This window comes from Sorghum bicolor, chromosome 4 (assembly GCF_000003195.3).
Source record: "Sorghum bicolor cultivar BTx623 chromosome 4, Sorghum_bicolor_NCBIv3, whole genome shotgun sequence".
In the NCBI taxonomy this organism is placed as follows: Eukaryota; Viridiplantae; Streptophyta; class Magnoliopsida; order Poales; family Poaceae; genus Sorghum; species Sorghum bicolor.
In genome coordinates, this window is record NC_012873.2 from 60,792,571 (window position 1) to 60,932,695 (window position 140,125).

At 44.3% G+C, this 140,125-nt stretch overlaps 15 protein-coding genes across 20 annotated transcripts in view; 6 read left to right on the plus strand and 9 right to left on the minus strand.

Annotated features, from left to right (window-relative positions):
- Positions 1-469, plus strand: part of LOC8073837 (proline-rich protein 2) — a 1,992-nt gene extending 1,523 nt beyond the window's left edge. Inside the window, exon 2 of the mRNA XM_002452614.2 lies at positions 1-469. This exon is cut by the window's left edge and continues 537 nt beyond it. Within this exon, the coding sequence (XP_002452659.1) occupies positions 1-185 (185 nt within the window). The 3' untranslated portion in view covers positions 186-469.
- LOC8073838 lies at positions 14,887-15,832 on the plus strand. The gene has a single exon (XM_002452615.2). It carries the CDS (start codon positions 15,041-15,043, stop codon positions 15,491-15,493), a length of 453 nt encoding a protein of 150 aa, XP_002452660.1. The 5' UTR covers positions 14,887-15,040; the 3' UTR covers positions 15,494-15,832.
- LOC8073839 lies at positions 18,177-18,891 on the plus strand. Its single transcript, XM_002452616.2, has one exon. It carries the CDS (start codon positions 18,250-18,252, stop codon positions 18,664-18,666), a length of 417 nt encoding a protein of 138 aa, XP_002452661.1. The 5' UTR covers positions 18,177-18,249; the 3' UTR covers positions 18,667-18,891.
- On the minus strand, positions 20,437-21,296 carry LOC8073840 (17.8 kDa heat shock protein). Its single transcript, XM_021460343.1, has one exon. It carries the CDS (start codon positions 21,168-21,170, stop codon positions 20,676-20,678), a length of 495 nt encoding a protein of 164 aa, XP_021316018.1. The 5' UTR covers positions 21,171-21,296; the 3' UTR covers positions 20,437-20,675.
- LOC8071792 (uncharacterized protein At1g26090, chloroplastic) lies at positions 30,332-34,264 on the minus strand. Of its 2 annotated transcripts, none has more exons than XM_002454354.2 (7): positions 33,964-34,264; positions 33,524-33,667; positions 33,346-33,420; positions 33,083-33,270; positions 32,807-32,972; positions 32,325-32,726; positions 30,332-30,780 (listed from the first exon to the last, which is right to left on the minus strand). In XM_002454354.2, exons 1-7 carry the CDS (start codon positions 34,138-34,140, stop codon positions 30,649-30,651), a joined length of 1,284 nt encoding a protein of 427 aa, XP_002454399.1. In that variant the 5' UTR covers positions 34,141-34,264; the 3' UTR covers positions 30,332-30,648. The 2 variants fall into 2 exon arrangements, with proteins under 2 accessions (XP_002454399.1, XP_021315567.1); XM_021459892.1 differs by having other exon boundaries at positions 33,805-34,106.
- LOC110434914 (pentatricopeptide repeat-containing protein At1g77360, mitochondrial-like) lies at positions 34,234-36,411 on the plus strand. Its single transcript, XM_021459890.1, has one exon. The coding sequence runs from the start codon at positions 34,376-34,378 to the stop codon at positions 35,852-35,854; it is 1,479 nt and encodes a 492-aa protein (XP_021315565.1). The 5' UTR covers positions 34,234-34,375; the 3' UTR covers positions 35,855-36,411.
- Positions 39,674-45,216, plus strand: LOC8073841. Of its 4 annotated transcripts, none has more exons than XR_002452521.1 (10): positions 39,674-40,278; positions 41,527-41,804; positions 41,929-42,218; positions 42,301-42,534; positions 42,620-42,763; positions 42,849-42,976; positions 43,066-43,163; positions 43,273-43,416; positions 43,752-43,888; positions 44,700-45,216. XR_002452521.1 is itself a non-coding variant. In XM_021459985.1 (10 exons), the coding sequence occupies exons 2-10, from the start codon at positions 41,687-41,689 to the stop codon at positions 44,764-44,766; spliced, it is 1,308 nt and encodes a 435-aa protein (XP_021315660.1). In that variant the 5' UTR covers positions 39,675-41,432; positions 41,527-41,686; the 3' UTR covers positions 44,767-45,216. The 4 variants fall into 4 exon arrangements, 3 of the variants coding, with proteins under 3 accessions (XP_021315660.1, XP_021315659.1, XP_021315661.1); XM_021459985.1 differs by having other exon boundaries at positions 39,675-41,432; positions 43,273-43,364; XM_021459984.1 differs by having other exon boundaries at positions 39,675-40,278; positions 43,273-43,364.
- On the minus strand, positions 45,796-51,943 carry LOC110434706 (heat shock 70 kDa protein 17). The gene is made up of 14 exons (XM_021459395.1): positions 51,179-51,943; positions 50,762-50,994; positions 49,956-50,115; positions 48,934-49,179; positions 48,691-48,827; positions 48,101-48,431; positions 47,860-48,021; positions 47,497-47,571; positions 47,305-47,405; positions 47,163-47,232; positions 46,699-46,755; positions 46,559-46,620; positions 46,409-46,481; positions 45,796-46,323 (listed from the first exon to the last, which is right to left on the minus strand). Exons 1-14 carry the CDS (start codon positions 51,941-51,943, stop codon positions 46,102-46,104), a joined length of 2,694 nt encoding a protein of 897 aa, XP_021315070.1. The 3' UTR covers positions 45,796-46,101.
- On the minus strand, positions 53,616-63,174 carry LOC8073842 (ATP-dependent DNA helicase homolog RECG, chloroplastic). Its single transcript, XM_002454355.2, has 17 exons — positions 63,048-63,174; positions 62,816-62,947; positions 62,565-62,682; positions 61,487-62,020; positions 61,284-61,396; positions 59,964-60,195; positions 59,489-59,652; positions 58,998-59,079; positions 57,990-58,079; positions 57,361-57,594; positions 56,366-56,437; positions 56,033-56,182; positions 55,802-55,945; positions 55,292-55,450; positions 54,912-54,995; positions 54,209-54,781; positions 53,616-54,109 (listed from the first exon to the last, which is right to left on the minus strand). Exons 2-17 carry the CDS (start codon positions 62,902-62,904, stop codon positions 54,017-54,019), a joined length of 2,931 nt encoding a protein of 976 aa, XP_002454400.2. The 5' UTR covers positions 62,905-62,947; positions 63,048-63,174; the 3' UTR covers positions 53,616-54,016.
- LOC8071794 (uncharacterized GPI-anchored protein At4g28100) lies at positions 65,616-68,166 on the minus strand. Its single transcript, XM_021458793.1, has 2 exons — positions 67,231-68,166; positions 65,616-66,053 (listed from the first exon to the last, which is right to left on the minus strand). The coding sequence occupies exons 1-2, from the start codon at positions 67,954-67,956 to the stop codon at positions 65,658-65,660; spliced, it is 1,122 nt and encodes a 373-aa protein (XP_021314468.1). The 5' UTR covers positions 67,957-68,166; the 3' UTR covers positions 65,616-65,657.
- On the plus strand, positions 79,022-83,258 carry LOC8071795 (adenylyltransferase and sulfurtransferase MOCS3-1). Of its 2 annotated transcripts, none has more exons than XM_021459068.1 (11): positions 79,022-79,385; positions 79,634-79,726; positions 79,961-80,016; positions 80,318-80,382; positions 80,486-80,560; positions 80,652-80,730; positions 80,910-80,948; positions 81,031-81,139; positions 81,550-81,662; positions 82,457-82,576; positions 82,659-83,258. In XM_021459068.1, exons 1-11 carry the CDS (start codon positions 79,094-79,096, stop codon positions 83,025-83,027), a joined length of 1,410 nt encoding a protein of 469 aa, XP_021314743.1. In that variant the 5' UTR covers positions 79,022-79,093; the 3' UTR covers positions 83,028-83,258. The 2 variants fall into 2 exon arrangements, with proteins under 2 accessions (XP_021314743.1, XP_002452664.1); XM_002452619.2 differs by having other exon boundaries at positions 79,024-79,385; positions 81,544-81,662.
- Positions 83,900-87,774, minus strand: LOC8073843 (zinc finger CCCH domain-containing protein 40). Its single transcript, XM_002454357.2, has 4 exons — positions 87,489-87,774; positions 86,343-86,612; positions 85,763-85,986; positions 83,900-84,927 (listed from the first exon to the last, which is right to left on the minus strand). The coding sequence occupies exons 1-4, from the start codon at positions 87,591-87,593 to the stop codon at positions 84,051-84,053; spliced, it is 1,476 nt and encodes a 491-aa protein (XP_002454402.1). The 5' UTR covers positions 87,594-87,774; the 3' UTR covers positions 83,900-84,050.
- Positions 89,881-92,763, minus strand: LOC8071796 (putative receptor-like protein kinase At4g00960). The gene is made up of 6 exons (XM_002454358.2): positions 92,547-92,763; positions 92,310-92,417; positions 92,006-92,151; positions 91,650-91,860; positions 90,876-91,113; positions 89,881-90,766 (listed from the first exon to the last, which is right to left on the minus strand). Exons 1-6 carry the CDS (start codon positions 92,638-92,640, stop codon positions 90,286-90,288), a joined length of 1,278 nt encoding a protein of 425 aa, XP_002454403.1. The 5' UTR covers positions 92,641-92,763; the 3' UTR covers positions 89,881-90,285.
- Positions 97,160-100,032, minus strand: LOC8071797 (cation/H(+) antiporter 15). The gene is made up of 2 exons (XM_002454359.2): positions 99,775-100,032; positions 97,160-99,663 (listed from the first exon to the last, which is right to left on the minus strand). The coding sequence occupies exons 1-2, from the start codon at positions 99,937-99,939 to the stop codon at positions 97,306-97,308; spliced, it is 2,523 nt and encodes an 840-aa protein (XP_002454404.1). The 5' UTR covers positions 99,940-100,032; the 3' UTR covers positions 97,160-97,305.
- LOC8071798 (transcription factor bHLH83) lies at positions 119,446-121,025 on the minus strand. The gene is made up of 4 exons (XM_002454360.2): positions 120,351-121,025; positions 120,149-120,265; positions 119,940-120,071; positions 119,446-119,836 (listed from the first exon to the last, which is right to left on the minus strand). The coding sequence occupies exons 1-4, from the start codon at positions 120,900-120,902 to the stop codon at positions 119,717-119,719; spliced, it is 921 nt and encodes a 306-aa protein (XP_002454405.1). The 5' UTR covers positions 120,903-121,025; the 3' UTR covers positions 119,446-119,716.

Genomic DNA, 140,125 nt, shown 5'->3' on the forward strand with positions numbered 1-140,125 from the left:
GGTACACGCCGTCGCCGCTGCCAAGGTGGGAGGCGACGCCGCGGCGGCACGAGTACTTCTCCGGGGAGTACCGGAGCTACTACCCGACGCCGGTGCGCGAGGGCATCTACCGCATCGCCACTGACGCCAACAGGCTCACCACCATCTTCAGCGAGGAGAATCCCAACGCCTGCACGATCGTCTGAGACTGAGAGCGACGGGCGAGGAATAAACCGTCCCACTCGTGCAACCACTTGATGTCTCTTTCTTTGGTCCTTGGTTGATTGGTGACTGGAATCATTAGCCAAGAGCCCAAGGATCTGGTTCTTCTTGTAGGTGTTGTAGATAAGAAAAGCAGGAAACTTTCGGCCCGGCCGGTATGATGAGATGTATGTAAACGTTCCTTTGCCTTGGATTGTCGTTGTCCTCTTACGTTTTGATAACCTTTACAAAACCGCTACTTCCTCGAATAATATACAAAAATATTAAAGTCGTGTAGGTTTATCTAAGTCAATTTCTTTCTTTTTTAGTTTAGGCATAAGATTTTATACAGTTTGAACATAAGATTCGTATTACTAGGTTTAAAACTATTTTTATTATAAATCTTTTCATTTAATAAAACAATATATATTTTTATAAATGCTGGTCGTCAAAGAGAAGAAAATTTTGACTTGGGGCAAATGTACCTTATATAGACTTATTTTTATGATCAAAGAAATTATGTGTATTAAAAAATAGCTAGCGGCCAAGAGTAACAACACGCTTGCGCAATGTTTGCAAGTGAGAATAATGCTTTGAAAGAAAAATACACTCCATAATCAAACCTCCCTCACCGTTTATTCTGAATGGCGTCATAAAAAGTGGCACATTGTGGTGGTACATTCGAAAACAGCAAATGCACATTGCTAGTATCACACGTGCACACTATCGATCATTTAGTTAGCACGGGTCTTATTGAGAAAATCAGCACGCTGGATAATTGGATTGGTCATTTCATCTCTTGGCCGAGGCGGGCACGTCGTCCGGCGTGAGAGATCAGTGGGAAATCAAGAAGAAATAACATTGAACTTTCTTGCCCGCTCTCTCTCTCTCTCTCTCTGGACTTGGCGTGTGCTGCGAGTTCCATGTAAAAGTTTATGGAAATTTGGGTTGCTGTTCTCTAGAAGTTGGCGCGGCGGCGGCTCTCATACAGTTCTCGCTCTGATCCATCATCGTCAACATTACTTGCTTGTGATTTGTGAACAGGTTCTCGCTTTGTAGTTTTTATTGTTTGTTCGTTTCATAATCCTAGTAAAAATTGCTGCTTTTAGCAGAACAGAGGAGACTGTACGGTACTACGGTGATGGCTCTGAAAGCGTCATCTATCTCTCTGAAAGCTACTCCCCTGTAAACAGAGTAGCTCTCAACAGTTTACGAAGACAATAATGCACTTGATACATGTGCAAAATGCTCGGGGTAGTCGGGTTAACATTTGAGTGGCTGGTTGAACACGCGTGTAGCAAGTGCAACACCCAAGTGAACTTTGTGGGCATACGGCGTTGGTCAAGGCAACGCTTTCTGCTATTCCAGTTCATACTGCCATCGCGCTGGTGCTCTCACCCTGGGCGATCCAGGCAATCGACAAGCTGAGATGTGGCTTCATTTGGGCTGGGACAGCTTCGGTGGCGGGAGGGAGATGCAAAGTTGCTTGGCTCAGGGTCTGCATGCCAAAGGAGCTCGGTGGCCTCGGTGTCGCGGATCTGAGGCGAGCGGGCATGGCGTTCAGGGCACGCTGGGTCTGGCAAGACCGGCGGCTCGGACGGCCAGAGTCGACGATCACAGAGAGAGGGGTTTTGGCCTTGGCCCAGGAGGCTATGGCGATCACCCTTGGTGATGGTCGGTCAGTGCTCTTCTGGACTGATAGATGGCTCAATGGCACGAGTATTTCCAGCCTCGCACCAACGCTGTTTCTTGCGGTGCGCCAACGGAAGAGAAGATCCACAGTTGCTGAGTCCTTGCCGCTGCACACCTGGGCTACGCACCTGTCTGGAGCGTTCGCCATGCAGATGGTCGTCGAGGCGGCTGCCCTCTTTGATTTGCTGGAGCAAGTTCAGTTGCAGGATACGCCGGATACTTTCTATTGGACCCTCTCGCCCGATGGCAACTATTCGGCTGCCTCAGCTTATGGCGCCATGTTCCTAGGCTCAACCATACCCCTTGGTGCAAAGCAAATATGGAAGACCGCTGCGCCTCCAAGAGTACGCTTCTTCTTCTGGCTCGTCTTACACGGCCGGTGTTGGACGGCTGATCGTCGTTTCCGTCACGGCTTGCAGCCGACAGATACGTGCATTTTATGTGATCAGGAAAGCGAGACCATAGACCATATTCTTTTGGGTTGTGTCTTCAGTAGAGAGGTTTGGCATCGTTGCCTTCGCTGGGCACAGTTGGATGCCTTGCACCTTAACCCTGCAGGGAACGCCATTCCTTGGTGGCTGGTGTGGGGGTATAAACCCCTATACCCTCACGGGCCTATATGGGCCGCACCATCAGAGGTGGCTCGGCCCACAAGATGAAGACGTGCGGCGCACGACTGGTCGGCGTGCACCGCAAGGCTACAAGATTTTGTACCAAATAGGATACTTTGCTTGTAACTCTGTCCCTTCAGGATATATAAGGAGGGGCAGGGGTCCCCTAGAGGACAAACCATATCACATCATATTCTCTTAGCACAAATCAATACAACCAGACGCAGGACGTAGGTATTACGCCAACTCGGCGGCCGAACCTGGATAAAAAGCTTGTCCCTGTCTTGCGTCACCATCGAGTTCGTAGTTTGCGCACCGTCTACCGATAAACTACTACCGTGGGTATACCCCAAGGTAGACTGCCGACTAGCTTTCGTCGACAGTGGCGCGCCAGGTAGGGGGTGTGCGTACAGCTCTCCTAGACGAACAAGATGGCCATCATCCAAACTTCGTGGCCATGGCGGGCGGCTTCACGTTCACCGTCAGCTTCAACAGCTTCACCACCACGACCGCGAAGGAGGCGTAGATCCAATCTGTGCCGATCACTTCTTCACCGACGTCGGCTGTAGCTCCAACCACGCTGGCTACGACTTCGACCACACCAGCAACGTTTCCGACCACGCCGACAACGCGTCGCACGCTTCCCTGCTACAAAGGGAGGCAGATCGACAACACCGACCTGCTCGGGCCATCGACCGAATTGTTTGGCCTACTTGCTTTGACCACCAGTCGCAATAATAATCGCCGCGAAGAACGACGCTATGACAACAGCGACCACCGTCATGACAAGTCGAAAAGCTCGAGGGCCGGACAATTTTGTCGTCACCGACTAGACTTTCTTTCAAAGATAAGTACACTTCTAATATTTTATTTATTTTTGGCATAATATTTTTAAGATTATTATTCTTCAAAACAACTTTTTTTTAGCCGACTAGTTTTTTCTCCTACACGAGCTTTCCAGAGCCGGTATTGTCTCCGACTCCTCACTACACGTGCACGAGATCCGCCCTCTGCGTTCCTGGTGGTCGGCAGTACTCTCTGACGTGGCTGACAATCCTACGCATGCCTAGGTTCCGCACCTCATGCTGATTGTTGGCTAGACCAGAGCTGGTACAAGCTCTAGGATGAATTAACTACTTGTGCTAATTTTATAACAAAAAATCTAAAACTTATCTCAGTACTGATTTTTATCTAAAGTTTATTTATACATCATGTACTACCTATTCTTTATATTTATTTTTCAGGGGTTTGGCCCAGTCGACAAGCTACGCTCGGGGACTCGTCGACTATTCCCTACGCTGTGCCCGGGGACTGCTCCGACCACCGAGCACGTTTACGTTCCCAACCACGCTCGGGGACTTGTCGACTACTCTCTATGCTATGCTCGAAGACTGTGCCGACCACCGAGCACGTTTACGTTCCCAACCACGCTCGGGGACTTGTCCACCGGTCCCTACGCCGTGCTCGGGGACTGTGCCGACCACCGAGCACTATACGCTCGGGGACTGGTCGACCAGCTCACCAATTTGAGAATTCGGGGACTGTACCGACCACCGAGCGTTCTATGCTCGGGGACTGGTCGATTAGTCTATTCAATTGCATACGAGCGTGATATGCTCGGGGACTGATTTTTTAGACCTTGCTACAAGGCTCATACTTCGCCTTCCAGCAAGCTCGGGGACTACATCGGTACGATGCATCTGGCGATGCATCTCAGTTTCAGAATTTCTTTGAGAACTTTTCTTTTGACCCTGGCACCACGTGCCTACGTCACCTACTACCAGGCTCGGGGACTAAGTGGGCACACTTCACCTTGCGGTGAATTTGCTTGCTTTTTTGATGTTTATACCTTTCAAAAAAGTAAAGTGGGCACACTTCACCAGGAAAAAAATCTTTTTTAATTTAGAGCACCATGCATTCTTCGAACAACCTGCTTCTTCGATGTCAATGTTGATCAACTGTCTTTTGAGTTGGTCAAAATACCGTTGCAACTGTTCGGGCAACTTTCCTGTTTATTGAAGACGTCAAGCCTCACTGATCGAAGAAGCTCAAGACGGCGTGTTACATCATAATACATGGTGCTCGGGGACTAGCTGTGGGGGTATAAACCCCTATACCCTCACGGGCCTATATGGGCCGCACCATCAGAGGTGGCTCGGCCCACAAGATGAAGACGTGCGGCGCACGACTGGTCGGCGTGCACCGCAAGGCTACAAGATTTTGTACCAAATAGGATACTTTGCTTGTAACTCTGTCCCTTCAGGATATATAAGGAGGGGCAGGGGTCTCCTAGAGGACAAACCATATCACATCATATTCTCTTAGCACAAATCAATACAACCAGACGCAGGACGTAGGTATTGCGCCAACTCGGCGGCCGAACCTGGATAAAAAGCTTGTCCCTGTCTTGCGTCACCATCGAGTTCGTAGTTTGCGCACCGTCTACCGATAAACTACTACCGTGGGTATACCCCAAGGTAGACTGCCGACTAGCTTTCGTCGACAGCTGGCGGCGAGGAAGCTGATTCCGCAACATCGACGTAAAGGCTTTGATTCCCTATTTTTTCTGGTAGGGTGGAGACTATGGAAGGAAAGAAAGAGAACCTTCGACGATGTTCCTACGAACGCGCTCCAGCTAGCTTCTCAGATCCAGGAGGAGGCCGAACTGTGGTGCCTGGCTGCACTGCTTGCTGTTTAGTTGGTTGTTGGTTTGACTAATCGGTAGCAAATTTGTTACGATGTAATTTCTTGGCTTGGCGAGTGGAGGGGGGAGGCTCTTTCTTGTAGGTAACTGCGGTTACCTTAGCTGCTTTGTCTAGGGTTGGATTCTTTTCTGCTTAATGAAATACACGCCCAAGGGGCGGGGCGTGATCGCAAAAAAAAGATTCGTATTACTAGGTTTAAAACTATTTTTATTATAACTCTTTTCATTTAATAAAACAATATATATTTTTATATATGCTGGTCGTCAAAGAGAAGAAAATTTTGACTTGGGGCAAATGTACCTTATGTAGACTTATTTTTATGATCAAAGAAATTATGTGTAGTAAAAAAAAATAGCTAGCGGCCAAGAGTAACAACACGCTTGCGCAATGTTTGCAAGTGAGAATAATGCTTTGAAAGAAAAATACACTCCATAATCAAACCTCCCTCACCGTTTATTCTGAATGGCGTCATAAAAAGTGGCACATTGTGGTGGTACATTCGAAAACAGCAATGCACATTGCTAGTATCACACGTGCACACTATCGATCATTTAGTTAGCACGGGTCTTATTGAGAAACTCAGCACGCTGGATAATTGGATTGGTCATTTCATCTCTTGGCCGAGGGCACGTCGTCCGGCGTGAGAGATCAGTGGGAAATCAAGAAGAAATAACATTGAACTTCCTTCTAAAAAAAAGAAATAACAATGAGCAGAAAAGAGAGACAAGAACTAATAAGTAAGTTTCTCCAATTGTTGCTTGGAAAAGTGGGTGCCCGCATATGCTCATTCTTTAAACCAAAACATCATTACCGAGTTATATTCTTCACAAAGTCTCGGTGTTTAGTGCCAAAGAGAGATGAAGACTAACAGGCATGCGTTATGTGGGTGAGAAGTGAGAACGAACCGAAAGAACAAAAAGAGTTGCTGGAAACGAGAGCATCTATTCCCTATACATCTCCCGTGTCATGCATCAATGCAATGACGAGCACATCTCGCCCTATGTGCATAGTCGTTTTTTATGATACCTTCATTCTGCTATGAATAATATTAGTCCCCTTGCAGCTGCGGATGTCTTATATGCTACTACGAGGAATATTTAAATTTCAAGATGAGGAATACCTAGTGGCATACTGGCATATAAGATGTGTGTGCTCGAACCCTTCAGATTGGATATGCAAATGCATGGATGCTAAAGGAGAAAACGGTCGGTGTCCCAAAACCTGAAGTGGTGCTTTGCCTGACTGGGAATAACCAAAAAAAACTAATATTACTGCAGATGATCAGATCGACCATGCATAATCCTTTTCTTTTAGCAGAGCAAACACGTTTTCTTTGTTTCAAGCGAGTCGAACACGCACAGACCCAAGGCCTGTTCTACCGTACGTTTGTGATACGAAAAGTAAGCCCACGAAAATGGTTCGGCCGTGCAACCTGGGCCGGGACCGCATTGGCCATTAAGACAATGCCAGAATGGCCGAACTCGAGATGATGATGATGATCCCAGACCGCACGGGCGTTTCAGTTCGGACTGCATAGTCAATCGTTACCAAAATACTACTTGACCAGAAGTACTGTACCGTTCTTGGCCATAATGCAGCACAGCGATGGCCGATGGTGCAACTTTGCTTGAATCTGTTTGTTGGGGTGTCGATGCATGGTTGAAGCAAAGTCGGGGAAAAGGCACTATAATGGGCATTGATGGTGGTTTCTATATCTATTAAATAATTTGCCAACTAAACAAAAATGCTGACATGGCAGTCTAGTTAATGAGTAGAGAGATGAAAAATAGAAGAAACTGTTTCCTCCCGGAGAAACCACGTCTACTCTAGAACCGAGGCCGGAAGAAACGATGAAATTTGCGTTGGGAAGAAACCACCAGTTTCTAAGGGTTTCGCATCTGCTCGCGCTGCCTCGCCGGCCTCGCCTTCGGTTTCTATGGGGCTGATGATGGACACTGCGTGCGCACGCGCCGCCGAGGTCGCCGGCAGTAGTATGCACTCGCCAGGCGCACGGCCGTCGTGCTCACCCACGCCGCTGAGGCCGCGATGGGATGTAACTACTCGTACGCGGGCCATTGTGTGCGCTCGTCCATGTCCTCGAGCTCGCCCGCCGGCCGCGCCACATGCGCTTGCCTGCGCCATTGAGGCCGTGCTGGCCGCGTTTGCCTTCTGCTATGGCTACGCTCGACGTGCTCTTTTGCTAGAGCCAGGCTCCATGACGATGATGGGCACAAGCATGTGGCCCTCAATGGCGAGGTGGAGGCCGGTCGAGGCTCCGCCGTACCCATCACCCACGCAGGCCGTCGTCGTCTGCAGTCTTGACCGCTCGCCATCAGCATTGGATACGTTCGATGCTGCTCTTCAGCTAAGGCCGGGCTCCACGACGATGACGAGCGCGAGCACAGGGCCCTGCGTGGCGAGACGAAGGACGGCCGAAGCTCCTTAGCACTCGTCCATGCAGGCTTCTCACAAGCAGACGAGCTCACAGCTCGTGGCCAGAAGGAAGATGATTGATGTTAGAGAGAGAGAGAATAAAAAAAGGCAAATATTTATTAGACAAAGAAACTAGCATTGTGCAGAATAGTTTCTATAGATGATTTTTTTGTTGACGTGGCTGTTATGGAAATCGTGTAGAGTTTCAACCATTGGGAGTGCCCTGATGCGCTGGCCCATCCGCCGCCGTACTCGCCCACGCTACCGAGCTCACTAGTCCACCACACCACTGAGCTCGCCGGCACCGCATGCGCTCGTATGCGCCTCTGCGCACGTCCGTCGGCGCTGCGTGCGGGCCGTCACGCGCGCTCGCTTGCGCCGCGCATGCTCGCCCAAGCAGCTGCGTGCGTTTGCTCATTCGCTGTAGATCGCGGGCAGCTTCCCGCGTGCGCTACCTCCGACCGCGCTCACATGCGCTCCCGCTGGTGAGCAGCCTCCCACCAGCCGTCGCATGCGTCCGCAAGCAGCCTCCATGCGTTGTCTCCGTTGGTTTGGTTGGTAGAGTACGGGAGGTGAACTGGCATATGAGCAAGGAAATGGATAAGTGAGGGATGGAAAAAAGGCCCACATTTATTGCGCCAAAACATCTCCATTGTGTAGGATAGTTTCTATAGATGATTTCTTACTGATGTGGTCATCTTGGAAGCTACGCGTAGTTTCAACCATTGGGACTGCCCTTACTCCCACCTTGGCCCCGTAGGAGGGATGAGGGGGACAAAACAATTTACTCCCTCCGTCCCACAAATAATTGCATTTCTTTAACTTCTATGATTCATGTTTGACTATTCGTCTTATTCAAAAAAATTAATAAATATTATTTATTTTTGCATGACTTATTTTATCGTTAGATATATATTTTTATAATGATTTATTTATTTTATTATTTGAAAAAATTAAATAAGACGAATGGTCAAACATAAATTGTAGCAATTAAAGAAATGCAATTATTTATGAGACGGAGGGAGTATATAATATGGCCCAGTAGGGAGGGACCAGGGGGACAAAACAACTTTATATAATATACGGTCTAAGGCTTTCGAAAAGATTTCGGACTTTGATACTGTAGCATTTTCGTTGGTTTGTGACAAATATTGTCCAATCATAAACTAATTAGACTCAAAAGATTCGTCTCGTAAATTACAGATAAACTGTGCAATTAGTTTTTATTTTCTTTTATATTTAGTGTTTTATGTATGTGCCACAAGATTTGATGTGACGGAGAAAATCGGGGTGAACTAAACAACGCCTAAGGATAGCATATCTCCATACTTACCTGGACGAGTCGATGAACGATCAATAAGGCCTGTGGCCTGATAAGTGATCCACATTGCACTTGGTGGTTCAAGGGCAACATATCTTCATATTTAGAGCATCTCCAGCAGTACTATTTAAAATAGGCTACCTAAATGTCTGGTTAGGTAGCCAACTATTTTTGTACTACCTATATTTTACCTCCAACTCCAACAGTACTAGCTAAAACATAGTAACTAATTTTATTTTAGCAGTCTATGACATTAAGGACCCACATGTCATCTTCTTCCTTGTTGCCATAGAACAACTCGGCCATGGATAGCTTCACGCGGGAAGCAGATGGGGCGGGATTTGCCAGAGGCCGAACGCCATCGGAAAGGGGATGGAGGGGAGTCGAGGTCACGACCGTTGAAGTAGGTGCCGCCTGCCGGCCAAGATCAGCCGAGATCCGAGGCCAAAGATGGGCGCCATCGAGAGCATCGGTGATGAGCAGTAGAGTAGCAAGGACGGGGAAGGGCGCTGGACAAGGGCGGAGCCACCGGGAAGGGCCGCCGTGCCCACGCCATTGGGGAGGAGGCGTGCGGCCGGTGGGAGAAGGCGTTGGCGTCGGGTGCGAGTCGAGACACAGGCGGCGGCGGCGGGTGCGAGTGCGTGCGAGAGGAGAAGGGAGGAAGGAAAAAAATAGGTAGCCAGGTTTGTTGGCCCAACAAATGTAGGTAGTGGGAGGGGAAATTTGTTGGGCTAACAAATTTAGGTAGTCAAGTAGGTAGCCTGTTGGAGTGAGTTTTTTGGCCTCCACTACCTAGATATAGGATAGGTAGTGGGTTTAAGTAGTCTGCTGAAGATGCTCCACTTGGTAGGTGTGCTAGTCTACTATTTTCTAATCTAACTCCCTAAGTAACAGAGTGGATGTTATAATTTGTGGTAGAGGGGTACGTGTGGCCCCTGCTAATTGTAAGAAAATAATTTTTGGTTGTCATAATTCTTTGCCTGATTGGAATCATTGGGCCATGAACTGGGGCGCCTCAACCATGTAAGTACTTGTGCGTGAATTTGCAGTTGTTTAAGAAAATACTTTACTATTGTTTGGCTATCGAGAATAACTAGTTTTTTTTTTGAAACAATAAGATTGTTTGGATCCATTGTGATTATATGATCATCTGAAATAATAAGATTATGATGTATATACCACTTACATGGTTCCATTTTGATTAAGATTAAGATTGTTTGGATCCATTTTTTTTGAAATAATAAGATTGTTTGGATCCATTTTGATTATATGATCATCTGAAATTATGTGGTGGATTATCACCATATATATTACAATAAATCCTATAGTTATATTTCTTTTTTGGAGATTATGATTGAGCATCTCCAACCATTATGCATTTGAAGTTATGCATTTTAGGCAAATTGCAAACCCCCAAATAAAAATGGCAAGGCTAAAATCGGGTGATCTCCAACCGTTTTTTTCCTGGAAATTTTGTTTCGCGGCACTCCTTCCCGCGCGGCCAATCGATCCCGCGCCAAACAGCCCGCCGTCGTCTCTCGTTCACCAATTCCCGCGCCAAACAGCCGCGCAGTACCGATCGTGAGCTGCGCAGTACCGATCTCCCGTTCCATTAGTTCCCGTTCACCGTACCAGTTCGTCGTCTGTTGGCCATCAGTTCATCGTCGTACAGGTTCGCCCCTTGGCTCCAGTACCGATCTCCATCAGGTCCTGTTCCCCATCAGTTTCCGGTCGCCGAGAAGTGGTGGCGGCGCGAAGGGAAACCGCGCGAAGGGAAGAAAAAAGCCCGCGAGGTGGAACCGAGAATCCCGTGATCTCTATTTGCATAGCCGGACTCCTTTAACATATATGCCAAGTTTCCCCCTCCAAATGCATAGCTATGTAAAATGCAAAGTCCAAATGCATAACGATTGGAGGGTTTTTTTTTTGGAGTTTTATGTATTTTGGTAAATGCTAAGTCCATTTGCATAATGGTTGGAGTCAACTTGCCGCACTTATCTAAAGTGACGCCAAACTGAAGGACATGATGATAAGTATTTGCCACTCTAACTCCGGCTGTGGAATGTATAAGCTGTGGGATGCAAAGGAATAGAAGGACATTTTTATTATGAATCAAGAACCTTTGCCGGCACAAACGTCTCCACTGTTTCCACTCACGCAGTCACACGAACCCGACGAACATAATTGCCGAACTCCGGCCGGACGTTTCAGTTCAACCGGCATGGTCAACCGTTACCAAACACACCTGATTAGAAGTACTGCACCGTTCTTGGCCATAATAACGTACGAGTAACTCCGTACATGAGTATAGCAGACTCGACGGACGCGGTTGACTTAGAGTAGCTCACGTCACATGTGGGCAGACGAAGCGCAAACTCTGGAAAACCAGCAGCAGCACGGATGAACACAAGCGACTCGACAAGCCTGCCAGACTTGATCGCGACTCGGTCTGCAACTGTAGACGAAAGCAGTCAGCCGCCCACCTTTTGTTCCCTCGCCACTGGAAGCCTGAAATTCGGTCAAATTGCACAGGCGTTGATGAGTCAACGCCGGCCAGCCCGTCACTCGCCAATCGCCATCGCCCGTCATCACTCTAGTAAACACCTCAAGCCCGTCATCACCCCCAACTTTTCCTAATTGCGGCGCGCACTAGTGGCGCGATGCGACTAAACTAGCCGTGCCTCTCTGGCCGAAAGCTAGTCAAAGGCACATTTTTTCCTGTCCCGTCGTTAACCCCTACTCCTACCTCCAAACGACGACGCCCAATCGCCCATGGCCTCACGATCGTTACCCCGCCGGGCGGTCGCTGTCGGCAGGACACGACAGGGGCAGCAAGAGGCCACTACGCACCGCGCGCGAGCGAGCGGATGGACACGCGAGTTCCCGACGAACGACGGCGTCGCGGTCGCACTGATCTGAGACCGACCGATCTGATCTGGCAACGGGCCGGGGCTGCCGCTGCCGCTGCCGCTGCCGCCGCTTGACATGGATCGCTTCCGGCCGGCGCCCGGACCCGACGCATGCGTCTGATTGCACAGTTGTACCACTCACTCCTGGTGTGTGTGTGTGTGTGCCCGCTGATAATGGGTTCCAGCAAATCTCTCTCTCTTTCGTCTCGTTGCGCAGTTGGTTTCTTGCACAGTTTGTACTGATCGCCTTGTCGTACCGTCCATAGTAAGATTCTTTCAAATAGGATATAGAGATTCTTATAGTTATTTTTAATTTCCAGCAAGAGAAGTGACGACTTGGACGAAAACAAACGTGCACCGAACTTTAGTTTTGATCATTACACGCGCAGACAAACACATATATTTCGGCAGCCAAGAATCTCCAACAGAAGCGTGGTTGAGCCTATAATAGGAAAGCCGTCCAATCGCACGCGTCAACTGTGGCCGGGTTTCGACCGAGCAATCAATTGCTAACAGTTTGGCCGTTTGGGCTGTCCTGTCCTTCACGAGCAACTTAACTGTACGTATAATACATCGTTTCAAACGCAAAGTTCATGTACGACGATCATTAGTGGTCTCCTTTCGATACAAGCGCGCATGCCTAAATCATGCTACCTAACGATCTAACGTACTACGTCTTGAGAGGAGTTAGGAGTGGGCTCGTGCATTCATTTTTGGGAGACATGTTAGGCTTAAGTTCGGGATGCTGACGGCCCACCTCACTGATGATTCCTGTTCATGCAAGATGGTTCGTTTCGTACTGTAGCAGGGAAGACTCGTAGTATTTTCTGTACACACCAAGAGCATCAAAATATGTATAGAAAAAAAAAGTGGAAAACAATAACAGATTTGTAGCCAAATTTAGGTCACATGTTCTCAAAGGTTTGTGGGAAACAATAATATCGATCTTGTCATGAGGCGCGACTGGCTGCGATCACTGAAGCTGCATGCATTGCCTCACCCCTCACCTCAGATCGATCACTAGCTGCGATGCAAGTTCGCCCAAAAATATCTTTTATCCTTGGTGGCCTTGTACTAGTTGGCTACTTGGGTGGTGCAAGTGCAAGTGCGAACAGGATAGACACCACGTTGGAGTTTGGCGAAAACCACAGTGCTGCCACCACTCACCGCAGCGGTACATCAATCAATAATATAATGGACAACATCTCGCTAGTGCACTTGTGTGTCCAGTTCCAGCTACATATGCACTTTTGTTATTTAGCAACAGCATGTGCACGAGTGCACGACAGCACGAGCACGACGAGTCACTTACTCACTTGACGACACAAATTGCACCACAGCGTGCATATTGGTACACTCAATTTCGAGGCGATTCAATCCGCTGAGCGGATCGGAGGCGATATGTACACTCCTCAAATGATCTCGTGCGTAGGACCGGCCGGGTGGTTGATGACTCTTCCTACATCCTTTACAGCCGGCCAGCCGGAAAATGATGGCCAGCACCAGGCCAAGACGGCGAAAAATGTCGCCATCGTGCGAGTGCGCGCGACGATGAGCGTCAGTGGAGTGGACGATCATTCGTTTCTCCACCAGACCACCACACAACGCCGGCACGGCACGCATGCAACCTTTTTGGCGTTCCGAGTGGGGAACGCGGAGCATTTTGTGGTGTGCTTGCATTGTGCCCCAGCCGGGCGGCTATGCATGCCTATGCGCCGCACCCGTAGTGCGCGAGGCAGCCCATCGTCGCGTCGCAGCCTCGCAGGCGCAGCCCCGCGGCGTCGCCGGATCAGATCTGACGACGTACGCACGAATTCGCCACGACTTTCCGCCCCGTCGTCCACATTTTCACAAGCTCATGTGAACGTGACAACATGTGGTGGTGGCCACTGAGGAGAAGAATGAACTATCCAAGGGCAACTTCTCCGGTCGGTTGGCGGCGCTTAATGATCTTAGTTGGTAGGTAGATCTCGCTTACGAGCACTGATGATCTGCGATGGCCTATGGTGCGAGGGGTTTCAGACAGCTAGTCTGTCTGGTTAGCTTTGGTTGGCGCACAGTCACTGGTGATGAGTGGTGACGAGACTGGACTGCTTCTCATCAACTTTGGCTTGCTAATGCTGTGGTCAGGACTCGAGATTCTGGTTTAACGACGATTCGCTAGTTGACCCTTGACCTCCAGCACGTACGACTCCTGTTTCGTTGTTCCAAATTCCAATATGCCGTGAATTTGTATATTTGCCGGTGCTTCCAGTTGACCGATTCTGTGGCTCTGACTCGACTTCTTTCGCATTAGTACACTTCTTTCTGGTTGTTTTTTTTGAACATGAACATCTTCTTTTGGTCGCTGGACACATGAAGGTAGGTTACATGTCGTAAGTAGAATACTTCCCAATTACCATCGGGGCAGTAATGCGCCTGATAACGCCATACAGCGTCGTGCCCAAATGTAACTGACACGTACTCGGATTCCTCTCGATCAGGCTCAGCCCGTCAAATTGTACTGTACTCTCGCTGTCTCGCAATCTTCGTTAGGCAAATTAATCCTTTCGAGACAGATTGACATGTACTATAGGCACATATAGCACCTTAACCAATACTACAACGTGGCACATTCCATAACTGGCCACGCTTTCCTTTCGGCCGTCTCCGTCGCAGCTTTCAATTCAGCCAACTCCGCGGCTCGCGCGCTCCGCCCAACCGCCAACAAGACCCCCATCTACCAAAACGGCCACGTATCACAGAAAAGCCATCGAAATGGCACGATTTCTGCCATCCACAGGCCTACTAGCCCGTCTCCATCGCCCTCTTCAATACTGTACGCTCCATCGCGGTCCCGTTGCGTGCGTTCCATGCGCAAGCAAAAATCCACTTCCATGCCAGCCACCCAGCGAGCCGCTTGTCGCGCCACCTGCGCAAAGCGTCCGTGCATTCCGGTTACTCTTGGTCCTCGGGGTGTGATTAGTAGTCGGCTAATTAATCCAAACCGTCGCGACTGACCCGCCCTGCCGCCCACCCGTTCGGCGCTACAAATACCCCGCGAAACGGCGTGCGCAACGCCACCAGCCAGCAGCCGCAGGGAAAGGGAAAGCGAAGCGAAGCGCGCGCCACAAGGACAAGCACAAGCCTTCCAAGAACAGAGCAAGCAAGGAGACGAAGACGACGGCGAGGAGAGAGCGGGCGAGGGCGATGGGGATGAGCCTTGCGCAGGCGGTGGCGGCGCTGGTGGGCACGTGCGCGCGGCGGCTGTCGCGGGCGGCGCGGCGGCTGCACCACCTGCGCCCGCCGCGGGACGGGATCGCGGCGTCCTTCTCGTCGCGAGCCATCGTGCCGTTCCTCGGCGGCGGCGGCAGCGGAAGCGTCAAGAAGCCGCTCTCCTCCTCCTCGTCGTCGTCTTCTTCGTCCAAGTCGAAAAGGAGGAGGAGGAAGGCGTCGTCGGCGGCAAAGGAGGAGGCGGGGGACGGGGTGTGGAGGAAGGAGATCATGATGGGGGAGCGCTGCCAGCCGCTGGACTTCTCCGGGGTCATCTACTACGACGCCGACGGCCGTCGCCTCGCGCAGGCGCCGCCGCCGCGCTCGCCGCTGCGCAGCCCGCTTCCGGCATCCATGAAGCTCGCCGCCAACGCCGGCGCCGCGTACTAGCTAGGGAGGAGTGCCTCTGTTTTCTCCCCTGCTACTACTAGTGTACATGATGGTTTTCTTGCCCGCTGCTCTGTCTGTTTTCTTCTTCTCTTTGGCGTTGGTACGTGCTTGCTATTAATAATGGCTTGTGTAGTGATTAGTGAGGGCCTCTCCTAAAGTTTCGAGATGCTTAACTTGCTTTTACCCATACGTGTGAGCTTCGCCCTAATCTCATACGATGTTTTCTTCAACCGCTCAACTTGTTTTCTCGTTTCGGAGGTCCTATTCAACAATTCAGTTTTGCTACTACTCCAAGGAAACATCACCTACGGAATATGCTTGCGTTGTTTTTTTTCAACAGACCGTGTGATCAACTTGAATTTAAGCTATTGTATTTTTTTTTTGTGAATACCGATCTCCATTCATTCAAACTGGGGCAGGATTACAATCTTGGATCATCATGTTCATGACACAGGCTGAGGCACAAGACCACCACCCAGTCGGTCAGTCCGTGTATCGCCTGTGACTTGCTTAGCTATAGGAATTTAAGCTATTATATGGGAGCCCAAATTTTTCGCAGAGGTCCTAGGATTAAACAAGTCATAATGACAAGTACTCGTAAACCGGTCAAAAAAAAAATCCTCTTCTCTGCGTTATCCTGAATGGAATGGCACGACCTCACAAACCGGCCGTTCTAATTAGCCCCATGGCAATCAAAGTTGGAAAACACTGACTAAAGACTGAAACCAAACGTCAACTTGAGTCTCCTCCTCCTCACCACCATCTTCCTTTTTCGCCCCAAAAGAGAGGAGCTTAACTTAAACGGGAAGAGTTGGTTGACAGAACAACTTAACAGGTGGAACTACCAATGCATTCTGAATTTTCATTCGTTGGCTCAACCGATTAGAAAGCTATCCAACTTTCGTGACCTGAAATTGTGGCCACACTGCTGCCACTGCCAACACAATTGCCCGACATTCCTCAGCTAGAACTTCCCGAGAGCTTCTGAAATTGTTTCGATTCTGAGGCCTTGTTTAGATGCAGCAAAAAACCTAAAATTTTACAGGATTCTCAATCACATCGAATCTTGCGACACTTGCATGAAATATTAAATATAGATAAAAAAGATAACTAATTGCACAGTTTACCTGTAAATCACGATATAAATCTTTTAAGCCTAATTACTCCATGATTGGACAGTGTTTATCAAATAAAAACGAAAGTGCTACAGTATCAAAATCCAAAAAATTTTTTGAATCTAAACAAGGCTTGATACGCTAGCTGACATTATCAGGATTCCTATTTGGCAGGGCGCACACACCTATTTTTCGTTTCATCTCTAGATTTGACACCAAAAAAAAGTCCAAGGTTTAGTTTTTGACATTAGTAGTAGTTGAAAAAAACTTAGGAAAAATTGACTAAAAATTCCACATCATTTAAGATGAGCAAAGATGGAATATCCATACATACATTTCTTTGTGGTAACCTATCTTGCTATTATTAACTGGAGGCACCAACAAAGTGTTTCCACTAATACTCCTATATACTATGACTATGAGACACGCTAAAACAAGATAAACCATAGAAATTGAAATGGAGAAAGAAATACTTGATTATCAATTCAGTAGATTCTAATCACCGTTAAGAATAATAGCATAAAAATATTTTTCCTAAAACTAGTAATGCTTTTCTATTGTAAAAGCACAAAGTAACGCTACAAATCTGTATTTAAATTATCTATCTATACCATTATCAAAGATGATCTAAAGTAGTAACTACTAAAATCTGCATCTAAATTACACATCTAGGCTATTATGAAACACATAATGTAAGGTAAAATCTCTAAGTCAGCATGCATCCAAATTACCTTGGGCAAGCATGATGCCTTTAATTTATAGTTTTATCCGGCCAGCTTCGACTGATGTTGCGGCCTTGTTGATGGTACATGAGTGCACATTTTGCGAGGTTAAAACAATCTGCTTACCTCGACTTCATCTCCATTTGGCTCTTTGACCGCAAGACATATGATATGATATGATTGGATTAAAAGTTATTCGATCAAAACTATCTATTGAGAAAATAGTTTTTATATGTAATATCTATGTAAGTTAGTAATAGGTAATAGAAACTATATGTGTTTTTTTAGCATTGGAACTGCCTTAAAGGCTTAAATCATCATTGAAGGTGTTCTTAAACAGAAGTACAGAACTTCCACTGTGTTTAAGTCCGGACTGGGGTAGGGCTTGGAGTCGGACTGTGAGAGTGAGTATCATATCATATCAATGTTCATCGTGACAAAGGACGTGCACCTCAAGACCTAGCCCAACAACATCCGAAGCACCGCAGGCCAGAAGCCAGAATCAGGCATTGCAGCCCACGCAGCGGGCCAGCGGGGGACGAAGCCCAGCGCAGGAATTCGCGTTCTTTCTGTCATCCACAAGCCTAAACCCATCATCCAGCAACCTGCAGGTGTCCGGTGTTCCCGTGTCCATGCCATTCCATGGTCGCCTAGCTAGCCCCCGCCACGATTAAAAAAAAAAACTAATCAGATCACACCACGCACGCGCCAAATCGGATACGCCGTAACTGAGTGATTAGTAGTTGCTTAATTAATCCAGCCGCGCCCGACCGGCTCGCCTGCGTCGTCGCCGTCCACTCGCTGGGCGCTACAAATACCCGCGAAATGGCGTGCGCGCAGCCGCACAGAAAAAAGCCACCGAAGAACGCAAAATCGAGAGAAAAGCACAGTGCTATACACGAGGAGAGGACGAGGGACAATGGGGCTGAGCCTTGCGCAGGCGGTGACGGCGCTGATGGGCACGTGCGCGCGCGGGCTGTCGCGGGCGGCGAGGCGGCTGCACCTGCGGCCGCGGCAGGGGCTCGCGGCGTCCTTGTCGTCGTCACGCGCCGTCGTGCCGTTCCTCGGCGGCGGCGGCGGAGCCATCAAGAAGGCCAGGTCGAAGTCGAAGAGGAGGAGAGGGGAAGATGAAGATGGGCTGAGCTTCGAGGCAGAGGACGGGGTGTGGAGGAAGGAGATCATGATGGGGGAGCGCTGCCAGCCGCTGGACTTCTCCGGAGCCATCTACTACGACGCCGAGGGCCGCCGCCTCGAGCAGCCGCCGACCCCGCGCTCGCCGCTTCGCAGCCCGCTGCCGGCGTCCGTCATGCTCACCGCAAACGCCGGAGGGCACTAGCGGCAGCCTCGGTTTCGCTGTAAATGTACATGGCTTTCTTGCCCGCTCTCTCTCTCTCTCTCTCTCTCTCTCTCTCTCTCTCTAGACTTGGCGTGTGCTGCGAGTTCCATGTAAAAGTTTATGGAAATTTGGGTTGCTGTTCTCTAGAAGTTGGCGCGGCGGCGGCTCTCATACAGTTCTCGCTCTGATCCATCATCGTCAACATTACTTGCTTGTGATTTGTGAACAGGTTCTCGCTTTGTAGTTTTTATTGTTTGTTCGTTTCATAATCCTAGTAAAAATTGCTGCTTTTAGCAGAACAGAGGAGACTGTACGGTACTACGGTGATGGCTCTGAAAGCGTCATCTATCTCTCTGAAAGCTACTCCCCTGTAAACAGAGTAGCTCTCAACAGTTTACGAAGACAATAATGCACTTGATACATGTGCAAAATGCTCGGAGTAGTCGGGTTAACATTTGAGTGGCTGGTTGAACACGCGTGTAGCAACACCCAAGTGAACTTTGTGGCAATTTTAATAAAGTTTGTAAAAAAGATACAAGAGTTCAGTAACACATAAAAGCACGAAATTTGAAGAGTGCACGAAAAAAAATACAAGAGTGCAGTAGCACGAAATTCTTTTCACCCCGGCTGAGGCTTTGTAGTTGTTTTTCTTGTGCTCTGTTTTATTTTGTTTCACTCATATAATAAAAATTATGGTAAATCACTTGCCGTCCTTTTAAAAAAAATCAAAGAATTTGAAAAGATTGCACCTTGCGCAGTTTATATTTTTTGGCCAGAGCCCAAGACTATTGCGGTTGCGGCTCAGAAGTCGCCGTCCTCTGCCGTTAAATGAGTGGAATAGCTCTGCATCACATCATAGCCGTTGTAACCTCAATCCTCAATGCAGTCCAAGTTGACTTAAGTTGCCTCCTCCTCCATCATCGCCGTCTTGCTTTTCTCCATCAAAAAGCGAGAGGCCTTAACTTAAACGGGACGAATCGGTTGACAGAACAAATTCATCAGGTGGAACTACCTCATGCATTCTGAATGTTTGTTGTGACTAATGAGCAGAGGTTCAAGCAAGCTGTCTAACGTCCAGGGCCTGAAATCATTAGCACACCGCGACGACTTTTGCCCCCGACACGCTTCAGCTACAATAATACTGTGTTCTGTAGGAGTAATGATTTCCTGAGAGCAAACCAGAAGCGTAGCCAAATTAGATTCAGAATAGAATTTCCAAGAAAATCCATTGCACTCTTGGCTCTTTCATCTCTGAAGAGAGAAAACCCTCATTATGCCTACAGCTGTTCTTTGGAGTAGAGTAGACATTGCGAAAAGGACGATTGGACATTAGGACGCACTGACCAGTGAAGAGTGGCCGTATATCTGGTCATTTTGGCAGCAGGGGAAATGGCCAAGGAGCAAATAATTCGTAAGAAAATGATGGCGCCCCTACCCAAAACAGAAGGATCTCACATGGATGGGACATGCATGGCGCAATCGCCAACCGTCTCACTGTCACGGCCCAGTACGGCCGCCTGCGCTGCGCCCAAACCTTCTTGAGGTGCTGCCTTTGCTGGGGCTTCCAGGCCGCAGCCTGCAGGCGAGACGTCAGGAGCCGGAGCCGGAGATGGAAAGCAATTGAAGAACAGAGTTCAATGTGGTACCTGCCCATCATCATTCAGCTCATCGTCCTTCCTTCCTTCCTCCTCTCTCTCCGATCGTCAACTATGGATGGTACGCGATTCTGATATCCACACTCAAAGCGACACGCAACTAGCCAACTGCTCGTGAAACGGAAATCAACCTCAGATTTCTTAAACCACAACAAGATGAATTTCGCTATAATACATACAAGAGAAAAATTGGCGAGTCACACACAGGAAATGACTGTACAGAAACGAGGGATCCGCCCATTACACGCACGCATGGATAAGTACGTCTTTGAAGCAAAGAGGAGGTACTGTACAAGCTGCAGGTTCTGACGCGGACGCACGCACGAAATCATGCGTGGTTTTGCAATGCATCGGTCACGGCCAGAACCTGCAGCACACGGGCTTGCTGCCGCCGTGGTGCCGCTTCTTGCCGCCGCCCTTCCGCTTGGGCACGGTCACCGTGAGCACCCCGTCCGCAAAGGCCGCGCGCACCTCGTCCGCGGCCGCGTCGTCCGGCACCCGGAACTGCGTCTCGAACGCGCGCGCGCCGGCTCTCTCCCTGCAATGCCACCTCACGGCGCCGCCGTCGTCGTCGGTGGCCCCCTCCTCCTTTCCCTCGTGGCCCGCCGCCGGGGCGCCCTTATCGCCGGCGCCGTCGTCCTGGTCCTGCTTGTGCTTGCCGCCGCGGACGCGGAGGATGCGGCCGTCCACCAGCTCGACGGCCACCTGCTCCTTGGTCAGGCCCGGGACGTCCATCATGAACACGTGCGCGTCCCGCGTCTCCTTCCAGTCCATCGGTGGCCTCGTCTCGCCGACGCCGGCGTCGGGGAAGAACCTGTCGAGCAGCATGCGAGACAGCGCCAACGACATCCTAGTCTTCGTCTTCTCTCGCCGGGGTTCGGGTTGTTGCCTTGCCTTGTTGGTTTGGCTGACAAGTGTCGAGCTCGGTTAACAAGTTGCTTACTCCTACTTGTACTCGTGATAAAATTTACAGAGTCCTCATTTTATAGGCGCCAGCGCGGTGGCGGGAATGCGGAAGAAAGATCCAGAACGTTGAGCGCGCGCACCGGCTTCTCATGGCGCGCCGCTGCTTCTGGTTGTGTCTAGTAGATGGTAGTGCAAGTCGCCGCAGGTCACGGCCCGCGCGCCACCGAGTTTATTCTGGAACCATCTCATTATCAGATGAGCACCTAACGAAGGCGCCCAACGATTCGCTTCAGGCTTTGGCCTTGTTTACTTCCAAAAAATTTACAAAATAGGAATAGTAGCACTTTCGTTTGTATTTGACAAATATTATCCAATTATAGACTAACTAGGCTCAAAAGATTCGTCTCGTCAATTTCGACCAAATTATGCAATTAGTTTTTATTTTCATTTATATTTAATACTCAATGCATACGTCTAAAGATTCGATGTGATGGAGAATCTAAAAAATTTTGCAAAATTTTTAGGAACTAAACAAGGCCTTTGTTTAGTTTTCAAAAAATTTTAAGCTCGTCACATTGAATGTTGCGGCATATGCATGAAGCATTAAATATAGATAAAAATAAAAACTAATTATATAGTTTATCTGTAAATTGTGAGATAAATTTTTTAAGCTTAGTTAGTCTATGATTAGATAATATTTGTCTTATAAAAATAAAAGTGCTACAGTGGAAAAAAAAAAGAAAGCTTAAAAATTTGCGAACTGAACAAGGTTCGGCTTCGGCATGCGAAGGTGGTGTTCGCTTCAGATTGACATTCAGGGGGTCGGCCAGGCATCTGATGATAATAACATAAAGAACCTGGGCCAACGAGGCAACAACAGGTTTATATATTATATTTTTTAATATAATTTATTAGACAGAGTGATGTAGTTTAAGGATAAAAAGTATAATTTTTTCTGTGAATTTAGATACTAGAGAAATATATATCAAGTTATTTACGAATATCATTAGATTGCTTATAAACTTACAAATTTGCAGATGGAAAAAAGGTCCTGGATTCGATCCGCACGACGTCGACGAGGACGCGCGCGAATGACGGCCTCAAATGAGCAGCCGAACCAAGTCAACAACCAACCATACGACCGCTCTGTTCTCCTCACTGAAAAAACATAGCAGAAAGTAAAAAATAGTGTTCATTGATTTGTTACGACACTACTGGATGACAAATAGATTTGTTGATAAGCTCAAACGAATAAGATTAGCCAATAAATCAACCAACCGTATGTAACCTAATCAGATGATAGAAGGCAGCGAACCGTGGGGATCCTACGTGTTTGGATTCGAAACAATTAGTTACCCTCTATTCACATGAACTTATCACAATATTTTTTCTCATAATAAATCAGCGAATAATATTAGCATAAGCCAAACTTCAACAAAACCAACAACAAAAAGAAGACTAGTCTAAATGGTTCAGGACGAAAAACAATACAACCAAACATGGACCACTTTAAGACCGTCGTGAACAAGGCTATATAACGGGCCTTTGTGACAACTTCATAAAACAAGACACCTGCCAATAGATTAGTACATCGTTGATATTATAATTTTTTCAAGAACATGCATAGCACATGTTTCATTAAGAAGAAGCTAGAAGTTTTACACGTTGAACATCACATCACGGCGAGGTGCCGGGTTGAACACGAACACAAGACGCCACTAAGCGATGGAACACACTGTTGTAACTAACCAGTGGCGGGCGCACGCGCCCGTACGTGCAAGAAAACAGACAAACGCGGCAGTGAACAGGGTAAAGGGATGAAGGGTGGCGCACATTCGAGACGAGGAGGAAGTCAAGTGGAACACGTATAGAACCGAGGAAGATAAACACGACGGGAACAATCATAGAAGGCGATGCCACCCAATAAAGAGAGACCAGAAGCGGCAGGTGCGGGGCATATACTGGGTAGACGCGTGTATCGATGTGAAGCGGACAACAACGTATAGCCAGCAAAAGAATTAACAGAATCAGGTTTCCAGCGAGTGAACCTGCTTCTTGAAGCCAACAGTGAAACCAATCTAGGCCTGTAACTAGACAGATCGGAGGGGCCAACACGTTTAGGCTAACGTGGACACGGCTTCTGCGTGAGAATGAAGAATTAAGAAATTAAATGTGTGTCACGGCGTGAGGATGAGGACACAGGAGAAAGGCGTCTTTGAGAAGAGAAGACGTATTTCCATTATGCATGTAATATTATAGACTATGACTTGTGGGCCTGAGTGGCCAGTCTGTAAGCCTTAAAGGACCAGCGTTCTCTGTAAGGAGGGGATGACATTTTTATCTACTGAATACAGTAACCGCGAGGTCAGAGGTTCCTCTGCTCGCCAGGCCGACTTCGGCGATCCACTCTGTCTCTCACGTCGCCGGCGATCGTCGGCGGCCACGGGTGTTACAGGTGGTATCAGAGACGGTCTTTCCTCGGCAACCCACCCTAACCCTACACTCACCTTCCAACCTGCTGGATCGATCCGATTCACCAGCCACAAATACGCACGGCGGCGGCGTGACGGGAGCCCGTTTCAACACCGGGCAGCAGCGCACGGCGGCGGCGTGTCGGGAAGCGGGCTAGATCGACAGGATCTGGCGCGTGAAGGACGGACGAGGGCACTCCGACGCACGGCTCCATCACCTGCGACGCGGACGCACTCCGGCGACGCGACGGGGGCAGCCGCGGGATCTTCGTCCACGACTTCGACTACGGCTTCCACTGTTTCGACTGGGGGACTACATCGACACTGAGCGTTCGGCGGCGTGAACCACTGTAAGCTTCCACTTTTAGCTTACTTCTTTCACTGAGCACACCTGGACAGCGACGAGGGTTGCGCGGCACTTGTTCGCGTGTAAAATTCCGGAGTTTAGCGGTTCCAGCGTGGTGCGGAGGCGTTGGCGAGGAAGTATCCGTGGATTTGGGTTGCAGGATACTTATTCCTGTGTAAAATCCCTCGATCCCGCCTTACTTCCAGGAGTTGGGTTTTGGTGAAGTACGCAAAAGGGGAGGTTTCGACCGAGCCTGTTGCTTCACCGTGGAGTCGTCAGGCATTCCACCGAGTGCCACTACGGCATCTGTCAAGCCCTCCAAGCAGACTCAAATTTTGTTGGAGGAGATGTCGAGAAGAAGCGACGATGACAAGTCTCGTTGGGATCAGATGCTGGAAAGTGTGGACCTTCTGTTTGACAGGATGAATGATATCAATCTGGCACAACAGGACTTGAAGACTCAGGTTATGGCAAACAATCAGAAGGTGGACAATTTCACTGCACAGCAAGATTTCATCTCCCAACAGGTCAAGGCTAATGGACAGGCCGTAGCCCGGCTAACTTTGAAGCAATTTGATCAAGAAGAATCACTTGTCAGTGAGGAATCAAGTTCAGAAGTGCTTGAAGATGAAGAATTTCATAACATGTTTGGCAAGGGCAAGGCTCCATACAAGCCAGCTCGCTCTCACCAACACAAGCACCGAGTTGACAACCATGGGAAGGGTGACCTGCCACACCACTCCTTACCCAAGATGCAGTTTCCATCCTTTGATGGTGTTCACCCAACCATCTGGTTTGACAATTGTGAGAATTATTTCAGCATCTATTCCATTCCTGAGAAGTTATGGGTTACAGCTGCAGCAATGCATCTCCAAAACAATGCAGCCAAGTGGTGGCAAGCCTACAAGAAGCATCGTCCGAAGATTTCATGGAAAGCATTCTGTGAGGCTGTTCATCTGGAATTTGGGTCTGATGACTATAGATCAGCTGTGACAGATTTATTAAACCTCAAACAAACCAGTACAGTGGAGGAGTATACAACACAGTTCCAAGCTCTCCAATTTGAGGTCTCAATGGAAGGATCCCAAGTGGATGAGCAGTTCTTTGCAACTGCTTATATCAATGGCCTCAAAGAAGATATTAGAGCAGTGGTGGAGCCCCACACACCAACTACTGTCAAGAAAGCAGCAACAATAGCAAAAATTCAACAGAGGCAAGTGGAAAGGGGGAAAGCCAAATACCAGAAGCAGTCTAACCAGCCTAGGCAACAATACCAGAGACCAGATGCTAGACCTAATCCAACATATGGCACATTGTGGAGAGACAAACAGCTAAGAGATTACAGGAAGGCCAACAACCTGTGTTACTCTTGTGGGGAGAAGTTTGATCCTGGACATGCTGAGGTCTGTCCTAAGAGAAACAAGCCCCATCTCAATGCTCTAGTAGCCAATGATTTAGATAAAGAACTCAGTGAAGACCTCCTGAATGAAATAGCAATAGAAGAGCTGTTAAATGAAGACTTCTGTCAATTGTCCTTAAATGCTATGGCTGGCACTGAATCTAAAGACTGTATCAAGTTGAAGACAACGGTCAAGAACAAAACTATGCTCACCTTACTGGACACAGGCAGTTCTCACAGCTTTGTGAGTGCCCATTTTGTGCAGATGGCAGGACTCATACCTACTCCTATTCCCAAACAAAGAGTCAAACTGGCAAATGGTGAATGGATGACAGCAGCAACCCAAGTGAAGGACCTCACATGGTACATTCAAGGACATACTTTCACTGCAGACATGATTGTCCTGGATTTGCTGCCCTATGATGCCATTCTGGGTTATGACTGGCTGGAACAGCACAGTCCAATGGCTTGTGATTGGGTAAACAAAACTATATCCTTTCAGCACAAGGGTGTCCCAGTCACCTTACAAGGCATTAAACTACCCCCATCTCAGGTCACCAGGATGTCAGCTCAGCACCTATACAAGTCAACAAAGGGAAATGACATTTGGGCCTATGTGTTGCTGCATACAAACACAGAGTCCTCTGCAATTCCCCAAACAGTACCTAGAGTCTCAGAGGAAAACATACAGCTGCTCCTGCACCAATATGCTGACATCTTTCAGGAACCCCACACACTTCCACCTCAAAGAAGCTATGACCATGCCATTCCCCTTGTACCTGATGCAATACCTTTCAACTCTCGGCCCTACCACTATTCACCTCAACACAATACTGAGATCGAAAAACAAGTTAAAGAACTCTTGGAACATGGACTAATCACACATAGCCATAGTCCCTTTGCTTCTCCAGTCCTCCTGGTCAAAAAGAAAGATGGCAGTTGGCGGTTCTGCATTGATTACAGGAAACTCAATGCTATTACTATCAAGAACAAATTTCCCATGCCCATTATTGAGGAAATACTAGATGAGTTGCAGGGTTCCAAAATCTTCACTAAATTGGATATGAGGTCTGGTTATCACCAAGTCAGAATGCTGCCAGCTGATGAACCCAAAACAGCATTCAAAACTCACCAAGGACATTACCAGTTCAAAGTAATGCCATTTGGACTGACAAATGCACCAGCAACCTTTCAATGCATTATGAATCAAGTGTTACAACCATATTTGAGGCAGTTTGTGCTGGTATTCTTGGATGATATCCTCATTTATAGTAAATCCTTGGCAGATCATCAACAACACTTGCAGCTGGTGTTTGAAACATTGAGAGCCCATAAACTCTACCTAAAGGCATCCAAATGCTCCTTTGCACAGCACAGTTTGGAATACTTAGGCCACATCATTTCTTCTAAAGGAGTTGCAACAGATCCAGCCAAAACAGCAGCTATGACACATTGGCCAGTTCCACAATCTTTCACTGAGCTCAGGGCATTCTTGGGACTAACAGGCTATTACAGGAAGTTTGTCAAAAATTATGGAGTGATTGCCAAACCCCTTACATCACTTCTCAGACAAAAACAATTTGCTTGGAATGAACAAGCCCAAATAGCTTTCCATAACCTGAAAACAGCTATGACAACCACTCCAGTACTGGCTCTGCCTGATTTCCAAGCCCAATTCACAGTGGAGACTGATGCTTGTGCTGATGGTATTGGGGCTGTGTTAATGCAGCATGGAAGACCAGTAGCATATCTCAGCAAAGCTCTAGGCAGTAAACACCAGCAGCTTTCCATTTATGAGAAGGAGTTCTTAGCCTTAATTATGGCCATAGAAAAATGGAGACACTACCTGCAAAGACAACAATTCATTATTCTCACTGACCACAGATCTCTTGCATACTTGTCAGAGCAGCACCTTCATTCCGAGATGCAGAAGAAGGCAATGGCCAGATTGATGGGACTCCAATTCAAAATTCAGTACAGACAAGGCAAAGAGAACATGGCAGCAGATGCCCTGTCTCGAGTTGCAACAATGTTGGCCCTGCATACAATCTCAGTGGTCAAACCAGAGTGGATGCAAGAAGTCCTAAACTCTTATACAACAGATCCACATGCTCAGCACTTAATCACACAACTGTCTGTCAAGAGTCCTGATGCCAATGGATACAGTCTCCAGCAAGGTTTGATCAAGCTCCATGATCTTCTCTGGATTGGTAACAATTCTGCCCTCCAAACCAAATTGATAGCTGCTTGCCACTCCAGTGCTCTTGGGGGTCATTCCGGGGTCAATGCCACCTATCACCGCCTCAAGCGCCACTTTATTTGGAAAGGCATGAGGTCTGATGTTGAGTCTTACATCAAGCAGTGTGACACATGTCAACGTGCCAAGCACTCACATACTCACCCAGCTGGCCTTTTACAACCATTACCCATACCATCTGGCATCTGGAGAGACCTCTCCATGGACTTTATCGAAGGCTTACCTAAGTCAGATGGGTTCTCTGTCATCATGGTGGTAGTGGATAGACTGACAAAATTTGCTCACTTTATTCCAGTGAAACACCCCTACACAGCGGCCTCCATAGCCAAGCTTTTCTTGGACACAGTTGTCAAACTCCACGGTATGCCTCACTCACTGGTGTCAGACAGGGATACAATCTTTGTGAGCTCATTCTGGAAAGAATTGTTCAAGCTTTACAAAGTCACCCTGAACCTCAGCACTGCATATCACCCACAAACTGATGGCCAAACTGAAAGAGTCAATCAATGTTTGGAAATGTATCTCAGGTGTTCAGTTCAAGACTCCCCTAAATCCTGGCACTCCTGGCTACCCCTGGCCCAGCTGTGGTACAATTCTTCATACCACAGCTCAATTGGTTGCTCACCTTTCAAGGCATTATATGGCTATGATCCAGATTTGGGTACACCACCCACTGATACTGACAATGCACCACCATCAGTGACTGAGCTGATCGATAACAGAGAACTTCACCTCCAGCATCTCAAGAACAAACTGGAACAAGCTCAAAACAGAATGAAACTATTTGCTGACCGCAACAGAACTGACAAAAGTTTTTCAGTGGGAGATTCAGTGTTGTTACGCCTTCAGCCTTACACTCAATCATCAGTAGCAAATCGGCCATTTCCCAAACTCTCTCACAAGTATTTTGGCCCATATGAAATTCTGGAGAAGGTGGGCACAGTAGCATATCGTCTGAAGTTGCCAGCGGACAGCAATATACATCCAGTATTTCACATTTCCCAACTGAAAGCTTTCCACAAAGACCACACTCCAGTCTTCTCAACCTTACCCACTGTGTCAGACATCGAAGCTACTGAAGCAGTACCTCATCAGATACTTGATCGCCGTCTAGTAAAGAAAGGTAACAGTGCCATTCCACAAGTCTTGCTAACTTGGACAGGCCTACCCAAGGAGTCAGCAACCTGGGAAGATTATCATGTGGTCAAGCGACGTTTTCCATCTGCACCTGCTTGGGGACAAGCAGATTCTTCAGCCGGGGGAGATGTCACGGCGTGAGGATGAGGACACAGGAGAAAGGCGTCTTTGAGAAGAGAAGACGTATTTCCATTATGCATGTAATATTATAGACTATGACTTGTGGGCCTGAGTGGCCAGTCTGTAAGCCTTAAAGGACCAGCGTTCTCTGTAAGGAGGGGATGACATTTTTATCTACTGAATACAGTAACCGCGAGGTCAGAGGTTCCTCTGCTCGCCAGGCCGACTTCGGCGATCCACTCTGTCTCTCACGTCGCCGGCGATCGTCGGCGGCCACGGGTGTTACAATGTGCGACCCAAGAGCTTACAATGTTGAGCAAACCCTTGCTCAAGATGCCTACGTCGCCATCCGCCTTCCACGAGCACCAGGCCACCAGCCATGGAAAAAGCTCCCGCATTACCGCACGTTTGGAAGATGACAACGACTCTTGAAATGTCTCGTGGAACCGAATGGCGATGGTCGCGTCAGTAGGCGTCGTCGATGAATGTCATTAGCTGAGCATGACTCGATTGGCCTCTTTCTCTGGGTTGTGGCACGGTAGACGGACTTGAGAGTAAGTCTATCACCGTGGGTTCGGCACTAGGTTCTTGATGTTACAAGTCAAACCGGTTCATCAGCAACAACGTGAGAGCAATTCAGTGATGGCTTCTACGTATACAAATTTTCCCTCCATTCATGTATTACCATAACGCAGCTTGTGGATCCAAATTTAGATGCACGATCTTCAGGATTTTCTTCTTACTAAGGCCGCTAGCCTCGGCCAATTTCCAGCCTAGCCAGGATAGCAAATTGAATTGTCAGCCTATTTACTTAAGATTATCTGTCGAATATATTAGTTATTCAACGTTTTTATTTTATAACAAATTAGTGAAAAATATTTTCAACAATGACTTTTTAGCCAAGCTAACAAGCGTGTCCGTTTGATTATGTACTTTGTCGTTCTTTTTTACCGTCTCACCGTTGATTTCCTGCTGCACTTGGTACCTCAATTGTTGTTCCGTACGGCCGTGGTTGCCTCCGATCGGGCCGACGCGCACGTCCTCGCATAGTTCGCCTCTCCGGTGCACACACAAAGAAGAGATTAGAAGGCGGGTAACGGATCTAGTGTAAACTTATCTCCCGTGAAAACTGTGTAAACTTTAATCTGGACTATAGGATGTTGATCCAAGAGGGCGCATGAGAGAGGTGGAAGGAGGGATTTGTAAAAGTGTGATTAAGAGCAGGCGGTTAAGTGCAAAATTACCCAATCTCTCCGCGCCTCTTGGATCAACATCGTGTGATCTAGATTAGAGTTTGCACAGTTTACATAGAAGATGAGTTTGCACTAGATCCGTTGCCACTAGAAGGCGTTACCTCCGGTACGCGGGAAAATGTACAGTACCACTGCAAAAATCCCAATTTACTGCTCTACAATGGAACCACAGGCCCATTTGCAACACCGTTCTTTCCTAACCACAAAAGCAGTGCAAAAAATTGCCAGATTACTATTTACTCGAGTATCGGCGTGTCGCGCACCTCTTCAGAAAATAGTAAGACTGCAGTTTCACTTTGGTTGAAAGCTGAAACGAACAGCATCACAAAATTCAGGCTACGAACAGAAATGCAATCCCGATCGTAGTGCTCATTAGTCGGCAGTTAACTGCCAATCTGAAGTGGGGGGCTCCAACCCCAGCCGGTGCCCGCGATTCTGCTACCGGATGCTAACAATAAGGTTCCTGTCCACGAATTTGGCACCTCCGACCTTTCCCTGCATAGTAGGTGGCAATTTTATGACGCGCCTCTGATCTCCAGCTTCGATCAACAGTTCCGATCCACCTCTATACTGCATTTTTTTCAGACAAAACAACAGACCAATGACTCGTCAGCGTCTGCAGGAATAATCATAACCAATTAAACTCAATGACTATTAGCCCTGTCCCTTAATTGCTTTCAGTAAAAACAGAGATCTTCTTTTTTTCTATTATTATTATTTTTAAAATGCCTCCCTGTTTAACATACCCAGAACATATCGAAAACCAAATATTATAATTAACAGTAGTCCAAACCGGCCCATAATATTGGAATAGTATGGTTTAGTTCAGACGAATATCATGCAAATGCAGATAGGATGCATTAGTCTGTTTAAGACCATACTGGCTCATGCAAAGGGGAATACAGATTTGCACTGCCCGCTTGCAATTGAACTTTTCTATAGTATGTAAAGACAGGCATATAGTGGGTTTTTTTTTAACGAAACGTAGAAGAGCTGCCAATTATATTAATAAAAAAAAGACCCATATTGGGCTTACAACGGTACCACAGGAAACAACAAATTATGACTAGACAACTCAGCCAACAACATGCCGCTGAGGCCAGTCTCAATGCATGTTTCATGAGAGTGTCATGCACATTAAATAGGGTGCCACATAAGCAAAATTGTTGACTTGGCAGGGTTATTAAATAAAGGAGTTTCATCAGATGAGAGAGGAGTTTCATCCCCCATGAAACTCTTGTGGCTCGGTTCAGTGGCGGAGCCAGAATTTTAAAGTTGGGTATTCCTACTTTCACAAAATTAATCTATAGGTTGAAAATATAGTCAATTGTACTGAAAGTTAGCAACTTTAAACTAATATTTGCTTTCTAGAATATAGACTTCTAATTGAAATGCTAGTTTTTTATATGTTTTGAGCTCAAATGTGCAAAATACTATATATTATAGCATTATACATTTATATATATAAGTATATACACATATTTACATAAAAGTGTACCAAAATAGTTGGGTATTCCCGGGAATACTGGGGAATACCCCTAGATCCGCCACTGGCTCGGTTACCTAGTTTATAGTTTTGGTAACTGTGCCATGAAACTATGCGTTGAGACTGGCCTGACAACATGTGCAAACAACAAAGACAACCGTACCAACATCAACCCCTACGACCCATTAAGAAGAGGCAAAGTGACCTCCGCCACAAGGTCCTAGAAGGCACGACCTTTTAAACCCGTAAGTGGCATGAGAAGGTCCGGCTGCAAGACCCGTTACTCAACTTAATGAATAGTACTCAGTACTCACTAAAATGTTGTTGATATAAGCAAGATTAGCAGCATTGCAAATGAAACCACATGAAGACTATGAATGTGGCTGGTCGTGTGGTTTCATCTAAATAGTATTGTGGAAGTTCAGATCACAAATCTTCTTGTCTTGTCTGTTGTTTTTATGGTTCTGCATTTGCTGTTACAAAAGGCTCGAGTGAAGAAACTTTACATCAAGAAAGCATGATTTCCGGATAATTAAAACTATTAGGATTTTGATGATTACACAACATATGCAAGAGAGAGAGAGAGAGAGAGAGAAAGAGAGAGAGAGAGAGAGATCAATTGTCTTACTTGATATAGCTTGATTTCCGACTTATCAAAGCCTGGCATGAAAAGGGTTACAGATTTCTGAACAGAATCAAAACTGACTGAAGGATACACCAAGGTGGACGTATTCCTCAGCTGTTCCTTTGCATTTTGGCTCAATGAGCTTAGTGCTCTGCTCCAATCTGCAGAAGAATCATTTGGGAGAAATGGCAGGAACGACAAAGACAATGGCAAGAACTTTTGAGCAACTTCTTGGTGCATTTCAGAAGGGTCTTCAGTATATCCAAATGCCCCACATATTTGACCGCCAGCTTGAGTGGTACAACCCCAGTATCGTAATGCAGAGGATACAGAGATTGATCTCCTAGGATCCATGATAAGGAAGCATGCAAGTTTTGAAGGATCGGCAAACCATACTGAGACTTTCTACAGAATTTAGCAACTTTTAAAGTAATATAAAAAATTAAATGTGTGGTGTTTTAGCTAAATTAAACCAGTAAAATTACCTCAAGTAGTTGTTCGATTTCATTCCATATCTCTGTACTAAGTCTCCCCTCACTAGTTTTGCCATTTGGCCTTGCAGAATCATATACTAGTTTCAGTAATGAAGGAGAAGCAAGTCTTCCCATGTCAGTCTTCTCAGCTAGGTCCCTCACATACCTCAAGTAAGACCTGTCTTTTGTAGAGCATAAAATTAAATTTTAGAATCCAGCCTTTTTTTAAGGGAATATTCAGAATCCTGATTGCAGTCAAGGTTATGGCCAAGCAAGGAGAACATATACCTTGCTCGATCAGTAGCACCTATCAGCCGCAGAATTTCCTCCGTATTGTTGCAATCATACACGATCACATCAAATTCGGGTTGTGAATTACTCCTTCCAGCTGAAAAGAAGTGAAGGAGCTTCTGAAGAGCTAAGACTGAACAGATCGAATCCATTCCGGGTAAAACTCCAAGTTCCTCTCCTACAATCTGTCACAAGGAAAACAGCAACCAAAATGAATGCTTTATCCTCACCAGATACGTTGTAGCAAAGAAATCACCTACCCCTTCAAGGATTCCTTGAGTGAAATTGACCTGGGCGTCTACCTTCTTCATCCGGTCCAGGGGTTCAAGCAGCAACTATGATTCAACAAGAAAACAGTCTTCAGTATCAAGACATATTCCAGAATATCACAAGTTTAAATCCTAAACATAAGTGATTTCTTTCAACAAAGTAATTTACCTTACTAGTCTCCAGCTTTATGGCCGAGAGATTGGCCGCACACTCGGTCAGAGAATTCCCAATTTTACTGCCCATCAATTGCTCTGCGGTAGGATCTTGGGACTGAACAACCAGGCATGTCCTGAAGCCTTCATTTGCATAATACTGCAGCATGAGAAAGAACAAACAGAGGCAATTTGTTCATGACCAACAAAGTGGATGATTCATACATTACAACAGACCAGAACCACTCTCTAAGGCTTGTAATTTTACAATAGATATACTCAGCTCAAAGCTGTTACCCGCAGCATCATTGCTGTTCTCCAGAGCAACATTGCAGGCTTGCAGTCAGTTTTTAGCAAGTCATCGATGCATCAGCGAGCTCACACCAAAACTAAAATTTGTCATCAAAACAATGACAAATACGATCAAGGGATAGAGTCAAAGAGCAAATTTGTCACCTGAGCGGCGATGGTGGCCGCGGTAGTCTTGCCGGAGCCGCCCTTGCCGAGGAAGGTCACCAGCTTCGGCGGCGGACTGGCGCCACCGTAACTGGCGACGACCACACGCTGCCTGCGACCTCTCCGGTGGGCCACAGCGTGGGCATGCCTCGCCGAGACGACCAAGGACGGCGCCATCCGCCGCCGACGCGGCTTTGCCTCGCGATTTGGTCGGGATTTCGGGGGTTCCTGCTCGGACAGTCCACTCGACTCGACTCCTTATTGAGAGGATGGATAGGGTAGGGGTCAGCCGGTCAAGGACAGAGAGATCTCCTCCAGTACATTAAGCAACAAAACCCCCCATCCCTACCTGCAGGCTGCAGCCTCTTCCCCTCTCCCGAACCCCACCCATCACGCGAGTTCCCCCGCCGCGATGTCCGATCACCGGGCGAAGCGGCCGTCCGACGGCGCAGCCACGGTGGCATCGCCGGCGGCGAAGCGCGCCCGCGACCTATCCGCGCCGGCGTTCCCCACGAACAAGGAAGCTTCCGACATGCCCCCCAAGATCCGCATCTTCTGCGAAATCCTGGCCTCCCGCGCCGACGACGAGAAACTGACAGCCGAGCTCGACAACTCCGACGTCCGCGTAACCACCGCTGACGTCGAGCAGGTGCTCCGCTTCTCCTACGCGCACCCGCGCGCCGCCACCACCTTCTTTCGCTGGGCGGGATTCAAGCACCTCGGCCACGAGCACTCCCCCTACTCGTGGAACCTCCTCGTCGACTTGCTCGGTAAAAATCTCCTCTTTGAGCCCATGTGGAACACCATCAAATCCATGCACTCGCAGCGGCTGCTCTCGCTCGCCACTTTCGCCTCCGTATTCTCCTCCCTGGCGGCGACCCCCGGCGGTTCCCCGCTCAAGGCGTTCATGGACATGCCGCGCTACGGCATGACCCGCGACACGCCAGCGCTCAACTCGCTCCTCTCCGCGCTCTGTCGTGCCAACCGCCTCGACGACGCCCGCGCCGCGATCCCAGTAGCCCGCGCCGAGGCTGGCACGGCCCCGGATGCCGACTCCTACGCCATCCTCCTCGAGGGCTGCGAGGCTGCCGCCGACCCGCGGGTTGCGCGCGAGGTGTTCGACGAAATGGTGCACGCGATTGGCTTTATTCCTGACAACGTGCCTGCCTATGACTCCTTCCTCACTACCCTTGTTTCAAGCGACTCCTCCACGGCGCTACCGGAAGCAATGCAGTACCTGCTTGTCTTAAGCAGGCGCGGCTGTTCGCCAGGAGAGAAGTTCTTCCGTGCTGCTCTCACTGCACACCTTAAGGCACGACAATTGCTAGGTGCCATGGAGCTCTGGGATGACTTTGTTGGGCGTCGAGGGCTTGTCCCAGATATGGAAATGTATAACACAATGATCTTGCTGCAGGGCAGTCTTGGGCAGCCTGAGGTGATAGTGAATTATCTCGACGATATGATCTCCAATGGAGTGTTCCCTGATACCAACACATACAATGTGGTCCTCCAGCTTTTGCTGAAGGGAAGGAAGCTCCGAGAGGCAGCTGCAATATTTAGTGAGATGATCAAGAATGAATGTTGGCCAAACGAGGAAAATTGTTCACTTGCACTTCGCATGTTTTTGGATACACGCTATTGGGAGACTGGGATCAAAGTCTGGAGCTGCATGGTGGAGAATGGCTTGCCACCTTTAGAGGAGTGTGGGAACATGCTTGTATCAAAGCTGAAGGATGACAGGCTACCTGAGGCATGCAAATGTGCAGAAGACATGATTGATCGCGGTATCAAGTTGAGTTCATCGACACTGTCCAAGCTGAAGCAGTGCCTGCAGAAGATTAAGAAAGGAGAGATCCATGATCACCTTCTTAGAAAATGGAAGGCACATTAGTTCGTTGAGCTCCCTTGTATGCGTAGCCTGATTAAAGACGGTTGGGAATGGGATCTTAGTGTTGACACTGAGGTTCAACTTTTTATCACTCTGTAACTTTTCAAACAACTACATGGAAATTATCATATTAATGAGTTGGAGCATTTGGGCCTCAAGGAATGAACACATCTTCCAAGGAATTCTACCGTCTAATTGCTGGGCCTTTTTCAAGAAAGAGTTAGCTCTGGTTACCCATAGAGCAAAGAAGAAATATTTCCCTTTTATATAGAAGAATGGCTAGAGCACCGATTGTAATCTTTTTAATATTATTTGTGTCCTTTTTTCGCTTCATGTTAGATTTTTATTGCTTGCATATTTCTTTTTTCTTCTATTATTAATATATTTTAACCAGTAGGGGGGCACCCCTCCTGTTTGTGGGAGCTTGTCTTAGCTGTCTGGTTGCAATTTAGGTAGCTGTTCCTTTTATGTATTTGCAGAATTATCAATGCAACAGTCTAGGCATAAAAGTGCATTGTAACATTACCAGGTGAAAATCGTTTGGTATCTTGACAGTTTAAGCTCCCAGCACGTCTTTGGTCTTCCGTTTGGTATGGTTTTGGAGAGTTTCAGTTCTTTCTTTTCCCCCCTTATGATGCAGTTTGATTATTGAAAAATTGTAATGGTTGTTCCGTTATTGCTTTGGGGTCAGAGTGAGTAAAGTTTAATCTATATAAGTCAAGCTCTTCTCTATAAAATGCATTAAACATCCCACATAGGTTGCACTTCACCACAACTCAGGCCACACGCATGCACATGGGAGAGGAAAGCCAGGTATCATTGTTCTTGTTTTTGGTTTAAGTGGGCGAGTGCCTGGCTTGTGCATTTGGTTTTGGACATCGATGCACACACTGTGCTTAGTCTTATGGAAGAAATGGAAAGACAACCCATCTGGACTAGGGCTCCTTCTGGGTAGCAACTGAACACCGCCTCATTGATTTCTTCTTCTGATAACTCGGCTGTGAGCAGCATGTTCTCCTACCTCATCTTCCAAAAAACCCTCCCTCTCCCATGCTTTTTTCACGACTTCTTCAAACCCCTCCCTCTGTCGGTGGCGGTTCTAAGATTTTAATCATACGATATTGTCCTAAGCGATGCAGTTCATTAACAATGCAATACAACAATGATGTGATAGGAATGATGATAAAATGGGTAGGTGGTTGTCTATTAATACGATTTGTTAACATTCATATGCAAGTGTATAAAGGTTGTCATCACCAAGATGTTGATAAGCATATTAGTTTTCTTGCTTCTTCGTTACCTTTATTGAATTGATTCAGAGTGGATGGAGAAATTTTATGCCTTATTGAGCAATCATAAAAGAAGGTAGGTCATTGCTCCTTTTAATGTTGTGACGGTCTAAAAAAAAGGTCATTTTGGCTTTTCTACTAGTTATATAGCTTTTAAGATGTATCTAGATATATAATACGTCTAGATACATAATAAAATTTATGTATATAGAAAATCCAAAATGATGTATAAATTGGAATGGAGAGACCGAGAGAGTAATTATTAAGTAATTTATGGATATTTTTTTTCTAAAAATTGATTGATTATTAAACAAGATCAAGACACGAACTCCATAATTGATACTATCGTGATTGTTTGGAAGAAAAAAAAGAGTCAACTTTATATATTTATTACCTTACTAACTCATTCTATCATTTTTTATCTTGTGCTATGTGCTTTGATTCATTTTGGGCACCTTAGCCTTAGAAGAACTATAGGTAAATTTCTAGTTTGGATGAGCACTTGAGCTTAAGAGGTTTGCTATTTAATAAGTGTTCTAGATATATAATATATTATAGGTATATATATACTTAGTCTTTCTAAAAACTTTTAGAGGTACAACTGTACTTATACACCATACTACATCCATTCCATCTCTAGCTACTACTTTTCAAATCTATATAAACTGTTTCTTGCCTCTGGATGCTAGCAAGTGGGTAGGTAGCCCCACTCACCAGTCACCATCTAGTTTGGTCAAATGCAGAAAGTTAACTATTCGCCATGTTTAAGAGTGGGTTTAGTTTTACCATTTTTTATATTGGCCTTACAAATTTGCCACGTAACACATTAACATCTTCTTTTCCATGTCATATTCCTTTAGCTTATTTTATTTTTTATTTTTCTAATTTCTGGGACTAGAAATGGCACTCTTACCCCTAGGCATAACTATCAATGTTTTGTCACATACACTTGGATTGGTAATAGAATGTTTAGGGGTGGAACTAAATCAACACGCTAAGTATTGCTCGCCCATTGTGAGATATCTCATGTCATTAACGTATCTAGAGGTGATGCCTATTCTAATATGGTGCACACCAGTTCTGAATGTGACTTACTGAAAAAATATATTATACAAAGTAGTGATTTCGAAAAAGTAGTTTCATATTCCACATGTGGGCCAAATGTGTAGGAAGAAGGTCCTCACGGTCCACCTCACAGATCCCCAAGTCTGAACTAGCCCGTCACTAGATACAAAGCCCCCTCCTCCCTGATGTCCTCATGTTCCCGTCCTCGTCAGCATTGCGGTGTCTGACGGACTCCCAAGTCCCAAGTATTGGCTTCGTTACTTTGAGTAAGGAAACAAGGCACAGGGCTGCAGACGACTTAGCTTTGGTGAGCTCTGACCCCTGTGAGGCGGCAACCCTTGCAGGCTACAGCTCTAGGGCATAGGGGTGTAGGCTGCAGGTGCTTACTTGTTGCCTTGCTGAGGTAAAAATGTGTGCAGTCATCTTGCTTGCTGGCATCAAAACCCATAGCTAGAAGCCTTACTTACTTGTTGAGTTGTTGTGATATGGGTGCAGGTTGGCCTTGCTTGCACGACGGGCGGTGAGGCACATGGCATGAGGGCATAGTGATCGTGTTGGCAAGTGCTTATAATATGCTCGACGGAATGACTGAGTGTAGTTCGTAATTATAGCAGGTACGTGCATCTCTATATCTACCATGAAACAACATTTTCCATTACTATGTAGCTACTGTGATTTTTAGGCCTATATATTATTTAGCCCCATGTTTGTTTCCACATCCACCACTGTATGTTACCAAACATTGATAGTTTTACAAACTAGTAGATACCTGTGCAGACAGTGAGTGCCCAACTGAGGAGATTGAAGCATCATGAAAACTCACGATAGGAGAGAAAAGTTGCCTCAGAAGCTATTGTGTGTGCTATCTCTCTTTGGTTTGTTGTCATCATAGCTTTGATAGAGACAAATCTAACATAGGAGTAAGAACATATCTAATGCAGGATTGAGCAACTAGTGCGAAAGCCATGCATACTCTTGCTTAGATATATTTATGATAATCTTAGGGAGTGTTTGGTTGGAGGGATTAAAGTTTAATAGGTACTATAACACATTTGTAACTATAGTAATTAGTGTCCAGTCATAAATTAATTAGGCTTAAAAATCGCCTCGTAAATTATTCTCTAGCTGAGTTTTTATTTTTATAAATAGTCTATATTTAATACTCCATACGTGTATCTAAATATTTGATGTAATAGAGACCAGAGTTTATACGAGGGAACTAAACAGGGCTTTAGGGCCTGTTTGGTTCCACTTGCTAAATTTTAGCTAGCTAAAATTATTTTAGCTACTCTTAGGTGACTAATGGAACTAAACTATTTTAGCTCTTTTAGTTAATGTGTTTGAAACTTTAGGTAGCTAGCTAAACAGGGCGATAATTTTTTTGCTTGGACTAGCCCACGAGCCCTGGCCCAGTGGCCCCGGGCACGGAGAAACGATTTATTATTTATTTTTATCCCGGGCTCGGCCGGAGCGGGCGCAGGCAAGAGCGGTCGTTGTCGTCACCTCCTTCGCGCCACCGCCCATGCTCTACCGAAGCGCGCTGTTTCCTCCGCGTATCGTGCACCGCTCCCTGCTCGACGCGCCGGCCGCGCCCTAGCTGGCCGCACCACCCCTTGACGGCTGCGCCCTAGCCGGCCAGCCCGACCTCGACGCCGCTCCCGCCGCGCCGGCCTGTTCTCACCATAGCGCGCGGCCGCCGCCGCTCCCTACTCGACGCGCCGGCCGCGCCCGCGCCCTCCTCGACGGCTGACGCAGGCGAGCTCCAGCCGGACGGCCGCAACCGCCCCATCGCGGACCTGCGCCTCGCCGCCGGACCGCCGGGAACCTGTCCTCTGCTTCCTCGACGCGGACCTGCTCCTCGACCTGGACGGCGATTCTCCTTCTCTGACCTCGACTTCCCCTCCCTCTCCGACGACTCCCCGGCCGCCTCCGACCCTACCACGCCTCCGCTTCTGTCGCAGCAGCAGCAGCAGGGCACACACGCGCGGGAGACAGGGGAAAGAGGAGGGTGTGTGGAAGAAGATGTCGTTGAGCTGTTCATGCCAGTGAGGTGCTCGATGAAATTCCAATGAGGTGAGGAAGAAGAAGGTGTGGTGGTAAGAGTAAGAGTACCTTTTTTCCTGATGGAGGGTAATCATACACATTTATCCAGGCAAACAAACACTATCCCACCCCCAGCCAGCCCCTACTTGGTCAGGCAAACAAACAACCCCAGTTGCAACTCCTGGGCTGCCTCTAGCTGCCCTTTATCTCCATCATGACATTCGAACTGGTTGAGGCTACAAGCTATGTCACTGTTTTTTTTTGGGACAGCAGCAGTAATTTTCAGATGAACTTGAACCAAACACATGCTCTGTTTGGATGCACCAGCTAAATTTTATCTAGCTAATTTTAGCTGGGGTGCATCCAAACACTCCATTCTATTGGTAGCTAAAAGGCCTCCCAACTAAAATTTAGCTCTAGCAATTAGCTAGCTGGGTGCATCCAACATGCCCACAGTCTTCTTTCTCCCGTTTGCCCCGCGTGCGCACGCCCCCACACTCGTGTTCAGTGTGCGCAACTGGGTGACCGCCGTCACCGCCGCCCTAGACCAGGTCCCTGGTGCCCAGGTCTAACCGTGTCGGTCCCTTCGCCGGCGACGAGCACCCACTTCTCTTCCCTTTGTGCTGTGGTGTGCGAAACTGAGCAAGCGTCCTCCCCTCCAGTTTACACGCCGCCGCTGGCCCTCACGCTGTCATTATCTCCTCCTGCTCCGGCACCCGTCCTCACCAACGGCACTGCCGTGAGGCCAAGGCGAGCTTGTGCCAAAGCAGCCAAAGTGCCAATGGCCACAAATCGTAGATAATGTTTCCAGCATTAGCTTGCTGCTCATACACCGTCTTTTTGTCCTATCTTCCCCTTGGTAGACTTTCCAATTGTATGAAAAAAGTGAAGTTTGCCCAGTGACCACAAAGCATTTATTCTGTAGATTATTTAGTGCATTGGAATCCTGCGCTATGTTTGAATTTGACTTAAAAATTACGAATTCGAATGTTTTTGAATTCTGTGCAGTAGAAACATAAACTTTGAATTGTTATGATGTGAAAATTAAGCACAAGGGAATAGAAATAGAAGAAATTAAATATAGGGAAAGAGGTCATTGGTAATCTACTAACACAGTGGCTCCATAAAGTGCTGGAAAAGTTTTAAGGGGCTTCCATAAAACAACTTCTAGGGGAGCGCTATTGGTATGGAATTGCTTTTATTAAATTTTTCAGGGGTTTCTGGACCCTCCATATCCCCTGGATTATTGACTTCACTTTGTCCTTCTTATTGTTGTAGGCTGTTATAATAGTAGGAGATATGCGCGCCTTGTAGAATCATACAGATGCTTGTTGAACATGTGCCTTCGTCTCTCTGTGTGTGTCAACAAGATGTTCTAGCATCAACAAGACCCTCATTAGCATGCCCAGCTTCCAGACAAAGAGAGTAGAGCAACAAAATGGAAGACCATGGAAAATCAGATGGGTGGGATGAAGTTCTAGAAGAAGATGATGAGTTAGCGAGTGTATGCAAATATCCTATTAGCACCTCATTCCTCTCTTCTGGAACAAGCAGAAGTATGTTATCTCATTTCCAGCATCTCCTCTTATAGAGATAATGTTGTGAGCAAAGGATGACTTTGTTTTGTTAAACTGTACCAGGTGGATAATCTAATGTGTGTCCTCTGTTTCCCCACTACAGGGAGCAAAAGTGTAAAGAAGCCTAGATTCTCATTGCGAGGATATGATTTTGTTCCATTAGATGTTAAGACTGATGACTTATGCACTGGGGGGCAAGGAGGTACCTCTGCAGTGCCATCAACTAGAGCTTCACAAGCCATGGTGGCTGAACGGTTGGAAAATGTTGACGAACACACTGAAGATTTGGCACTAGAGTTTGCCCTTCCAACCAAGAAAGAAAATACTTCAGTTTCTGAGCTGCTAGATAATTTACAGCGTAGGAGTGGTTCTTTTGTCAGGACACCATCTTTGGTGCGTATTGTCTTGCATTCTTCCTTCATTTTTTTTGGAGTTCTTACAGACACTTATGTTGCTTCTAAATATTTTGATCTAGTTGCACCAACATGCTCCAAGCATATCAATCAGGGAGCAGGAACTTTCATCCGGAGTGCCACCAACTAAAGCTTCACAAGCTTTGATGGATGAACCGTTCAAAAATGTCAAGGGACAAACTGAAGATCTGCCATCAGAGTTTCCCTGCTCGATCAAGAAAGCAAATCTTTCAGTTGCAGAACTTCTAGAAGATCTACAGGGTAGAAGTGGCTCTTATGTCGAGACAGCATCTTTGGTGTGTTTCTTGTGGTGTTATTTCATGATTTGGGGTTCTCAGACAAAAAATAGCTTGCCTCTGAATATTGTAAATTTTATTGCAGTCACATCAACACACCAGAACTAAACATTGGAAGCCAAAACTCCTTTCTTCCGAGAAGAAAACACTAGCTATTCTAGGAGACAGGAGTATTGACAGTGAGGACCCCTTGGAGCATGTAATTGATGGAACATCTAGCGAGGAGGAAGTATGGTAACATAAAACTTCATATTAGTCATTGTCCATTTGAAAATTGAAATACTCGAACATATTTTTCTTTTATCCTGGAATAGGATGCTACTCAGAACCACTTGAATTTGGTGAACAAAGATGAGAACCAGCAAACTATGGCTGACCTATTCCAAGAAGTTTTCAATCCAACAAACATGGATGGCGCCATGAATGCAATGAGATCAACAGGGTATAATAATCTTGAATTCTTGCCAAATCTTATTCAAATGACCATTTGCACAGGAATTCTGATTATTTATTAGTCTTGCTCTGTGGCAGAGCTGGTAACTATGGAAGAATGCAACAGATTATGCAGATGGAGAAAGATTCACATGCGGAGTTCTTGAGACGGTATAGCAGAGAGCAAGGTTATTCAGGTGGTGCCGTTGGTAGCAGTTTGTAGCTGGTACCACTTATATGCTTTGGATTAGGCATCGTCTGTTTGTATACATGGATTTCAGAGATAGTGACAGTTCAAATTTGTAGGTGATTTAAAGGGAACTACTGTTCAGATTATGTCAAGGTCATTGGAAGGAAAGCTAACAGTCTGCAGCTGCATGTTCCAGGAAAAGAGTGATGTCTGTGCTCCATGCCTCCATCTTCCAAAAACTCCTATCTACTCATGTGGCAGTAATCTTCTTAAATTAAATAACATTTTGCTTCTCATGCTGTTAAGTTGAACAAACATTTTGGGAAAAAAAATAATGTTTCAAGATGATTGTCTGTCAGTTTCTTATCTAGAACAGTATGCTCTTTAGAAAAGTAATGTCTGAATTGACCAATTATGCAATGCTACAAAACTAAAATTGAAAGTTACTCTGCTGCATCTAGTTGATCAGACAAAATGTACCCTTTGTTGTAGACATTAGGCAAACTTCTAATGAACTGACTCTTATGTGAACATAAACGATGTTTTACCAGCATTTTGCAACAGTGATGTTTTCATGGAACTTATGTTCATGCAGGATACCGCTATAAGTAATGCCTCAGCAGACAGAACCATAGATGAAAGCAGAACTAGGAGGACCATTATTTTCAGTCCAAAGATATGTGACAATGTGGATCTTCTGGTTGGAAACATAATCCATATCTTCCCACCATGGTATGATTCTCTAATTCGTTTATGTGTTTTCTTTCCCTGCTTCTGTTATATACTCCTTTTTCTGTTCCAAAGAGGCATATGTACCTAATGCTAAATTGAACTTTTACCAAATACTTTTGAGAGAGAGAGAGAGAGAGAGAGAGAGAGAGAGAGAAGTCAACATCATGAATCAAAGTGGCATGGATGAAAATGGTGCTAAATGATTTTATAGACTACTACAAGTAGAAGTGTTGTGGGCCAGACTCATTGACATTCGTTTAAAGAAGTATGAGCGGTCTCTAATTTTAATGTTTGGTGTCCCCCGAACTTGTATGGTGGTATCATCTAGTGTCATGAGCCCCAACTCTCGAATTTTAATGTTTGGGTCCCCCGAACTTGTATGGTGGTATCATCTAGGTCTCCAAGTCTTGAATTTAGATATTTTGTTGGCACTGGTCCAAACAGGCTTGACCTGCTCATGCACTGACATGGCATGCTGACTATGTGTTGATGTGCCATGTTGGGTCCACATATCAAGACTACATCAACACACAGTCAGCATGGCGCGCTTGGTCCAATCCTAGCGGTCAGGACAAGTGTGGAGACCCAAGTATCAAAATGGGGACCCCGGGTGACACCGCTGTCCAATTTTGTGGACCGCTCATGAATTTTACTCTTTTAAAAAAAATGTCAGGCTTGACCACATATTACCTAGTCATTGAGGTATACCAAGGAAAACAATGAACTTTAACAATGTAGTCTTGTTTATGATTTGTTTTTTTTTTAATCATTGGTGCATGCCTATGATCTGGCATTTTGCTTGGCTTGACAGGAAAGAAGTTAAAATACAAGAAGAACATGTGATTATTTGCACCTACTTCTCGCACCACCGTACTTGATACTCAGATTTTTCAGTACTAGAAAGACCGAAAGCATAACCTTCGACAGCCTAATGTTGATGTACTCGCAGTGTCTATTCTGTTTGTTTTACAGTCACAAGTGTACTGGCTGCAAAGCTAGAGGCAGACCGCAAGCATAACAGTTGCTGATAGCCTAATGTTGATGTACTTACAGTGTCTATTATGTTTGTTTTACAATCACAAGTTCCTGAGCGGTTGATGCCTACTTTGCAACCGCAAGAATAACCGTCGCTGGTAGCGTAATGTTGGTGTACAGCAATCGCAAGAATGTAAAACAATTGTCAGCAGGCTGAGGAGCCTTGCGCTTTAAACTCTAGTAGGAGCATAGGTTCATTTCGTGCTGATGTCACCATAAAAAAAGCAAAACATTTATTTGTAATTGCTAAAATTTCTAAACAGTGTATCTATTTTTAATTCTGTTTACACCAATGTTTTCTATGTAACGAGACGAACAAAACAAGACTCCATTTACATATGTTGAAATTTATTTTAGTACAATTTATGTGTACTAGGTACTGATAACATATAAGTTATAACTATAGCTTAATTGCACAAGTCATACGAAATAACTTATCATAATAACTTATATACACAAATTGTATTTTATAAATTTTGTGTTTTTAAGTTTTGGTATAACTTATAAGTAGTACATATAAATTAATACTAATTTTTTTAAATAGATATAGTTTTATTCGTCTCGTCGTATAGAACACAGACAGAATTGAAAATGAATATACCGTTAAGAAGTTAGCATATATGGAATGATGCGCAGCCGAGCACCAGAAGAGAATAGGAACACCCGCGCCATATAAAATAGGAAAGTGGATTTTTTTTTTTAAAAAAAAGGAAGCTACTCTGTGTCAGAATTTTGATCGCGGATTCTGATCCAATGATCGTTGAAAATGTCACGTTGGACGGAAATGTTATTATTATGTTTAACTTTAAACATAAGTATTGACGTAAATCTATATAGCATTCTTCATTAAAAAAAAAATCAAATGTGCTCTATTGGCGTAAAATCTATATAGCATTCATTCCTCATTAAAAAAATCAAATGAGTTCAGTACAACAATGCGATATTCTAGATCCTGAACTACACCTTTGAGGCGAATAACTTACACCACAATCAGAAACTACAGATAAAATCTTTTTGGCTCTACAGCATCTAATGTTCCCCAACACCCTACGTAGCCTCATCTTTTGGTCGTCAAATAAAAACTGGGAAAATTTGAGCAACCAAAATTTATCCTCAAACTGCCTTCTTATAGTATATGCGTAACGCGTCTTCCGACCTGTATCTATGGATTCTGGTACTCACAACTCGTCATGAGATTCAGGTTCTGAATCGCTAGTGTTGGCCGATGCAGACTGATCCTCTTCTTGAGCCTTAGATTCCTGAGACGTTTCGGTGTATTCACCCTCGTTGGGTGCAGATTCCGAAGAGGTGGTTTTCTCCTTGCTAGCAGGTTCTTCCTCCTTTGCTGTTTTCTTCTCAACCTTGGGTTTTGGTTTCGGAATCCTATTGACACTTGAGACCTGCACAGAGAAAGAGTATACATTATACTTACTACCATGAGTAGTCTGCATAACCTTTTATACGGCGCTCTACCAAATTACTAACCTTATCTTGCAAGTCCAGAACTTTCTCATCAACTTCTTCAGATGTGAAAACTGGTGGGCTATAGACAGGGGTACTGCGAAATTTCCAACGGGCGTTAGCCACCTTTTACAAGACAATAAAAAAAAAGAAAGCTGACTCAAAAGGTTATACTTTTTCTGCAGGTTTTCCTTCTCCTCCAACCAAGCTTTCAGTTTCTCTGCTTCCCTTACAACCTAGAACCAGAGCATTACACGACCAACAAAATGAGAATCATAATCACAAAGTCAACTTCCTTAAACTCACAGGATTACCTCATCTACTCTCTTTTTGGGGAGCCATGGTTTGTTTGCGTCCCAGTTCTTGACAATCTGAAAAACCAAACATGCACTGAATTAGAACAGAATAACACATCAACCATGCATTACATCAGTCAAACAGTTATACTGAGCAGTTCACAACATGGATAAAATGGATATAAAACAATGGTTTTGTCCCCTGCTGTGGAATTCAGTGTATAGTAAACTTAGCCTTTTTCCTGCTTCCAAGAAATTATTGATCAATTAATCTTGCAATATAAGACAAGCATGTAGCAGCCATGCTGGAGAAGCATGACATTAGTACGTGCCTTGTGTTCAAAGTGTACAAACCCAACAGAGTATTATATGATGCATAGATTGAACTATTCTGTTTCTTATGCGGAAAGTATCTCTTCAGATGCAATAAACAACATAAACTATTTTAATTAAAAATTGCTATTAGGATTTCTTTTTTATACCTTTTGCAGCTCATCAAGATACAATCGAGCATTTTCACAGGCTGCTGGTCGGGCCTTTAATTCACTCAATCTGGGTAATGGGAAAACAATACAACCTCAGTCATTGATTCATATGAAGTAAAGGGTATAAACAGTTAGTTACCTGAAAAGAATTGGGTCACCAATGGCCTTAAGTTGATCAAGGCGCTCTTGGAATTCATTAGCTTGAGCATCTTCACCGTCCATATATAACCAATCCTGCACCTGCAATTGTCATACAAACTTCACTTATCACTACTTCAGTGGAAGACTTAATCGTCAACTGAGACTAAGAGCACGATAAGCTTTAAACAACCTCACTAAGTTTCTCCGCAAAGGATTCCCTCTCCTGTTCTGTTGAGACAGTCAAAATATCTGTGCTTTCCTCCAGCTGTTATATATCAAATGTCAGCAAGCAGGCAGTCAATATTATACAAATAAAATGTGTAATAAAGAGTAAAACTTTGTTGCATTTTCAAGTTTATCTAGATAACAAGATTAACAGGGTAGCATTGAGTTTCAGTGAAAAATCAATACTCTAAAAATTTAATATATATGTACAAAGTAAGGATCACCCATTATCTGGGGTACGATGACAAAAATACATGATGTAACAGAAAATTTGAAAACCAAACCATCTTAGCAAAGTGTCAACAAAGAAAGCATAAAAAAAATATACCTTCTCCTTCATAGAATATATGTATGACTCTAGGTTATTCTTAAGTTCAGCAGTTTTCCTCCTTTCAGCATCCTTCTTATCGAGTGCCTCTAACCTATTTTTTGCTTCAGAATACAACTCCTTCGAAAGAATTGTTCCAGCACCAGTCGTTTTTTCCACAACCTATATAAATAATTGACATTTGAATTGAACTATGCCGTGCCAATATTCCCACCAAATTACCAGAGCAACTATAGCTTACCTTCAATGGAACCCTAAATGTTCTTTTCTTTAGCACCTTCTCTGTAATAATTTCTTGAGCATTACTCTCATTAACGGAAGTGTTGGAATTAGTATCACTGCCAGAACTCATATTTTCCTTACTATCTGTTGTGCTATTAGCTGCTCCTACTTCGGAAGATGAATTCTGATTGGTGGTGTTACTCTCTAGAGTCAATATCTTCTTTGGAACTTCAACCCATTCAGTTATCTCAATTACTGCTTCTGCTCTATCAAGAGCAATAATTCCACTTCTACTCAAAGAAAAATGTAGATTTGCTTTGATGGGTGCAGACAAATTACGGTGTGCATACCTGATTGAAGAGAGGAATATGTTTAGTTTGTGCAATAAAATTAAGCATACAGTGGGTACAAATAACAGAATAGCAATAAAATTACATTGCTTAATATCAATTAATTCATGATAAGATTGAGCATTTTAATTTGAATGATATCAGCATGCCAATAACATATATGTTTTAATGGATGAATTACATTAAGAATGTTTAGTAATTTAGTTGTTTATGATCAAGACTTGAAGTTGAAAATACACAAAGAAGTATGGTCACTTACTTTTCATTGGCATCTGACAATCCTGATATGGAATACTCTGCAAACTTATGTGATGGAATGCCTGGAGGCAGTTCATAAGCTTTGTCATAGTTGAGAGAGATATCAAAGTCCTTGGTATGTCTGATGGACCTAAACATCTGTAGATAACAAATGGGCATTGAGCTATTTTCGATGTATACTTCAAGACACATGATGAAGAGTTCACCCACAATTGGAAGACAAAAGGAAAATGGCTTTACTAACCTTTATTGGCATTTTCTTCATTCTTGGTACCAAAGTTTGATCAATGCTTTCATCCTTGACATAACCCGGACCATCTATCTCAAGTACCAAAGCATAAGTAGAGCCATCAATCATTCCCAACTTACGGTTCAACTTAATCCCGTCACTCAGGTTAGCCGCATGAAGTGAGGCTCCCAGAACAGTTGCTTCATCAGCATCAAGATGTTTATCGAGCTCGCGCCGACCCAGAAATTCCTGCAGCTTAGCCTGTAGCAAGAGAACAATATTGTTGTCAGGGAGCCAAAAATGTAAAATGTTGTAGATCACACACCCCATTTGGAAAGTTAATCAAATTAGGTATGATGGAGTATATAAATATTGTATAAAAAAATTCTATAAACAAATAAGGCTTTGTTTGGATGTAGTCGGATTCACACCAATCCACATGTGTTGAGGTGGATTGGAGTGGAACTTGAACTAAATTCCACCCCAACCCACACCAACACACATGGATTGAAGTGAATCTGACAACATCCAAACAAGGCCTAAGGAATGAAACTCTATGTGTGACCAGAAACAGTTTACAACCCTTTTAAGATCACGACAAAAAAGGATTAGTGCAAATGCAAAGCTGTTAAACAAATTTATAACGAAAAATATTGGTTTAATAGAAGGGAAAACGTATAAAGCAAATAGTAACGTATGTCACATCCATGCATGTACCCATGTTATAATACTAGATTAATTTCTATAAGCGAGAAGCAGTTCAGAGAAAATGCTGAAAAGACTAAATAATCAGTATGCTGATTGCTGAATGCCATGACAGCTAATAGAATTAAGGGAAAGTACGTCGCCACTCTGCTGGTCCTGCAAAAAATCTAGTCTGCTATGGGAAAAGCTACTAATTTCAGTAAGATTTTTCTATTACAGACCCTACAAAGATGCTTCTAGCTAATAGATATATAAAAGAAGTGATTTTCAAAAGAGCTGCAATGACAGACAGTTTAAGTAAAAAATCTAAAAAGATAGCCAAATTTATTAACCTGCAATTTTGGAACCCGGGTAGCTCCTCCTATTAGTTCTACAGCATAGATATCATCAATCTTCATCCCAGAATGTGTCAGCACTTCTTTAACTGGAGTTAGAGCTTGCTCCCATAAATCTTCACAGAGCTCTTCAAATTTCTCACGTGTTATGGTACTCCTGTATAACAAAAAAAGAAGTGCATAAGCTCAGTAGGTAAAACAATAAAAATAGCCATAACCATTATTTAAGGCCACAAGCTCACTATACAGCCATACAGGGTCTAAACCAAGGAAAGCTGAAAGCATAAGCTAGGGGAAAACCAAAAAAAACTCAACCATTAAGACTCTCCCCATAATTGGCCTGATTATTATAGAACACAATCTCGAAGTCTCCATATAAAAACTTAACAGCTGACATGGAGTCGATTAAGAAGTAGCCCAAGTGATCCAGGACTGACACACAGCCTTTGTTTGCAAGTGTAGTAACCTTTATTTAGATGAGACTGCATCAATGTACTTCAAAAGGGAAAAAATAATCAAATTTAATCTGACACATGTCAAGACACTTGGACAAATAAGATATCTTTCATCCATGCAAACTCCAAACCTAGCAGGTCTGCTACCTCGACACCTTTAATTATAGAGTCGTAGTTCCATTCTTTCCAAAACAATTTTAAGCTGACAAATTAGGTTTGATAGTAAATTTTGCAACGTTGTGTGCATTTTCATTTATCTTGATCCTTGACCTTTTTACATGTTGCATCCATATTTCTTGACCACTGGTTATGCGTTTATACAGTATATAAGATAGAGTAGAGATGCACCTGAAGTCAGCATCATTATACAGAGATTCTACTGAAATTGGAGCTGCAGTGTTTGCACTAAGAATTTCTTTGGTGCGCTTAACTTGCTTTTTCAACTTAGCCATTGCCTTCGGAGACTGACGGATATCAACCCCGTTACCAAGCTGCTTATTGAATTGATCAGCAAAATAGTTGACCAGACGCATTTCCAATTCAACGCCTCCAAGTTCAGAGTTCCATCTAACGTCCTTAACCTGCAGACAATAAGTTTTAGCAACATATTGTTCTGGAGTTGTCACTCACCATCTCACATAGCAGCACAGCTCAATAAAAAGAAAAGCATATTTTCACCAGATCTATCATATTAGCCATGAGAAATACTTTCCTCAGATTGCGCAATTGAACAACTACCAGAAATGCCAAGAGAGAAGAATTCACCTGGAACTGGTTAACGGACACTGTCTTCCCGAACTCCTTGGCGTTGTACGCCGAGTAGTACACTAATGCAGCGTAGGTGCTACCAGCGCCCATGTCGTAAAAGATGACATGCCGCGACGCATTGGAGAAGTCCTTGTCGATCCCGTACTGAAGCGCGGCCCCAGCGTGCTCGTGGATGAGAGAAAGCACGTTGATTCCAGCCAGCTGCGCCGCCTGCGTCAACGCCCGGCGCTCGGCCTGCCCGAAGTAGGGCGGCACGGTGATCACCGCGTCCCGCACGGGCGCCCCAACGTGCGCATCGGCGAGCCCCGCGGCGTAGTGGAGCACCATGGCGACAATCTCCTCGAGGGAGTATACCTGCCCGTCATCGGCGCGGACCGCGGCGGCGCCGCGCGCGTCGGGGACGAGGTCGTAGGGGAGGAAGAGGGACTCCGTGACGGACTGCACGTAGGAGAAAGGCTTGGCCAAGAGGTCCCGCGCGCGGGCGAACACCTTGGACGGGTGCCGCGCCGTGATGCCCGCGGCCTCCTCCCCAGCGAGGCGGTTGCCGTCGGCGAGCGCGGCGAGCGCCGGGGACTTGCGCTTGGACATCTCGTTGATGGCAACAGCGATCGGAGCACGGCCAGGGGCAAGATGCACAGCCGCGACCTTGAGCCACTCTGAGCCGAGGTCGATGCTCGCCACCGCCGCGGTCGCCGGCGGGACGGCGACGGCCGCCGCGACGAGGACGGCGAGGAGGACTCCCCAACTGCGGGGCTGCGACATGGCGTGGCGTGTGGCTACCGGCTGCCGCTCAGTGCAATGGCATGTAGGAGGGGGTTAGGGTTCGGAGATCTGGGGTGCGGAGTGGCTGGAGGAGCACGCGGGGGAAGAAGGGGAGCAGAGGAGCGGAGAACGATCTCGAGGACGGGACGGGAAGGAGGTGCAGAGGGCGTGCCACTGCGATGCTATATTTTGGATTCTGGAATTTTCATTGTCTTTGTTCGTTTTATTGCAATTACAGATTTTGGCTACAGGCCACTGTATGTTTTCAGATTTATCTACTAAATAAAAAGCTTTGCCACCTCACGAGAATACTGCTAACAGGGAACTTTTCTAAAAATACATGAGTTACTAGGTGCCTAGTGCAAATTTTACCGAACAGAACGACCCGCGCGAATTGAGTCATCAATCCAATGAAAACAGGCCACGTGGAAAAGTATCCACGTGGCGTTTCACGGCGAGCGCGGTGCGTTGGACTCGCGAGAGGTGGTTAAGTTGCGGCAACCGCCGAGCGACGCGGTACGGCTCCTCGAAGTCACTGACAAGTCGACCATGCCTGCAACCTGCAAGTGGACGGCTGTAGCGAAGACTGAAGAGTGATATTTTTGGGTTAAGGCCCTGTTTAGTTGCCCAGCCAAAAATTTTTAATCCATCCCATCGAATCTTTAGACACATACATGAAATATTAAATGTAGATAAAAAAATAAACTAATTACATAGTTTAGTTGAGAATCGCGAGACGAATCTTTTAAGCCTAGTTACTCCATGATTAGCCTTAAGTGCTACAGTAACCCATATATGCTAATGATAGATTAATTATGCTTAATAAATTTGTCTTGCAGTTTCCTGACGAGCTATGTAATTTATTTTTTTATTAGTCTCTAAAAACCCCTCCCGACATCCTTCCGACACATCCGATGTGACACCCAAAAAATTTTCGTTCCCAATCTAAACAGGCCCTAAGCCCTGTTTAGTTCCCCACCCAAAAATTTTTCATCCATCCCATCGAATCTTTAGACACATGCACGGAACATTAAATGTAGATAAAAAACTAAACTAATTACACAGTTTAGTTGAGAATCGCGAGACGAATTTTTTAAGCCTAGTTACTCCATGATTAGCCTTAAGTGCTACAGTAACCCACATATGCTAATGACAGATTAATTATGTTTAATAAATTTATCTTACAGTTTCCTGACGAGCTATGTAATTTGTTTTTTTATTAGTTTCAAAAAAACCCTTCCGACATCCTTCCGACATATTCGATGTGACATCCAAAAAATTTTCATCCCCAATCTAAACAGGCCCTAAGAAATAATCACGCGTTCCAGAGAGGGTCCAAGTCTTTTTGGGTTTTCTATGCACTTCCCACATGTCTTTGATTTTTTGCCATGTCATCTTTTATTGAATATTTCGATCTAGATGATGTTAATTGAAACAATTTTAACTAGAAAGTTTTATATCTCGTTGATCACTACAAATTTAGTATAAAGCATGTCTCCATCTGAAATCATTTGGAAAAAAAATGAATTTCATATAGAAAGAGAGACAGCGCCACGTGAACAAAACCACCTAATATATCACTTATAAATGGTTGAAGGGTTGTCCAGCTTTAAAAGTTAAGATGTTTTTTTAGTATTAAAGTTCAAGGAGGTCCTTCAAAATCAACAACTAATTTCAGAAGGGTGAATCAGACTTTAGTCAAACCAGGAGACGTCAAAGGTCAACCTGTAATGAAATCATGCTGCAGACATTGCGCATTCAGGCCAAACTAGAAAGAAATCTGCACATTTCCACCTCAGGCCTTGTTCGATTAATCTTCAAACCCCTCAGTTCCCTCGGTTTGGAAATTAAACGAACAAGCCCTCACGAAAGCAGCAAGGATAATTTTAGGAAAAGAAAATGAATTTTGTCATTAGCAATAGCTATCCATAGTACACGCCTCGCTCGCCAGATGGCATGCCAACTTTGCCTACGCTACGAGCCTACGAGCAGTGCTATATCTACATGCAAACTAATACTGCCTTCTAAGAGCCATTCACAGAGATCTATCTGGATACCTCACTGTTCCACAGGTCAATCTCCAAGAATGCACAATGGCTGCCTCATGCTGAGCTCCACCTTCAGCCGTGGATACAATGCTAGGTCATTGCTTGCGACCAGCACTTTCTGCGTTGTATAACCAAATAATGTTACAAGACAGTCGGCTCAATAGAAATGGAAACACTTTATGAAGAACCTTTTAGAAAATTCGAGGGAAGAACTTACCAGAGCGGCAAGATGGGCCTCTTGTAAAATACTGCCATCGATCTCCAATCTAGCTATTGGAAATTCCGGAAGATGACCAGATTGCTTTTTGCCTAGTAGATTGCCAGGGCCACGGAGCAGCAGGTCCGCGTTAGCCAGGTAAAACCCATCAGAAGATTTTTCAAGCACCTTCAACCTTGGCAGCGTGCTCAAAGTGGAAGCCAGGAATATGCATCTGGATTTCCTTTCACCACGGCCTACTCTCCCTCGCAGCTGATGCAGTTGAGCGATTCCAAATCTCTCGGCATTCATGACAATCATCATGGAAGCATCAGGAACATCGACCCCGATCTCAATCACTTGTGTTGAGAGGAGAATGCGTGTTTCTCCGCTTCTAAAACTGCTAAGAGCTTCTTCCTTCTCATTGCTCCTCATGCGGCCGTGCAATAGCCCACAGGGATAGCCTTCGAATTTTTTCTTTATGGAATCAAATTCAGCCGTTGCAGCACGGAGTTGTGGCAACTGCTCGGATTCATCTATGATAGGATACACAAGGTAGACCTTGCCCCCATCTAGCAGTTCATCCCTCATCATCTGCGGATCATCATAAGATTGAAACGGAAGGCATAAGAAAAGCGGAGTCACTGCATCTACATATACACAGAGAAGAAACAAAAAGATTTAGGTCCAACAGAAGAAACAAAAGGCAAAATCATGTCATCACCTGGAAGACAGTTTCAAACCCAACATCATTTCCTTCAAGCGCAAGCGTTTCAATAGGTTGCCTTCCAGGAGGCAGGTCCGTAATCTATAAGGAACATGATGTCAGATGTGAAAAAACTATAATACCTGTGAATATGAAATTTAAAGATGCAGTAAACCAACGTTTGCATGAACTCCTAAATCTGATTTGTTAAATTTTGAAGTAACAGGTCCCTAGCATCAGGCAGAATGTGCTACTGATTGTTTAATAACAAATTTGTATTAGTCTAGCCTTTTCCATTCAAAAAAAGAATTAGTCTAGCTTTATGTTTATTTTGGATGTGGTACCCTATGTACTCCCTATACGTTACATGGAAAACCAACGTATCTGCAGCAACATACCTGAGTAAGAGACATATCACCATATAAAGCAAGTGCCAATGTTCTTGGAATTGGGGTAGCTGACATCGCAAGAACATGGGGAGCCATAAATGTTTCAGAATCAGAGGTCTCATCTGAACTTGTATTTTCATCACTCAACTTTGAGGAAGAAGTATATAGCTGTAACAAAATGTGAAATTTTGACTTAGTAAACAAAACTAATGCTGTCGTCTTTAAAACGAAAACAGAAAGGCATCAATCAATTTGTAGCTAATCACCAGTAGGATTTTGCTATTGACAAATTATGGTACTAATAAATGAATGTCCACAAGGTGCGGAGATCAGAATGTACTCATCGAATCAAGTATAGAAAGACCGAGAATCCTGGTAATCATATTCCTTAACCAAGAAACTTAAACCTAAGCCCACCAGCAAGAATTACAGTTTCTGTGCCAGTACTAGAACAAAATAGCATACAGGAAGAAAATGCATAGTTAGCATTCAATGTGAACAACATATGCTCAGCAATACCTTACTATTAAACCTGCCTCTCTGTACAACTCCAAAGCGCTGCTGTTCATCTATAACAGAGATGCGTAAAGATGAAAAATCAGTTTTATCAGCTATTAAGCTGTGTGTTCCAATGACCATGGCTATCTCTCCAGTTTTCAGACCCTGTGATAGAATACAAATAAAGCAATGATATTAATATATGCATGTGGAACTTGAGAATGAGTGAAAGAACTAGGGAGAACAGCTTGCATTTCGAATTATCCTTGACTCCCTTGTGGAAGTTGAACCAGTTAGCAAGGCAATATTTGGTTTCTCATCTCCATCAAACTTCTCTAGCAATGAAGTTAGGTGTTCATAATGCTGGACAGCAAGCACCTCTGTTGGAACCATGAAAGCGGCCTAGAAAGGAATGTAAAAGGTGAATATATTAAACTGAAGAAAGTGCCACAGGGACAATAATAGTTTGTTTTCTCGTATCTTCTGTTTGCGTGAACAACTTAATATAACTCAGCAAGCTGGATTGCACTGACAACCACTTTGGTATAGAGTACACAAGGCAAATATTAATCTGTAGTATGATACCTGAAACCCTGAATTAACAACCTCCATACATGCCAGGAAAGCAACAATGGTCTTTCCACAGCCAACATCCCCCTGTCACCAACAAATAGAAAACATTTGTAAGCTTATAACAATATTCGTAATTACATAATTTCATATAAGCCACAATAAATATGAGTAACACATTTGCAGATAGCGTATGCCAAATTAAAATAGATCGCTCAACTGGCAGACTACAATGATTTTTTCTAGTAACAATCAAAACAGATGCAAACATTTTGTTATGCTTCCCCAATCTTTATTATAAAGAAAAAACACAACATTGTACCACCTCACTAAAGTTGTCTTTCTTGCCACATTTTAGATTCCTTTATTCCTCAACCACAATAAAGTTGTGCACCTGTGTTTCTGGAAAACTACAATGGGGTTACAGAGTAACAATCCAAACAGATGCAGGCATTTTGTAATTTTTCCCCAAACTTTATTAAGAAATAAAACAGAAAATGGTACCACCACACTAAAGGTGTATTTCCTGGTAGTTTCTAAATTCATTTGTTCCTCAACCACCTATTGTGTAGAAGAACTGCATTCTGTAAAATGTAGAGCAGTAAATGAGGTAGCAGCAACTTAAGTCTTTAGGAAAGGTAGCCAAGTTTCACATTGAATTACCATAGCATCAACTGATAGAGAACAAACTTTAACTCCTAGAAGACCAAATAAAAAATGGAGGGGATAACAGATTTGAATTTTCAACAGAAAGATATATTATTATCATACTGTTTTAAGAATCATAAGATAAGGTGGTATGCATAATAGAAAGTACCTCAAATAACTCCAAATAAATCCTTTATAACAAATACGACTGAAACAAGAAATGTACAACAAATTGCAAGTGATATGATGACAATTAATTAGAGTCCACTAGAACATCTACACTGATGAACCAAGTCTAGAAACAAGAATGAAACACTGAAATGTTTGGATAACAAACTAAGAAAGGTGCAAATAATAGTTACCTGCAAGAGTCTGTTCATGGGAACTGGTCTCCTGAGATCCCATATAATCTCTTTAACAGCATTCATTTGACTTTGAGTAAGCGAATAAGGAAGAGCCCTCAACAATTTCTTTGTAAGAGGAGACCAATCGTCTACACCAACAGTATTTAGCTCATGATTTTTACACTTGTATAACAATTCCTCTTTCTCAACCCGCGTACCAACTGCTTCAAGCATTTGAAATAGTCTTCCCAACTGAAATAACAACCAATGTTGTTGCAAGTGGCACATGTTCAAGGTTATCAAGTGGTCTGAGTAATCATGATTAGTTGTGATTAGTTGGGCTTATCGGTGCTACCGTGCCATGGTGACTAGGGTCAATTAGAACATATGAAAACATTGCGCATTTTTATTTGAACCGTTAAATAACCAAGGTATGATTGAGAACAATTATTATGAGCTCAAAGAAATGTGAACATGGCAATATCCATTATTTATCAAGTCAACATAATTAAAACCAAGCATGCCAAGCAAGTTGCAGACTAACAAGCCACATAATACAGCTGAAATTTCTAACATATACAATGTGCTCTTGCACAGATGTCAACAAGCAAACGGCCTGAAACTGAAACTGAAAGCAACAATGATACCTGGAGGTAAAAGAAATCATCAAATATAAGCCTTCTTCGAGCTAAATCAGCTTCAGATCGATCCTTAGGTTTGTGAATTCCCATGTAAGCCTAAAATTAACCAAAAATGTTATTGAATACATTATTTAGAAAATCAGAAACATACCAAGACATCCTCCCATGAGTCAGAAAAATGCAATGCCTTTTAACTGCCCTGAAACTGGTGTCATTTTGGGCATTTACACAGTCCACAGGAAATAACTTAGGATCAACCTCTTTTGCGGTATACTCCCTTCATCCATCAATGTAGGAAGAATTTTGATTTGAAAGGTCAAACTGTGCGAGTTTTGACCAACAGTTAGTCAAATTTATATAAATTTTTAGTGTACATAAGTTATGTTGATTTTATAGCAATTGAAATTGTAATGCGAAAGTTACTAAGTTCAGACATCTACATTTTTAAAGACTTCCTAATGAACACACCTTATATTGATAGACAGAGCAAGTATTAATAAAACTTTTCAGAACACACCACGTGTTTTTTCATGTCCAATAAGTAAATTCACAAAATAAATGTTTGCCAGATAAAAATAGTTAAACTGCGAGAATTCTGGCAACAGTTTATTTATGCAGCTGTATCAATTATTGCATGGAATTCAGCATGTGATTCTTATACGGCAATTTACTACAGCAGCGGTAAAACCCTTCAGCTGCAAGCAAACAGAGTAGGCTAGAGATGAAACACAACAAGAGACAACATTTTTTTACTAAATGATAAAAAAACTAGAGATTAAAAAAAAGGGAACACATCTTGTACTAGTTAAATAGCGTTGCTGAACATACCTAGTATGACCGTTCAGTTATAGAGATCAGCACACAGAGTAGTTCACAGAGAAATTCAAAGGTAATGCAGAGCAAACATTCGTATCTATGTTTGTACTACATATAGTTCAATAAAGAAAGGTTCCTACTATAGTTCGTGCAAGAAGAATAATTATAAAGTGAAATATACTTCAAGGTACTGCTTACATCAAAAAGATTAAGCAAGTTGAATTCAACGAGAACATCAGGAGGCATAGGATCAACATCCGGGTTCAGTATCTTCAAGGCCCTGTGCACAAATTGCAATGTCTTTCATAACTTGAATGGAACATAATAACGTGTATGTGAATGCAATACAAATAAGGTAAGAGGCTAACGGTCTGCAGTCATATCTTAAAATGCAGACCTAGTGTAAGTTATTCACCAGCATATAGAGGGGCATTTTATCCTAAAATTGGGCAAAAGTTGAGGGGGTAAACTGGGTTTGTTACTTGGAAATTTAATTGGGAACCAATTTTATTGAGGACATGACCATCATTCTAACAAACCACCTCAGCTTTTCCCTTTTTTCATTTCAGCCGAATTGAACTTTTAGATTAGGCATATTTGCAGATGTAGAACCAACAGTTTCATGGTTTGCTTGATGGTAGTCTTAAAGTAACTAGACAAAAGACAGACATGAGACATCATGCACCAACCTAGAGATCGAAAGGCCCAGCAGACTAGGTTTTAATCCCGCTTTTGATGGGTATATAGGGTGTGGTTTCCTGTCAAGCATAGTGCTTTGTTCCCCTTCTCCTTCAAGAGCGTCAATTGTGTGTTCCTTCAACTCATAATGGCCATTAGCAAGCGCCTTTTTAATCTGCACAGGCAGAATCAGTAGGTTATTCATCTACATATATGCTGTTATTAAGCGGTTAATTCCTTAATCCCCAAGAGTTCAAAAAAGTTCTTTAAAAGAAACAAGATTTGCACAATAGAGCTACATTATGGCTATTCTTAAAGGTGCACTTGGATAAACACAAAATGAGTTTTTATGGTTACAAATCAGTTTGCGCTGTAGCATTACCGAAAGAACAAAAAGGCCTGCAGGCATGCTTCATAATTAAGGAGAACTGCCAGAAAGGGTCAACAAGTAGCATGTGACACATAACAATATTTTAGTACACCAACCTTACCACTGACATAAACAAGATCCCCCTCTTTGTGCTTTGCTGACATACAGTTAAGAAAATATTGGGAAGAGAAACGCGTGCCACTGAAAAATTTCTTGAGGTGCAAATGAATTCTCTTCTGCTCTGCTCTGGAGTGACAACCCTCAACTGAAGAGCTCAATTCAGACTCGACTATGGAACAACCAACAACCACCTCAAGAAAACCTAAAGTGGACTTAACCTTGATTCCCCTGAGAACACAAAGTCACAAATGAAGTATTTACAAGAAAGCATAGTGAAATATCAACAATGGTGTACTGCTTTGTCTAGAAAAACATGGACACAATAGAGATCTTGCAAACAATATGACTAGTGTACTACAGTAACTATGTTAAGAATTTTACAGGGAACATGGAATTTCAGAATATTCAGTAATAATGAAGTGATGATTTCCGATTTGCCTTGCACACTTTAAAAGCAATTGGGATCTTCCATTAGCTTTCCATATTTTCTTCAGTAATCAGCAAAATTTACAAATTATTTCTTCTTCAAAAGAATATCTATTATCTTATTCTTATTTGTTTGATCCACACACATACACAAACATGAATTTGCTTGCTGAACAAAACAAATCCTTTATAAATCGTCATTTGAACCCCTTTTATGAAAGAGTTAAATGCATTAGCGGCTCCTGAACTTGTCAAGGGGTGCCACTTAGGTCCACAAACTTTGAAAATGCATTTCTGGGTCCCTAAACTTGTTAAGTGATGCACTGCACATCCTAAACTTGTAAAATGGTGCACTGCAGGTCCATTTCTGGACCGTACCAACCACTGCAATACACCACTTAATAAGTTTAGAGACCTTAATACGTTTTCAAAGTTCGTGGACCTAAATAGCACCCCTTGACAAGTTCAGGGGTCATTCATGCATTTAACTCTTTAAGAAATGTGCTAGGGCATAAATTACCTCCTTCTCAAGGCAGTAAAATGAGCTAAATATTATTGAGGAAATATTGCTTGAATTAAGTGCTGATAAAATAATTATGACCAACTTCAGTGAGTTTGAAGTTCAGGAGTTGGCAGCAAGACTAACAGATATCTAACATTCTTGATGAGGCCATACCCAAATAATCCTAGACAAAACAGTACCATGCAATTTAAGCTATTACACAATTATATCAAAAGATTCCAAGCATATTTCATAAAAGCTCCTTCCTTGCTCCATAACAATCCAATTCAACTAATGGACTAAATTGCCCACTCATTTCCTCTTAAATTTCTGCACCTTCTGCGTGCATTGTATGGCTCTAAATCTCTAATGGATAATATTTAATTACCTGGAAGATATAACAGTACCAAATAACATAATGTACTGCCCATCTTCTATGGGGCCTTGAGGGTTTTGCAGATCTGCATAAGTCCGAGGAAAATGCTGCAATAATTTGCGGACCTATAAAAGAAGGCGGGGGGTGAGTTTTTCTTTTTCTGATTTTACAAAATCAAAAGGAAAATAGGAAAGAAGTGACTTGACAGTTGATACCGTATGGAAACCAGCATCCTCTAGCTGGCGATATTGCCTACTAGTTGTTCCAGGCAAGCACCTGATACTTTTATCCAGTATACTGTTGTCAGAGGTTGTAGCATCTGACAATAACTTGGGACAAGACTTCTTATCAACTGCTGGTTCCTGAGAAATATGCTGTGTCATGAGAGGAATATCTTCATTGATTGATTCCTCTTCACTGATTGAAAGATCGTCTGCAGTTGTGGGTGTTTGACTCAATGGATGACAGTCATTATGAAATTCATAAGCTGTCTCCAAATTTCGACCTGAACCTCGGATGAAACTTGTGAGGTTTTCAGAAAGCACAGTTTCTTTAAACTTCATGTTAGTAGAATCCTCATACAGCTCAACAGGTGATGCATCACCAATTTTTATGCATGGAAACTTTGCAACAATTTCTGGGAAATCAATTTCTTTGAAAGCACTAAGCAACTCTGCAGCAGATTCCCCGGGGGCTATTTGTTGCTCAGCTAAATCTTGTGGATTACTATAACCCATCAAAACAGACACCTGCAGTAGTACATATTTCAGAGTAAGCCCAGGTTTTGCAGAAGGAAAAGATGAAGAGTAAATAGTTTGTTGAGCAGTGCTTTTATGAATTTATGCTTCATCATGAATGAGGGTTGGGCAAATCTTAAAGCAATAATGGGGTTAGAGCTGGAATTAGTCCTTGGAGTGCGCTTTAAAATTTTTGCAACTCTTACGGGTTGAAACATGCCAGAACCTCATGTGAAAAGCAGAAACAAACAGAAAAATGCATAATCTGTAAAATCAACATAATTAAGTAGCATAATCCCTTTAAACATAAAACTAAACTACAACGGAAATAACGAAACATACACAAATGGCAAACAAATAAGTTGTTGCTGCTCTGTTCTTAGTAACTAACATCTCCTGAGCATTTCCATTAGAAGCTAAGGATCAAATGATAGCTAGTATATTAGGACTGATGTGGGAACAAATGAGTAGACAGACTCAAAGCCATCAATGATGCATGAAAAAATGAGGGTTAAAATTACAGATGACAGCAATAAAGTGCGATCAAACCACATACTTTTTTAAGAAGCTTTGATCTCTCCGACGCTCCATCCACATCCAACAGCTTCCGGACAGATGTATGATACTCTCGCGAACACCACTGAAAGAGTCTAGAACCGAGAGCATTCCTAAATCTGTCGTACAAGAGGTTCTGTAAACATCCTCGTCACTAGTCTCTACTCATAAATATAAATTTCAATACAGCTTCGCGGATAAGGTACTGGAGAAATCCTATCATAAAATCTGAACAAAAGTACAAATCAATACCTCATTTTGGAAACGATCCTTCTAGAGCGCCCCCTCCGAAACTCCAAAGAGATTACCCTTACTACGGGGGCGGAACCAGTGAAGGACATGGGTGTACTGTGTACACATGTACACCCGATAATGGTATAATTTCTGAAAGTTCGAAGTTAGTAGGCATCAAACAGTGATATCTTAAATTAGGGTTTGGGTGCTCGGTTTCGCACAGCATGAAGAGAAGAGAAGGTGGGAATACCTGGCGGGTTCCGTCGCCGGCGAAGGGACCGACGAAAGACCTCGGCAGCTGGCGTAGGGAGGCGGCGGTAGCCCCGTCGTCGCAGTCCCGCAGAGATAGAGAGAGGTGGGGAGAGAGAACGCACGCGGGCCGCGGGCCTGCGGCGGACGGCGGTAGCCCAGACCGGGGTTCTTGGCCCAAGACCCCAAGTTGTTGGGCCGGTTTTTTTTTCTTTACGAAATTCTTATTTCTTCCTTTCCCTTTTTTACTTTTTTTATTTATTATTCTCTCCCTGATTTCGTATTTATCAGCTCCATGGGACACGACTAAATGGCTAATGGAACATTGATCTCACATAAATTAACATTAATAGTAATATAATATTTATTAGGACACTGCAATTAGGCAAATAGAATATTTTTTTTATTTTATAAGGTGGAACGTCTTTTTTCCTAATTAAATTACAGACCTTTTCCCATTTGAACTTGGAACTTCATTGGACTCGTTGGACCTAGAACATTTTTATCATGAAGCTATATTTTATTTTTAAATTAGAAACAACTTTTACTTCAACATTTGACAATTTTCACAATGTTTTTGTCCTACACATGGAACGGTTGTCCTTGTAAATTAGGGATATTGTTTTGCTAAAAGAAGATCTTAACATAGGAAAAAATGTTCTAGGTGCATAATCGAAAACTAGTGAAAATTATCGAATCTTCTATATCTTGTGATAAAGCTTAAGTCTTTCTAAGTTCTCCCTTATATTGTCATGCTATGGTAGCTAGCTAGGGTTAGAACCTAGGTTATACAACTCCTTTGTGCATTAGGATAGTTACGCTTTGTCAACCTTAAACACATGAATGAACTCGTCTAAGTGATATACTTTATGGCAGTAAAGCCTGTATATAAAGGTGTACAAGTTGAAAGACCAAATCTTGTCACGTGGACTCGTGAGGGCAAGAACAAAATAACGCTCGACATGGCACGATGGAAGGAAGGCGGTTTTTCTTACCCTTAAGGGCATATGCCCTCACTCTCCCATCAATTGGATTTGCTCTGAAAAGTGTGCAAACACACATCTTAAAGCAGGTTTGTACTGAGATATGTGTTTGCATACTTCTCAAAACGAATTTGATGGGTGGAAGAGTGAGGGCACATGCCTTCAAAGGCAAAATAAACTTTACCACGATAGAAGTGGACACAATCTGATCAACAAACACATATATGCATTTATTAGTGTTGAACATGACACTGTGTTAAGGGACAAGGGATGTTATCCGTTTTATATGCACAAAAAAAATTCCTATAGGTAAAACTTTTTTTAAATACCCATTTTTGTGGTGAAATATTTTTCTTGGCTTTATTAAAAACATTTTTTAATCACCTTGGGGTTTCTACGGGAGGAAGAGGAACCCTACCTGTGCATTGTCGTTTACCTCGCTAGAGGCATTGCCGCGGAGTTTCCAATCCACTTTAGTAGTGGTTCATCTGGGCCATTTTGGCACTTGTCCGCGAGCAGGTGAGCATTAGGTCGTTCTGCATGAGGCTACACTTCTTCGGTGTTGCTACTTGTGTTGAGAGGCGTTATTGTCCCTCTTGATTTGAGCTTGTAAGGGTAATGTCGAACCTACTCGTTGTGACATGTGAGGTGCTAATACTAAACAACAATGACTTCTTGTGATCTACTCAATCCATCTTAAACTATAAGACGTGACTTTCTTATCACCAAGTTTGATCACTCATCTTATTTAAAAATTTATACAAAATATCATTTCTTTTGTCGTAGCTTGGTTTATTAATAAAAGTTCTTCAAAAAATACTTAAATTTAACTATATTTATATAATTTTTTTGAATAAAACGAGTGATCAAACTTAGAGTTAAATATCATTTCTTTTGTCGTGGCTTGGTTTATTAATAAAAGTTCTTCAAAAAATACTTAAATTTAACTATATTTATACATTTTTTTTGAATAAAACGAGTGATCAAATCATCAAACTTGGAGTTGAAAAAAATAAACGTCTTATAATTATTTAGGATGGAGGGAGTACTATCTAGTTGTGGCGTTGTAAGCCGCGTGTAGGTGTCATCCTCCCTTTTGGTGGATTTTGCATTGGCTGTTGTCTATCATGAGGACTCAAAATTATTGGTCTATGTGGTGATAACCTCGGCAGCCATGACGTGCGGTGGATTCTGTTTTTTCTTGAGTTGGCACCAAGTGTTAGTGTGGTGCGCTAGGTTAGTCAATCGCGGCAGGCCTTGCTCGAGGGTTTCGTTAGTTTTTTGGACTCTTTTTTCTTATAAAGCCAGGTCAATTATTTATTTTTAAGTGAATTGCAGGAGGTCCCTAGCCTAAGAGGTTTGTTCGAAAAAACAAAGATGAATAGAGCCACCAGATAAAACGAAGGATACTCTTGCTGGATCGTCCGGTGATGTAGAAGTAGAACCAGTGTCCATGACATAAATGTCAACGGCCCGATGCAACATAACTCACAAGGTGGTACGTGCTCTGGTTCTCACGATGCATCGATCGCGATCCCATGTCGTGCAGGCAGGAATCAGAGAATTTTCCATGAGCAAACACAATATAATGGGCCATATAAAACGAACTTGAATTAAATCGCAAAATGCTACAGCGAGTACACAAAACGGATCCAGCTTAGAGTGGCAAGCAGCACGACCAGGTGGAAGCAGCAGACACGAGGCGCGTCGCTGGCCCTGCCGACCTGCGCGTACTCGGCCGGGAGGGGCATGTCGTCCACGGGCAGCGAGCACGCCGCGGCTGGCCCCGCGTCTGTCGCCACCGCGACGACACCTGCGGCGGACGCCTCGTCCACGGCCATCAGGGCCTGGATCACGGCCGTGGCCGTCGCCCCGTAGCGCGTGGCGTTGCGCTGCAGCAGCCACATGAGCCCCATGAGCTCGCAGTCCCGGTCACTCTCGCTCGACCGGCCGGCGGTCTGCTTCTTCTTGCCCGCTGCCGCCTCCGCGCCAGCGCCACCTTCGGGATTATTACTGGCCTTTATCTGCGATGAATGTCAAGGGACTTGCATGAGGTCCACGGACTGACAATGCAGAACACTAAACACCAATCCAAAAACAGACTCGAAAATGGTACATGTTGACGTCGAGTTTGTCACTGTAAGACGTACGGTGGGTAAATAAAGGTTTTGCATGGTACAGTATACTTACAAGCAGTTACATGACTGAGCGACGTTAACCCAAAGGAACAAGAACAAGGTAAAAACTTGCCATTTACTTTCCATTAGCGGTCGGCATTTAGGTTTACGAATGCAGAGAGCAGACAAGCCCGCTACTGTTCGCACACGTGGATTTATACGCGCCAAGTATGTTGCGACACAGAAACCTTTGGAAAGTAGCAGTACACTGGTGATTAGTGTACTAATCTTCATGTGGCACCCTGCGACATGTCTCGGAAACCAAGTTGAACTTGTGGCCATGTATGGCTCGGTTGCTGATAAAGCAAAGCGAGCCAATATCAGTTAGAACGACCGGAGATGATCTGTCCACAAAGCATATCAAAGTGGGAATGACACTGAGACCCTTCAGGGAAGACAAAGCTAGGGAATGGAGTTCATCTCTGAGGCCAATCAAAGTGGGCAGAGAGGCATGTTCTAGCAAATCATTCTCCTGACTCCAGGCCCTACCGAACAGGCCCGGAATTCGGACCTCATGATTTATGGCCACTCAATCACTCACTCACGCAGTCACACCCCAACAATCATGCTAACAACTAGACATAGGCAACACCGAGCTTGTAGACCGAGACACTAGCTACTGTAGCCCCGTGGGTGCAGTGCCGATCCGTCCAATGCTTGCATTCGACGCCATGTCGCTCTCAAAACCATGTCAGGCAGGCAATAGAATATGGACAGTGCGCAGTGTGGTAGTGGTAGTGTCTGGTGCTGGTGATCAGTGAGTGAAGCTTTCCCTAGTGTGTCCTACACCTGCTACCAACTCCTACACCTAGCATCGTATTGTTAGATCAAAGCTTGCAAGACGATCGAGAACCCTTCATGGACCCTGACAAACCATCGTCTGAGCTCGAAATGGAAACGAACGGATCATTTTGATGCGTAGATTGTTCGATGTTTTCTGTGTCCAACTATAGGTTAACGGTAACGTTCATGCACGAAGCAGGCTTTGGAGTTCCAGGTGATCAGGTCAGCTATTCGATCTCACCGTGGTAAGAGCAAGAAGGCATTTGGAGCAGCCAGGGACGCCCGGCTGGGCGCAGTCTTTCTCCAGCTTCCTCGCCGCCGCGTCAGCTGGTGACCACAGCCCGCCGCCCTCGGACGGCGGGGGTCCGCACGTCAGCCGCCTCAGCCTCACCCCGCAGTAGCAGAACGCCACGTCGCACGTCCCGTTGCCGCCGGGGGGGCGGGGCAGCGCCGCTCCCGCCGCCCGCAGCGCGCGGTCCGTGGCGCCCGCGCACGCCTCGGAGTCGTCGGGCGGCAACGGCATGTCCACGGCGGCCGCGGCCGGGGACGACCTCGCGGGGGGCCGCTCCGCGAGCGCGGCGGGCGCGTAGGCCGCGAACAGCCACGCGGCCAGAGCGGGGCAGCAGCGCAGCCTCGGCGGAAGCGCGCCGTCATCGTCGGCGGCGTCGCAGGAGGACCGCACGGCCGGGAGGAGCGCCGGGGAAGGCGCGAGCGGGCACGTGGACGAGGAGCCCGCCAGCGAGTCCGACTGCTCGGGGAACGCCGGGATCGTGCCCCCGGGAACAGCGGCGGCGGCGGCGGGCTGCACCGGGGTCGCCGAGGGGAAGATCAGTGCCGGGTCGAGCAGCGCCGGGTCCGGCAATGTGTCCCCGGCGGCGCGGTGGATCGGCGCGCGCAGCAGGAGGTGTGAGGCGGCCACGTAGTGGAGGAGCAGCAGGATAGAGCGCGCGCGGCCAAGGGGAGGCATCGCTCGTGGCGCGCGCACGCGTGCTCCCCGTCCGTGCACGCGCGTGGGGTTTCTGCTCGGTTTGTTGGTTTGAGAGCGTGGCCGCGAGGCTGAGTGAGAGTGATCACTGATCAAAGGTAGGCCTATATGGAGGGCATGATGAGAGGATGCTGTGTGCTTTGCGGTTGTTTCTGAACCAGCCAGTGAGCCAGAGAAGAGCGCGCGTATGATGGCATGGTAGCGTGGTTCTTATAACGGCCTCCCGGACGGCAAACCAGTTGCAGCCTTATGCAAAGTTCCTTCCAGTTTTCGGTTTCTTTGACAATTTACATCAGGATAAGTATCTCCAAAGACTTTGACAAATTGACTTGGTATTTATTGTTGTTTGCAAACTCCTATAACAAAATACAAAGAATAAAAATATGTCATCTCCAAAGGAATTGACATTTGGACTTGGCAAATGATAAAAATAGGAGGTCTTCATGCGCGCGCGCTTTGCTCGCGCGATCGGGTTTGCAAAGCCGTCCACAGCTTGGCATTTTTGCCAAATTTGCTCCCTCATTTGCCAAGTTGCCCAAATTGCAAACTCCAAATGCAAAACCGTTGGATACATCTTTTGAAGATTTTTGACAAATTACTCAAATGCAAAACCCTTGGAAATGCTCACTTGGCAATTTTTTTTAATTTTGGGTATTGTAGCACTTTCTTTTATATTTGGTAATTATTGTTCAATCATGGACTAACTAGGCTCAAAAGAATTATTTCACAAATTACAGGCTGTGTAATTAGTTTTTGTTTTCGTCTATATTTAATACTCCATACATGAGCCGCAAGATTCGATGTGACGAAAAATCTTGAATTTTTTTGGAACTAAACAAGGCCTAATTCCCTTGCATTCAACATGTACATGTATCTCTGCGCTTAAATTTAGCAGTCACAGGTATGTAGAGGCCAGCATTTCATCAACTTGGGGGTGTTTAGTATACAAAAAAAAGGTTTTGGTCCATCATTTTGTATAATAGAATTAAACACTATGTAAAATTTTCGACAAAAAAAGTTAGTTATTCTACGTTTTGTATTTTGGTCTTAAGATGCCAAAAAAAAACTCAAAAGAGCATCAAGAGGCTCTCATGAGGGCAATAAATTCTGCATTTTCAATGGAATTAAATATAATGCTGAAAATTTTAGTATTTTGCATTCTATCATTCCAAAGTAGTTGACATTTGCATTTTGTGGGGGAACTAAAACCCCCCTTGATTTATTTCACTTATCGTTTTAGCAAGAGTTAGCACTCTTTGCTTTTCGTGCTGTTCTTTTCCATCACATTCGCACTTCAATCTGTAACCCCTACTTCTCTCTTCATTTGTGTGGATCAATGCCCAATTTTCTCATGGCTACGTCATTGTTTCGTGAGCAGATCGCAGCAACGAGCCTTGGACAACCGACTTCTTCAACCAGCCTGGAGTTGTCACAAAAAAAAAAAAAAACAGCCTGGAGGCTATAGACCCTGGACCGGGCTGGACGAGCACGGATTATATCATGGGACAGACTATACAAGGCAGGATATGCTTGTGGATGTAGTATAAAAAAAGAAACTATGGTTCAGCAACGCGTGCCTGCGGTATCCGTACAAATGTACAAGCGGAAAGCTAGGGCAACGCCATCATACGTGCCTCAATGCCTAAAAGCAGACAAAAAGGCCGGGAGTACTAGAACAGCTCTCATCCAGTGATAATGCGCCCGTCTTTCACTACTTTGAGTAATACCCTCCCTACTAATGATGACACCCATCATGTACTCGTCGTTTTGGTACATAGTATACTGTACTACTCTATGTATACTTTTCGTCAAAGCGTATTTATCAATATGGTCTTATTTGGATTTGGATGTAGTCGGATTCACATCAATCCACATGTGTTGAGATGGATTAGAGTGAAATTTGAACTAAATTCCACCCTAATCCATATCAACACATATAAATTAAAGTGAATCCGACGACATCCAAGACTAGACGGTCGTCAAGGACAGTGAAAAAAAGCGAGCGACAGCAAGAAACAAAACCAACACCAGCCGGCGTCAGATCAGAAGGCAGGCAGAGGCAGCAGCAAGAAGCCGCGAGCAAACGTTGCCGCGCGCGCGCGCGTCCTGGTAATCACACGCTAGCGGCCTCGGCGTCGCCGCGGCGTGCGTGACGACATGACGGCCTGACGGGCGCGGGATGGGTGGCAAGGGGGGCGGGTCCGTCTTAAAAGCAGCATGAGCCACGTCGCCGGGGCTTAATTTTTGTGCGTGGACGCCTGCTGGGGCTGTCGGTCACGGACTCACGGGCGCAGGCACCGGCACTTCAAGCGAGACGGGCCGAGGACGCACGGAATGTTTTTTGTTGGCTGTTGCGCTCCTCACCCCTGCAGATTCCCCCGGCTTGTTTCCATCGGTATTACTCATCACGGCTTAGTTGACCTGTTCCTTGCGTAGTACTCGGTACTCCCACGTGGCATCCACACTGAGTGATTCATAAGTTAGCTTTAATATTTTTTCATATTTTAATAGAAGTAAAAAGAAAAGCTAGTTCTTAATCAAGAGTTAGGCCCTTTTGGTTGCGTTAAAGTTAAAGTTTAAAGTTTACCGGCTGTCAAATCAAATGTTTGGATCAAGTATTAAATATAGACTAATTACAAAACTAAAAACATAGCTAGAGAATAATATGAGACAAATCTTTTAAGTCTAATTAGTCCATAATTGAACACTAATTGTCAAATAAAATGAAAATACTACGGTACCTGTTAAATTTTAACAACCCTAACCAAACACCCCCTAAGTCTATACACATGTTTCAAGATCATATATGAGAGTATTATGTGAGGTTATCTTTGTTATGGGGTACTCCCTCTGTCCCAAAATATGTGTCGTTCTCACTTTCTAATAAACAACTTTGAAAATATATATATATATATATATATAATATAATTAGTATCACTAGAAAGATCTTTAAATCTAGTTTTTTAATAAATTTATTTGGAGATATAAATGTTGTATGTATTTTTTTATAAATCTAATCATACTTGTGACATAAAAACCTAAAAATGATAGTTATTTTAAGACAGAGGGAATATATGCTAAAAGCTAACACTATTGATGAAGTTAGCTTAGAGGTAGTAACTAGCTTGTACTATTGTGGGTGAGGCTGCATCAGCCCCGGTAAGCAGCAGCATACCGGGTTCACGTACGCGTGTCACTGTCACCTATTAGTATTAACTATTAGTATTAAAAAGGACATAGTTGGTGTTGGTGTCTTGTTACGTATTTCTTTCTCTGTCTTTGCCTTCTCGTAAAATGAACAAAATCGGTAGAAGGGCAAGCCTCAACGCAAAAACTGCAGATGCTCAGCTGACAACAAGATCACATCAAGTTTGAGCTCTAAAAAAATCATTCTAAATTTGAATTTGAGGGAACGAGAGGTGACCTTAGCAATCTCTCTTCTTTTATCGGGTCTTTATAAACTTTAAATACCGTAGCACAAGAGATAGAAACATATATAGACGTGGTTGGTGGTCTCCCACACAGCTTTTTTACCAAAGGCTTCATTTGGTGAGCGAGAGATAGAGACAGAGAGCGCAATAAAACTACTACAAGCGCTGCAGAAGTCTGACGCTATAAGTTTTTAATGTCAGATCGTCTATTGTTGTATCTGCTTTTAGCGTCAAATAGTCCATCGCTATTTCTGGTGTTGTGATGTATCGATCGCTGCCGGCCATGAGAGATGAAGAGGGACGACATCATGGGGGGAGTACAATCGTGACATGGACCGTGACGACATGGACCGGAGGCCGTCGACCGGGAGTGCACGTCGGCCGGGCCGGCGTGATGTCGCTGCACGCCGAACTGCTCGGCGACCCTATCGCACGCATCCGCAACTCAGCACACTACTACCGCATGCTGGTACATGCGTGTGTGTACGTGTGTGCTCTGATACGTGCGTATGGTTGTGTAGCGATCTGTCCAACGAGCGAGCCACCCTCATTATTTGCATGCATCTTCAATTAATTTGTTGTGTTGGGCATTGCTTTTTTAAGCACGTGCTCTAGCCTCTCTGTTTGATCTAGACATGCATGCATGAGCAGGTAGCTAAGACGACGACGTCTAGGCTGGGCCGTCGGATCATGATCATCGGTTTCATTCGGGAACCATAAGTCCGTTGCCTTTGCCCAAGTGCCAGTAAAGTTTATTTTGCCCTTGAGAATATGTGCTCTTACTTTCTCATCTATTGGATTCATATTGAGAAGTGTGCAAACACACATCTCAATGCGAAACTACATTGAAATATGTATCTGTACTTTTCTCAATACGAATTTAATGGATTGGGGAGCGAGGGCATCATGTGCTCTTGAGTGAAAAAATTGCCTTCGCCAAGTGCCGCCCTGGAGCACCCGCCTTGGTCAAAGTTAGCTACAAGGCCTCCGCGTCGCGGCCTCATATAGGTAAGCGATCGCAAGCGACATTTTCCATGTTGTTGTGTTGTCATCAAGTCAAGAAACTGAACTAGTAGTAATAAATACTCGGCCTGTTGAAAGGTCCTTGTTTGGTTTTGGTAATTGAGTGACAACTTAGGTGGACTAATAGTGTTTATGTGAGATACACAGGAGATTAGTCCACAGGTGATGATGTGATGATGAAGGAGCTCATTGCATATGAGACATGACATGGAGTCATGTGACCAAGGTGGAGAAGATCAAGATGAGGCTTGGCTTGATGGACCGGTTGCAAGAGTGAAGGGCAAGTTGGAGGCTTTGAAGCGAGGGACCGCGTGTGACGGTGAAGCTTGAGCAAGACTTGGCGCCGATGGACCGAGGCAACGGTGAAGAGCAAGTGAGGTCAAGATCGATGAACCAATACGGTCACGTGATGATATGAAGTGGATCATATCATTTGGTGATTGGTTGGTGCATGTGTTGCATCAATATTGGAGGAGATGGAATGGAAAGCGCAAGGCAAAGGTATAACCTAGGGCATTTCCATTTCACCGGTCATAGGTATGTAGAGAAGTTTATGACCGGATTTAGGATAGATGGCCGTACTATCAAGAGGGGCAAACTTGTTTGCATATCGGTCATCTAGTGCCACTTGAGCGATCTAACTTTGCATACGTGTTAAGATCGAGTGGCGTGGCAAGTTTGAGAAGCTAACTCCTTTGAGAAAATGTTTGTGAAAATGCTAACACACTTGCACATGGTGGTGTACACTTGGTGGTGTTGACACATTTACAAAGGAGGTGGTGTTCCTAGGGTTGAGAGAGGTGTGGGTTTCTCTCTCCCTCCCGCCGAGCTTGCGAGGCGGGACTCGACGCTTTTGAGAAAATTAAACGTATATTTTCTATTGCGCCGGTGGGAATTTTGGAGAAGTCGCGGGAGTGTTTCTCAGTAGGAAACACTCACCGGACGCTCTGCGCGGAGGCACCGGACGCTGGCCTTTAGCGTCCGGTGTGCTGTCGGGTGCAGCAGAGTGCACCGGACGCACCGGAAAGAGTTCGGTGCTCAGCGTCCGGTGTGCGGGCGGTTTGGCGACCCTCTCTGCGCATGAGTCCGGTGAGCATCGGACGCTCAGGGTGCGTCCGGTGACCGTGCGAGTTTGCAGAGCTCTCTGCGCACGAGTCCGGTGTGCACCGGACGCGTCCGGTGTGACGCAGTAGAGCGTCCGGTGGTGCTGTGCAGGCGCGCGTGCGCAGTAGCCGTTGGCGGCAACGGTCGAGTTCAAACGGCTAGTGACACGTGGCTAACGCCTGAGCACCGGACGCTGGGGGTTGAGCGTCCGGTGGCTCCCTGTGAGCGTCCGGTGCCCACGTGTTTTGCCCAGTGAAGGGGCAACGACTAGTTTAGCCATTGGGGCTATAAATAGAAGTGGTGGCCGACCTTGGCTGGTGCTGAGCACCCTTGGGACTTAGTGTCCATGCTTGGGGAGTGCTAGGAAAGCCTCTAACTCAGTTGTGCTTGCAAGAGTGCGAATCAATAGCAAGTGAGTGATTCTAGTGCGTTGCATTCAGAGATTGCATAGAGTGGCACTAGGTGTTCGTGTTGCAAGCTGGTGGTGCTTGTTACTCTTGGAGGTTGCCACCTCCTAGACGGCTTGGTGGCTTGTGACTCCATCGAAGCACGCAAGGAGATTGTGAGGTGCTCCGAGAAGAGATTGTGAGGGGTACGGTGCTCACCCCGCGGGGATCGCGAAGAGCAACTCTAGTTGAGCGAGACGTGAAGAGTGACAAGTGGTCCGGCCGGGTCAAGTGCTAGAGCTTGTGGTAAGCACTCCACGTGGGAGAGCGTGACTTGCGGGTCACCACTAGCAAGAGGACCGGCGGCAACCTTAGAGCTTGTCTCAACGGGGACGTAGCTTGGTGGCAACCAAGTGAACCTCGGAGAAAATCATCGTGTCAACTTTGTTCTTCCCGTTGGTTTGCAAGTCCCTAACACAAGCTTGTTTTTACATTCTTACACTTGTGCTTGTGTAGTTGCTCTTGTAATTAGTTAGCTTGTGTAGCTTGCTAGTTACCTTCTTGCTTGTGTAGCTAGAAGTAGTTCCCCTTGCGTGACTAATTTGGTTTGTGTAACCTTGTTAGTCACATTGCTTAGTTTGTGTAGCTAAGTAAGTTGCGCTCTCTAATTTGGCATTAGTTGCCTTGTTATTGAGCTTGCTAGTGAGCTTAGGCTTTGTGCGCTTTGCCTCACTAGTTTGTGTAGGAGCTCCCTCGATTTGTAAAGTACTAGTTGCATAGGTTTGTGTGACCTTGCTCCTAGAATTGTTTAGGTGAGATCTTGCTAAGGTGGCACCTTGCTTGCTTGTTTAGGATCTTTACAAGGTGCTAGAAAACTTAGATAGAGGGGTGTAGTCTTGGCTAGACCGATAGTTTTAATTCCGCATTTGTTTCGGTTAGCCGGTGCGATAAGTTTTAGAAAGGACTATTCACCCCCCCCTCTAGTCCGCCATCTCGACCCTTCACCTGTGCATGCGTACAGGCGGATGGGCATCGCGTTGCAGCGAACGCAATTTTTTTTGTCTCTGGGGGCATATGCCCTCGCACTGTGGACCACAGGATTCACATTGAGATTCGTATCCTGTTGGTCTATACTCTATATTGTGCCCTCGTATTGGGCACGAATCTCAGAGCGAATATTGTGAGGGCATGTGCCCTTATGGGCAAATTCTACTTTACCCAGGTGGTGCGGCAAAACTGGAACAGTGGTTCGAGCTCATGACCGCCGAGCTCGCTCCATTTTCACGGATGGGAGGTGTGACGAGTTTTGGAAGTAGTAGAACGCCATGCTGAACCAGCCGCTAAACAGCATGGATGTGATGTTGTTGTGATGGTGTGATGCTTGTGGACAGCTCCAGTAGCTGTTGGAGCTCCTCCTCATAGCCGAGGTATAGCAAGGTACGCCTCCACGTCCATCTCCAGCATCGTTGTTGCACACTTCTATACCTAACCAGGGCAGTACCAACATGGTGACCGCGGCAATGGTGAGAGACGTGACGACGATGTTCATCCGCATCATCAGGGACATGGTGAAGGAGAGGGATGCCAGCATGAGGATGCAGGCATGGATGGCGAGAGCTTGATGGCGGCATACCGGCGTTGACCTGGGGTTGATTCTTCGAGGAACTCCGAGATGAGGCCACAGAGGGACAACCCCAGGATGAAGGTTAGGTATGTGCAGATCACCGTCGTCATGTGCACTTGGTTCTCCTTGTTAGCCTTGGTTCTTCTAGTGTTTTTAATTAGTAATAAAACACTACCGCTAGTCATAGTACCAAGGAATTCTTATTAGGAGACATTTAGTAGAGAATGTTTGTACTAAATTTGCAATGCTAAAACATTAGAAGTCCACATCATTAGAAGAAGTTGAAAATTTTAGTTGTGACTACGTGAATAAAACTTGAACTTTCTTATAAAATAAGGAACTTGCACTGTTTTTTTTAATGAATATTGGGCATTTGCAGAAATTATATTCCAAATATAAATTATGACAGAGGTAATAAAAACACCATTCTAATACTACTGAAATAAAACTTGCAATTTCCTATAAAATAAGGAACTTGCACTTCCTTATAAAATAAGGCTAGCATTCACGGCAATAAGTAGTACTAGAATGAATATAAATTAAATAAATTATTATAGAAAGGTTAGGAAATTGTACCATTAATTAGGATGGAATAAGAAGGAGAGAGAAAAAAATAATAATTGACAACTTTAAGGATTTTCGAACCTAGATGATCACCGCATTGTAGTTTGGTATATCTGTATATATAGGAAGACAAACTCTCTATCTCCACGACAGTTAGCAATATGGTACTAATTAATTTTGTGCTCTGTACCTTCACTTGTGGGCTTAAATACTAAAGTCGAACACAAACAATAACAGACCTTACATGTTATTGCATATGAGCTTTAAAATCTAACATTTTTTTGGTCCATCCCTTGAAACCATATGTTGCATAGACTTACTATTTAATTATATAAATATGATTTGTATGTTCACTTCCTAGTTCCTAGTAATTCGCAATTCTACAAATCAACATACACTTATATAGGTTTCCAACAGAAATCCTTATTAATGAAAAACTGATCTAAAAATAGGCACAAACAACCCAAGAGTATGAAATCAAGGATATTGATATCCAAAATAGAGTAGGCTGGTTATAACATGGAAGTCCTCCAGATGTCAGCTTATAATGGATGCAAAAATGTATTGTGAGCACCTCCACAAAACAGAGTAAAATAAGAGAACAAAACATAGTTCTAATAACAGAATAATGAGTGTGTACAAAAATAAATTGCAGCCCCGTAAGCAACATGTTTTATGAGAGGTCGACATATATGTCGCAATACATGAAAACAAGAAGTCAGCTTATAACAACTATACAAATTCTATGCTAATAACAGTAGATAATGGAGCTAATAAATAAGAGCATAGAGCATACAATAAGTCTTATAACTGTAAGGGATTTGGTCATAGAGCATAGACCATAGGTCTCATAAGAGTGGAGAGCATAGGACGTAAGCTTAATCTATCCTATAAAAGATCAAAGAAAATGAAAATAGCCTCTCACTCGGATGTTTCCTACCCATCTTAATTCTTATCTGATTAAAATTAGATCCAATACGTCTAAATCTTCCTCCTTAATTTGATATGCGGACCCCGCCGAAAAACTTTATTGTTTACCCATGTTTCTCTCTTCCGCGTCGTGCTCACTCATGTTTTTTTCACCGTAAGTTCCTATACCCGCCTACCATACCCACCTAGTCGTCACGCACGCGGAGTCGTAAATCACATCGAGCAACATTGACCTTCGTCTGATTACCTTTTCCATCCCACCTCGCACCCCGCTGGCCACTATCTCAACCCTAATCGTGGACAACATGTCTCAGGGAATTTAACTTGCTAGGTCTATTACATTGTCCTACTGGATGTAGCGTGGCTGTTTCTCCCTTTTGTTGTGCCCTAAAGATGGTTTTGTTGTGTCCTTGTTCTCGAGAGCTGCCTCCCGGACTTTAAGCTGATGCTTGATGGTTGCTCATCCTCCTTCCCCTTGAGATGTATTTAGTTGACCCAAATGTTCTGCTCTTGCTCCTCCCCGATTTTTCAGACTACCCCACGTTCCTGAGACATCTTCATGAAGTAATGGTCTTTGTGTTTCCACCTCCTGTGGGATTTATCCTAACCATGTCCTTAACCTCTGTTCCATCCATTCTACCCACTTGTAAGTCTAAGTGTATAGTGCTAGATGTCATTGTTCAGGTTGAGAAAAGATAACAAGAAAACAAATATTCTTATTATAAAGTCGACATCTAGATCTAGGCATGTGAAGTACCAACAACCATAATGTCGGTCTAGATCTGGGCACATGAAGTATCTACAACCGGCGAGGAGGAGGTGGGACGTTGACAACGTGGGTGGCGTGGAGGTGGGCGTCTGGGCTCGGAGGGAGGAGCGATGCGATAGTGACAACCGGAAGAGCCTATGAGACGTACTCCATCCGTTCCAGAAAAAACGTCGTTTTAGCGTTCAAATTGTCCCGCAAAGAGTGTCGTGTCGTACTGTCTGCACATGTGTCAAGCCTACTACGCATGTGCCAGACCTGTTATCATAGCCTCCTTCCCACCACTCGTAACCAACCAAATATGAGTGTTCTTGTTTGTACAGTTGCTCCACTTGTAATCGTAGAGGTGTGCAAGTCATTCTTTCCTCTCCTTGGTACTCTCACCAGATGCAATAACGTCTATTTTTATGAGACAGAGCATAAGAGAGACTGAGAGAGAACAGAAGAAACAGAGAAAAGGAAGAGAGGGGCCCACCTGTCACCTGAGCTCGGCTCTAACATCTGTGGTGCTAAGGCCAGTCTCAATGGATGTTTCATGAGTGTGTCATGCATATTAAATAGGGTGCCACATAAGCAAAATTGCTGACTTGGCAGGGTCATTAAATGGAGGAGTTTCATCAGATGAGAGAGGAGTTTCATCCCCATGAAATTCCTGTGGCTCGGTTACCTAGTTTATAGTCTTGGTAACTGTGTCATAAAACTATGCATTGAGACTGGCCTAAGCATAAGCTTGGTGTCATGTGAGAGCAACTCCAACAGTTTTGCAAATACGTTTGACATTCTTGTTTTTTGTCAAAATTCTCAAAATCTCCTATCCAATAGTTTGGCAATTAGGCTTGGCATTTATAACAAGTTGGCAAATTCTTCTCCTTTCTTAGCATTTATGCGCGTCTGGAATAGGCTTGGCATATTATATGCGCGCACTTTTATAGGAAGCTGACAACCTCATGTTTCTTCGTTGATCTCCGGAACCAACACTTTTTTTCAAGTCAAAATTACCAAAAATTTAGAGATGCTCTTTTTATTTTCTCTTCATATCATTTTAGAAGTAAGCAAATAATAATATTTATTAAATAAATTTTGCAAAACTATTAGAGTTGCTATCGTAGCCATGCAACCTCGACATGTGTCGCCACGCCGATACAACCTCGGCGCCACAAGGTGCCGAACCCCGTTTTTCTTTTCTTTTCTTTTTTTTTTCTCTGAAAGGATAGCTCCGCGGGCGTATCCGTGAAAATCTTTAAGAAAAAGGGTAAAAAAAAAATCGGGCAAAGCGTCCAAGTGCGGAGGGATGGGCAGCGGCGGCGGCAGGGGGGAGGCGATAGAGCGGGAGCTGAAGAAGCTTCGGGCAGAGCGGGAGGACCTCGACGGCCGGATACGGCTGCTGGAATCGGAGCTCAAGGCGGTGCCTGCGGGAGTCAGCGGTGCGGCGGCGGGGAAAGGAGTAGGGGACGGTGCGTGCGGTGGAAGTGTCGCGTGCCAGAGCCGCGTGGGCAACGGGTTTGCGCCGGACGGTGGCCTCCCGGCGGATATGATCTACCGGTACAGCCGCCACCTCCTTCTCCCGGACTTCGGGGTCGAAGGTCAGTTGTTTCGTTTCAATCAGCACGGCTCGCAGTTTCCAAAGTCTCGAGCTTGCTTCCATTAGTATGGCTTCCATGTTGCTCCAAGAACTGCCCCTTTCTCTTGGTTACTACTAGTATATATAGTTGCTGCCTCTTCTGGTTCCGATGTGTCATCACAATTGCAGCATATTGCTGGGGAAAGAAGGTGCAGTGTAGCAAGCTCGTGTTTCGGCTGATACTCTGATCCTTTGTCATATATCTGGCAGGCCAGCGGAAGCTTTCACAATCGTCGATTTTAGTGGTTGGGGCTGGAGGTTTGGGCTCTCCCGTGGCGTTGTATCTAGCAGCTTGTGGCGTCGGTAAATTTTCTCTCTGCTGTGAAGTTATGTTTAACTTTAGTTTCTCAAGGAACAAATTATATTTCTTTACTTCTTTAGTGATAAGACAGATTTCTAGACGTGGTCCTTCTCCTTCTTGACAAAGTTTTTTCTATATCTTATATGTGTAAAGTGAATATGTTGGTGTGCTCCTCCAATTCCGTAGTTTGTTGTATTCACTAATGTATTGTTGCTTACAGCCTGTTATCTTGTTAGGTTGCTTGGGCATTGTGGATGGTGATGATGTTGAACTGAATAACCTTCATCGACAGGTGAAATAATTTGGCATGTCTTCTGTCCCTCTTATTTAGTGTTCTCAACATTTTCTTTGGAATATTTCTAAATACTGGATCATCCGCATGATGTATTCTTGATTTCTTGTTGTTATTGGTAACTCAATTAGAAGGGAAATATAAATATGCACGCATAAGCTAGCAAATTTGTAGTGAACTGAGAGAGTTCCACTCGATAAAACAATTTTGAACATAACCCATGATCAAAATTGGTTATTTTAATCTGTGGCAGTCGTACATATCAATGATAACGTTATTTTTTGTTCTCAAACTCTCTTAGATAATTCATAAAGAAGCATATGTTGGACAACCAAAAGTTAAGTCAGCAGCTGATGCTTGCCGCGAGTAAGAACCTATCCTTTTGGAAGTTTTCTCTTCATTGGTTTCCAACCAAATGTACTATTTGATGCTACTATTTCACTATATCACATATGCTGTCTCAAATCAGGATTAATTCCTCTATCAAGGTAGTAGAGCACCATCATACTCTGAAGCCATGCAATGCTTTGGAGATTGTGCGGAAGTATCCTTACAATATCTGCTATGACAGATACAGTATTTTTTCTTCTCAAAGGCAACATTCTTGTTTTCAGCGTTAACTAAAACCACCACAGATATGATATAGTTGTTGATGCAACTGACAACCTTCCTACTAGGTATATGATCAGTGATTGTTGTGTTTTGCTGAACAAGGTAACTTTATCTTTGCCGTTGTAAGTGATGCACACTATACTTGATATGGAATTCTTGCTCTTCCATGTTAACTTGTTGCCAAGTAAATTTCCCCATCAAATACAATATTAGTGTAATAACTGTTTATTGATTGTAATCACCCATTGATCAATCACTTACATTTGACCTACTTCTTGCAGCCACTTGTATCTGGTGCGGCATTAGGTTTAGAAGGGCAGGCAAGCATCTTTCTTGCCAAAGATATTGCACCTTTTTCACTTCACCTTATAGTTTTCATTCATTCATTGACTTCTCTAACAGTTGACTGTTTATCATCATAATGGAAGTCCATGCTATCGGTGCCTCTTTCCAAGTCCACCACCTGTGGCAGCCTGCCAGAGATGCTCAGACAGTGGTGTTCTTGGGGTTGGTGGGTGACACTGTAGAAGATCGTCATTACTAGTACAGTGGGCAAAATCTTAGTTTTTTTTGTCAACCTGTTTAAAATTCACCAAACTTCTCTGTTTATATGATGTGGGCTTCAGCCCAAATAGGAGATTTTAAATCATGTGTTCGTGACTCAATGTTGTGTAATTAATCCTTTTTCATGTCCATATTAATCCTTAATTATTCAGTGGCTTTTTCTTCAAGATTTTCTTAAATATTGTAGTATCTACTGTGCTTTTATAAGAAATCAGTGTAGACTCCTCACTTAAGTTAGCTATTTGTATAATTAGTTTTTAGAGTTTGCATCTATCTATGATTAGTGCCCTGTTAGTTACTTTATTAGACATAGTTTTGCACTGGTGTACTAACTGCAGTTTTGTTTACTAGTTCCAGGAGTGATTGGTTGCTTACAAGCTCTGGAGGCTATAAAGGTTGCAACTGGTGTTGGTGAACCCCTATGCGGAAGAATGCTACTATTTGACGCACTCTCTGCTCGAATTAGAATTGTATGTGACTTCGCTATGTAAATTTATTGTGTCTTTGAATGCATGGTCACAATGCATCCTAATCCCAGCACCAATCGGGGGATGGCAATGCTGCATCCTCCTATCTAGTTTTAACTTGCACCTTCTTTCTAGTATATTTATCGCAGATTCAAGTCTGGTACATAATTACAATAGTGGGATAGGATAATGTTGCCAATCATGTTTTAGTATAAAAGAATTGAAATTGGTTCTAGAAGAATGTAATCCTTTATAGGATCATTCTCAGCATTAGTGAGAAACTTTGACTCTTCTGTTCCGTTGTATCCTTATATGTGATGGTCACATTATTGTGCCTCATAAAGTTTAGTTTTGTGCTTATGAACCAATATATAATACCTTCAAGTTATTTAGATTCTGGGAACTTGCTAGCAGGGTTTAAGAGTCCCCTGTTTTAATGTTTCCTGGACCTTTGCATAAAGCCAGCACCAGTAGTTAGTTTTACAAGCCTTCTAACTTCAAAGGAATCTAATTGTGAAGTAGCCACCAAAGCATCTGCATGATCTTGCCTGGTTTCTTCTCCTAGTACTTACTGTGATTTTCAGTCACCAATGGCATTTGAAACCCTGTTTGAGGATTCATCCTGTTTGCAGGTGGTCTGCCATTAAGTGGATTATGGTCATCACTGTAGTTCTGGTCACCCTGCAAATTATTAACATCTTCTGATCATTCCAAGTTGTTTGCATTGCTTGGAGTTGGACGCATAGCTATAGGACTGTCTTAATGTAGCTCATTATAAAGTATATGCATATTTGCAGGTTAAGCTTCGTGGAAGCTCTCCTGATTGCACCCATTGTGGCAAAAATTCCCTTTTCACAGAACAAGACTTTCAGAAGTTTGACTATGAGAACTTCACTCAATCACCAATGTCTGATAAGGTAATGTGAATGGATGCACTACAGATCATATCAAGAATGATCTTGAAATCGTTGTCTTCATCGACTGTTACATTTACTGCAGGCAGCACCAAGTGTGAACCTACTCCCAGAGAGTGCCCGAATCACTTGCAGAGATTACAAAAAACTGGTTGACAATAGTGAACCTCATCTATTATTGGACGTACGACCTGCACATCACTTCCAAATAGCTTCGATTTCTCCATCTCTGAACATCCCGCTCTCCATGTTGGAAGAGAAGCTACCTACACTTGAAACCTCACTAAAGGAAACAGGAGAGGCATCAACCTTGATTGTTCTGTGTAGAAGAGGCAATGACTCTCAGAGAGCCGTCAAGCTTCTCCATGAGAAGGGATTTGCTTCTGCGACGGATATCATCGGTGGGCTGCAGGCGTGGGGACGAGATGTTGATCCTGATTTCCCTGTGTACTAGCGAAATGGATGTAACAATTTTATGCCTCCTATGAGGATTCACGATTATGGTCAAACATTTACATAGGACAGGGCTTGTGGGAGTGAGTTTAAGATTGTTTCCCACGCGGTTAGCTATTGTTCTCAGATTAAGAATGATCTACTTGTTTGAGTTCCTACCTTGTAACAGTTTGAATGCCGCCAGAGTTGCTGTTGTTGCACCATATGAGGTAGACTGTACGCTGCCTTTTCATCTGGAGAGCCAGGTCCTAAGTCCCGTATATAGACAACCAAACGCACTAAAATTGCATCTCCAGAGTCTGGTTCTACTATATGCAGGCAACTAAACATGCTACTTGTGGACGTCAATTGAATTGGCTTTGAGCTTATATGAGCTAATGTTTTCCTGTGGTAGCCTCAGCGTTGGTATCCTTTCAACATTGCCGATACAAGCACGACTTTGCAAGGATCATGTGTCACATGTATGATCATGTGTAGTTTTGGCGATTTACAATTTTACATGACATCACAAAGCACTAAGACTAAGTGTTAAATTGTGTTAGACAAACATGTGTTAAAATGTGTTAGATGGGCTCTAAGAGGAATATAAATGTTGAATCAACAAATTTTGGAAATAAATATTGAATCAACAAATTCAAAGAAAAAAAAGGTTTTAGTTAAAAAAAAGGATAGGTGAAGGAACTTAAAGCAAGATTTGGGAAGTATGTAATAGCCTAAAAAGATTTGGAAGGAAACGAGTCAAAATTACAAACGGACGACTACGTACTAAATATATACTGGTCTAGTGGGCTACTATCATTTTTACTACCGAGTTACTAGGTCAATCTGAAAAGATGAAGGCTTCGATGGCCTCCACGTGAAACTCAGCCAACATAGTAACAAAAAAAATCCTGATTTTCAAAATTTAATAAGCAATACAACAAAGTTTTACTGTTAACCACAAATTAAAAAGTTACAAAAGCTGGGTTATATTATCCTGCTGAGCAATTAGAACAGTAGCAATATCCAACATCTTGTAAGGACTTCAGTTCTGAATTGGCTGCTGCGGCTGCTGCTGAGCGGGAGGGCCATGAGGCGGCTGCTGTCCTGCACCTTCTTGCGGTGGTTGCTGAGATGAACTAGCCTGTGCCTGTGCTGGCTGTGCTAGCATCGGCTGGTAAGGTGGATATTGTGGTGGGTAGGGCATGCGTGGTGGAGGCATGTAGCCACCATATGGTGGTGGAGGTGGATAATATGGTGGATACTGACCATGGTAGTATGGCGGTGGTGCAGGATAGCCACCCTGTGCTGAGCTGCTTGATGGCTGAGCTTGCCCAGCTTGCTGCGGCCCTGGTTTGCCTTCACCGTCCTGTGATTTTACTATAGCACCCATCCTCTGTGGATCCATGGATGGGTACAGAGTCCGCTCCGCTGCTGGTGGTGCTGGAATGTTGAAGTAGTAGGATGCTGGTGCAGCCTGTTGCTGTTGGCCCTCCATCCCAGGGGGTTGAGGTTGGTCACCGCTCTGCTGCTGAGATATGACAGCCCTAGGGAGCAGTCCTCCATGGGAAACCTGCCCCTGCCTCCCAGACTCATCCTCCTCAGGCTTTGGAGCCTGAGGCTTGCCCCACATCAGCTTCAGGCGCACACCCTTGATGACTAGCTTGTTAGCAAGCTCCTCTGCAGCCTTCTCTGCGCCTTCTCTTGTAGTATATGTCACAAATGCGATTGCACGTTGAAGTACCATCCTTATAGATTCAATCTCACCATGGGCATAAAATTGATCCCTCAAATCCTGCTCAGTTATTCTGTTATCGAGTCCACCAATGTAGAGGGTCCTTATAGTCTCATCATCTGGTGGTGTCAGGGATGGCATCTCACCTGCCTTGCTCAAAAGTTTCAGTGCAACTGGGTCATTAACTCTGCAGGGAGCAAGAGATAGTCAGAAACCAAGGCAGAGGAGAGAATACACATGGAAAATTTAGTAGAGGTAGAGTGAATAGATACATTCACCTAAAGGTTTCTAATAAGAATAATTTAGTTGAACACATTAACTTGACCTAAAAAACATCAATGTTTGGCATATCTAGAGCACAATTTTGGCTGGGATAAAGGTTTCCAAGATATCGCTAAAAATTCAACACTTCAGCCAAGTTAGGATAGTTTCATGACCAAACAGCATCTGGAGACATCTTTTGTGTGTACATCTGTATATGTAAGCCTTTTATCTAAAAAAACATCCTTACATGTAGATGCTAATATCAACTGCCAGTAACTAGACTTAATTTTGGTCTTACCACCTTAAAATTATCAACAACATAGCCTTTTAGTCCCAAGTCAGTCAAATTTTTTCTGACAAGAAACAAAATATAAGGTAATATGGATCTTCAAATATGTCATCTAAAATCCAAGTCATAAAGGAAAAGCATTGCTTAATAGGTTTTGCTATATGCTCCAGAAAGAACTAGATGCACTACATGAACACAGGAATGGCAACGTAGTGTTCTACTGATGCGACGCAAAAGAGTTGAATGAAAAGTATCAAATCCTTCAGACACCGCAATGTTGACAAGCAGAGTCAAAAACAGAAGGCTATCTGATCCATTATTTCATATGATGAAATTATGAACACCATTTTTAAATTGCACATGCTAATCAACAATAGTGTTTGCTGAAATGAAGCCTACAATACCTGCAAAGAACCACAAAAAAACACATAACTAAAAATAATGAGTGCATAAGAACAGCAAAACATACCCATAGTAGCGATCTTTAATGTTCTGCTGAGATAACTCCCCAGTTTCAGGCATCTCATGACGATAAGGGCACTCAGCTCCTCTTGTACATTCACCACGCACAAAGAAACTACAAACATGAGCTCTGTTCCTCTTGTAATATGGTGCTGTCCTCTGAAGCTTCAGAATGGTATCATTTGGACGAGCCTTCCCATAAGAAGAATCATAGTCTATGCCAGCTCTGGCCTACATTTATGAACCATAAACTCTCATTAGGAACAACTATTCTTATGTCAAATGGAACAAACAAGAATAAGTGCATATAAGCAGAGAATACGTGCAATTCACTTCAATCATAACAGATCAAGATAAATTACATCTAAAAAGAAGGCATCTTTTGTTTTTGTCACACTTCAAGTGTATCCGACACTATGATACAGGTGACATCATACAAACAGTATATAATAACATACATGATATCTTCATTTTCAGATTTCAAATGAACAAAACAACCTGAAGAATAAACAGTTTGTCTTAGATTTGGGATAATATGAAAGAAATTAACAACAGCATCAAGATACAATATTGAAAGAGAAACGTACCCTCCTATCATGCTCTTCTGCAAAATATTCACGATTGACATCACTCCTTGGAATTGCATCATTAGAATTGATAGCGAGTGCTGTATCCCGGACCTGAACAGGCAGGCCATATTCAAGATCCAGCAGGCAGACCTGGCAGACATTCTTTAGCTTGCAACATGTCTGGCAAATCTCAGTCTTCTTGTACCTTGCATCTCGACCAGGGCGCCACCGAAAGACAGTAAAAGGACGTGCACAAATTTTGCACTCTTTGTCATACTCAGCTCTTAACTGAAAAGAAAAACAAGAGCCAGTAAGCCATAAAATAGGATTAACATGAAATACTGAAGCAAATGCAAAATAAGGAGAGATTAAATGAAAAGTTATCCCCATTCATGTATAACACCTAACTAGTGCTACATGATGCGTATGGCATATGGCAAAACCAATTGGTTAGCAAACTAATTTATCCTGGTTTTGCTAGCTAGTATAACTGGTTTAAATACAATTATCATCTTGTTAAACTACATTATGCATATGGCAAAACCACCCTACTGCACTACTGCTCTTGCAGAAACATCAGCAGTAAGAGCAATATTTTCCCAGAGTGCTCTTGGGGTGAAATATTTGAAACTAGGGGCTGTTCGGTTCTGCGGCAGGGATTGACTTGCCTAGCTAGCAAGGGCCAGCCTTACCTCGTGGCTGGAGCGAGCCGGATTGGCTCTCCCATGCTAGCATGGTATTTCCTTGGGACCTAGGCTACCAACCAAACAGCTACCTCTTTCCATTTCCTGGCTACGCAAGGTGAGGTGAGAAGCAACGGAACCAAACAGCCCCAAAACTAGGGCTACATATGCATTTTGCAGCGCCCCCGAAGCAAGCATAAGACTTCCTCAACGATTTAATCCCAAGTTCAACAGCACATCTATCATAGTTAGTTACACGGAGCAACGACAACCACACAAAAAAGCCATTATGTAAAACATCTCATGCCACACGCGCACAAAATTCGACACCTAAACAGAAACGTAACCTAGGCCCGGATCCCATCGAGCATAATAAGAAATCACAAATGAAAACCAAATCAAGCTGTGCAAACGCATCAACAACGCCAAGGAGAAGCGCACAGATCATTCAGGTAGGGTTAGGGTTTGATGTGTTACCAACCATCCGGACGTAGGGGTTGTCGCCGAGGCATGACTCGCAGATGATGGGGAAGTCCGACCGCTCCCACCCGTCCGCCTGCGCGTCCCGCAGCAGCCGATGCGCCATCCCCTCCTCCTCTCCGCCGCCGACGAGAAGCCGAGAGAACGGAACGGAGCCAAGGGGCTGCGGGCAAAGGAAACGAGAACCCCCCGAGTCCCGACCGAATTCAGTCGGGGCAGAGGAAAGGGCGACGGGGAAGCACGAACGGAGCCGGCCTCCACCGAAGTACCGAACGGACAGATGCGGTCGCCTCCGGGGAAGATGACGGGCTCGGCAGAAGCATTCTTGGGCCTGGTTTGATGGCCTCTTAAGTACAGTACTGCAAAAACATACTATAGCCCATCATAGGCCCGTATACGCGACGTTGGGCCCAATGCACATAGCCCATCATACGCCAAACCCGTTTGTTTCGACCTAAGGTCTTGTTGTAAAAATTTTGGGATTTCGGCAAACATTGTTCAATCATGGAGTAACTAGGTTTAAAAGATTCGTCTCGCGATTTACAAATGAATTATGCAATTAGTTTTTGTTTCCATGTATATTTAATGCACTATACATATGCCGCAAGATTGGATGTGATTGAGAATCTTGAAAATTTTTGGGAACTAAACAAGGCCTAAACTGGGCCATAATAAGCTACTAGAGTTGTCCTAAGTCAAACTTTTTAAACTTTGACTAAATTTCTAGAAAAAAATGCTAAGATTTATGGTATCAAATTAGTTTCATTAGATTCATCATAGAATATATTTTCATATAATGTGCATTTTATATTATAGATGTTGTTATTTTTTTCTATAAAGTTAGTTAAATTTTAAAAAGTTTGACTGGCACGCATCCTAGAAATTGATTCTTTCGTGGAGCGTTATGTCCGAGCGTACATCAGCAAGCAAATAAGGACTCGCATCGCATGAACGAATCAGTCAATTCCAGTCATCATCCAAACTTGCGACGTGCCAGTGGTACTAGTGCACTTTCCTTACTTCTGCTGCAGCCTGCCTCAAAAAAAAAAAAAAAAAAAAAAAGACTTCTGCTGCAGCCCTGCTTCTAGAAAGAGACCCGAGAGGAAACACAGTAGTACTCCGGCTCCGCTAGCCTGAGTAGTAGTGGCCGTCAATCTCGGCACCCGTCGGTTGCCAAGCCGTGCTCGATTTCAACCAGCAATCATGTGGCCGCCCTGCCACGCCACTCTCAAGCATAGGCAAGCAACCGGTGACCCAAGTGAAAAGTTTGGGGGCGTGTGATTGGCGAGGGCACGCCGCAAGCACAACGAACATATAAATAATTATAATTTAATTATGAATTAAGTAGTAATTATGGTCCATGATCCGGCGATCACGATCGCACAGCCGCACAGGACGACGGACCGGGTAGGTGTACGGGCGGCCAAACTGTCCTTGACGTTTCTGTCATCGTCCCCCCGCTTTTGCATGCCCCGGTGGCAGTGGCAAAGGTGGGATGTCGCTCCGCCGTTGCTCGTGCCCGGCCTGCCCAGAACCAGCTGCATTCTCTGATTTTCTGATCCATGAACGGACGTTTTCGGCGTCGCAGAGCTGCCTGTCCGCCCAACTATTTCAGAATCCGAATGGATTCGAACTGTTCTCTGACGAGTCTATTCGCTGTTAAGGCCGGCGCACAGGGGAAGAGAGCATGCGAGGTCCCTTTCTGCGCGTCGGGATCGCGCCTCGCGGCCGGACAGCTGCTGACCGATGAAACTTCCACGGCCGCGCCGCGACATACTCCTCTCCTATGATATGTGTGAGCCCCCTGGATGACGAGACGAACTCGCTCGCAGTCGCAGGTCGCCACAGGTCGATCGGACCGATCGAGCACGAGATCGCAGAGAGGATGGCGCGCCGCTGATGACTCGGGTCGATCGCCGTCACCCCGCATGCGCCAAAGGAGATGCCGACGACGACGCCTGTCCGGCTGAACAAACCGGCAACAGATTTTTTATCTACCCGACTACCCGTCGTGTGTGTGTTTTTTACACTGCGCAGTGCGCGCGCGCGCGTGGAGTGTGGACGGACGGACGGACGGGCGGGCGGCTAGTTGGGGTAGGTAGTGCGTGGTGGCCGCCGCGACGGTGGCGTCATGGGGGCGTTGGTTAGACGTAGTAGTACGTGAGGTTGGGCTCAACGGTGAGGTGTTTGGATGCTTCTTTGTGGTGCGCGTGCTTTGGATGCTTGCGGATTTGTCTTTGACAAAATGTGAGAAAACAAGGCCAAGTCGGCACCGGTCACTTCCGCTTTTAGTGGCATATAAGTAAGTATATCAACCCATGGTCCCATTGAAAATCCAGAAAGGCTATGTGTTATCCCCTCGCCTTGGCCGTGGAATGTGATCCTTTTCTTTCTAAGTTCCAATGCATTTTCTCGCTGCGTATGTCATGGTTGCAAGATTTTCCTGCGATAAAGGCTGGGAGTTTTCTAGTGCGATTACAGCTCGAAATTAAGATCACACGCAGCATATTTACAAAAAAAGTGCCTGTTGCCATTGCTCAAAGAATGAAACAATCTCGCCAGCTCCCCACCATGCACGTACGCATAGGATTTCTTATGTGAATGAATGGATGCTGGAATTTTCTCTCTCGGCCTTTGTCATCCTGCGCTGCGCGCGCGCGTGTGTAAAACATCTCGATTTCCACCTTTAATAACTACAGCACTACTTATATCAAGTCAAGAGATAAAAAGGGATTAAAAAGGGAGTTAAAAAAGGGGGATCAGAGGCAATTAAGGCCCTCGATGCATGGTTATCTCACTCATCGTGGCTCGATCATGGAGATGGACACTTCATTGACGGACTGCGTCTTGGTGGTCTCCGTCCTCATGGCCAGCGAGAAATCGGACACGGACGCCTTCTTGCTGGCCTTATTGGCGAACAGCGGCGGCTGCGCGGGCGCCGGCATCTGCGTCTGGTCGCTGATGAGCATGAGCAGCACGCTGGACATGGTGGGCCGGAGGTCCGGGCTCTCCTGCACGCACAGCAGCCCGACGTGGAAGCACCGCCACGCCTCGTCCCGAGAGTAGGACCCCGCCAGCGACGCGTCCATGAAGTCCGCCGCCCTGTCCTCGTTCCACAGCTTCCACGCCTCTTGGATCAGGGTGTGCTGGTGCTCCTGGAGGTACATGGAGCCGTTCCGCTGCCCGCTGAGGATCTCCAGCACCAGCACCCCGAAGCTGAAAACGTCCGATTTCACCGAGAAAACGCCCTCCATCGCGTACTCCGGAGCCATGTACCCGCTGCATTGTTTTTTTTGAGCTTCAGGTTATTAGCACCTACTACTGCATACTCGGCGAATTATGTAATGTAATGTAATGTACTAAATGAGTGGCATTGCATTGCACTTACTAGGTGCCAACCACGCGGCCCGTGTTAACCTCGTTGCCCTCCTCCTCAAAGATCTTGGCCATGCCGAAGTCGGAGATCTTAGGGTTCATCTTGTTGTCGAGGAGCACGTTGCTGGCCTTGAGGTCCCTGTGGATGACCTTGAGGCACGAGTCCTCGTGCAGGTACAGCATGCCGCGAGCGATCCCCAGGATGATGCTCTGCCTCATCTTCCAGTCCAATTGCCCACTCTTCCTGGTATCTGAGATTATTACATTACACAACAAAAGCTTTCATCAAATTAGCTCACCAGAAATCGCTTCACAGTTTCGGTTCCAGAGTTGTTAATTAGGCGGCCAACTAAAACCTCTTGTTAGATCGATCAATCACCAACCGTTTTTATTTCTGACCAAGGTTACACGCGTGACGCACATGATGTGCTACACGATTTTTCATGCTGCTACTTGGTTTCCCATTGACCTATTTCGCATCGATCTAGTAGCTTGGTACGACCTAATTGACTCAGAACCAGTAAACTATATGCCGAGCTCAGAGCCCATGAGCTAAAAATCTGGGTGTAGCCATGTGCATCTCCCATGGACGCGCCTATCAGTCAGATATTCAGATTCAAACCAAGCACCACCCAAATCTGACAGTCTGTACATTCTGAAACACGGAATTACCGATCGAGCCATATTCGTTCGTGCTCCACGACTCCAGACGCATGATCTGACACGAGAAATTCACGCAGGGATACAATTGGCGAAAAGAATATCCCAGCAAAAAAGAGTGACTAACCGAAGAGGAAGGAGTCGAGGCTTCGGTTGGGGAGGTACTCGTAGACGAGCATCTTCTCGTCCCTCTCGACGCAGCAGCCCAGCAGGCGGACCAGGTTCCGGTGCTGCAGCTTGGCGATCAGCTCCACCTCGTTACGGAACTCCGCCGCGCCCTGCCGCGACCTCGCCGACAGCCGCTTCACCGCGATCTCCGCGCCGCCGCCCATCACGCCCTGTATCCAATCCAAGAAACTTAAGCTTATTCAGTCGATCGATCGACGCAATTAATCTCATCTCATCATCCAAAGAACAGTTTTTTTTTTCACTGCAAACAGACTAGAAAATTGACTGTGCTGCCATTTAGTTTAGTTTAACTACCCGATAGACGGGCCCGAAACCGCCTTCGCCGAGCTTGTTCTCCTTGGAGAAGCTGTTGGTGGCCTCATGGATGGAGGACAGGTCCATGAGCGGCAGGTCTGAGTTGGACAGCGGCCTCAGGCTCTCTATCTGAGCTCTCCTGACAGCTGCAAGGACCATGTCATGAGACGCTCTCGTCATTACTAGGATAATTCTAGCATGACAGCAACCGGTACAGCTGTAGGTGCATGCGATGCGAGTGGCAAACTGGCAATGCAACAATTGCATCATGTTCGACGAACTGAAACTCTGAAAGCTAGCTCACCGTTGCGCTTCCTCCATCTCCAGCAGTAGACGCAGTAGAAGAGAGTGCAGACGATGACCACCGCCAGAATCGACACCATGATGGTCATCCCATTGGAGCCGGAATGCCCTGGATCAGCAGCAAGAACACCCTTGAGGCCTTTGACAACTCAATCACCCCAGTTCCGGCCTTAACTGAACAGCACTGTCGCATCGCACCGGCAACAAGCAAGAACTCTGGGATGTACATGTACGGTACCTGAATCGGTTGCGCTTGCAGGTGCTATGTCCATCAGCCGGCGATGTCGGAGGCGGTACAGCGGCATAGCCATATGCCTTCCCCCGTCCTCCATCGATCTTTGGAGCTCCGTGAGGGAGAATTAATGGCAGCGCTCAGCTCTGCATATATTCGGATATCTAGCTCTGGCCTCTGAGGTCGTTGTGTTGAAGTGCTGTAGGTAGACTTTTGGGATTTGTTAGTGCTAGTGTTGTGTGGTGGCTCAGGCACAATATGTATGCAGCTGCAGGGCAGAGATGGGGACGGAGAGGGAGGGGGTGCGGTGCCCCTGATAGCTCCTGGATGAGCTGGTTTTTTAAAATTTCAAAAAAAAAGGTACCTTCCAATATTTCATGTTTGTCCTTCCAGGACTTCCAAATGTGGGGGTTGACCATACACAAGCAGGACCATAAAAACGTCTGAAACCCCCCTTTTTCTTATGGATGTGTGGGGGACTTCTCTTTTGTTTTGTGACACGGGACGGCAGTGGATAACTGCATAGTGGTTCCTGGATGCTTCTCTTTTGTTCTTGGCTTTTGTTCTTATATACACAACACTTGTTTTTTCAACCCGGTTTCTTCCAACAGATTTCTGATCCGGCTGCATAATCTAATGACACAGTTGGGGTGGGGTGGGGGGGGGGGGGGCGATGTGAACCAGTATCATTGTTAAATCATGCCATATACTTGTTCGCAACTTAGTGCAAGGTAAGAGGTGTTATATGCAATTAAGCAGCACCGCAGCCCAGCTCATGTTGAGACGTGCCTGTGTGAACTCGTGCTGCGCTGGACCGTGAAAGCTGGGCGAGTTCTGTGTATCGAGTAGTAAAGGAATGGGAGTGTGTGTTTGTTCCTTTTGACGAAACATGGTGCTACAGCCTACCGCTAGCTATTGCGGCATATGATGGTTGTTGTTGGTCAGTTGTGGTGTGTGCGTGATGAACAGGCGGGGGGCCATATTCGGTACAGTACAGAGCTTGGAGCCTTGCGTCAAATGGTCAAACACCTTGGCATTTTTGTATGCGTGGGTTCCGGCGGGTGGTGCGCGTCAGCAGCCGTGAGATTGCCGGTGGTGGGCTCGCCCGGCCGGAGCGAGTTGGACTGTTGGGACTTGGGACTTGGGAGGAGAGTAGAAAACGGGAGTGCTCTGTCTCCGTGCAAAGAGGAACTGTAATCGACTTATCGGTCCGGTCTCGAGCCACTGACACGTGGGCCCGAGCGTAGTATATGCAGCCGGTGGAGCCCAGGCGCCGGTGGGTATATAGCGATTCACAGCACGTTGCACGGCGGCCGAAAATCTATAAATCTTATAAAGCTAAATCTCACCAGATGAATTGTGTCCACATCATTCCTCACTAAGTGATCCACTAAATATTTTATCTCTTCATGTAATATGTCCACATCATTCTCCACTAAGTCCATGTCATTGCATATTAATTATAAAAAATAACCATGTCATCTATATCATGTTAAATACTTTAAATCTTTAATATATTCACATACAAGTCATGTACATACATTATTTGTTTCATCACCAATTAATTCCTCTATAATATAACCAAATATTAGTTTTTGTTTTATTAGCTTAGCAATCTTTTACTAGATCTAATACAATAAAATACATACAAGTCAAATTCATATGTGTACATACATAATAGACAAAATACTGCATAGTAGTGCTATGTATATAATGATTTATTTTTAAGAAAATCCCACAGCAACGCGCCGGGGAATTCACCTAGTTAAAACGAATTAGAAAACCACGTCGCTCGCTGATCATGGGCTTTGATTTATTTATTAACGGCTTCCGTTTGGATGAAGGGGTTTTGGTAAGCAACGCGCAGCGGCCTTGGTCAAGCGTGAGGTTCGAATAATCCCCATCACCGTGGTCCATGCAAGTCGCGCGGAGTAAACAAGTGAAAGCCGAGAGTGGAACGGAAATGCTTCTCGCATACGGCATACCCGGGGGTTGTAAAAAAATTTGTAAAATGGATACTAGAGTAATTTTGTTTGTATTTAACAAATATTGTTCAATCATGAATTAACTAGACTCAAAAAAATCGTCTCATAAATTATAGGTAAACTGTGTAATTAATTATTTTTTTTATCTATATTTAATATTTTATACTGAAATTTTTGATGTGATATGAAATCTTAAAAAATTTATAAATTTTTTAAAATAAACAAGGCCTAGATCAGAACAGTTTACGTGTTTAACTGGACTTAGCATTTAGATCCGTGACATGACAGAGCAAATGGGACCGGCTGGTCCTTGTAACTTGTAAGAAACCATTTCCCTCACAAAGGGCACACCATGATGCTACAGTCCATCACCACAAAATCCTTTAGAAAAAACTCAGGTCTTGTTTAGTTTCTATTTTCTTTTGGTTTTGGATACTGTAGCTTTTTCGTTTTTATTTGATAATTATTGTCCAATTATAAATTAATTAGGTTCAAAAAAATTATCTCACGATTTACAGACAAACTGTGTAATTAGTTTTTATTTTTGACTATATTTCATGCTCCATGCATATGCCGCAAGATTCGATGTGACGGAAAATCTTAAAAAAAATTTGGTTTTAGAGTGACCTAAACAAGGCCTCTGTAAAGAGACTTGCTGAGTGTGTTCGCAAAAAAAAAAAAGACTTGCTGAGTGGTTTTATATTAGGATGAAAAGACACTGCACTCAAAGGAACAACGAGAACACAAACAAAATAACAAGAAAAGGGAAAATGAAATAGATGAAAAAGAGAATAGCGTACAACTAGGTGGATATAAACATTATCACACCCTCTTGTTAACACTAAAACAAATTGACCACAGATATATCTCAAACAAAAATCATAACAAGGCTACTCTTAGCGTCGCTCCTGTGAAGTATTTGGAGAGTGTGCAAGCTTATAGAGTTGGACTTTCTTCCTTAACCAAGAGCGTAAGTTGTAATGTGATGAATAAACACGAATCAAGAGCCTGGCGAGTGAACCATGTCAAGCAAAGCAAGGTGCCTCGTCAAATCATTCTCTGATCACTCCAATTAAATAGAAAAACCATAGGCCACATATTCGTATCCTTGCAATCAATCACAAGGAATCGTTCTACCTCTAATTAAAACTAGAGACAAGATTATTACACTGTACACTGACCTCAGACCAAATGCATGTCTATATTACTAAAGACAAGAATAAAGCTAGTCCAGTATGGATCTGCGATCCTCTATGTACGAAGTAGTTTCTACACAAAAAATTATACTACCTCCATTCCAAATTGTAAGTCATTCCAAGAATCTTGAAGAGTCAAAACATTTTCACATTTGACCAAAATTATAGAAAGAAATACTAAGATTTGTAACGTAAAGTGAGTATACTATGAAAATATAATTAAGGAAAAATCTAATGATACTTAGTTGGTATCATAATAATTATTATTTTATCATATAAATTTGGTTAAACTTAGAAAAATTTAACTCTCTAAGATTTTTGGAATGACTTACAATTTGAAATAGAGGGGGTAACATGTATAGCCAATTACCAAAAGTGTGTTCATACCACAAACCCGTCATGGCATGGGTTGTAGGCCTGTAGTAGACCTCAAATCAGTTGGGTCATGGCCCATGAAAACGTTGGAGCAGTTTTACTCTTTTCATACACAATGACAAAAGGGACGCAACCACAACTATTTCTATTTTTTTGATCTCAAAAAAAAAACTATTTCTATTTTTTGGATGGACAACTATTTCCATTTTTACAATAACAAAAAATTGATGCAAAAATGTGAAGTTTCCTAACACAAGAGCCTCACCGCTGCCCTCCTCCATGATATCTGCTCGCCCCCCCCCCCCTCCTCCTAACTAGCGATCTCGAATTTTGGATATAGGAGTGGGGAACCGATCTCTATCCCTTCCTAGTTTTAGGTTAGTTTTATTGATCCCTGGGTTGGTTTCTGGTTTCATCGTCGAGGTGGTGGTGGTGATAGTGCTTTAGAATAAGGTCTCTATGGTCTCTCTCTATCTAGAAGACGTTCGATCTAGCGTTACCGAAGGGTTAGTGAGAGTTCGGTGTCAGATCTGTTGACTCTCTTTCATATCTTGGAATTTGGTGTGCTAATAATTAAGATGAAGCAATTGGTTGGCTTTTGATTCGGTAATCTCGACCTCTTCCTTTGGAGTGCTCTGTAGTAAGGTTTGACATTTTTAACACTCTCTTCTGATGAAGACGGATTGCAAGCCTAGATTCCTTGGATGATTACTCTACTCGATATTCTTCTAGTGAATTCTAAATCTCGTTGTCAAGGGGCGAGTGGCTTTTATGATCTCCAAAATCTTATTTAGCAAAGGTGTTTACATGCGTCCCTTTTTCTTTGTTGTCTTTTATGAAGCTTTGTCAAGAACGATCGAAGGAAGAAGACGACCAATTTAGTCTTTAATGTACTCTTATTTCTTGCAGTCATTTTATGTCTTATCATCCATCTTTTATACTTTGAAATATATCAGTTGTGAGGCACTCTTTTTAGTGTCTTTTTATATATATAAAAAAGCGGAAATAAAATGGATCCTCAGGCTCCGGTTTTGCGAAGCCTTCCACATGTACATAGGCGCCCTAGCATGCATCCTATCTATATATTTACTTAATGGATGTACATTGCTACGTTGGATTGTAAATTCCCTTAAAAACTTGTGACTACAATTCGAATAATCTCTACTAACTAAATATAATAATACATATTGGTGTACATATGCAGCAAGTTCAATTTGCTTGCTGTGAATAATAACTACTACTACTACTTGTGCTGGAGAAGGATCCAATGATGTCAACAACAGCATCCTCATCGACTACACTAGCTTGGTGGTCCTGATCAGCTTGATGACCTTGTTGTTGGTTGTCCTTGTTCCATGTCTTCATCTTGCGCCTGTTATGCTGCTGCAGCACTAGAACGGAACCACAACCTACCAAATCGTCCGAGGACAAGAGCTCACCAATGGGGCCTAGCTCCTGGCACTCATCTTCATCCCAGTCCCCCATGTTACTCGTCATCACGCCTCTGCTGCCATGCGCCCTATCACCCTTCCCCACGACGAAGAGTGAGCATGTACCCACCATGGAGTTAAGCGCGTTTACGGTCTCCGCGCCATTGCTCACGTACTTCTCCATGTACGATACGTGTCCTGGTGCCACAAACCTCGCGTATAGGTCTGCCATGAATTCCTCATCTTCCATGGCCTCCTCCATCACCTTGGGGTTGCCCGATAAACCCCTTCCTGCGCTTGGAAGAAGGAACCTGCACACAGTCACTGTCACTGACGGCTGCACTGACAGCCGTATTGCATATGACACTGCCTCCCTGTCATCAGCACCACCCAAGAACAACGCCACCACCTGATGATTCTCCCCCGTGACCTCATTAGCAAAACAGCGCTCCACAAGGATCCCAACCGTGCAAGGAGCCCTATGCAGGATCCGCTGGTTGAGTTGCCGCCGCCCCTCACGCCGGCACACCATGCGCCCATCGTAGCGTTGCTCCTTGTGGAACGGCATGATCAGTAGCGACGCACGCGCATCCTCCACACAGTTGCGCACATCTGTATCCATGGAGCCCAAGTTGGATATGGCCGTCATCTGCCTCACGAGGATGGCGTTGTCATAGGTGAAGGTCGCCACGGCGGAGGCCACCTGCTCGATCTCACGCGCGTAGCCCCACTCGTCCTCGTCCTCGCCGGCGTCTCGGGCATGGTACAGCTGCTGCGTGATGGCGTACTTGTGCGATGTCACGAGCTCGACGAGGTGCAGCAGGTACACGGCGACCGGTGTCCTGCCCTTGGAGAGGTCACTGAGCGTGAGCATCGAGTAGACGCCGGTGGCGCCGTGGATGCATACGAGCATGCGGAGCTCGTGGTCCACGCTAAGGTCCTCGAGGCAGCGCGAGCGGTAGCGGGAAGCGCGACGCTGCTGGCGGACGATGGCGGCCGACGCAGGCCCGGCCATGAACGTGTTGATGATGGACGATATGAGAAGCACCACCTGCATGGTCTCTCCCCATACATTCACCTTGTTCCCAAAGTTGATGGCGAGGATATCCGAGTAGCCCTTGACGTTGAGCAGGGCACCCAGCACGACGGCCTCCCGGGTGGCGATGCCCAACGCCCGCCCCGCCAGCACGGTGCCGGCCACCTTCCCCGCCGTGCTCAGCAGCGTGGTGAAGGTAACAGCCACGACGAGCTGGACCACCGTGAAGTTCCCAATCTTGGCGAAGTCGAGGCGAGCACCGATGGCCCCGAAGCAGAGTGGCATGAAGAGCTGGTGCACAGGGTAGGCGAGGCGGTCCATTAGCGTCCTCGCGGTCGGGCCCTCGCGTGGCATGGCGAGGCCGATGAGGAAGGCCGTCATGGAGGAGCTGTAGCCTATGATCTGCTCTAGCATTGAGAGGCCCACAATAAGGAGCAGCATACCACACAGCTCGTACTTGCTGATGTACTGCCTCCCGCGCTTGAGCCGGTTGAGCATGCGCGCCACCCACGCCGCAAGGTTAACGGCCATCCACACCGTCAGCGCTATCCACGCCACCACCGCGGCCTTGGCCGCCGGCGTCGACGAGCTGGGGTACTCCTCCTCCTCCTTGGGCATCTTGCCGTACAGGGTGTGGGTGACAATGATGGCGCTTAGAGCGGTGAGGCTGGCCATGTCGTTGGCGAAGGCGGCGCCGATGGCGATCTGGCCGGTCTCGGAACCGGTGAGCTTGAGCTCGGTGACGATGCGGATGAGGACGGGTGAGGCGGTGCTGGTGAGCACGATGGCGAAGAGCGCGGTGGAGGCGTAGATGTTGCTGGGCTGGAAGTGGCCCTGCCCCGGGTGCAGGAAGCCGTAGGAGAAGGGGCCGGCCAGCACGGCGAGGACGAGGCAGAGCCCGGAGCCGCCGCAGGCCACGACCAGCGAGCGGCGTAGGTTGTGGCGCAGGTAGCGCAGGTCCAGCTCGAGGCCGATGAAGAACATGAACACCATGCGGATGAAGCGAATTGTGCCGCCAAGCGCGTCGCCGGCGTCGCGCATGCCCAGCTGGCGGAGGTTTATGGCACGGCCAAGCACCGTCGGGCCAACCACGATGCCTGCCTGCCCATATATGGTCATTAACTCATTATTATTAAGAAAAATGACGAGCATAAGAATTCTGTGGATTGACCAATCAGCAATCAGCATAAATAAATTAACACGCGCGCGCACCAGGATGTGGGAGATAACGCTGGGCTGTCCGAGACGTCGAAGCACAGAATGGAAGAGGCCGGACAGCACGAGGACGGTGACCATGATGCCGGAGACGGCCATGATGCTGGCCATGATGTAGGCGCCCTCGGCGACATCGACGGAGCATTTGGCTTCGTCATCCATCTCATCCGATTAACCGACGATGGATCGCCGGGCTCCGGCCGGCCAGGCCTTCCGCGCGCGTGTGGCCCCCCTAGCATGCCATCTAACCTAAATTTGCTCAACCGATGATCGCGTTGGGGTTAATTAGCTATGGTGCATGCTCTTACAAACTTGTGGCTGAAAGCTGATCTCTTCCAGCTAAATATATACTGTACATAGTGTTGTGCATGCATTATGCAATGGGCCGGAATGCGGTGCGAGTTCAATTTGCTCGCGTCGAATATTACTTTTTAGTAGTTGGGTTAGAGGAGAATTAGAGGGTTTTAACAACATCAAAACGACAAAACCAGCTTCGCCACACATATGGTGCTTCTGAACGCGAAGTTGTACGGCTACTGTGTTTGTCCTTGCTCCTCGAGAGAAACTGGTACAATCTGGAGCATTTTCGTGCATCACCGCGCATTTGTCTTTCTCTAGTTTTGAGTACAAGCTAGTATGTTAAAGCGTTACCTGTATGGTGTTTAGCGAAACTGAAAGTCAAAGCTTTTCGATCAAAATGAGTCATACAAAAGTTGGAAGGGGGGAGTCTATCAAAAACAATAATGCAAGCCCAATGGTACCTGTGTAGTCTCTAAGGACAATCTCAATGTGATTTCATCATAGTTTTATGGGTATTAAATATGCTGATGTAGCACTATATTAATGAAGTGAGAGATGATAAAAATTTTATAAGAGCAGTGAGAGTTTCATCCTCATAAATTTTCATAAAACTTTTCTACACTGTTTCCAATATATGAAACTCTCTATTGAAACTGGCCTAAGGACCTAGGTGATGATGTACTTATACGGATTAAAATAGCGGGGCATCATTGGCGGACTCAGGGGGGCTGGGGTGGCTGCAGCCCCCTCTTGGGCTCAAAAAAATTTTAGTAGATTTTTTTTTTAGTAAAAGACTCTATGTATTTGGTATTTTTCTATGTTTATTCTATGAATTTTTGTTTTTGAGCACTTTGAATCAATATTGAATTATCAATCTTAGTTATATTTATTAGTGTACTAGATTGAGTGAGTAAAAACTTTTTTAGCTATATTATTTAGCCTCCACTCTTAATTCGTTTCTGGGTCCGCCACTGCCGGGCATTGTGTGCTTTGGCTGTTAATCCCCCTGGCTTCGATGCCGGCCTTGATGCTGGCAAATCAAACGCCAGAGGCAATTCCCTGTCATTCTTGAGCCGCCTGTTCCTTGCTTATCTGTGAGATCAGAAACTCGATGCTCCCCTGCTTTTTTAGTACATGCACACGGTGTGATTAATGCATCCATGCGTGCCATTAATGCCGTTGACACTTGACAGTCAAGAATTTCCCTCCTCCCTCCCTTTCTCTCGGAGTCGAATCTGAGAGTTACTAGCAGCCTCAATCATCAAGCTTAGCGCCGATTTTTGGATCGAGGCCGAGGCTCAGAATTTGGGTTGTCTCATGTGGGAATAGTAGGTTAAGAGTTATGTGTGGGAGAGGCTTTGATTTTTGTAATACCTGTTGTGCCTTCCATCTGTCCAGCGATACGGCGCGCTTATAACAAATTCTTTCTACTTAATACAAAGATGCGCAAATCTTTTGCATATTTGAGAAAAAAAACTACTAGCAGCCCCCATATGTGAGTCAAGAGTTGCCAAGCGCGCATGCAGATCGACGTGTCGAGAATGACTTCAATCTCCTCGGTAATGACTTGCTAGGGCATAAGATGTGTGCACTGATTCACAGTCAAATTCAGATTTGCAAGACCAGGAGTCCAGGACACAAGCTGCACTCACGAATCAGCTAGTGTGCTACTACTACTATTACGCAAGAACAGGACCTCAGCAAGAGGAAAAACATTGAAGCTTAAATAATCGATTCACTAATGTCTAATGAAGTAACGATTGCATAAAAAGTAGAATCACTATTACATTATTGTAGCTTGTAAACAAACAATACAACATGGCAATTGGCAATGGCTCCTAGAACGTTCTCGAGTTAGTCGTCATAGTTACACTTTGCTCCCTACGGAGACTTTGTTATTGTTTTTTTTTTGTTAGTGGGTTGCACTTCAGATTTTTGTTTCGGTCAGCTTTTTATCTTGTTTTGGTGTTTCTTTCAATTCTGGCTGAAGCCCATAGGCAAGCTGCTGTTTTTTCTTATATTAAAACCCCTTTTTTGTTTTTTTCCTCGTCTAATAAAAATCTCGGCAAAGCTTTTGCCATCCTTTCAAAAAAACAATCTGAATTTCAGCAGGTGTTTTTGTTTGCTTGGCTGATAAGTCATAACTGAAAATACTATTTGATAATTTGTTGTGAGAGAAAAACACTACTGAATGTTTGACAGATTTGACAGATAATTTCAAGCAAACAGCATGTCGCTGAAGAGTTCCATTGTTGAAGATCCGAAAAACAGATAAGGCCTTGTTTAGTTCCGAAAATTTTTGGAAAATGGACACTGTAGCATTTTCGTTTGTATTTGACAAATATTGTCCAATCATGGACTAACTAGGCTCAAAAGATTCGTCTCGTCAATTTCGACCAAACTGTGCAATTAGTTTTTTATTTTCGTCTATATTTAATACTCCATGCATGCGTCTAAAGATTCGATGTGACGGGGAATGTGAAAAATTTTGCAAAATTTTCTGGGAAGTAAACAAGGCCTAAGGCGAGCTGGACGGCCTACACAGAGCTGCAGTTAGAAATGGGCGAGCAGAGCTGCTGCTGAAGAAAATAAACCGCAGAACAGAAATAGTCAAGCTGTAATTACAGAACTGAATGAAACTCTAAAAGAAACAGTCGAAGATTTGCTACTGCTGCCTGTCAGTTGTATATTGTTTTCTTTAATATATCTCATATCATAGTTCATATATATGAGGCATTCTTTTGTTTGAGTGACTTTATTCAAAAAAAAATAAGAGAAGAAAATAGGAGACAACAAGGTGCATCAGCTGCTGGAAGCACAATGGAGCAAAGCAGACAGAAAGCACGGTTGCTGAAGACTGTGCACAGCCTTAAGCTTACCCATTTTTTCTAAAAATCATGTCAAATCAAAACCAATAGAACTGAGATTTAGACCAAAAGTTTACTTCATCATGGAAAGGCTATTCCACTTAGATCCATCTGAAAAGATCAAGAATTTAGCCTTATTTCCGAAAACATGAAATTGATGGGAAATCCAAAATCGGAGGTGCTCGTGATAGGATTGATTGACTAAGGCTTTATTTAGATGCAATTTTTTTAGATTTTGATACTGTAGCACTTTCGTTTGTATTTGACAAATATTGTCCAATCATAGACTAACTAGGTTTAAAAGATTTGTCTCGCAATTTATAGATAAATTGTGTAATTAGTTATTTTTTATCTATATTTAATGCTTCATGTATGTGCCACAAAGGGGAGGATCTCAGTTTAGAGAGAGGAGGGGCAACTTGAGCACCAATCAACACCATGAAGACTTGGATTAGATCAAGAGTTCATCTATACAAGCTAAGACTAGCCACCGCTCTTCATCCTCCCACCAAAAATGAAAAACTAGAGTAGGCATTGTTTCGTTGGTCAGAACTGTTTCGATTCTTCCTAGAATCACTTGGAATGGTGCCAGATGTGTGAAGAGCGAAACGTTTCACCTAAGAAATGATTCACTAATTGTGTCTGAGTTCTTGAATCGGCTGAAAGGTGGTTTTGCATTGATTCTCTTCCGTTTCTCTGCCTCTCGTATGGGTTATCAGAATGTATCATACCAGCCAAGCAATTTCATGAACCAACATCCTTAGCTAGCCTAGACAAAAATGATTGAGAGAATTCCTTATATAACACTGCAATATAGCTCAATTCCTTCCATGGCCTCAAAAATTCAAACCATGCCTTATTGTCACCATCCTAACATTTTTCCCTAAGTAACACTACCATCTATTTGGCTGTTAGGTGGCACCTAACAAAGATGATTATGCCCCTATGGAAAACTTTAGCACAACTGTCTTCTCCATTTGTATCATGGACATAAGTTTTACAATCATGATTGTTAGGCATATTTGTAGCAAAGTGTCCCAACTTGAAAAAGAATATATATACAACAATATTTGGAGTACAAATGTACCAACTAGCAAAATATATGCATCATGCATAAGTGGCATATAGCAAAAAAAAGTATAGTGGCACATGAACCGGAGCACAAGATATCAACACACAAGTAGATTGGAGCTCAAGAAATTCAAAATAAATTAGTTCAAACCATGTTAGTTCAACAAATCAAGTTAACACATGAGGATAAAATCAGGTTCAATATGAAGTGACAATTTCAAACACAAAATAAATAGTTTGACACAACATGCCCATAAAACGGTGATATGACGACAACCACCATATATTACGTTAAGGGCAAGTAAATAAGCACAATATCACATGCTAATCCTTCTTTTGCTTTTTGTGCTCAGCGTAGGGCTAGAAGGACAATTTTTTTTGCTTCTTGTATCCATAGTAGGGATCTCCAACAACACATTAAGCTTCTTATCTTCTTTGTAGCCTTTCATGAGCATGAGATGGATTTGAGACACTTGACATTGCAAATTCAGTGTTAATGGCTCAGATACCTACAGGTGTGCATGAATAACAATAAAAATCATGAATTTTCAGATCAAATCGACGACAACACTATCCAAAAAAAAAATTCTAATGTAGTACAGAACACAAGTGTTAAATTATCTTATTGAGCCTATACAATGAGGTTGATTTCCCCTTTTTCTTAGTTTTAGGTTCCAAATTTTGGCTATGACTAAAAGGCAATATCACATTTTATATAAGCGTGAGCACAACACAACGTGGTGCCCTCAACCACCTCCGGCCTTAGCCACTAGGAAAGGACGGAAGGTGGGTGGATGCATTTAATGCACTTGCGCGGATGTGAAGTCGCAGATGTGCACTTTGATGGGTACAAGAAGGATGATGTCCCTCTAATCGCCAGAACCTAGGGCAGGGCATCACCTTGGACAATACTCCACCGACAAACAAAACAACACCGAGGCTCAGCCACATCATCATACGTGGCTTAGCACCATCTAGATCCCACCTAACCCGATGGGAGAGCGTACGATCATACCCACTATGGTATGGGAATCACGATTAGGGGCCAGCTCCTCCCGTTCTGACTAAATCCTATGCCCCCGACCCGACCATGGGTCGAGGCAACATAGCCACAACCAAGGGAGCAGGAGGCCCTCAAGGGACACTGTCCTGCTCATACAAATGACATCACAACTTCTCAAGGAACTAATGCCAAGATGGAGTCCACGACGTCTGCGATGAGCCCATGCCACAAAGGGAAGTTGGTGAACAATCACCATTCCCACAGTGCTACCACGGCCAATACAGTATCAGCTAGAGAGGAGTTGGTGAACTAATAGTGAATAGCTTATTTAAAAATCTTCAAACTCACTAGAGTAAGAGGTTAGTAAATAACAAAATAAAGTTTTTTGCTCTAGCTCTAATTGGAGATTGCAAGCCACCTATCCCACAATTATAGTTGGTAAAATTCAGTAAGCACACAATAGCTATGTCACTACTTTACACTAGAGAGCTACCTAAAGTTTCTACACAAGAAAGTAAGCTCACTAGTTTGCAGGAAAGTAAAGTAGTACGAGTGAACTTTTATACCAACGTGTAGGGGCAAGTGAACCAATCAATATAATGAAGACCAATCACCGGGAGAAATCTAATCAATCATAATTGAGACACTGAATTTTCTCCCGATGTTCATGTGCTTGCCGACTAGTCCCCGTCGTGTCGACCAACACTTCGTGGTTCGGCGGCTAAGAGGTGTCTGCACGAACCTCGTTCTCATTAGGACATCGTAAGAACCTACCCACAAATAAGGTAACTCAATGACACGAGTAATTTACTAGAGTTACCTTCCGGCTCTCCGCCGGGGATGGTACAGTTTAGGGCCATTTGAAAGACTAGGAATTCAGTCAAATAATCTACAAACGTTCATGTAGAAATAAAGTTAGGATGAATTTTAAGCATATCTAGAAAACTAAGCTACCTTTGAAGGTGAAAAATTTCATGTGACCTACCCTTCATGAAGCCATCTAGATAAAAAAAATCTACTAAGGAGACAATGGAAAGGCAATGGTGTTGTGCCTTTTGCAAAGAATTGGAGAGTGTTAATCATCTACTTTTTGGATGTACTACTGCGAAGTATGTTGGGAGTTTTGATTGCTTATGCATTAGGGACCAATTGTTGACCTAGCTCTTTTGATCAATACTTGGAGTGGATTAGAATCAATTTACCTAATGGTAGCCCAGCCCATGCTATGGGCCTTGCTGTTGTATGTTGGGCCATTTGAAAGACTAGGAATTCAGTCTGTTTTGACAAGAAGAGGATTAAGTTTCCTACTGATGAGTTCTTTGTGTTCTTTTATTACATATTGGGCAGGGCTACAGAAGGCAGAGCTGGAGAAGCAGGTTCTTTAGGGTGCAGACACCATCAAGGTGTCGTATGCTGGTCAAGTTTAGAAGCTTTCGGTGTGGAAAGGCTTAGGTATTTTCGATTTCAGCCTGCACGCTTCTAAGGCCGAAAGCCATGTACTAGTCGTCTTCTGTTCTCGTTAGCATGAAATGTGTCTATAGGTGTTGGGTTTCTCCTCCTGATGGTTGTTCCCTAGGTGAGCAGTATTAGGGTGGTTCGTTAGTTTTGCACTGCATTAATTCTTAATGTTACTATTTAATCTAACTTTGTAACTTTGCTACATCGTAATGAAAATCAGTTCTACTGGTGTGGAAAAAATGTAACACCCAAAATTTGATTTCAATTGATAGGAATTAATTTGATTCATTTAAGTATTTATGTGAGCATTAGAACTTAGTAAATAAATAATTTTTGTGGAAAATAAAATTTATCCTAAGGTTAGGAACATGTGGTGCATACATGCTGGAGCATATTGGATCTTTGGTTGTTTTTGGTTGGAGTTTATTCTTTGCTCAAAACTCTTTTGGAAAAGAAATGAAAAAAAAGAAGGGAGAAGCCCCCTGGAAACCAGCCCAACCGGGCGCGGCCCAATTGCCCCCCCCCCCCCCCCCCCGCGCCTCCTCCTCCCCACTGCGGCCCACCAAGCGCCGGGCGCAGCCCAGCCCCTTCCCCGGTCCAGCGCAGCGCGCCTCCCTCTTTCGCTGACCACCGGGCCCCGCGCGTCAGCGCCTTCCTTCTTCTCCCCCAGCGCGTTCCGAACCGGAAACCAGCTCCGGAAGGAAAGCGATCTCGGCTTCCTTGGGAGCTTTCCTTTGCGTCTTTGCAGCCATATAAAGGCCCCGAACCTCGCCCGCACCCCGTTCTTCCCCTTTAAGCCACCAGTCCGAGCCCTAGCAGCCGTTTAACGGAGTTTTGGATCTCGTCGGTGTTCATCCTCACCACCGCGCGCAACCGCACTCCTCCAAGCCCTTTCGGCTCGCACCGAACCCCTGGGTGAGCTCGTCTTGTCCTTCTCTGCTCGCCCGTGTGTTTGGTTTGGTTAGCGGAGCTCGGGAACGTCTTCTTCGCGTACGCCGATGAACACCGCGGCGGCGCCCATGGTCACCACCGCGCCGGAGCAGGGAACCGGCCGCCGGCCCGCCGTTGCCCTCCTGGGAGCGCCCTCCACTGTCCGATCGAGATCCAAAGGCACAGAAAAGAAGTTACCGGTTCGGTCTACTTTTTGCTAAAGAGACCCCAGGAATCGGAGAAATCAACCCACGGTCCTTGGCGGTTTTGGGAAGAATGCGTATCCTGGCTTTGAAAGCGTATTTTCGTTCGGTTAAGGCTAAATACGTTTTCGGTTATTTACACCTTTGCCATCAACTTTATAATGCTCATAAAATATTCATTTTAACTCCGTTTTTGTCCATTCAAATTCCGTTAGATTCGTATTTACGAGCTCTACATGTTGGAAGTAATATTTCACTGGTTGGAAACTTTTTAATTTCCTGGTACTATTTAATTAATTATTTCTTTATAGGAAATCTTAGAAAATTCATATCTTTCACGTTTTAATTCCGATTTTCGTGAACTTTACGTTTGTGTGATCGTAGCGCTGCGTAGAATATTTTCATAAACTTTTATCTTTGATTTCTCACTGTTGGTGTAATGTTCTAATTATAGTTTGTTTGCTTTGTGTATGATTGTCTACATTGGATTGCGTGTTGTTGATTGATATTTGGGGGATAGACGGTGAGCCGTACGTTGGTGATCAAGACCAAGCTTTTGAAGACCAGCAGGCTCAGGAGAGCTTTGAGCAAGGCAAGTATAACTTGGGATCATCCTTGTTACCCATTCACTATTAACTACACATATATATATATATCATATGCATGCTATCACCTTGTCGACCTTAGCAAAATCATAGATGATTGTTACCTGTATTCCTTGCTACCTACTTGATATGCATTTGTTGTAGATGTGCTAGTGCTTGATATAATCCATGATCTTGTAAGATGATTAATAGCTATGCAATGGACATAAAAGAATGACAAATAATTGTATGAGATCTTGTCTGTACGTGATCACCCGGGATAACAGTGCAACCATGAGGGCTATAATGGCTCTGGCTTTAGCTCAGTATGGAGACCTTTTCTAGCTTGTTAGAGGTTACCCGAAAGGGCGGAGGGGCTGAACCGACACGGGTATAGTGCGAGCCCCTGTCCCTATGTGTATAGGCTGCGCGTCATTGTGCCATTCGGAAGGGGGGTATCTATATCTGCTCGCAAAGGAAACCTTGCGGCCCTAACATGTTAGACGAACTTTTGAAAGGCTTCATAGTGATCCCTGCCGACCTCCCTAGGAAGGGGGTTAAGAGATTAGCTACCTCGGGCGAAAGGGTAAATCATGACTCATGGGTAAAGATGTACAACCTCTGCAGAGTGTAAAACTGGTATACTAGCCGAGCTCACGGTCAGGAGCGGCCTTGGGGACATCTACATTAAGATGATGAGCTTGTTATGTTATTATGTTCATTTGATTATCGTTTATGCTATGAGATTAATTATGCTTACACTTGATCATGGGATTAATGGATTAATTATGCTACCTTGACAATTACTCATTAATTATGAACATGCTATCCACTATTAAAAGCTAATTGCAGACAAACCAGTGACAGCCAATTGAGCCTCATGAACCCCTGGTTATACTTGTTGAGTACGATATGTGCTCACTCTTGCAATTTCCCAACACCTCAGGATATGATAATGAAGATGACTGGAATGAGGACTGTCGTTATGAGTACTAGGTTTGGAGTCAACCAGTCAGCAGTGCCCTGTGTGGAGCTTCCGTTGAGAGCGTTGTTTACTTTATGCTATCATTTTTGTATGAGACTATGTGATATATTATATTCCGCTATGTAATGAACACTGCAATGGTACATTTGAGATTTGTCTACTTATGTGTGCGACTATTCCTGGGGCACATATAAGTCTTTTATGCATCCTATTTTGTTCTTAAAATATGGGTGTGACAAATTGGTATCAGAGCTTTGTTGACTGTAGGACGCAAACCTAGTTAGCAATGGTTGAAAATTTAGGCCCTTATTTTACTTACTTCATGCTTTCCACTACGGCCTTGTTATTTGCTAAAAGTTTTATGCTTCTCTATCTTGCTCTGTTGTGAAATTATTGCATCCATCTGATCTATGCCTAAAAACTTTTTGTAGATGCCGCCCTGCACCCGTAGTGCTGCACGCATGGCTGCTGAGGAGTACCGTGCCATGTTCAACCTAGGCGGACAGCAGGTGGATGGAGTTCCTGAGCTGGAAGATGAGGAATCAAGGGTGGAAGCTCAGGAGGAGGTGCCTGAAGATGAGGAGATGCAAGATCCACCTTCACCACAGACTGCTAATGCAAGGATGGGATGGACTACTGAGTTGTGGATTCCAGAGGCTAATCCCAAGGCCTTCTTCCATGAGAATTTGGTGTTGACATTGAAACACCATTACCCAGATTTGCAAGCCACGCTGGAATATAACTGCACTGAGCACAAGCACCCTCTGAGGAGATCACTTTGGATTGCAGAGCTGATAGTCAAGACACTGGATGCCACTAAGGGGATTCGAAAGGTGGAATCAAAACACATCGCTCGAATCAGCCGGGACACGATGAAGGAGAGCATGGCAGATGCAGCTTACCAGGCCTTGATCTTTTACCGGGGTAGACGCTTTGAGGATGTTCAGTACAATGCAACATATCACTATCCTCGCTTTGTACCAGAGAAGATGACTTGGGCCATAGAAGTTGCAGATGCTTCACAACCAAAGCTTCAAGCACAAGTGGAGTTGACTTATGAGCTGACCGTCAAGGTGATAGAGTTGGAGAATGAACTGCACCGTGAGAGGAAACTGATGGAGAAAGAGCGACGGGAAGCAGATGACCTTCAAGCGGAGTTAGGCCGTCCCAAACTTCATAAGAAACTGCATGCTGAACCCATCTTGAAGGATGCTGCACCCGAAGAATAGAAAAGAACCCATATGTAATAGGAACGTTAGTAGTTTACGAGTTATTCGAGTCTTTTGCTTTTGTGGTGTGAACTTGGTGTGTTTGCTGATTTGTTATTATGAATATGTGTGATTTGGATTTTTGTAATGAGTGCTGGGACTTTGTGGGCATGTCCACAAGTTCCTTAGTTAAGAACCTTAAGTAAGAACATGAATAAATGGTGGTTTGGGGTCATATCCTGTTTCTGTCTTTTGCTGTTTTCTGGAACAGTCTGCCATGATCCTGGAATAAATCAAATTCTGTTCGTGCAATGTTCATCAAATTCTTCTGGGAATAAGTAGACTTTCATATCTTTCCAATGCCGCAAGAATGATCATATTATCTATTATGAGCTGTGAGTTATGACTGTTTAAAGTTGAGGTTTCTGCGCAGTCTGGAATTCTGGAACAGTTTCGGTTGCACCCAGTTTTTGATTAACCTAACGTTGGAATCTGGTAATGTGAACTGAATGAAAGTTGTAGTCAATTTCTTTATCTTTCCAACGGTGTACAGCATGTATCCTTTTGAATTCTGGAACTCGAGATATGACTGATGTTCTGATCTGCTGATGTTGGATGTTACCCAGAAAATTTCAGATTCCGTTAACTCTTGTAATTGTCATGTTGGACGTTACTAAGATGTGTTTATGTACCTTGGAATGCAGATGGCAGCAAGGGGAAGAGGCAGAGGCAGGGGCCGTGGCAATGGCAATGGTGGCAATGCCCCAATCACCGTGGAAGAACTCATGCAAACCCAAAATCAGATGATGCACGTTTTCATGCAGCACCTGCAGCAACAACCTCCACCAACACCACCACCTGTTCACGTGAGAGACAAGCGTGGAGAGTTTATGAAGGGGAGACCCCCAGTCTTTACACACTCAGCTGATCCCATGGAGGCAGATGATTGGTTACGTGCTGTGGAGAGGCAACTGAACATAGCACAGTGTAATGATTTGGAGAAGGTGTTGTATGCATCTGGACAGCTTCAGGGAGCAGCCCAGACATGGTGGGAGTCATATCAAGCTGCTCGTCCCAACAATGCTCCTCCTGTCACATGGCTGGAATTCAGTAGGGACTTCAGAGCTCGACATATAAATGAAGGAGTGATGGAGCTCAAACAAGAAGAATTCAGATCAGTCAGGATGGGCTCCATGACTGTGGCAGAATATCATGACACATTTGAACAGTTGGCTCGCTATGCTCCAAATGATGTCAGGGAAGATGCTGATAAGCAGCGTCTATTCATGAAGGGCTTGTACTATGAACTCAGGTTGCAGTTGGCAGGAAACACTTATCCTACCTTTCAAGCTCTTGTGAATCGTGCTATCGTGCTTGATAATATGCGGAAGAGTCAGGATAAGAAGAGAAGGATGCTGGTACAAGGATCTGGGAGCAACAACCGTCAGCGTTTCAGTTCTCATCAAGGCCATCAGCAGAGGTTCCAGGGACCAGTTAGTCAGTGGAACCGTAACCAGCAACCCCAGCGTTTCCAGAATCAGTCACAGAGTGGGAACCAACGTCCTCCATTCCAACAACGTAACCATAATCAGCAGCAGCATGGTCAGCAGACACCTCGCTCAGGGAACTCAAATGCCAACTCTACAAAAAGAAGTGCTTCTAACAATCCTACCAGGTGTTTCCGTTGTGGGAAGGAAGGGCATATGTCCTATGATTGCCCAGAGAAGTTTAATCCGCAGTACAACGACCGGAGATCCACTCCTAATTCAGCAAAGGTGAACAACGTGGCAGCAGAAACTGTTCAGGAGGGACCAGAAATCATGATGGGTATGTTCAGCATCAACTCTATCCCTGCTACAGTTTTATTTGATTCTGGAGCTTCGCATACTTTCATATCACAAGTATTTGTTAGGGTTCATAGCCTTCCACTAGTTGCAATGAAAACACCTATGCTAGTTAATTCACCGGGTGGGACTATACCAGTTTCTTTACGTTGCCCCTCAGCAAGTCTTTCTTTAAGGGGGGTAGATTTTCCTATCAGTCCCATGGTTATGAGAACCTCAGGCATAGATGTGATCTTGGGTTTGGATTGGATGAAGCAACATGCGACAAATATTAATTGCAAAGAGAGAGTAGTGGCTCTGACAACACCAAAGGGAGAAAGAATCAGTGTTGACGTAACAATGCAAGCACCACTCACAGCTAAAGTGAACCAACTGACTGATGATGTTGATCCTCAGAACCTGGTAGTGGATGAGTTTCCGGATGTCTTTCCAGATGAATTGCCAGGTATGCCGCCTGACCGAGACATTGAATTTATTATTGAATTACTACCTGGTACTGCACCCATAGCTAAAAGACCTTATAGAATCGGGGTTAAAGAACTAGAAGAACTTAAGAAACAAATTAAGGAATTGCAAGATAAAGGGTTCATTCGTCCTAGTTCATCACCATGGGGTGCACCAGTTATCTTTGTTGATAAGAAGGATGGTAGTCAGAGGATGTGTGTAGATTATCGGTCACTTAATGAGGTCACTATCAAGAATAAATATCCCTTGCCTAGGATTGATGACTTGTTTGATCAGCTAAGAGGTGCTTGCGTGTTCTCTAAGATCGATTTGCGTTCTGGTTATCATCAGTTGAAGATTCGGAAATCAGATATACCAAAGACAGCTTTCACCACAAGGTATGGGTTGTATGAGTATACAGTTATGTCTTTTGGTTTGACCAATGCACCAGCTTACTTTATGTACATGATGAATAAAGTATTTATGGAGTATCTTGATAAGTTTGTGGTGGTCTTTATTGATGATATTCTGGTATTCTCTAAAACCAAGGAAGAACATGCTGAACATCTGAGATTGGTCTTACAGAAACTTAGAGAACATAAGTTGTATGCTAAGCGCAGTAAATGTGAGTTTTGGTTGGAAGAAGTTTCTTTCCTTGGTCATGTTGTCTCTAATGGTGGTATTGCAGTGGATCCTAGTAAGGTGAAAGATGTGTTGAATTGGAAACCACCTACAGATGTAAGTGAAATTCTCAGTTTTCTTGGTCTAGCTGGTTACTATCGTAGATTCATTGAAGGGTTCTCAAAACTTGCAAAGCCTATGACTGCTCTATTAGAGAAGAATGCTAAGTTTGTGTGGTCTGACAAGTGTCAAGCTAGTTTTGAGGAGTTCAAGAAGAGATTGACTACTGCACCTGTGTTGGTTTTGCCAGATCTGAGTAAGAGTTTCTCTATCTATTGTGATGCTTCTCGTCTGGGTTTGGGTTGTGTTCTTATGCAAGAAGGTAGAGTTGTTGCTTATGCATCTAGACAGTTGAGGAAACATGAACTGAATTATCCTACTCATGATTTGGAGTTAGCAGCTGTGGTTCATGCATTGAAGATTTGGAGACACTATTTGATTGGGCATAAGAGTGACATATACACTGATCATAAGAGTTTGAAGTACATCTTCACTCAGACAGATCTGAATTTGAGGCAATGAAGATGGTTGGAACTGATAAAGGATTATGATTTGGAAGTGCATTATCATCCTGGGAAGGCGAACGTCGTAGCTGATGCACTTAGCAGAAAGAAATATGCTAATGAGCTTCAGGCGACACCTGAATCTGAGGAGTTGTGTGCTGAATTTGCATATTTGAACTTGGGAATTGTAGTAAATGCTACGGAGATTGAGATCACTCCTACCCTAGAGGAAGAGATATTGAAAGGACAGTTGGAAGATGAGAAACTAAAGGAGATAGCACAGAATGTGGTACTAGGCAAAGCACCAGGATTCAGAATAGATGACAATGGTGTATTGTGGTTTGGAAAAAGGATATGTGTTCCGGAAGTGAAGGCTATACGAGATATGATTCTGAGAGAGGCTCATGAGTCAGCATATTCCATTCATCCTGGTAGCACTAAGATGTATCTAGATCTGAAACAGAAGTACTGGTGGTATGGTTTAAAGAGAGATGTAGCTGAGTATGTTGCTTTGTGTGATACTTGTCAGCGAGTGAAAGCTGAACATCAGAGGCCAGCTGGACTGTTGCAACCAATGAAGATTCCAGAATGGAAGTGGGAAGAAGTGGGTATGGATTTTATAGTGGGTTTACCACGTACACAAAGAGGGTATGACTCAATATGGGTGATAGTAGATCGTTTGACTAAAGTGGCTCATTTCATACCTGTTAAAACTAAGTACACTGGAGAACGCCTAGCTGAGCTGTATATGGAGAGAATTGTTTGTTTGCATGGGGTACCTAAGAAGATTGTGTCAGATAGGGGTACTCAATTCACATCTCACTTTTGGAAAGCAGTGCATGATTCATTGGGAACCAAGTTGAATTTCAGCACAGCATATCATCCACAGACAGATGGACAGACTGAGAGGATCAATCAGATATTGGAGGATATGTTGAGAGCTTGTGCTTTGCAGTATGGGGCTAGTTGGGACAAGAGTTTGCCATATGCAGAATTCTCCTACAACAACAGCTATCAGCAAAGTCTTAAGATGGCACCGTTCGAGGCCCTATATGGTCGGAAGTGCAGGACACCTTTGTTTTGGAATCAGACGGGAGAAACTCAGGTGTTTGGGACAGATGTGCTTAGACATGCAGAACAACAAGTGCGGACTATTCGGGATAACTTGAGAATTGCTCAATCTCGTCAGAAAAGCTATGCAGATACGCGTAGGAGAGAGCTGGCTTTTGAAGTGGGTGATTATGTCTATCTGAAAGTGTCACCTATGCGGAGTGTGAAGAGGTTTAATATGAAGGGAAAGCTAGCTCCAAGGTATGTTGGTCCGTTTAAAGTTTTAGAAAGGCGTGGAGAAGTAGCATATCGGTTAGAATTGCCGGAAAGTTTATCTGGTGTGCACGATGTGTTCCATGTGTCTCAACTTAAGAAGTGTTTGCGTGTACCTGAGGAGCAACTACCATTGGGAGAACTCTCTGTTAAAGGTGACCTCACTTATGAAGAGTATCCGGTCAAAATATTGGAGACAGCGGAGAGAGTCACTAGAAGTCGGGTCATCAGAATGTGCAAAGTACAGTGGAATCGGTATTCGGAAGCAGAGGCAACTTGGGAAAGAGAGGATGATCTGAGAAAATCCTACTCATACTTGTTTGAGTAAGCACTTTTCAATCTCGAGGACGAGATTCTTTTAAGGGGGGTAGAGTTTGTAACACCCAAAATTTGATTTCAATTGATAGGAATTAATTTGATTCATTTAAGTATTTATGTGAGCATTAAAACTTAGTAAATAAATAATTTTTGTGGAAAATAAAATTTATCCTAAGGTTAGGAACATGTGGTGCATACATGCTGGAGCATATTGGATCTTTGGTTGTTTTTGGTTGGAGTTTATTCTTTGCTCAAAACTCTTTTGGAAAAGAAATGAAAAAAAAAGAAGGGAGAAGCCCCCTGGAAACCAGCCCAACCGGGCGCGGCCCAATTGCCCCCCCCCCCCCCGCGCCTCCTCCTCCCCACTGCGGCCCACCAAGCACCGGGCGCAGCCCAGCCCCTTCCCCGGTCCAGCGCAGCGCGCCTCCCTCTTTCGCTGACCACCGGGCCCCGCGCGTCAGCGCCTTCCTTCTTCTCCCCCAGCGCGTTCCGAACCGGAAACCAGCTCCGGAAGGAAAGCGATCTCGGCTTCCTTGGGAGCTTTCCTTTGCGTCTTTGCAGCCATATAAAGGCCCCGAACCTCGCCCGCACCCCGTTCTTCCCCTTTAAGCCACCAGTCCGAGCCCTAGCAGCCGTTTAACGGAGTTTTGGATCTCGTCGGTGTTCATCCTCACCACCGCGCGCAACCACACTCCTCCAAGCCCTTTCGGCTCGCACCGAACCCCTGGGTGAGCTCGTCTTGTCCTTCTCTGCTCGCCCGTGTGTTTGGTTTGGTTAGCGGAGCTCGGGAACGTCTTCTTCGCGTACGCCGATGAACACCGCGGCGGCGCCCATGGTCACCACCGCGCCGGAGCAGGGAACCGGCCGCCGGCCCGCCGTTGCCCTCCTGGGAGCGCCCTCCACCGTCCGATCGAGATCCAAAGGCACAGAAAAGAAGTTACCGGTTCGGTCTACTTTTTGCTAAAGAGACCCCAGGAATCGGAGAAATCAACCCGCGGTCCTTGGCGGTTTTGGGAAGAATGCGTATCCTGGCTTTGAAAGCGTATTTTCGTTCGGTTAAGGCTAAATACGTTTTCGGTTATTTACACCTTTGCCATCAACTTTATAATGCTCATAAAATATTCATTTTAACTCCGTTTTTGTCCATTCAAATTCCGTTAGATTCGTATTTACGAGCTCTACATGTTGGAAGTAATATTTCACTGGTTGGAAACTTTTTAATTTCCTGGTACTATTTAATTAATTATTTCTTTATAGGAAATCTTAGAAAATTCATATCTTTCACGTTTTAATTCCGATTTTCGTGAACTTTACGTTTGTGTGATCGTAGCGCTGCGTAGAATATTTTCATAAACTTTTATCTTTGATTTCTCACTGTTGGTGTAATGTTCTAATTATAGTTTGTTTGCTTTGTGTATGATTGTCTACATTGGATTGCGTGTTGTTGATTGATGTTTGGGGGATAGACGGTGAGCCGTACGTTGGTGATCAAGACCAAGCTTTTGAAGACCAGCAGGCTCAGGAGAGCTTTGAGCAAGGCAAGTATAACTTGGGATCATCCTTGTTACCCATTCACTATTAACTACATATATATATATATCATATGCATGCTATCACCTTGTCGACCTTAGCAAAATCATAGATGATTGTTACCTGTATTCCTTGCTACCTACTTGATATGCATTTGTTGTAGATGTGCTAGTGCTTGATATAATCCATGATCTTGTAAGATGATTAATAGCTATGCAATGGACATAAAAGAATGACAAATAATTGTATGAGATCTTGTCTGTACGTGATCACCCGGGATAACAGTGCAACCATGAGGGCTATAATGGCTCTGGCTTTAGCTCAGTATGGAGACCTTTTCTAGCTTGTTAGAGGTTACCCGAAAGGGCGGAGGGGCTGAACCGACACGGGTATAGTGCGAGCCCCTGTCCCTATGTGTATAGGCTGCGCGTCATTGTGCCATTCGGAAGGGGGGTATCTATATCTGCTCGCAAAGGAAACCTTGCGGCCCTAACATGTTAGACAAACTTTTGAAAGGCTTCATAGTGATCCCTGCCGACCTCCCTAGGAAGGGGGTTAAGAGATTAGCTACCTCGGGCGAAAGGGTAAATCATGACTCATGGGTAAAGATGTACAACCTCTGCAGAGTGTAAAACTGGTATACTAGCCGAGCTCACGGTCAGAAGCGGCCTTGGGGACATCTACATTAAGATGATGAGCTTGTTATGTTATTATGTTCATTTGATTATCGTTTATGCTATGAGATTAATTATGCTTACACTTGATCATGGGATTAATGGATTAATTATGCTACCTTGACAATTACTCATTAATTATGAACATGCTATCCACTATTAAAAGCTAATTGCAGACAAACCAGTGACAGCCAATTGAGCCTCATGAACCCCTGGTTATACTTGTTGAGTACGATATGTGCTCACTCTTGCATTTCCCAACACCTCAGGATATGATAATGAAGATGACTGGAATGAGGACTGTCGTTATGAGTACTAGGTTTGGAGTCAACCAGTCAGCAGTGCCCTGTGTGGAGCTTCCGTTGAGAGCGTTGTTTACTTTATGCTATCATTTTTGTATGAGACTATGTGATATATTATATTCCGCTATGTAATGAACACTGCAATGGTACATTTGAGATTTGTCTACTTATGTGTGCGACTATTCCTGGGGCACATATAAGTCTTTTATGCATCCTATTTTGTTCTTAAAATATGGGTGTGACAAAAAATATTGCCATAGTTATGAAGGTAGTTATCTACCACCTTTGTAGTAACATTTGCGACTCAATCTGATTGTTGCTGTTAAGTTGTCTGGAGCATTTTCGGTATGCGGGGGAGAATCTCGTTTCTTACTCCATGTGACTGGATCTTACTTGCTATCGTTGACTTCCATGCTATAGCATTTCGTTCTTAATTTGTTTGGACTGCTATTTCTAGAATTGCAGTGCATGCATTCAAGCTTGGAATGCTTTTGTATCATTGTTTCTCTCATTTTTAGGTCCAAAGTGATGAAGTGAATTCTCTAACATCATGAGAAACCCAAGGCCATTACGAAAAGCTCATCTTCGAATGACTTTCATGTTGTTTTGTAATACTGATTTTGGTGAAACAACTTTCCCGCAATGGCAAAGTGGTCTTGACCATTTACATTTTGAACCAGGAAAGGAAACCATAGCAATTCCGCGTTTGGCAACCTGCAGAAACATTTTTTATTCTCAAGAGAAACCGCAGAATTACCGCACCGGTCTAACTTGTAGTGACTATTGATTCATCAGGAGAATCCTTATTGATTCATCAGGAGAATCCTTTCTCTATTTGTAAGTGCGACTGCAAATCGGAGGATAGGTGATTTTGTTTTGTAGGAAACTATTTTTTAGTGAGCAAGTTAAAATGGGTGGGTCATATTTAAGTTGTTCTTCGCTCACGAAAAAAACAAAACTTGTTTGAAGCATATTTTTATTTATATTTTTTATGTAAAAAATATTTATTTGGGAACCTGAATCTAGTCTAACAGCCCACCCATGATGACCTAGCTTTATTTTAGAGATTCAATTCTACCTCATAAGTTTGGCCTTGTTTAGATGCAAAAAGTTTTTGGGTTTTGACACTATAGCATTTTCGTTTTTATTTGACAAACATTGTTTAATTATGGAGTAACTAGGCTTAAAAGATTTGTCTAAACAAGGCCTTTGTTACGAGGTTATAGCAATTGTATTCGAGTGTTATTAGGCCTTGTTTTCCCATACCACTTTGATGCCAGGAACTTATTAGCATTGCTCAATCTCGATGGTTGCACGTTTTTTGTGTATCAACAGGAAGAAATGTGATACAAATTTCCAGACAGATTTGGCACAAAAACTATGGCACATGTTGGCATTGATAACAACATGGCTGAAAAGAAGGGTGAGAACACAGAGGTATGACTCACTGAATGTTAAGCGCCTCTTGTAGACATGAAGTTCATGCTAGTATGTTTCCCCTAAAAATAGGTAGTACAATGCTAAATGATCAGTTGGGAAGAGAAGATCGAAGTTTTTTTTTTCGATCTCAAGAGAAGATCGAAGCTAGTAGCACTAATGATATATTGATTTTGCCTCCTTATTTATCTCCGAACGAGGTGGTTCGTTATTCTAGAAATATCTTTCGGGTCATTATTATGCGTTTGATCCCGAGCAACGTGTTCTCTTGTAGCTAATTCAGCTGCCCCCTCTGCGACGCCGACGACAAGATGGCGTCGAGCGCCTCCCTCACTTGGGAGATCTCCGGCGCCTTCCCTCCCTGCGCCGGCCAGAATTCGTCTGTCGCAAGAACCTGCAATTGGTCCATCAATTCAGTAGCACCAGTTAGTTACCACACTTCCAATATGCGCCATCCAAATTGCTCATACAGAGTGCATGCATGGTGTTCGTGGTACCTTGACTTGCAACTGGAGGAACTTGACGTAGCTGATGGCTTTCTCGAGCATGGTGACCAGGTCGACCTTGGTGCCGTTGGGCACCAGCTCCTGCAGCGTCCGCAGCCGCTCGCTGATCCTCTCACGCCGATTCTGCAGCAAGAACGGGCTCAGATCACCGGAATGCATGCAGGCCGGGGAAGGGGTTTCGATCACCAAACAAAACTTACCTTGGCCGCGAGGCTCTGGGGGTCCTTGGTTGGGGTTGTGGACGGCGACTTGGCCTTGCTCGCCTTCCTCCCCGCGCCGCAGTGCTTCTTGGGGCTCACAGCCTGCGGCTCCGCACTCTGCACGCAGTCGTCACAAATTCTGGGTGAGTCGACATGTCCCAGTCCAGACTCTAGAGCAGAATTGCGTTGGCGCGGCACGTACCACGTAGGTCCGTTTCTGCGGGGCGCGGCGCACCGGCGCCGCCGCCGCGCGCTCGGGCGTGCCACCAGCGCCCGACGACGTGCTCGGGAACAGCAGCCCGAACGGGCGCCCCGCTCCGCCTGACGACGACGACGGCGACGACCTCTCCGTCAGGGTGAAGCACCCTGTGGAGGCGTCGAAACCCACGGAGGACGTCAGCGCGTGGCGCGCCTCTGGCGCCGTGGCGGCGCCGGCGCCGTAGCTCTGGTCCATGGCGTCGATCCACGCGTCGCTCTCCTCCTCTTCCTCCTCAACCACAGCCGCCGCCGCCGCCGCCGCTGCTGCTGGCGTGTTGCGGTCGAACGCCAGAACGGTCGACGACCCGGCGCCCGTCCAGGCGTCCCCGGCGTCCGACACATAAGCGGATGCCCCTTCCCCGAACAGCGCCGCCGACGCGTCGAAGCCCAGCAGCGCGCCGTGGCCGTAGCCGTAGCCGTAGCCGAGCGCGTCGAAGGCCGCCGCCTCGGCGCTGTCGAAGCCTCCGTACCCACCGTGCTCCCTCACCAACGCCATGATCGGTCGATGACCTCTGCTAGTTGCTCCTACTTAGTTGGAGACGAAGAAAGTGGCTACTCTGCACTGCGAGCTGTGTACTCCCCTGCGCGCCAACAGACGGCTGCTGGTGTGATCGTTCTGGAGGAGTGTGTGCTGGGTTGGCGCCATGGTGTGTGGCTTTATATACGCGACTTGGTGACGCAATGCACATGGGGCCAAAGGAGGATTTGCACACACAGATGCATTAAATGCGCGAGGAAGTTAGTTAGGCGGTCGAGGTGCAGCAGATCAGATTAGGGATACTGTTAAGTGCTCGACACGGGATTAGACATTAGAGTAGCGGGACAATGTGCTTCGGATACTGTTAATTCCTGGCTTGGATGCCAGACGCCGGGGGCAATTCCCTGCTGTTCATCATCTGCCTGTTCTTAGCTTGTCTGTAAGATCAGAAACACGATGCTCCACTGCTCTATTTTTAAGTACAATTAATGAAGCATCCATGCGTGTCATTAAATGCCGACGATAGTGTTCCCCTCGCCGGCTTCTCTGATCTGAGAGCAACTAGAAGCTCCCTTAATGCGAGTCAAGAGTGGCTGTAGTACATGCGTGCATGCACGTCGACGTATTGAGTGTGAGCTCGATCGATCAATCTCCTCGGATCATGGCTTGCTATAGGGCAAGCGCATGAACTGATTCACAGTAAAGTTGAGGGAATATGATCGATCTCCATCTGACTCCGTGTTGGTTTTGCGTTAAAGAAGTGTTGGTTTAATTCGCACATGACATCGTTTCTCTTCCATCCGACTTAATTCAGTAGTACTCATACATGCGTGATCATTTCTATAATTTAGATTCTCTCAAGATATGCTTCACTGATTAAACATAACCGTTTTATAAAACAATTTGGCTGTTAGGTATGGGATAAGCTCAGCCCAGGCTTGTGTGGTTAAAGTTGTTGTACATGACCTCAATTGAGCATTCAGTTAGAGATGGCAATCGTAGGTTTGCTGGAGGAGAGAGTGTTGCGAGCAAGATTGCACAAAGAAAGCCCTCTTGTCCACAGCCAAATGGCACCACAGTTGTACCAGGATCCGCCATTGCTTTATGGCATCTTATAATGATTGAAGTATAAGGTTACGTACTCCCTCCCTCCGTATAAGATTTAGATGTTGTTTTAGACAAGATTTGGGTCAAACATTGAAAATATAAATCATCAATAACTTTTAAATTGTTGAGTACTTGAGTTTGCAAATGTGAAAATTATATGAATAGATTTGACTTGAAAAATACTTTCAGAAAAATATACATATATCATTTTTTTCTAAATTTTTTTATAAAAAATAAGATGTCAAAGTTGTGTTTTGGAGACTATATCGTTGTCCTAAACGACATCTAAATCTTATACAGAGTGAGTATAATCCTAGATGGAGGACCATTCCGACAGTTTAATCAAACCAAAGGAGGAAACCACCTACGTCAATTGGCAGACCTTTAACAATTACTACATATTTTTCAAATTATGAGTTTATCATTTTACATCAACATAAGTGTTATACTATGGTGAATATGGGCAGTAGTGGGGTCGCGACGATGCCACATTGGAGGCCGGTATATACTGGCATCAAACATGGGCCACACGATTTTGTAGTGGACAACACGACACCCTCCCCTCCATACACACTCTCTCATGGATCTAGAAATACTACTATCATTAACCATAGTAGATCCCTAATATGGGTCAATTTGTAGAGCTTCTCCTGTCTTGGTTGTTTGTGCAAAGTGATTTTCTAGAGAAGTATTCTATGGTTGAATGTAATCCTCTAGGATAAGAATTGATTCTATGCTGGAAGTAAATCCGGAGACCCTAAACACTAACTGGTTAATTTTAGATAATTACTTTATAGAATCAACATAGAGTCACTTTTTTATAATTTACTATTCGGTAGAGGTTCTCCCAAATTCACAACCTAGAAATTACTTTGGAATCTCTGAAAAAAGACTGAAAACAATCAATTATGCAATGCACGTATGAACTAATAACTACTCCCTCCATATCGAATTAGTTGACGTTTAGGACAGGATTGTGATAACCAAGGAGTGATTAATTAGAGGGTATTTTCCCATCTTTGCCCTTATTAAATAGGGGCCAGGTTGTTCTCTAAACACCAAGCATAAGTAGCTCAAGTGGCAAGTCTGCTGCGTCCCGAGGCGGACGTCCGCAGTTCAAGCCCCTGCAGCCACTACGAGGAGCCGGTTCAATGCGGGGGCAACAGCGTCAAAGGTTCACCTTGAAACTGTAGAACAACAACTAATGTGAAAATGAGCCAAAGGCCTAGGACGTCAGCTAATATGATATGGAGGGAGTATTCATCAAGTTACAAGATACAAAACATAATGTACTACAGTATGAGCTGATAAGTAGTATAATTCATTAAATTTAAAATAAATGCACATCTTATTTTTAAAGTAGACAAATTTTTTAAAGTTTAATTAGGTATATAATTAAAATAGTACTAATATTTTTATCTCTAAATAAATTTATTATAAATAAATAAAGTACTATATACCAGTATATGTATACATATTTAAACGATCGACTAATACCATACTTAATATTAGTGTATATATTTATAGATACTAAAAATTTTGACTTCTCAGTAAATAAGATATATATTTATTTTGAAACGAGGGGAGTACAATGTTAAAAACAAAACATAAGCTACTCTACTACTAAATCGGAGCTGGTTGAGGACTGTGTTTATAGTTCGGGCAAGTGCGCAACTAACTAATTCTTTTGCATAGTTTACTCCAGTTGGTTAAGGCTGCTAATCTGCTATTATACCAGTGAAAACTCTGTTACTTCAGTACTGCTGAGACTAGAGTTGGAAATGATTTTTACTGGCCAACTAGTAGTAGATAAATCCACCTCAAATTGACAAATCCTAGCCAATGTGGTGTGGGAGGATTAGGCAATTAATGCGGCAAGATTACGGCATTAATGGCGCCCGTGCCAGCCAAGGCTGCTCGATCAATTGACAAATCCAGTCATGTGGAGTTCATTAATGATGGCAACTTGCTTTACCTTCCTGACCAACTAAACGCCAGCTGCATCACTTGCTTGGCAGTTGACGTGATCTTATTCCTGGCCTGTCCTGCATGCACGTGCGCAAGTGCAAGTGCAAGTGCAAAGTGCTCCCTCCACCCTTGTCCATCCATCCATCCATCTCTACTTCTCTAGGATTCCACTGCAACAATGGCAGATGCAGTAATATGTCCAGCTGGTGTGTGAAGAAGAAGGGAGAAATGAACCGACCAGCAGCAGACATAAAACTTAAGCGTGCAGCTCGCTATGTCTGCCCCAGGGGGTTTAGGAGATGCACACGTGCATCGCTGACATTTGATGCTACAGGGGAGCCTAGCTAGGACAACGCACGCGCGCGTGAACGATGTGATCTACTACAGCATCGGTAACTGGCAGTTTGTTCTGACTTACCGGTCAGTAGTACGTACCACGGTAGCAACCTTGCTACATTAGTACATATTCTAAATTATAAAATATTTTACTTTTTTTCTAGACGTATAATTTTTGTCATACTTGTAGATATACACTAGGTATAGATGCATAAAAGTAATGTATCTACAAAAGTCAAAACATCTTATAGCGCGTAAACACTAGGTATAGATGCCCATTCTAAATTATAAGTTGCTTTGATTTATTTATTTATTTTTGCTATATCTATTTCATCATGTATTTAGATATAATATATGTCTAGGTATATAAGAAATTCTATGTATCGAAAAAATCAAAGCGATTTATAATTTGAAATGGAGGGAGTTTTCGTTTATTGGGCTTGTGAAGAACTAGCCGGTCTCTATGAGTGTGTTTGGTTGCTTGGCTAAATCCTAGCTCGGCTAGGAATGTAGCCTGGCTAGTGTTGGCTTGGCTCTTTCTAGCCAACATGGCCTTGTTTGGTAGGTTGGCTGAAATTGGCCTGACTGAGTTAAGTTTTTGTTTGGTTGGTTGTCTGAGTGTTGGCTAGCCCATTGGAGCTCAGTTGGGCTGTGTTTGGTTGATTCGCTAATCTGGAGTTTATTCACCTGGGCCAAGCGTCTGGTACACATACCACCCCCATCTTCCTGACGCACTTGTAAAGGAATCACGCTCGAGTCGTCATTAGCTCACCACGCGGTTCCTGCAGTCGAACATCGGTGCCTGCTGCTCAGCCCAGCCAGATCTCCGATAGCCGCCGCACCAGTGGACCCGCCGCCGGCATCCGCGGTGCTCCCCATCCCCATCCGCGAGATCGTGTACTTCGGCACCGAGTTCCCCATCCTCATCAACGATGGCTAAACCACCAAGTTCTCCATCCCCATCCTCATCACCGAGTTCGGCACCAATTTCGGCACCGAGTTCCCCATCCCCATCCTCGTCTACTACCACGACGGCAGCTTCTTCCTCGGCTCCGCCTTCAACCCCACCTTCCACGCCTACTTTAGCACCTTCGCAGGCCTCGCCAACGTCCTCGTCGTTTCCGTCGAGTACCACCTCGCCGCGGAACACCCCGTCGCCTACACCGATTCCTGGGACGCCCTCGCCTGGATCCCTCCGACGACCTCAGCCCGAAGGTGCGCGAGAGCCTGGGCTCCCTATGGCGCGCCATGTGCCCGACCACCACGGGAGAGGATGACCCACTCATCAACTACGGCGGCTCAGTGGGAGAGATGAGAGTGAACAGTGCGCCTGAAACCCTAGCCGGGCGGTGACACCACGCTTTTATTCGATGGCCAGCACAAGCCAAATGAGCCCACCACAGGCGCTCACGCCCAGCCCGTCGGAGCCTGGCTCCAGAAGAAACACCAACCTGTTGTTTCTTCTTGGGCCTGGCCAAGGCAGTACGGAGAGCCCGATGGAGCCAGGCTACAAGGCTTGATCAGCCAACCAAACAAGCCAGACCTGGCACATCCAAGCACAATGCCAAGTCAGAAGGCCAACCAAACACACTCTATGTTCTTACTCGTGTCTTGGATTGTCGGGAAGGAGAGGAATCGACGTTAGCCGAGGGGGCGTCAGGAGCACGCCGTGTGTGTGCGGGCTTCTCGAGCCTTGTTGTGCCGTCGGCAATTTGGTCGCCGAAGGCATGGTTTCTTTGTAATTAAACTTTCTGAACTTCCAATAGTCTACTCGGTGCTCCTTGCTTAGGCATCGGCTTCTCCTCTATGCCTCCTGGCTGGCTCCTTGTAACATTTGGAACACCCGATCTAGAAAAAAAAAGTAACTGAACTATGTTACAGTGAGGATGCTAGATTGCTAGCTCCTTGCTTAGCTTCTCAGGTTTATCAAAATGATATGTGTTTTGAAGGTCAATGACAACAATAATGGGAGATGAGGAGCATTACTAGAACATGATTATTTTATTATAGAAACTTCTTGACTTACCCGATCTGTACATGACCTTATAGATGTAGCTAGAGTTGGTTTGCATTGTCTGGATCTGAAGCATAATTCATTGCCCAAAATAATGTCAAATCTTGAGGCAAATAGTAGCGCATCTTCGTTTCTTACTGCTAGTATATGGTAGTAGCAAGTTGTACATATACTGTGTGGTCTATGAACAGAAATGGTGGCCTTGCCGGCTAATTAGCATACCTACATATATACGTACTATGTAGTCGTGTTTGGGCCATTGTTGTGGCTGACAGACTGGGCTTTTGATAGTAGGTTCATAGGCTGAAGTGTTAGTTTTTACTTCTAGGATTTGTGAAATGTCGGCTAATTACTAAATAATCAGGTTTTCGTAACTTGTTAGTTGCTGTGTTGCAAATACATAGCATCTGTGGCTGTACAGTAGAATTGAATTACAGTACTATCATATGTAGCTTGACCATAAAACGCTAAATTTATTTGGTGGGAGTTTGTGCTCTATGCTGGTCTTTATCGGATTAGAATGACATTTTATTTTGAATATTTTTACAATGGTTAGAGAGGCGATGAGAAACGATTGATGTGTCTATGGTCGGTGGACACAGAACATGAAAAACGATGAGAGGCGATGGGAGGCGATAGGTGGTTCTATGGTCGGTGAGCCATTAACGTCACATCGTCTCCTACCGCCTCCAAAATTATGGGGATTAGGACCCTAAATAGAGGAGTGGTAATTCATTTTGTTTGTATTTCTTTTTTTAATAAAGAGTAAAAGGGTAAATTCATAATTATAAAAATAATATTTTGAGTAGCATAGTTAGGGTCTATGATTCAAGTACTATAGTTAGTTAGATAAAAATCTTTTTAAGTTTTTTAAAAATCTTCTTAGGGTTCTACCCGCCGACATCCACCATTGCGTGTTATAGGGTGCCGTCGCCGCTGATGATAGGGATTAGGGTTTGAAAGAACCTTGTACAATAAAGTTATTACCCTTCCACAAATTATATCATGAAAAAAAGTTGGCGATTGGAAGCGATTTCAAACATTGTACTTATTTTATATAAACAAAAGGTGTAATCATTTATGTAGGTTTTATTCAAGGCAACGTAGGTGGAGTATCAAAAAGTTTTGTGAAATGTTTGCCGTGCTTTGGGCACAAGGATGGAGGTTTACACATATATAGGTTACGTTAAAGGTATTGTCTCTATTTTGTGTTTTTTGTTCGATGAACTATATGAGCTTTGCTTTGCTGCGATGACAGCTATTGTAATAAGAAACGGCTAAATCAAGCATCACCTTGATGTGGAGGCTAGGATACTTATTCCATTATCTAAAAAAAATGTGTAGCTTGACCAATGACACACATTTGCCTTAAATATATTTTGCTACATTTGATTAGCCACACTTTTGCTGCCTGTGTCGAATCTAGCAATGCAAGTTGGTAGCTCCTATTGTAATGCTCTGCATGCTGCAGTAATCTTCCCTCATTCAACTCGCAGTGGACGGAGCTAGTTCACAATTAACATCATTATTGTGAATGCTGGTTCAATTGAATCATCTGATAAATGTCCGCCAATGCTTTGTAGAATCAGCTAAAATTATGTTTAGATCGAAGCTGCTAAACTTTAGTTAGCTAAACCAGTTGTTAAATTTAATTTTAGTCACCTCTGTTTAGTTTGGTGTGGACTAAAAGAGCATTTTAATCCCTTTTAGTTAGGGTGTTTAGATCCAAACGGACTAAAATGTGAGGTAGTAGCTTGGGCTTTTAGTCCAATTTAGTTCTAATGTTTAGCTAAAAATAGATTAAAAGGGACTAAACTTTAGCTGGTAAACTTTAGCTGCTAAACTTTATCAGCTCGATCTAAACGGCCCCCCAATTGCAGTAGTTAGCTAGTGGGGCTACGTACTTCGCAGAGCTTGATTAATTGGTGCAGAATTTATGAAGCTAATAGCGTAATCTATAGCGGTGTAACCGGTCAACTAATATAGTACTGTAGTTGATCATTTGCGATGCACGGCATCAGGGTCATGGCGACAGCTCCAAGGCCTCAATGGTTATCACCTAACTATTCTTTTTCCTCTCATCAACTAATAGCGTAATTAATCTATAGCGTTGTAACCCGTCAACTAATATAGTAGTACTGTAGTATTATGATAATTTGCGATGCACGGCATCAGGGTCATGGCGACAGCTCCAAGGCCTCAATGGTTATCACCCAAGGCCTTGTTTAGATGCACCCAAAAATCCAAAACTTTACAAGATTCCCCATCACATCGAATCTTGCGGTACATGCATGGAGTATTAAATATAGATAAAAATAAAAACTAATTACACAGTTTGTCTGTAAATCGCGAGACAAATCTTTTAAGCCTAATTACTCTATGATTGGACAATATTTGTCAAATAAAAACGAAAATGCTACAGTGTTAAAATCCAAAAAAATTTTGGATCTAAACAAGCCCTAACTATTCTTTTTCCTCTGATCAAATTTATGTTTTTTTTGCACGGTCGGCGGATCAGAAATTAATGTGCATGGACTCTGAAAATTCTGTCCTCGTAGTTATGCACAGTGAACGACAAACTGCACAGTTTTGCACTGAAGAGGTCTAAAAAATTGCTTGCACTGAAACATCTACTACAGGATTGCGATAAGTTTCTTTCAAGGAGGGGAAAAGAAAAAGAGAAACTGTAGTAAGGTCTGGTCTAGGCCTTGTTTAGTTCAACCCAAAAACCAAAAAGTTTTTAAGATTTCTCGTCACATCGAATCTTTCGACACATGCATGAAGCATTAAATATAGACGAAAATAAAAACTAATTGCACAGATTAACTGTAAATGGCGAGACGAATCTTTTGAATTTAGTTAGTCCATAATTTAACAATATTTGCCACAAACAAACGAAAATACTACAGTAGCAAAATCCAAAATCTTTTCGCATCTAAACAAGGCCTTAGTTCATAAAAAATGTAGTATTTTCGGCTTTATTTGATAATTATTATTCAATTATAGATTAACTAGAATTAAAAGATTTGTCTCGCAAATTACATGTATAATTAGTTATTTTTTTATCTTTCATGCATGTCCCATAAAATTTAATGTGACGGGAAATTTTGAAAGAAATTTGGTAACGTCCTGAGTTTCGAGGGGCCGACGGAACGGACGCCGCTCTTGCTGTTGCGCGGCTAGCTCGCCCTGGAGCTTGGAGGACGGAGCAAGCTAAAGGCAGTGTGTGCCCTCTCAGCTGCGGAAATGGCCGCCGCACTCTCGAGTCTGGAGGGCTAAGCTGCATTTATGTGCGCGAGAATTTCCATGATATAAAACCAAACTAAACTACTGTGAGCGCCAATTATTTGCCGATGCTGCAGGCTGGCTGGACGGTTTTTGGCAAAGATTTTTTTAAAAAAAATAAAATAAAAAAGTATTTGCCGAGATCCGATTGGTAAAGACGATATCAACTGTGACGTTTCTCGACGGCGTTGTGGGTTTTGCCAAAAACGCTTTTAGTCTTCGGCAAAGTCTTTGCCGAGAGCCTACCACGTGGCTCTCGGCAAAGAATTCTTTGTTGAGAGCTTCTTTGCCGAGAGCCACGTGGCAGACTCTCGGCAAAGACTTTACCGAGGGTTTTTAGGCTTTTGCTAAGGGCTCCCGACTGTCGGCAAAGAAGGCGAATCCGGTAGTGAGGTGACTTCAGCACGACAGTGAAACCACCCGGGATCGGTCGTGCGTGTGCGCTTTATTAGCACAGTCCGACATCCGGTCAACAATTACGGCTAATAACAATATTGTTAATTAATCCTAAATAGGAGTTCAAGATCACTCCATTACCAAGTAGTACCTAGATAGATGACATTTAATCAGTTTTACGTCTCCAGCCAAACTAGATGGGAGATTAGCATCGCCGTTTTTTATTAGGGCCGGGGAAAGTAGAACCTTGCATTTGATCGCAGTTTTTCATGTATGTTTGAAAGAAGATCTCCGTTAACTTGTCTTATAAGTCGTATTTTTTCTGCTAGACAACAATGCTTTTCTTTCATAATAAATCAGCACAGTACTATTAGTCATGGCTTTTCAGACTAGTAAACAAACTCAAGGAAGCGTTGAACAACACGAGTAGGGTCCACCCTTTCTTTTCTTTTCTTTTTTTTGATAACAAGGGCGTGAAACAGCATCACGCATGGCTTACATGATATTATGATTTACAAGATATTATGATAAGATCACGCATCTAGTTCTTATATGGAGAAACTAGCTACATATAAAACTAATCCACAACAAACTATACCTCGGAGCCTAGGGTTACAACAACATACAACAACTGGCCATGCATTATGCATACCAACACATGCAAGATTTCGGACTCATATATAGATTGAGCAGGATAGAGTTGTTATGTGCACAACCATCAAAGAGCGGTCTTGCTAGCGTCCGGACACTAGTGCTTTACTAATCTTACTCACGACCCCGTTCGTCTCAAAATAAAAAAGGTAAGTCTGCCTGCTACCAACGACTCCACCCACCACCAACGACCCCACCCCGTCAAATCTACCCTGCACGGAGGAGGAAGTAGAGAATCAAAACCGTCTTTCTTCCGCTCTCTACGCAAAGGAACCCGCTCCGCCCCCAAACACACAAAAACCGCATGCCCTCCCGCATCGCCCCCCCCCCCAGCACCTCCGCCCTCCGTCAGCTCACCCTCACAGTCCGCCCCTAGCTCGCGCTCCCCTCCCACACACACACTTTGTCGCTGCAAAAAATAGGTTGAAGGCTTGAAGCAGCTGAAACACCATGATTAGGTCACTGCAACAAAAATGAGCAAACTGCTGCAACAATAGGCTGAAGCAGTTGAAACACCATGAACATATATACTAGAACAACAAAAAAGGACAACATCTCCAACATTGGAATGATGAAGTTGAAACACCTTGGAGATATTATTGCAACAACAACAAAAAAAATTTGAAATGACTGAAACACCATGAACATATATTTAAACAACATTGAACAACTGCTGCAACAACTACTGCAACATGCAAATTGATGCGATTGAAAAAACATATTGCAAACATCTTTAAAGTACTACTGCAACATCAATTGAAACCTACTGCAACATCTAGAGAGAACCACTGCAACACAACGGGATCTACCCAAAAACTCGTTGAAACCCTAAGCACTGCCGCATCCCTTAGATACAGACCCAAAGGAGGAATATGACGAAGAGAGCTTAGATGTGGAGAAGGATATCTTAGATCTAGAGGAGAAGAAGGAAGAAAAAGAAGAAAAAAAGCTGAGATCCAGACAGGGACCTCACCTACTGTTGACATTTACTACTGCCATCACTAAAAATAGAGATAAACTCTACTCCCAGCAACAACACCAGAAATGCACGGTATATCATTAACTTATTAAATAGCAACAAACCACTCTAACATTCCTAAGCATGAGGTAGGTTGTCATCCCTAATTACATTGCTAGGAATTTAATATAGATTTACATGTTCTACTGTAAAGACAAAGAATAACAAATATGAACATAATTATAACTAAATGGGTTCTCCAAGCAGACAGATAATTATACCGTTGTAGCATTTTATTACCTAGGGAAGTATCCAGGTTGTCGATTTATATTTATACCACTGGGAAGGCTAAGTGTTAAACTATATTCTATTATATTGATAAGAAACTATATAGGATGAATAAATGATATTACCCAAGTCGTATAGTCTACTTCATAACAAGCAAAGGTCATAAGATAAATATAGATAAATAATAATGGTAGCATAATCATCAAGTATCATAATTAAGGATAATCATCAGAGCATCTACTAGTCATAATCATAGTTAGTCAATGGATAAACTAGAGAGTTGGATTTAAGGTAATTCTATAACTACGCCAATGAATAACTCTAATTAATGCAATTACATTTAGAAATCATCATTAAGTCAACCTTATATCATAATTACATGTAAAGAGGCATCAACTAATGAGGGTTTTAAGACGCAACCGTCACCTCCTTCACGATCGCGCCCATGCTAGCCCTACATACGGGGTGTGGACTATAGAGGAACCAACGCAGCTTTCACCTACGCAAACTACCACACGACCCGGCACATCAGGGCGCACTCACAGACAAACAAGATATCTAGACACCACGTCTACATATTGTCTATCATCTACCCAACGATCGATTAGGTAAACGCTATATGAGCAATTACATGAATTCAATAAGATCAAACCAACTATCCTAGACATATAATCAAAGTAGACAATGACCAATGCAATTAAGAACATATGAATCTATTAAGAATAAAGTCTCACTAATACACAATTGAATACTATAAAGTAAGAACTAGATCTATTACCGAACTCTTGCGCTCCAGACCGACGCCAGGGGTTCCAGATCCCGATGAAGAACTAGATCTCCTCTACTTCTAATCTAACTAACTAGAACTATGAACTAGAAGGCTCTTGATGAACTTGAAGGTGCTTGATGCTTGATGGCTTGAGGCCTTGATGAATAATGAAGTGGCTCTCTCTAGGGGGGTCTACCCATATATTTATAGTCCGGTGAGATTCGCTTGCACCGTAGGATCAAACTGACTTAACCAAGGGCCAAGATGACTCCTCAAAGGCGGTGGAGGAAGCTTCCAGAAGAGGAGGGCCAAAACCCTAAGGGGGGCGCCGGTCGGCGCTAGGATGGGGCCGGTCGGCCCCACCTGGCAGCCGCCAGGCCTCCCGTTGCTCCGGGTGGCTTCTCGATCCTTCCTGAGTCTTCTCGCGATGTTTCTCGTGGTGAATACGTTTCGTGTTTATTTTGCACTAGAGTCCCTCTTTTTCAGCTTTTCTGAAATTTTGGAAAATACAGAATATACAAAACTCGTGGAAATTGTTAGTTTAAACCCTATACTAGTGTGTATTCATGTTCTCCTTCAGGTTTAAAGTTATAATAAAAGTTGAAGTTATCGACCGTCAACACCTACCTCGCCGGAACACAAGGGAGACAGAGCAATGGAGGGAAGGAGCCATGTGGCTTGCCGGAAAACCACCGTCGTTGCCCTCACTTTGGTGGCATGGAGCTCAAGGGGGTGCGGAGGGAGGGAGGGAAGCACAGCTCGCCGGCCGTCGTGGCATGGAGGGCGTGGAGGAAGGGAGGCGTAGCTCGCCGGCCGTCAAACATGGAGGGCTTCGAAGGGATGGAGGCGCAACACGCATGAGCAGAAGCAGAGAGTAGAGGAGCGGGAGGAGTAAGAAGGATGAAGCGTGGATTGGGATAGGGGCGTCGTAGTGGGAATGCGCAAGGTTGGAGGAATCGATGCAGACGTCCTCATTTATTCGACTGTGTCGTTCTATTGGGTTGCAGGCCCAGGTACGCAGCGTCCGGATGGAATGGACGCCCTGATAGTATCATTACCGATCAAAGAGTATACAAATTTAAATGCTTCACTGATTATACATTTGGGTTTTGCTGTGGTACACTCAAATGACTATGAGCCATTCATTTAATTAGATCGGATGGCTGAAATCATTTATTACTTACTATGAGGTAATGGTCAAATAAAGAAAGTTTTAGATATAAAGATCATTTTTTAATCTAATTGATGTACACATGATCTATTAGATATGGTGAATCTTTTTATTTTGAAACTTTTAATACAACATAACTTAATTAGAATAAACTAACTATTTGTTGATGTACTTGTAGCTGAGGCACTCAACCAGATTTATTTAAGTGTGTATGTACCGTGTTGGTGTATACAATGTATTGAATTACTAAAGTTCACAGCTCAATTAACGTGCTAGATGTTGATATTTTTTATGTATGTAACATATGTTTTTTAGTCAAGTATGAAACATGACCAGTGTACCTTTTTAACATAAATTAGTATTATAAAAAGATTTGACCACTTCTAATAAAAAAATTATGTTGAAGAAAGAATACAACGGGAGTCATGTAAGGAAGAATCCGGCCATGCACATAAACAAGCAAGGATTTGCGTGTCCACCGGCATCTCCCGTAATTAGAGGGATTTAAGGATATTTTTTATTTTCTAGATTTATTAATCTATTTAAAAATCTAAAAAAAATCAATGGTTTAAATTTATTTAAGATATTACCTCCTAGCGAGTAATGTGTGCACTATAGCATTGCCTCTTTTGTTTCCACACCCTTAATCGGTTACCACATCAGTTTGTTAGAGAGAAAAAAAACTAATTCACTTATATTGTATATATGCGCATGGAGCATGCAGTCGATCTGGAGCCAAGCTATATACGATCCCTTTAAATGCAGATTCCATCTGGTGACTCAACGAATATCCAGAATATTCAGATGCGCACAGCTAGCGAAGCAATCATTTCGTGAGCACTTCGAACTTCAAGAGAGCAAGAGATATTGCGATTTGCTCTGTATAAAAACATCGTAAAGTTAAGTAGCCAATATTAGGTTACGAACCACAACCACTGCACGTACAAGCAACTACAATGTGAGTCCTAGATTAAAATAAGATGATCGGCCTAGAAAAACTATCATAAGCCGACTATAAGTAGTTGTATCATTGGCAAATGGATTTTGCCGCTCTACTATAAATTTCAATTAGAAAACAAAATAAATAATAAACTTTACTACACCCATGTGCGCAGGTGTAAGATAAAATTCCACTCGCACCCTTTCTTCACCCAAACATGTCTTTCTTCCTCGCGCACGCCTCTTTTCTTTCTCCAGCACTCCCCCACTGACTCCTCACCCCACTTAGATCCGGCAACGTCCACGTCACCTCCGCCACCGCCCTCGACTATGGCCAATCCTAACTTGAGCATCTCCTCTAGATCTGACGTGAGTGGCCCTACCTCCACCACCTCCCGGACTCCGGTGGCGCGCCACTGCTATCCACCACCGCCACGCTAATCCCAAGGTTCTCCACCAGATCCGGCGCAAGTGCCCCCGCCTCCACCACCTCCTAGGATCTAGCAGCACGCCTTCCACCATCGCCACACTAAACCCAAGCTTCTCCCCTTCTTCTCTGATGGATGCCCTTGCCACTAGCATTGCCCCACTAGCGTCTTCCACCGCCCGACACGCACGCAGCGCCCCTACCACCCCACCCTCTGCCGCCATCTCGATCACCACAACCGTTGGTCCGGCATTCTTCCCAGAAGTTTCCTTTTAAGCCCAAAGGACATGAAAATCTCCAAAACCCCAAACCCTAACGTCACACCCTTCATTTTCTCTAGTGGCGGCGACAACAACTGATTTGTCCCGACACCCGTGCATCGAACGGCCCAAACCCCAAACCTAAAGAACATTGGACATCCCAGATGGTGTGTGTACCGCACAACACCAGTGTGTGCGCTTTGTAAAGAAGCATTTGGGATAAATAATTGGTTATGTCAAGAGGCAACTATATATATCATCTCTCTTATCAACTACTATTTGACTGCAGGAAGCGACCCTTAATGTGATTCAGTAGTTGGAAAATGTAGGCAGTTCAGTGTGCCGACAAGGAACAGGTGGCCGCAATTTCGTTAGAAAATATACGCCATTCTCTGTACTTCTGTAGACAGCTAATTACAACTGGCGTGGTTGTGTGGATTCAAGTAAAAAATCGCTCAAGGTGATTCCCTCAATCCATCTTCAACGAGCATCACATTCAGAATCACAGCAACCATTACGTGTGCACTTTAAACTGCGGGCAAAAGATTATTAGTAAGGCCTTATTTAGTTCACCCTAAAAACCAAAAAGTTTTCAAGATTCTCCGTCACATCGAATCTTGCGGCATATACATGAAGCATTAAATATAGACAAAAACAAAAAACTAATTACACAGTTTGCCTGTAAATCACGAGACGAATCTTTTGATCTCAGTTAGTCTATAATTGGACAATATTTACCACAAACAAACGAAAGTGCTACAGTAGCGAAATCCAAAAAAATTTGGCATCTAAACGAGGCCTAACTCCACGTAGAGACCTTGAATCCATTAAGCGACTTTTTAACAATATAAGCCTTTAGATTAGTAACTCCACGTAGAGGCAACCGACATTAATGAAAGTCCTATGAGTTCATTACAGGTAATCTGGGTCATGTGTGAACGCCCTTTTTCCGGCTCTGCTGGGGTAAATTCCAACAAGAAAAAGAAAAGAATCAATAATCTGGTGTGCCCAAAGCCAAAGGCCTAAAAGGCAATTGTCATCTATTCAACGCCTTGACCGCAGAAACAAAAAGGCAGATACTGAGTTTAGTTAGCTGAAGTTAAAAGACTAAATATTATACCACTTTAGCTCATTTGTATGGTCTGATAAACTAAGAACCTTTTTGTAAGCCTGGCTAAACTTTAAACAGAACTTTAGATCACCTGTTTGAAGCTTCTAATAAGAGATAAAATGATCCAAAGTTTAGTGGCTAAAGTGTAGCTTCATCAGTAGATATATTTGGCTGCAAAGCAGAAGCTGCTTAGACTAATTCCTATACTTAATAATGTGTGGCCTTTATTGATCATAATAACTCGGCTGTCGGCAAGTAATGTAAGAAGAACGAAGAAGAAAAGAAGAACATGAATAAAAAAGTGAATGTGATGCAATGCAAGGAACCAAATAACGGAGTAAAGGTCGGATGCTAGGCCATCTTATTAGCCCATAACCCCATGGCCCATGTTCTCCTCGTCAGGCGTTTGCCTGGGCCGGTATGTCCGATTCTTTTGAGACCGCACTCAAACTGGGCCTCCCTCTATGGCTTATGTTCCTTCTTCAGATCCTGGCCTTGCGCGTGAATGAAAAGCAAAGGCCCAATGTCTGAATGGCTCCCTCCTTGGGACCTTGGTGCGCTTTTGCTCTGCATCAAGTCAAGAAAAGAAACTTCTGAATATCATGATCACTCAAAAAAAAAACCCTTCACGATGCATATCCCGCAATCACTCTGCCAGAATGAGAATCTCCACTCCGAAGAAACAATCTGTCGAGAAAAAAAGAAAGAAAGATTATACTGTAACAAGGACAGGTGTCTCCGTGACCTCATCCTCATCGTAGGTAGGACGCACACTCACCTCTGAAAGCAAGTCTTCACAGACGACAGCTCGTTGAACTAGATGTTCGTGCTGTCGTACAGGTCTAAAAAAGCCTCCTTTTCTTTGCCTTTTCTGGAAATGCTATTAGTTTGCTTTGCTGTGAGATCTTCACGAGAGGAGGTCAGGAGGATACTCTGCTTTACACCTAGATTAAGAGCGACAAGAGCTTCTGCAAGCTGCCTGTTGTTGTGTTGGAAAAAAAAAGGTATTCTATCCAGTCGAACAACTAAACAAGCTTCAGTTTTTCCTTTTCCTAGTCCGAGTTCGTTTTTGTTTCAGGTGCCTTTTTCCAACTAAAAAGCTACTCAATTCATCCTAAATTGTAAGTCGTTTGACTTTTTTAATATCAAGTTTGACCACTCGTCTTATTTAAAGTTTTGTACAAAATATCATTTTTTTGTTATGTATTGGTTTATTAATAAAAGTTCTTCAAAAATGACTTAAATTTGACTATATTTGCACAATTTTTTTTGAATAAGATGAGTGGTCAAACTTAGGGTAAAAAAAGTCAAACGACTTACAATTTGAGATGGAGGGAGTACTTACTAGAGTCATTTCCTTATAAGAAAATAATAATGAGACAGATAGTACTAGAAGATACCTGATGCTTCATTTAACAAAAAGAAAAATGTCTTGAGAAAGCAGAAGCCCTGAAGGGAATGAGACGAAAATGAAATGAAGAAACAAAAATAGAAGAAAAAGGGCTCTTTTTGTTTGGTTTGATTCTGACTCATGTTTCTTTCCCAGCCTATTTATTTTTACAAAGTCATGTATAAATGTACTAGTAGTACCATAATAGTAGCAGCTGCCATTTGCTTCCGAAAACAGTCTGCACAAATAATGTTCTGTCGCCCAAAACACACGGCACAGCCACAGGAGGTGTACCGTGTACTATTATGAAGATACCGTTGTCTGTACTCCTACTCGTTTTGTAGTCCGCCGGCCAACACCCTGGCGCCTCGCCACACCACGCTGGAAAGATTTTGAATGAGATAGGGCAAGGGCGCAAACCGCAAAGGCCCCCGCGCCGCCTCGCCACGCACATGTCACCATTAACTAACCGTTGCGACGAGACGAGCCGATAAGGCAGACACGCCTGCGGACCTTCCCCTTCCGGTGGTCCACATCTCAGCGAGCGGGCGTGTGACGGAGACGGGTGCATTTAGATTTAGCACCGCCGCGGCGTCACGCGACGCAGCGAATATTCGAAACCACCCCGGGTCCGAGAGCTAGCGCGTAGCCCCCACACCCACACAGCCCACGACGATGGACGCACCGCCGCCGCGCTTGGGGTCTGCTGGCCTCTGACGGTTCTGCCCCTGGGGCGCCGCCCAGGGAGACGGAGCGCGGGAAGCGGGGGGGAAGCGCGCGCTCGGCGTGGCGCCTCCGCGATCGTGGAAGTGGAAACCGTGCGCCGCGGCTTCCGGCGGAACAAAGCTTGACCTGTGTCGTGACTTGCGAGCGCGCTCACGGCTTTCGGCTTCCAGAAGGTGTTTTCCGATTTTCTTTTTTCTTTTTTTGGTCATGTTGCTTGTTTTATATATATATATATATTCAATATTATGATATCCGGCTAGCATGTTAAGGTGCCGTGCTGGACTGCTGGCCAATAAGGTTTGTGCGTAGTGCGTAGGATGGAATAATGGGGGTCTCCACACCCTGGCACAAGTCATGCAAAGCATGTCGTGTCGTCGTGCCACGGCAGACTCGCTTGATTATGGAGCCTCTGGATTTGTCTGCATCCTTTTCCAATAATGAAGTGAAACGTCATCTAGAATATTTTTATTTGGGGGCGAGGATTATTGTACCTTTGGCTGACGGCGCGACCGCGCGCAGGTCAGCAGCCAAACCGTTGGTTTTATGATAGATGCCCAAGTTGTCATATGAGAGGAACGGCATGTTTGCTGGACTGCTGAATATACCGGCTATTAAGCATTATTTTTTTATAATAAATTAGCCAAAAATACTTTCATACATCTCTTTTCTACCAAACGAACATACTCAAAGTACTAGGCCACTATTATTGTTTAGGCCCCGTTCGTCTAGAAAAAAAACTCTCAAGAATAATTCTGGCCCAAAATTGCTATTCAGGCCTTGTTTACTTCCAAATTTCTTTTTTAAAATATAAATAATAACACTTTCGTTTGTATTTGACAAATATTGTTCAATCATAGACTAACTAGGGTCAAAAGATTCGTCTCGTCAATTTCGATCAAACTGTGCAAATAGTTTTAAATTTTGTCTATATTTAATACTCCATGCATGCGTCTAAAGATTCGATGTGACGGGGAATCTAAAAAATTTTACAAAATTTTTTGGGAACTAAACAAGGCCTCAATTTTTATATAAGATTTTGTTAGCAGAAATGATTTTGGATTAGGATTTTCCTTACCAAATGGGACCTTAAGTGATGAATATCCATGATTCCAATTCTCTACAAACATGCATTATATTGTATTATATAGTTTGATACAGACATTATTGGTACCATAAAAAGGATACTCAAATCAGAGCAATAAAAATCGCAAAAGACGAACTAAACCATCCGCAATCACCGGGACACGAGCCCAGCATATCTGTCTTCTCGATCTCGGGCCCAAACCGCGGCTCGCCCGATCCCTTGGCCTCGGGCGCGAGTTCCGCCTCGCCCGACCTCTCTAGGGCTCGAACACAGACACCGCCTCGCCCGACCCCCTGGGCCTCGGGCGCCAACGCCGCTTCACCCGGTCAGAACAAGGCTTCCAACGCACGGCGCCCGTACC

Bases quoted from the DNA above. Each gene is read 5' to 3' on its own strand.
- LOC8071797 (XM_002454359.2), bottom strand. From the start codon at position 99,939: ATGGATGACGAAGCCAAATGCTCCGTCGATGTCGCCGAGGGCGCCTAC. The intron at 99,664-99,774 runs GTGCGCGCGCGT...ATATATGGGCAG, and splicing joins GCGTTATCTCCCACATCCTG to GCAGGCATCGTGGTTGGCCC.
- LOC8071796 (XM_002454358.2), bottom strand. From the start codon at position 92,640: ATGGAGGACGGGGGAAGGCATATGGCTATGCCGCTGTACCGCCTCCGA. The intron at 92,152-92,309 runs GTGAGCTAGCTT...TGGTCCTTGCAG, and splicing joins GAGATGGAGGAAGCGCAACG to CTGTCAGGAGAGCTCAGATA. The intron at 91,114-91,649 runs GTTAGTCACTCT...TAATAATCTCAG, and splicing joins CCTCGACTCCTTCCTCTTCG to ATACCAGGAAGAGTGGGCAA.
- LOC8073839 (XM_002452616.2), top strand. From the start codon at position 18,250: ATGGGGCTGAGCCTTGCGCAGGCGGTGACGGCGCTGATGGGCACGTGC.
- LOC8071795 (XM_002452619.2), top strand. From the start codon at position 79,094: ATGGGCAGCGGCGGCGGCAGGGGGGAGGCGATAGAGCGGGAGCTGAAG. The intron at 80,561-80,651 runs GTATCCTTACAA...AAACCACCACAG, and splicing joins GCTTTGGAGATTGTGCGGAA to ATATGATATAGTTGTTGATG. The intron at 82,577-82,658 runs GTAATGTGAATG...CATTTACTGCAG, and splicing joins AATCACCAATGTCTGATAAG to GCAGCACCAAGTGTGAACCT.
- LOC8071794 (XM_021458793.1), bottom strand. From the start codon at position 67,956: ATGCCTCCCCTTGGCCGCGCGCGCTCTATCCTGCTGCTCCTCCACTAC. The intron at 66,054-67,230 runs GTGAGATCGAAT...CATTCATCGCAG, and splicing joins GCCTTCTTGCTCTTACCACG to ATAAAGGCCAGTAATAATCC.
- LOC8073842 (XM_002454355.2), bottom strand. From the start codon at position 62,904: ATGTCCTTCACTGGTTCCGCCCCCGTAGTAAGGGTAATCTCTTTGGAG. The intron at 62,683-62,815 runs GTATTGATTTGT...CTTGTACGACAG, and splicing joins AGGATCGTTTCCAAAATGAG to ATTTAGGAATGCTCTCGGTT. The intron at 54,996-55,291 runs GTATGTTGCTGC...TGTTCCTTATAG, and splicing joins GTGATATGTCTCTTACTCAG to ATTACGGACCTGCCTCCTGG.
- LOC8071792 (XM_002454354.2), bottom strand. From the start codon at position 34,140: ATGGCGCCGTCCTTGGTCGTCTCGGCGAGGCATGCCCACGCTGTGGCC. The intron at 33,668-33,963 runs GTGACAAATTTG...CTCATGCTGCAG, and splicing joins CGGCCACCATCGCCGCTCAG to TATTATGCAAATGAAGGCTT. The intron at 32,973-33,082 runs GTATATGTTCTC...TACAAAAGACAG, and splicing joins GGTGCTACTGATCGAGCAAG to GTCTTACTTGAGGTATGTGA.
- LOC110434706 (XM_021459395.1), bottom strand. From the start codon at position 51,943: ATGTCGCAGCCCCGCAGTTGGGGAGTCCTCCTCGCCGTCCTCGTCGCG. The intron at 50,995-51,178 runs GTGAATTCTTCT...TATTGTCTGCAG, and splicing joins TGTCCGTTAACCAGTTCCAG to GTTAAGGACGTTAGATGGAA. The intron at 46,482-46,558 runs GTATAACCTTTT...GAAATTTCGCAG, and splicing joins AAGGAAAACCTGCAGAAAAA to TACCCCTGTCTATAGCCCAC.
- LOC8073838 (XM_002452615.2), top strand. From the start codon at position 15,041: ATGGGGATGAGCCTTGCGCAGGCGGTGGCGGCGCTGGTGGGCACGTGC.
- LOC8073841 (XM_021459985.1), top strand. From the start codon at position 41,687: ATGGAAGACCATGGAAAATCAGATGGGTGGGATGAAGTTCTAGAAGAA. The intron at 42,764-42,848 runs GTATGGTAACAT...ATCCTGGAATAG, and splicing joins GAACATCTAGCGAGGAGGAA to GATGCTACTCAGAACCACTT. The intron at 42,977-43,065 runs GTATAATAATCT...GCTCTGTGGCAG, and splicing joins AATGCAATGAGATCAACAGG to AGCTGGTAACTATGGAAGAA.
- LOC8071798 (XM_002454360.2), bottom strand. From the start codon at position 120,902: ATGGCGTTGGTGAGGGAGCACGGTGGGTACGGAGGCTTCGACAGCGCC. The intron at 120,266-120,350 runs GTACGTGCCGCG...GACTGCGTGCAG, and splicing joins CGCAGAAACGGACCTACGTG to AGTGCGGAGCCGCAGGCTGT. The intron at 119,837-119,939 runs GTACCACGAACA...GACCAATTGCAG, and splicing joins TCCTCCAGTTGCAAGTCAAG to GTTCTTGCGACAGACGAATT.
- LOC8073840 (XM_021460343.1), bottom strand. From the start codon at position 21,170: ATGTCGTTGGCGCTGTCTCGCATGCTGCTCGACAGGTTCTTCCCCGAC.
- LOC110434914 (XM_021459890.1), top strand. From the start codon at position 34,376: ATGTCCGATCACCGGGCGAAGCGGCCGTCCGACGGCGCAGCCACGGTG.
- LOC8073843 (XM_002454357.2), bottom strand. From the start codon at position 87,593: ATGGCGCATCGGCTGCTGCGGGACGCGCAGGCGGACGGGTGGGAGCGG. The intron at 86,613-87,488 runs GTTGGTAACACA...TTTTCTTTTCAG, and splicing joins ACAACCCCTACGTCCGGATG to TTAAGAGCTGAGTATGACAA. The intron at 85,987-86,342 runs GTACGTTTCTCT...TCATAAATGTAG, and splicing joins CAGAAGAGCATGATAGGAGG to GCCAGAGCTGGCATAGACTA.